At 37.3% G+C, this 129,036-nt stretch overlaps 2 protein-coding genes and 1 long non-coding RNA gene across 4 annotated transcripts; 1 reads left to right on the plus strand and 2 right to left on the minus strand.

Annotated features, from left to right (window-relative positions):
* Window positions 1–1,400: 1,400 nt before the first annotated feature.
* Window positions 1,401–70,859, minus strand: LOC118235289. 2 transcript variants are annotated; one of them, XR_004766826.1, is made up of 3 exons: window positions 70,623–70,859; window positions 58,590–58,699; window positions 1,401–1,960 (listed from the first exon to the last, which is right to left on the minus strand). It is a non-coding gene; the product is annotated as an uncharacterized LOC118235289 (long non-coding RNA). The 2 variants fall into 2 exon arrangements; XR_004766825.1 differs by lacking the exon at window positions 1,401–1,960 and adding an exon at window positions 45,842–46,457.
* A 4,041-nt stretch (window positions 70,860–74,900) lies between these two features.
* c9hxorf56 (chromosome 9 CXorf56 homolog) lies at window positions 74,901–83,511 on the minus strand. The gene is made up of 7 exons (XM_035431739.1): window positions 83,249–83,511; window positions 81,331–81,448; window positions 80,274–80,315; window positions 78,555–78,699; window positions 76,763–76,852; window positions 76,434–76,526; window positions 74,901–75,247 (listed from the first exon to the last, which is right to left on the minus strand). Exons 1-7 carry the CDS (start codon window positions 83,370–83,372, stop codon window positions 75,185–75,187), a joined length of 675 nt encoding a protein of 224 aa, XP_035287630.1. The 5' UTR covers window positions 83,373–83,511; the 3' UTR covers window positions 74,901–75,184.
* A 4,834-nt stretch (window positions 83,512–88,345) lies between these two features.
* Window positions 88,346–121,335, plus strand: rxfp2l (relaxin family peptide receptor 2, like). The gene is made up of 18 exons (XM_035432651.1): window positions 88,346–88,481; window positions 97,747–97,887; window positions 100,273–100,344; window positions 101,230–101,335; window positions 104,552–104,623; window positions 106,817–106,888; window positions 107,016–107,087; window positions 107,681–107,752; window positions 107,925–107,999; window positions 108,353–108,424; window positions 109,333–109,404; window positions 110,731–110,802; window positions 114,779–114,850; window positions 116,499–116,570; window positions 117,303–117,532; window positions 118,515–118,925; window positions 119,277–119,489; window positions 120,247–121,335. The coding sequence occupies exons 1-18, from the start codon at window positions 88,427–88,429 to the stop codon at window positions 120,438–120,440; spliced, it is 2,145 nt and encodes a 714-aa protein (XP_035288542.1). The 5' UTR covers window positions 88,346–88,426; the 3' UTR covers window positions 120,441–121,335.
* Window positions 121,336–129,036: the final 7,701 nt, after the last annotated feature.

Below are 129,036 nucleotides of genomic sequence, written 5' to 3' on the forward strand. Positions count from 1 at the left end.
ATGGATGGATGGTGGATGGATCTTCTACACCCTCCAAAATGGGGACACTGCAACAAGGATGTTAATTGGATACATTTTTATAAACCTCATCAGTTACCCAAGTTCACTTCCTTGTACCCCCCCCCCCCCCCCCCCCCCCCCGGAGGATTGTCAACAAATGAGGGCATGCATTCATGGATTGCAATTGTGATTTCTATGTGAAACGCTCCAAAAAGAGCGAAATAATCATATTGCATCTCACAGGTTTCAAAATACTTATAACTTTGAGATGTGGCTTATTTGGCAATGTAACTAGTAATGTCACTACCTTTTAATCTGACGGCCCTTTTCCTGAATATTTTGTTTCTGTCTCTGTGCAGAGCATTGTATTATTGTGTGCTGTACTGGAAATCAATTCTGGGACTGAGGAGAGCGATTTTTTTTTCTTTGTACTTCTGACAAATTTTGAAATTATTACTTGATTTATATGCAGTTGTTTCTCATTATACACGCATTCGGTGAAAAAATATTTGAAGAATAAAACTTTTGGCTCATTGTGCATGTGGTAAAACCTGAGGTGGAAAAATACAATGTTTTTGCAATAGTCCCCTAGGCAACCCGCTCTATTGTTCAAGTGCCTATGAGCAATATATGAATTATTTAAGTGTTTTAAAATGTAAAAAACTCGTGGGATAATACCTCAGTAAAAAAAGTGTGATGTTAGTGGTATCGTAGTGACACTACAAAAGTAGGTCCTATCCAGACAGGCTTAACCTAGTGAGCTGCTGGCCTATTTTAGTAAGGGCCCATGCAGGTTTGTTTTCAGACAGTCAGCTATGGCTGTAAAATCTCTGCTGCAGCAGAATGGTGAATGAATGCGGCAGACAGGAATTTGGTTCATTGTCGTGTCCCAGCGCATGTTGTAGACAACATTAGCTTCAGTACAAGTTTCAGTCTGTTTCCCTCTTTTTGATCTCCATCTTGTCCAGTTATTCCAGTGCAGTATAATAACCCACATATATATATATTTTAATTATATGGAACCCACAGCACAGGAGATCTACAGAGTTATGTGCATGTGTGGTGCAGATACCAAAATTTGGGGGACAAGGGGTACAAATAGATTGCTTGGCCAGAAATGTTTTTTGCGGTTTGAACTATTAAGATTGATTAATCAAAAATCTCAAATAGTCAAGGTTTCAGGTGCAAAAAACAATGAATACAATTTGAAAAATGCTTTGTTTAGTGACATCAGCCTGTTGTTTTCTAATTTTATAATAGCACAGTAAATATTCACAAGAGTGCTCTCACACATAATGAATACATCATTTTATTAAAAATGACATTCATGAGGTAGATTCAATAAAAATTAAAATGGTGTGTTATGACATTAAGTGCCAAATTCCTGACTAAATGGGGGGCAGGGGAGGGGAGGGGGGGTATTCTTAAACGTTGCTCATGAAAATTGTCATTTGGTAGGGTGTCGTAAGATTACATCACAAAAAATGATTATTTCCCCACATCACCATTAAAGTTATGATAATGTTACCTAGCCAAGGCAGCGCTGTAAAACTTGCGCTAGCCTCTTTAGACATTAACAGAGGTATTACATTTGAGAATTTCACTCAATCATAATCAACCACTTCTGACAAACTGTGGTAGACTACATCTAAATGTGGAATAGAAACTGCTTGCCAAAACATTCAATAATCATTTTGAAGAGATGCATTTTACAAGAAATAAATTATAGAGGGAAAAGAGAGGGACATTTTAACACTATACTATAAATATGAAATGCATTCCTGAAAGCTTAACCTATTCCGTAGTGTATACTGGAGTACTAAGTCTAGCAATGTTTATTATAAATCAACATTAAATAAGCCTGAATACTTACCAGAACCAGTAACCAGAGGAAAAGTAGTGCTGGAAGTAGAAGAGCCAACATTTGCGACACTCCTGAGGGGACAGGCCATTGCTCACCCTGCTGGCAAGATGAGTGAATTTATTTGTATTTCATGGAGCTTATTTTCTCTTTCTGTAGATGACATACAGCACAATTCTCCTGACTTGGTCATTTTTAGAAAGCTCTCTGGTGTAGTCTCATGACATTCTGAAAGTGGAATTTTTACTTTTCATAATGACAACAAACTTGTGGCTCCCAAGAGGCTCAGTCAGTAAAAGCACTTTGCAGAAGACTGAGCCTTACAGTCACAGATTCAAACCTACACAAGGTTCAAAGTTCTTAGCTGACCAAATAGTAGTAGTAATAATAATAATAATAATAATAATAATAATAATAGCTGCAAGCAGAAATACACAGGGTCCAAGCACACACAGCCAATATTATGCCACTTAGAGGAAAATGGCTAATACCATTACCAAAATGGCGGGAATCCAAGATGGTGGTGACAAGTAAGGTACAGGTATTTGTTCCAGATGAGGAAATACATCACTCCAGCAAGTTTTAAATGTCAGTGTTTTAAATAACAGTGATTTATTTTTCATGAATTTATGAATTTAAAAAATATATATTTAGCTCTATAATGCCACCATGTCATTTAATTGGGTCAATACTTTACGGTTGGGCAGGGGGCAGTTAGTGCTAATATAGCTACCCAATTTCATCAATTTATGCCAAAACATTTGTGAGTTATTATCATTTTTGTGATAAGCCATGCCAACATCAATTTTTATTGACTTATTGCTGCCAAGTTTTTTGGAGCATCAGCTTTCTTTATAGAACTTTATTGGAGGATCATGTCCTCAACAAACTGGTGTTTGTTGTTCCAAGTGCCATGTTGATAAGTCACACGGTCTAGGAGAAGACGTTTTTAAAGGTTCTTAAGAAAATCCCTGGAAAGAAGAAAGTTCAAGAATTATAGACCAAAACATAAAAGTGGTTGCAACAACACCACCTATGGGCCAATTCAATGACATGAGTTCAATAACATGAGTAGCAGATGACAAAGGTATTCATGGTTCCACGTTTGGTAGCTCTAGGTCTCACGGTTTAGGAGCAACAAGCCTTGAGAAGAAGAAATAATAAATCTTTAAAATAATTTCCTCTCCTCAATGTTTCAGAATTTCTTTTAAAAGGATGTATTTATATGTAATGTTTGGGACAAAGACTTTTTTTTTCTAGATTTGACATGAAACAATTCACATGTGGTTTTAATGCAGATTGGTATTTTTATACATTTTGGTTTCATCATGCAGACATTACAGCACTTTTTATACATAGCCCCCCAATTTCAGGACACCATAATGTTTGGGACAAATGGCTTCACAGCTGTTTCTGATTAGTCAAGTGTGTTCAGTTGCTTCTTTACTGCAAGTATAAGAGAGCTTTATCTAGTTTTGATTCTAGGCTTTTGATTGACTTTGGAGTCTGTTATTAGCACTTGTCAGCGTAAGGACCAGAACTTTGCCATTGAAAGTAAAGAGGCTACTATGAGGCAGATAAATGAAAAATAAATAAATAAATACAAAAACAGTCAGAGACATACGCCTTAGGCTTACCAAAATCAACTGCTTGGAACAGCATTAAGAAGAAAGAGAGCACCGGTGAGCTCACAAATCACAAACGGCCAAGGAAGACCTCTCTACAGTTGATGACCAGAGAATTATCTCCATAATGAAAAAAGCCCTCAAACACCTGTCCTATTCATTCTTCTACTGTTATCAGCAGCTACATCATCAGGGAAGACAAGTGAGGAAGTACCTGTGGCAGCCATACATTCCCAAACCATAACAGCCCCACCACCATGTTTCACAGATAGAAAGTATAAAAAGCGCTGTTATTTTTATATGGTGAAACCAAAATGTATTAAAATACCTTTTAATCCTTTTAATAAAATGTGCACTTTTTTTTACAAATCTAAAATTATTCATTTCATAGTGTAACCATTGGTGTTCCATTGGCCTATTTATCTGGGCATATGTATGCTAATTTATAGAGAAAAAGAGAGACAGACAAAGAAAGTGTGTTCAGCAGTGGTGGGGTGGTGGTGCTGGGATTCAGCAGAATATAATGACTCCACAACCCAAAAGGTAATCTACCTCCCATTCAAATGTAAAAGCAGTGAGATGAAGCATCCAAAAACCACATTTTTCTGCCCTGCTTTTTTGACTTGAAAATAGAAAAGGTCATTTAGCACCCATATTTCCCACCAGTGGCACAAGGAAAATTGGATTTTGCATATATAAAATACAGCCATTTTCTTTTCTCACTTATGAATTTAAACAACACCAAAACATGCACCACTCTGTCAGTGTCGTTCCTGTCATCTGGTACATTATGCAAGAGATCATATCTGTTTTAAACTGCATGAGTATTAACCGAGGGGTTACACTATATGGACATCTTTAAGCCCATCAAAGAAGATTAGTCTTTACATGCAGGAGGTGGAACCATTTTTTCCCACAAATTCTAAAAAAAAAAAAAAAAAAATTTAAAATAAAATAAAATTTAAACAAAATAAAAATAAATAAATGCAACAAATATTCACTTCTGTGAATACCATTATTTTATATTTATTTATTTATTTATTTATTTATTTATTACAGTCCCTATATAGCAACATGAAAATAAGTTTGTACATTTGTATGTCATAAGTTATCTGATACAAGAACCCCTTATGGTATTGATAAGTAGTCCTGGCTGTAGTTATATTGTCGGTACAGTTGTGTTTTTGGTTTGTGTTTGGTGTGTGTGTGTTTGTGTGTATTTAAAAAAATCTACAAAAATCTTGATCACAAAAAATAACATTATTTTTAAAATCTAGATCACACATTTGTATGGCCATTGTGTGCCATTTACCAGTACTCATATCTAAGTATTAGCTTCAACAGTAAAATAAATAATGTATAGGTTGTCAATAATATCTAAATGACACGGGGTTTCATCATAACTTATTAAAATTCTGCTATAATACAGTATTGTCCATTTATTTATTATTTGTAGGCCTAAAGCTCTCCAGCGTACTTTATTAAAGTTCTCATGAAAGTCATGGGCTGTCTTTTTGCCATCAGAATAATTTTTATTATTATTGACAGAAGTTAAAAAAAAAACAATGACCCTTCCCCATTTGATGCCTGCTTACTGCATATATTTTAACAGGAAATGTGAGCCGATATTTTCCCTCCTGTCTGTAGATTTAAAGTATCACTAACTATGGGCATCAATAGAAATCAACAAATAATTGATGAAAGTAAAGATTTTCCACCTTATTGGAAGCAGGAATAGATTAGCATGGAGACCCTTGGAAGCACTGCGAGTCTCCCTGAACTGCAAGGGGTAGAGCGGAGCTGAAAGGAAGCCGTCCTCCACATGAGTAGGAGGCTATTAGGGGAATAGCTCATTTTAAGAGCCCTGCGTTCCCCTGTGTCAATGGCAGCGATCCCCTGATTCTTCTACTCCTCATTCTCTCTCTCTCTCTTTCTCCTTTAACTGTGTTTGGGACCTTTTTTCCGCACAGCCAAGAATCACGTGAGATTTTATTGAGTCCGACAAGATCGCAACATCATTCGAAGTACTGAGAAATGAGTGCTTTGACGGAAGTAACGGTCTGACTTGTTTTACGGCACACAGGGCAATTCTGGATTTCCATCTACTGAGGGCAGACTTTTAAGGCCTTCATTTTGTCACTGTCCAGTGAGTACTATACATGCAGAGGTGTTTATGAGGATTGATAAAACATTTTCTGATACAGTCAGCCTCCATTAAGTCTATTAGAAATTAAACGTACAATTAAAGTTATGTTTTTATTTATTTATTTTATTTTATTTTATTTTTTTAGTTTTACTTTGTCTAAATATTGTACATGATTATAATCATGATTACACAACCCTGCAGAATTCATATGAATAATAAAATAAATATTTATGCCAAACCGAACTAAAAATAGCAACGGGATGTATTTTGTATATTAGCCTATATGCAAAAATGACCAACACAGATTTGAAACAGCCTTTGTTTGCTTTCCAAATGTTGTACAGCTGTTTGCAATTTTAAAATATGGCACTTTTACTTACATTACTTTCTTGTCTGATTAAATGAACATTTCCCTACCTATATTTTTTGATTAATGTTCTATTACATTTTTACTCCCAGTATCCAGATGCATGCAAAATTATGTGTTCATTAATTAAACACTGTTGTGTATAGTGCATATCATTATACTGATACTGTTTCCAAGAAATAAAAAAAATGTTTTTTCAGAATTATAAATTACTTTAAGCTGTCTAGTTTGCTTTCTTCAAAATTATATATTTTGTTTCTTGTATTGTTTCATTTATTGCTAAATTAAAAATAGATAGACTCTAGCTTAAGCTTATGATTATGATTTATAATTATTCTACGTATTTATAAAGATGTGTAATTTAGTTGCAAGTATTTAAATATTTTGAATGCATATTTAATAATACAAAATATGAATGTATTTTCATAAAATCTATAAGTAATGAAAATAACCATTTAAAATTTACAAAATATACATTTTTTATTATTAATGCGCTGTTGCTAAATATGCCACACCTTGTTTACCATTCGCATTATTTTAAGAAACCATGTTAATGTTAGATTTTCAAAAGTAGAGTTAATGACATTACAGTATTAAAATCACTTGACCTATACTATGTATGTAAAAAATACTCTGTGAACCATGTACTAAACAAAAAAATGGCAAATTGTTAAAAAATAAATAATTATATGTATGGACATATACGTTAATAAAAACAAAATAATAAAAAATATATATATTTTTTAATATACAAAGAATATTTTATTACAAAACCTTAATGAGAATTAACATATGATAATGCATAGCTTAACTCTCCTATACCTTCTATAATCAATTCTCTTCAGGAACAGAAGAATTTGCTAATGATGTGTTGTGCCATAGCAAAGACATGCTTAATGGTTCACAGACATTTTATCCTAATGCCTATGCTGAATAAGGTATGTGTATACCTGCTTATTAGTTTAAGCATGGGGGGAAATGGGCTGTAATAGATCGACAGCTCAGTTTTGGGAAATGGAGATACAGCTGGGACCACATCTACCCCTAGTGGTGAAAGGTTAACATTACAACCTCAGTGTCATACAGCACATATTCACAAGGTTACCAAAAATGTGTAAATATAGTCATTACATGAACCGAACATTAGCCAAATTCCATCATATTATAAAACTATTGATTATAAAACACCATCAGCTGGCCACTTCCCAGCCTGGATAAACTTTAGTACTAAATGTGTTTATTAATAGAATGATTTGTCAATGCTAAGTGAGCTGTACTGATTTCTGTACATTTCTGTACTAATAAATATATACACTCAAGGACATGAAGAACAAAAAATAAATCAAACATATACACATTGATATAATATAGTATAACAAAATGTGCTGGCAGGGCAGTGCAGTCCAGTAAAGAAAAGAAAATGTCAAAAGCACTTTAGCAAATATATTATTGAAAATAGTGTTATTGGCTGTGAGTGAAAATGACTCACAATGTGCAATGAAGTATTAAAAATGTATTATTTATAACTGTTATTATTAGGCAGCCAGGTATCCCTATCAGTTAATTATCCAATGTAGCGGTAATTAAGTTAATTAATTAGCAACTTTGTATTATTCTTCTAGCAGTCACCTTGGAACAGTTCTGGCAAAGAGCCATGAAGGGGACTGAGTGAACTTATCTGTAAGCTTCATAAAATTTGATCTTTTTGGGGGGAAGCCACTCCAGACGTTCAAAATACCATCTAAATTGTTTACAGGCCATTCTGTTGGGAGAAACAAGACAATATCTAAATTCCTTGTCTTTCCACCTTCCTGGCTAGGGTAAAAAAAAAACACCATTCTATTTGGATGCCTTTTACCTTAATTTTTTTACTTTCATGGATATATGTGAGTATTTGCCATGTTTCATATCAAAATAAAGTTTTATATTGCTTTGTTCTGCCTTTTGTGCATTAGCATGTATACAATTACAATGTGTGCTTATTCATTCGTGGTTTTGTTTTAACTTGGTAATCTGCCATTGCAGATTTTATCTGTCTGGTGAGGAAACCATAGACAACCTCTGTGGGTACAACATTTATTAACAACATATTGTACATGAACATCCAAGGACAAGGGTGTTTGCTTTCAGAAAATTGGATTCATAACTCTGGTTTTATTTATCTGGATTAATCTACTTGCTGGGTGGTTTTAAGCCTACACTTGTGGGATAAATATTTATATGATATAAAAATGGTTTATTCTTGTTTCAAATCTTAGTCAACCATCTGTACATTGAAAACCTAAACTGTGGCCTTGCCATGCTAACCCTCTGCACATCTGAAGAATGTGTTCTATCTATACACATTAGGATCCTATGACAATTTTACTGTGCTATGTAGTATATGAATAAATAATTTAGGACCTCAAGGTTATAATTATATACTGTAGCAAACTGAATGAATCGAATGAATGAATCAATTGAAGTAAATGTTGATTGAATCCAGGCCCAAGCACCTTCCGTTAGAATGTTGTTGTGCTGTAGCACTCTCCATGTCATGTGAACACAGATCATACACAATAAACTATTTTAAACTATTTACTCTGTTGTTTATCCGACCTTGTTTGTCTGCTGTGTTTGTTGTTGCAACACTTTCTACTGCTGCCGTTTACCCTAATTTTTATCTTGATTTTAGTTTTGTCCTTAGGTCTTAAATGTTTTTGTTTTTTTTAAATATCCTTCAATCACCCTGTTTCTTTCTGTCTTTTTATGTACAGAACACTGAGTTGCACCCGCTGTCGGAAATGTGCTTTACAAATAAAGTTTGATTGATTGATAAATAAGGCATGGCTCTATCATTTTCAGAGGATCCATTTGTTATCCAGTGACAGAGTTTGACCAATACAGGCAGGATAAATCAGCGATCTCTTAAGTGTGCTGATGGACATCCTTTTCGACCAGTGAATGATCAGTGATAAACTTAATCCTTTCAGAAACAAGCCATTCATTGGACAAAACACACAATTTTTCTCTAATGTCTTGGGTCACGTCGCTGCTCCTGGGCCCGCAATTAAATAATAATTTATATGGTTCTCAGTGTGGGGTTACCAACTTATGGTAAAACCTCTTCTGTCCTGCTAAATTGCCATGCAACTTAACTGGCAACCTAAACAGAAATCAGTGACTACAGAGCAGATTCTTTCCAATGGAATAGTTTTAATTTAGTACTGCCATCAGAAACTATTACATATTTCATGATAAATGTAAGATTTAAATGGATGTTTTTTAATGTAAATCTCAGAAAGCTCTTTATCATCTGAAAATGGAAAACCTCTAGATAACATTTCAGTCTTCAATTAAACACAACTAATCTTAAGAAGTATGAATTTGAGGTCATGCATAATTATTTTACAGAAAGTCACTGGCATGAAATGGTGGCTAATAAATCCCTAGATTGTGAATTATGTGCCATTGTGTCTGATTATATATTACTAATCTCACTTTTTAGGTTTATAATATAATATAATATAATATAATATAATATAATATAATATAATATAATGTGCAATTTTTTTTTTAAAAAGCACCACCAGAAATCATCATCATCAGCATAAAATAAGAACATTGTGTGTTTTAGCTGAACCAGGGGGAAAGACTGAGTTATCATCTAAGTTAGTATGTCAGAGAGTTTGCTGTGTCCCTTAAAAAGGCATGACAAGTGTCATCCCATATGAAAATTACAAACAGACTTATTGGGATGCGCGTGCATTTGGAATGGACTAGGTTCAGCGACAGAAAAGAAACAGCTTCTCATAACAAAGACTGGTTTGGACTTTTTTAGTTTTGAATATTATAGAGGCTGACACTCCGAGATTCTTTGGGTCTGGAACATGAGCCACTTAAAATGTTAGAAAAGGCAAGTGCATACACAAAAAACACAAAGGCATGTGAAGCAGACTGTAAACTAAAGTTTGTTTGTGGATGAAACAGACACAGAGCCTAACTGTTTTCACAATGCGCTCTTATAAGAATCTCAGAGTGTCAGATGTGAAAAGGTACTCAAAATAAATTAATAAACGTGTGTGTGTGTGTGTGTGTGTGTGTGTGTGTGGTAGTCTTTGTGAGGTTGCTTGCACCACAATGAGAAGTAGGACATGGAGCGAATATTATGGAGAGTAGAGTTTCTAATGGTACATGAACCATCTGTTTTGCCATGTGCATTTCAATGACGATTTACTTGTTTCACAATTTTCCTCAGAGTAATTTCAAGTCATGTCCAAGTCAATCAGTTTTTGCAGATATCAGAAATGTATAGGCTTCTGTTTTAAACCAATAACCTTAAAGTTATTGGTAACAGGTCTGGATTGACAGATGACAAAACAGAACTTTTCTGGTAAAGAAAATAGAGCAATTTCTTATGTTGCTGGAGCAAAGCCAGCACATTAAGCTAAAGTCTCAATTTAAGAATTTATTCAAACAATCTCATTTTCCCTTATTTGCATAATGGTATTTTCTTACACAAGATTTTAGGAATGTTGTGGCTGAAAATTCAAATATGAAAAAGTCTCTTTTTTCACATCTAAACAGCAGTAAGTTCTTTGATGAACTGTTGGGACCTTATCTATTCATTGTTTCTAAATGTTTGTTTCCAAGAGAACTGAAATTTAGCTATTTTTCGCACACATATTCTGACGGTGTACAATTCTTGAGTTTTGAAGGGAGGAAAAAAGAGCTATGCTAACCACAAAAGATGTGTGCAACTGCAAAGCAAGGAAAACCCCATTTACTGTGGTTGTGTCATGGATGCCAAAACTAACAAAGCCACTTGCAACCCCTGAAGCGAGAATCTCACACTAAGACAATTCATAGGCTAATATGGTGAAACAGAATCATGAAGGTTGAAAAATCTTTCTTTAAACACTCAATAAAGTTTGAATTTTGTAGCATTATTACAGTTCTCTTTGTAGTCTTCCTTTGTTCACAATAGGTTAAAACAGGCAAACTCTCATGCATATCCTTTTTTAAAAATTGTTAATCTCGGAACTACAAACCCTGAGACACGGTGAAATCTGGAAGCCATTTACATTGCATTTTAGAGTTCAGAACGCCATGCCCACTTAATTTCCTTTGAGGAAACACAACCCCGGGGTATAATTAGACCTGCATTACATACACAATCCCATATTGTTTATTCAATACAAATTAAAACACAGCTCTCAAAAGTATATAGCCAAGAAGATAAAGGAAGTCTGACTGGATTCATTATGTTGCGGTATGTCTTCTCAAATCTGCTGTCCCTTAGCACAACATCACAGGGAACGTTTGATAGCAAATAGAGCAAAATGAGACTGGGAAAAAACATGTCAAGTTAAACACAAAAAAACTCAAAGCACAGCTTGCCTTGTGGAAATATTACCAGGGTAAATATTGACTTGAGGAGTGCATCTCTGGGCAAATTGAGCATATTAACAACTTCTGTGGCTCTTGGTACCAGGGGACACGGGTATTCCCATGAAGCTAAGCAGACTGGACAATGCTCACATACTGTATGTCACCCATCACTTCGGTTCGTTACGCGGATAAAGAAATAGCCTCATAGTTTAATTTTAAAATGGCTCCAATCATCCAAACCCAAGAATTGTGGTTTGTTATATATGGAATTTCAGAGTGTTTTTGAACACTGTAACTAAACAATCCCACTTATAGAACTCTGAACAAAAACTGAGTGATCTATTATTTTATTGTAGTAATACAGAATCTTTGCAGAATGATGCATTTAACCATTAATCATTGTATAACAAAGAACTCCAAAAATAAATATATGAATGCAGTGAAATAAGAACACTTTATTAAATAGTATTATTTGCATTTGCATTATTTTGTATTTAAATGAAGTCCTGAAAAATTAAATGCCAACTATTTGTAAGAAACATTATTTTCTTGTGAAGCCAGTAATTATTTCTATAGTTTACCTGTCATTAATAAATGTCATCCCACCTTTCTCTCTTTTTTTTTTTTGGTTCATTGTGATTTTGAGCTCTATTTTACAGCCGGCGCATGGGTTATTGTGAGTTGTTACGCTGGCAAAAAATTGTATTTTTGTCATGGACTTTGGCTCGCCTGAGCTGTTTGGTCATTCCCTGACTCGCTGTGTGCCAAAGTGGGGGTGTGTCAGTCAAGATCGAGAACCAGACTGCAATTTTGGTGCCGCTCATTGCAATATTCCAGTCCATCTGGTGTGTGATTTGTGCCCTCACCACCCACCTGCTCAGACCAGGTCTACGGAATAAATCATTTCCCAGCATAGGGTGGATAATTTTGGGGCTTCCCCATTCAAGGTGAGCATGAACACAGTCTATTCGAAAGACATCATTGGTTTTCGTGGATAATTTGACTTTCATATAAATCCCAGAAGCAGCAACAATGCACACTTTGCATTTATGGTAAATGGTAAATGGACTGCATTTATATAGTGCTTTTATTCAAAGCGCTTTACAATTGATGCCTCTCATTTGCCAGAGCAGTTAGGGGTTAGGGGTTAGGTGTCTTGCTCAAGGACACTTCGACACGCCCAGGGCGGGGTTTGAACCGGCAACCCTCCGACTGCCAGACAATCGGTCTTACCTCTTGAGCTATGTTGCCCCTTTATTGTTCATTTTCTTTTTTATATATTTTAATTCCATTCTTTATTCTTAGTTATATCAGTTCTTTTACTGCATTGTGGTCCACGGGTTACTGTATTTTGTTATTTTTCTTACACTCATTTTTAATTTGTAATGAGAATGACAATAAACACAACTTCAACAATCTCTTCATTTTAATTCACTCTACTTAAAATGATTAAAATGATAGCTACAATGCTTGCACAAATTATGTATAGACTGCATTCATAAACAGTTTGACGATTAATGGAATATTTTGCAACAATTTCCCTTTGTGGCTTAATAAATTTAATAAACATAATATCAACATAAAGCAACAATGTAGAAATAGCATTTGAGTCAAACAAGTAATAATCATTATACATTCCTTTATGTATTAGGTCATATCAACATAACTGAGCTGTATAACATATCTTACAGGTGGGAATTATATAATCAGCTGGAACATACATTGCTTTGTCTGGTATATTTATACAGTGCAAAGAACAAAAATATATATTTTTTGGATTGTATTCTTTATTTCAAATTACTGATGGTCACAGAATATCATTACAAATCAGTAGAATTGTGACAATTTTCAATTTTTACTGAATTACTCAGAAGTAGTGTGATCAAAAGCAATGGAATTTCACTACATAGAGTGTATTTGACTGTGACAATAAGTCACATTAAATGGGGATCATTGGCATTGTATGACCTTCCCTGGTTTTATTTTGTTGAATAAAACTTCAAGATACCGTTGTCATTATTTATTAGTTATAGCAAAGCACGTTTAAGCTATTTAGCTACCAGTTTAATAGTGCCTCCCACAAAATAACATCTTGTGAGAAAAATCTTATGTATATCCTTAACCTCATCTTCCATTATAGTTGTAGACTACAGAAATTGGCAGTATGCCCTGCAGAATATGCAGGCTCTTAAAGGTAATGAAAAGAGATTGGACTGGCAATTAATGAGTCCAGTTGCACCACACCCACAGATAATATATTCAGTATAATCCAGCCCATGTTCCAGGTGTGCCGTGCACTTTTAGCTGTACACTCTTTGCCTCTGGTCATGAAAATACAAACATACATTAGCCACGCCCAGGGCGCCCACACGCCGTGTCATTGACTGTGCCCATGCGCTTAGTTAATTTCACATGGGAAAACAACAGCGCGGTTCCGAGTACAATTCTTAAATGTCTTTAGAGGTTGAAAGTACAGTTGTGCTAACATATGATATGCAGGAAACAAACACAGTTTTAAGGCTGAACCAAATTTGCCATGTTCTTGCAGTAATCGTGCATGTGTTATTCTGGTGTAATTGAGTATTAATGGTGTCAATAAATGTGCAATGTCTTTTAATGAAGCCAAGCACTCCATTAGGCGCTAAACACATCGTAAACATAATAACAAAAAATACCAATTAATTGCTCCCTTTTTCAATGTTTTTTTTTTTTTACAAATGAGTCAAAAGGGTGACATGACGCCTTTTACCTTACATTTTAGCATGTATGTATAATAAATAGCACATGACTGAAACAGAGGTACTTTCCACATGAATGTTGTGCCCTGATGTCAGCAAAAGACAGCCTTCCTGTCTGCATGAGTGAAAAGTGAAAACTTGAACGCAAGAACTTGGACTTTCTGAAACAAGGCATAGAGAGAGTGACAAAGAGAGAGATAGAGAGAGAGAGAGCCTGGGGTTTTGTACTACAAAATTATTTTGCATTATCTTCCCACTTAAAAATGTGTATCAATTAACATAATATTTTAAAGATAAGGAACAACATGATAAAAATGTCAAGTTTGCTTTGATTTCTATTGCTTCATAAGCGACATACAGTAACAATTCATACACCTCTGTAAGTGCATTGCAATTTTCCTAAGTCAATTGTGATGGAGTGCATTTGGTCATTTGGCCTACCCCTGAGCTCCGCTTAGCAAAGGCACTATATAAGGTCCGCAGATGACAGGTGTCTCTAATTATTCCCAGTAGCCCTGCCTCTAGCGAGGGTTAGCCTGTACAGTTGCTACACTACTCCCTGTTTCGGCAAATGTTCATGCACAGTCTTCAAGGGAATACTTGAACTGATTAAGTTGCCATATGCTAATGGTTCAAAGCAATCAGATTCCTCAATCTATTTGAGTTAATCTATTTCCATGTTTTTACAGTGTGCTGGGATCTTTGAACTAGCAGGAGGGCCTGTTCTGCTGGTCGTTGGATACTAGGTCTGGGCAGCATGGGTTACTGCTTGGGATTTTAAGGTCGTCGTAGAAGTCGTTGCTGCTCGAGGTCATTGGATTGAGGCAAGGTGACCATTGTTGCAAGGTGAACTGTCAAGTGTACTTGACAAATTACAGGAGTAACAAAACTCCTGTAATTTGTCAAGTACTGTTGTCAACACATTCAGAAAGGTAGCAGAGTGATAGAAAAGGCTCCACTTATTCTCACTGTTTTATTTTTATTTTTATAGGACCTATAGGATGCGTGTCATCATTGTATATCATTGTATATCATGGTATATCATGGTTGCATTCATTGTTGAACATTTTTTTTTACACTTTTCCCTTCCAAAAAAAGGACAGTTTCTCCATTTTTGTTGATTTTTCTCCATTTTTGTTGATTTTAAGCATTTTTTGATAAGGAATATGAGCATGTCTGGGTGCTCTGGGATAATTCTGGTGTGCAGTCTGCTAAAGGTGAGCACAGACAGCACTGATTTTCCAGGAATGGACAACTAGCATTTCACAAAAGCTGCCCGTCGAGGGAACCGTGACTCATTTAACTTTCCACCAGTCAAGGGGATTGGTGTCTAATGATGGAGAAACGTCTTTCTAATCTGAAATCTAATCACCAGGGTATGTTGTTCATTGAAATGGTATATTGAATGGTATGTTGAAATGTAACTACTTAATCAATACCATTAATCGATCAACATTCTTAGTAGCGTTTAACAGTTAAGAAATTAAGTGTTAACATCCCTGTAAGGGACACTGTCCGATTGGCTGGGACTCACGGCTGCAAAACTCTGACCTGTGACAGAAGATTTTGAGTAAGCCTGAGGTCAAGATATTGGTTTTGGTGAGAAATCCCAATTTATTGGGATTTAAATTGGGAGTCCCAATAGATGGGACTCCCAATTTAGACATTTTAATGGAGAGTATTCCTGAAATAACGCATGTAAATTTACACTCCAAGAAAACAATACAGGATAAAAAAGTACTGGCAAACCCAAGTCAAATGTTGTATATTCGGGAAGTCACTAAAGCACAGTGAGCTTTCAAATATGTATATATGCCAAATGTATTTCTCACAGCAGAAAAATGTGTGATGTTTATTATACAGGCAAGCCTTTCATGTAAAAGCTGGATATGTGTGCAATAATCTTGACAGTACTTACTTCAGAAAGCCTGCATATCATTTAGGACTAGCTCATACCTTGCAATCTTGGTATAATTCATTTATAACAACTCTGAATGTCTACCTTACATGACTGTACTAGCCATCTCAGCTGGATTTGTATGTTTGGTCCTTCCTAACTGCATACTTATACAGATATTTATTTATTTAGTCTTTTTTTTTTATTTATTTGTGAAGCAAAATAAGAGTCAACAAAGGACAGAGGAGGTGGTTTCTCTTTATAGTGAAGTGCTTTCTTAGTAGAAAAAAAGGATTCTGGAATTTAAAACAAATGTTTATTTTTCAAGTTAAACTACCATTTTTTCACACCAGGTATTAGTTGTGTGATCTTAGCGCAGCACTTCATATATATGACCCGTCTGTGTTCGTAGGTGAAGAAAAAGGTTAATGTCAGTTTTCCCAGACACCAGTGTATTAAAAAAAGGCATCCGGAATGTTGGCCAAAGCTGACCCAAAACGTTTGAGGCTGATGGTAGTAATTACGATATCCGTGTCACGTGAGTCTCTTTCTCAGTGAAACCCGACAAAACCGTGAGCAAAATGTTAAAGAGAAAGAGTGAGGGGAGGACATATGGAGTCAGCCCTCCCAGAAGAAAGAGAGCGCAGAACAGATGTGACTCCCGAGTTGTAAGGGTCACTTAGGCACAAAGTCTGCGGGGAGAAAAAAATGCATTTGAACTCGGCCCAAGGAAAAATTATTGCACCCATTTATCACCAGATTCAATCTGGCCCTGAGGGGCAATACTGGAAATCGTTCCTGCATGAAGGTTGATAAAAGGTCAAGGAGGAAGAAAAAAAAAACATTTTTAAAGCACCATGACCTGGGAGTCACAATGAGTATAATGATAAACTTGGACAAATTATTATTATTAGTTTTTGTGTATTTTGTAGTTTATTAATTATTAATTTTTTGTTCATTCAACAGCTGATTTTTCATTGAATGTCCATTCAAACTACAATGGAATGGCCATGATTACTATTAATAATGTCTTCTTCAGAGGTCTGTCTGCTGCAAATGATATATTAACGAGATTATTTATATGAATATATATAAGCTGTTTTACAAATAAGGAGGAATGGTTTCATGCGGATAAGGTTTTTATAGCATGGCAAACATGTGGTAATACTGCAGTGCATTGTATTACTGACTGATTAATGAATATACCCTCAGTGCGTTGTTTTTTACACAGAAGAATGAACCGTCTTATGGTACACATAAAGTGGAGTTCAGTGTCAGAAATGTAAAGTGCTTATATTAAATGTTGGTTTTTCACTGGAGATTTAGTTGTAGGGAGGTGAGTTGTGAGGGGTGCAGGGTAGTCTTGCGGTCAGCTACAAGCCGAATGTGATGAGTCCCTGCTTCTCGCTGCAAGGAGCTTAGCACAGAGACACAGTGCTCTCATTTGGTTAAAGGTATACTATATAGGATTTGGTGGCCTTTCTAGACTATGTGTTTGTAATCAAATATGTCTCCTGAACCCCACCCACACTTCCGTTGAGGACACACCCACAGGCGCAACAAGAAAAAGTCAAGCGAAGAGGTGAGATGGTCAAAGATATTGAAAACAGCATTTTTACCAACATGAATGATTCCACATCGATGGTAACAGTAATTAGGCAGTGTTAGAATGACCTTTACACTGAATGCAGCGTGTAGGAACATTGTACGGTAGCTACTCCGTAGTGCAGCTATTTTGTGTTTTTCCTTGTTCGGTATTTAGCTATTCTGGACATTAAGGCTACCCTTACACCGCAGGTCTTGATGCCCAGTTCTGACTTTTTTAAACAGTTCCAACTTATAAGAACATTGCACAGGACACAAAATCAACTGATAGATGACATTTTTGGAATTTGAAGAATTAAGTATCATTAAGTAACAGTAATTAAGTAACATCAAAAATGGAAAAATTGTTTAAAGAAATGTGTGTGCTGCTCTTGCTAGAATTGCTATTGCTCTTATTTTTTTATCATTGTTTCCTTTAAAGTATTTACTTACAATTTATATAGCCCCCAATCAGCTCACATGTTTACTGTTAAACCCCTGGTATGTCCTAGAGAAGGATTCTGTAAACCAAGTCATATCAAATAAATCAGCCGAATGCCCTTCTTTGAGGGCATGTTCACAACCGTTTGATTAGGTTATTTTTGGCCTTTGTAACCAAGAAGGAATTCAAACCACTGAATCAAGGTGTTTCCAGGAATGCCTGAATTCCAACCGGACTTCCTAAATTAATAGAGGGGGTACCGTTTCCATTAAGGGGAATCATTGTCCAGTTTCGGAACAGACAGTGATATGATTCAGTCTGGATGATTATCCTGGCTACAGCCTGCCTGGAGGTTATTCATGTCCCAAATAGATATGTTCCTCTTCAAATAGAGCACAATGTTTTAATCAGAACCTTATGGTCTGGTAGTTATTGAGTGTCTCCATATCTTCTGATCAAGGAAGCTGTTTAAAAGGATTAGGATCATTACAAGATCTTTGAAAAACAGCCTAAAATTCAGTTAAACAACTAATATGGAGCATTTAAATAGATCCCTATTAATGTCTCAAAAAAAATTAACATTAAATAAAAGCCATCCCATAGATTCAGCAATTGTGAAGCTGAATCTATGACAGCTCAGTATATTATTGTGTTTAAACCTGGCATGTACTCCATCCATGCAACCATATATATACCCACTTATTCCTGCTCAGGGTCATGGGAGGTTCTGGAGCCTATCCCAGCATGCATTGTGCAAGAGGCAGGAATACACCCTGTACAGGGCACACACCATTCACTCACACGCTCATACCTAGGGGCAATTTAGACTCTCTAATTAATCTAAACTGCATGTCTTTGGACTGTGGCAGGAAATCAAAGTACCCAGAAGAAACCCACGTGGAAACAAGGTAACATTGCTACCCACTGCACCACCGTGCCACCCTCCACATGTATTGACTGCAGTATATGTAAAATACAAGTAATCAACATAATGTTAATCATATCTTCCTGTGTAAAATACCCTTAAATATAAGCTGAGAATGTGCACTTTAACCACAAGTGAATTTCTTGATTAATCAGGTTGTAAAAAAAATGTTACATTGTGGTTACAATGTTACATGTGAGCTAAGACATATTCCAAAGCAAACTTCTAGTCATGATTTCATTCATAGCATGTTGTGTATGCAGTGAGGAATTGACTGAATTGAAGCAAGGAATTTAATTAAATGAAATGATGCAATCAGGACTATGAACAATGTGTATGTGTTTGTCTGAGTATAGCTTTCAGACTAACAAAGAGAACACTGTGGCATGAGCTGACCTCCTCGACTTTCCCTGCTCGTAAAAAAAAAAAAAAAAAAAGAAAAAGATTTCCTGTTTTCATAACCTCCCCAGTTAGGAGGAAAATGACTGCAAAGCAGGTTCCGTTGCCCATGCAACAGTTGTAATGAAAATTGTTTCTGTGGTAACTTTTTCAAACATACATATCCATGGATGCAAATGCATTTCTCTGTCATTGATTCTTATGGCCTGCAGACCTCGACAAAGGGTTGAATGTGAAATGTATGGTTCTAAATTTAGTTCTATATGTTTCTTGTATAACCCTGTTTTTTCTATAGTACTCTACCATACATCTATGACATCATAGCCCACAGACCACAATGTTCTCCAAGTTTATTAAAGCCAGGGTTGTCTCTGTCGGCATCTGTAATCAAATTGCAAATGTCATCTACGTGGGATTTCTGTGTGTACACTAAATTTATGGGTAGACCTCGGAACATTGCTTAAGCAAAGCATATAATTATAACCTAAAGAACAAAGTACTGACTTCAATTGTCCAAAAGCATTGTACACTCACCCCCAGAGGCATAGTGTGTTGAAAAAGAGAACTGCACTACATGGAGACAGCTTAATTAGTTAAATCAAGAATCAAATAAACCTTTTTCTGTTTGCATTATTTCAGGCTCCAGTAGAAGTATAGTGGGTCCGTGTTCGACCTGTAGCGTTTATGGTAAATTGCTTGCATTCAGCAAAGTGGTCATCACCCTGATAAAGAGTTATTACAGGGCTTCCAAGAAAATAAAAATTTTAGCTGCACTTGTTTCTCCTGGGTACCTTCAAAGTACAATGCTGAATTAGTGCAGTGATGTGGATCTATTGGTCTGACATTTGTATTTTTTGATCATAATATTTACACAGCCGTTGTTCAGTAGGCCTATCAATGTTATTTTGGCTAACAAAGTTAATGGCAACCAGAGTGAGATGTTTGTACATGAGTTGGGAGAGCTTGAGCCCACCAATTTATTATATAATTTGTGGTGAGTAGCTCAGCGGACCTGGTTTTAAAACTAACCATTTAATTTGAACTAACCCTTTAAGAAATGCATGTGGATTATGGTTATTCTTATCTGAAATGTTACAGTATGATCAGTTTGAATTTCAAATAGTCAAAATAAAATAGACAAAATATTTCTTGCATCTGTGTTATGTGTTTATACAATCATATATGCGGTGCATTCGTCACCACATTAGCACAATGCCCTAGCGTTTCAGTTAAAACGTGGTCTGGGGTGGTGCAGACGCATTATTGAACACCAATCTTGCTGAGCGCCAGATATTTCTGTTGACACACCACCTATTGCGGCTCCCATCCCATGCTGACACAAATGGGTTTACTGGAGACCAGGAAATCATCAAACCTGTTGCAGGTGCAAAATACTCTGCGCAAGCTGAAACTAGCAATTCCACTACTGTCCATGTACGTTTGCACTTGCATTGTCACAAAAATAGAGCCCCCAGTGATCAATCATATTTTAGAAAGTATTCATGAGAAACGGATAATGACCATTTCTAGCTAATCCAGCATGGACCGTCCTTCTAGAATTTATGAACTGATAAACATGTTTAAGTGTTTCTTTGATCCTTAAAACAAAGAAAATGAGAGATATCCATAAAAGTAGCACTAAACTGAAAGGAGTTAGGAATTGTACACGGTGCCCAAGAGAAAGATAGCTTGTGTCCTCGTGTGTCCCTAGGAAGTGAAACGCTGATGGGGTCCTCACTGTGATATAATGGCCTTCCCTATGGGGGTGGTCCCAAGTGACAGATTTCTTTCACCTAAAGCCCACACATACTTCCTTTTCCTCATGTTCTTTCAACCCACTGGGACTGCAGTTCAAACCGACAGTTTTAAACAGGCATCCATCTGGACATCCGTGCATCTTGGCAAACACTGAGACCCACAGACATCTGGTTCAATCTATGTGGCTGCTTGGTCATTTTATCCCCTTCTACATCTTAAGTGCTGTTTATAAGGATGTTCAGTTTGAGACTCTTCTACAGCTGGGGGAGAATTGGCAGTGATGGTTAATTAAAAAGCCTGCTGATTTCAGCTTTTAACCACTACTCATGTTTTTTTTTATTTTATTTTTGTGGCATATGTCTTTTCAGCACATGTTGAACCTGCAAAGTGTCTGTGATTATACTCATTCTGCTGTTTGACTTTCTTACACTCTTTTTTTACATGACCCTGCAGAGAAATATTTCAGACAGCTGCCTGGATGCAACAGTGTCTTATTTTATTTAACTGGAAAACACACTGTGCTCTGTATGTCATATTGATGTTTGTATGTCACAAGATACTGTTTTACTATGCAACACATTGTGAAACCCTGTGTATATGTATGTATGTACGACATTGGTTTTGCAACTCTGAAAAGTTTGAATGTTATATCATAATACACTAAAATGACACCAAATGTAATCCTTTTAGAGTTACATTGTAATAGTCTTCCATGGCTACCTAACTGTGACTCTGATTGTGTCGACTAAGAACATTCATAACATGCCATGCATTTTACACAGGGAATTTAAAAGCCTGGAACGTGTATGTTTCGGTCCGGTACATGGAGATTCGGTCCAGTACGTACCAGTCACATGGGAACCAGTGCCATAGCGGTACCAGATTTCAGTACTCACACTTCTGCTAACATACCTAACGAACCTTATTGTATTTATGTTCTATGCTGAAATTTACATCAGTGAACTCACACACACACACAAAAAAAAGAAAATTGACTACATATTATAAAATTACCAGTATAGAACATATATACAGAGCCTTTTTTCTATTACTGTTAGAAACATCAAAACAAAATATGATTGTATTTCAAGAAGCTTCAGAGTCAGTGTTTTGCCAAGCAATGTAATGTGGGTATACTAACTACAAACAGAGGTGGAAGGCGTATGTAAGAAAGGAAGACGACATCCCCTGCTAAAATCCAGGGTTCTGACTGAGCTATGAGACACTTGCAACGCCAAGCTCCTTGGAAAAAACACTAGCCATGAGAATTTTTGCAGTATGCACCAGATTGAGGTAAAATCGCACCTTTCTCAAGCCACTGAATCTACAAGCATATACAGAAATGCGTATGCCAAATGTTCATTTTAAGGAGAAAAAATGACTAATTACTGTGTGGGGTCAAATGAAGACTGTTTTAATTACATACAACAAAGGACTAAGTAAACTTAATCAAAACGATTTTCTCACTGGGTTGAGAACATCAGCATTTTACCTGTGATTAAATTGAAATTCTGCAGAGCTCCAGGCCTAATGCATACATCGAGATGATTATACAATTTGGTTGGTATGTGGAACATTTGTCTTCAATTAGAGAAATTTAGGATGGGAGGGAAAGAATTCAGAACCATCAGAAGGTCTAGATGCAGGACCTGGAGAAGCATGAGGGACGAAAGTAGATGGCCAGCGGAATAGAATTATGAATGCTTCTCATGGGTATATTTGTGACAGAGATGCTCTCAAATAAGTCTTTCATTGGCAGGCATTACAACACAATCTTAACTCATGAAATGGTTTCCAAATTTTGTTGGCTTGGTGACAACCCCTCAAACACTCTAGCTTTCCACAGGCTTCCTCATGTGTACATGAACTGCACTATTCATAGGGCAGAGGGAGAAAGGGTACGGTTTTGAGAAAAACAGCATTAGGACCTGAAATACTTCTTTTGTAAAATGGAATCTGTTTTTACCAGATATTTTTCAATTAAATACATGTACAATGTTCAGTTTTTCAACCCAGTTTTCCTGTTTGGCTCTTTAAATTCTAACCTACAAATGGCAAAATGAAATTAATTAATGTTATGTCTGTTTGCCAATGCGGGCTCAGGACTGGCCTGCGAGCACTGGGAGTTCAGATGCTGCTGTGTGCAGATGTTCTGCATGGTTGCTCTTACTCACTGCTTATTCATTCTGCTTCTAAGGAGATCCAAGCCACTCAGGCGAGAGCTGGGACTCGATGTGACAGGCGTAAAAGAACCCAACCACTGAGATTAGCTATTCACTTATGGCTGTGTACCCTGTCAAACAGGCATTCAACATTTTGCATTTTGTTTTCAGGCCAAACCCCATAAACAGTCAGTTATTATTCTAACCGAAACAAAGGAAGTGGCAATATTAATCAACGGACGGTTGAAGAGATGGAAAAAAGGTCAGAGCTTGTTCTGCTGCAGTGGCTAAACGATGAGTTAAAAGGTCACTGAAAGTCCACACTTTTTCCCTTCATGCCCCCAGAAATGTAAGTCATGTGCGAAACAATCGGCGTTTTGATTTAAATAATGCTGAAAGTACAGCAGATTATCCTTCATATTGCATTTGAAGTTGGCCTGATCCAACCGCTTCATAGTCAGAGTTGGATCCGTATCCGGAAAATTGCACATGAACATTGTTTTAAAGAATGAAAAAGAAGAAACTATGATGAATTCACCATTCTGTAAGTGCTTAATTATCAGCGGGGGGAGAGAGTACCAGCAATAGTCCTATTAACATCCCTACATACATACATATACATAAGATATAAACCACAGCATGGTGTACTTATAGAAGAATATATAGCGCGACAAGATTGTGACTGTTAACCACCACAGAAGTGCCATGTATTCTTGTATATACTTACTTTTGCAGAGCTGAAAATGGGGGAACTCAACATAAAAACAGTTGTGTCTGTATAACGATAAAACATATACGTACTTCTGGCTCTTATTTATCTTTTGATCTCAAATCCAAAAGCTTTAACACTACAAAGGCTGCATATTTTTTACTACCTTAAACCACCAAATCTGACGCCCCGTGGCTTCAGACTCATCCAGCATTACAGAATTGATTTCAGCACCCACAGCGACCTCATTTCATAAAGATTATGATAGATTAAGATGCAAAACTATTTTCTTGAAATAAATGACATGACTGTATCAATTTGAACATTTGTATTTGTAATTTATATCGGTTTTGTTATATAGGTAAGTGAAAATGTGCCAAGGCATATTACAGGCACATTGTGGAAAGAGCTAAAATGTGCAAAACAAGCAAAAACACAAAATGAAGAAAGTAGTTTAAAAAGTAATTTCTTCAGTCATAACAAATTTTGCTCGCTTAGTCGTCCCAGTCCTTTCCCTAGCTCCCAGTATTTCGATTGAGCTTTTACATGTGCACTGCGTGTCTTCACTTACTGATCAGTTCCACAGGGAACGCACAGCTTTGGTTGTTCCTGTGAGCAGGGACCGCATGAAAATCGATTGCATTTCATGCAGTTGTTTTTAGCCTTATTCCGACTGCATTTAGGGGCGACATAGCTCAGGAGGTAAGAGCGGTTGTCTGGCAGTCAGAGGGTTGCTGGTTCGATCCCCCACCCTGGGCGTGTCAAAGTGTCCCGGAGCAAGACACCTAACCCCTAATTGCTCCCAATGAGTTGATTGGTACCTTGCATGGCAGCCTTTCACCATTGGCGTGTGAGTGTGTGTGTGAATGGGTGAATGAGAGGCATCAATTGTAAAGCGCTTTGGATAAAAGCGCTATATAAATGCCGTCCATTTACCATCCATTTACCATTTGCTGACCTGACACTGCATTTTCTTCCCAGGAGTGATGCGTATGCAAGGTGATGTTGTGACTATGGGTGCTTTGGTGGCAGCTGCTTCTGCCTTCAACTTAATGTAATTTTCATTAATGTAACTTAATGTAACATTCCAGGGCTTCTCTGGTCCCATTCACTTATGTGATATTGCCATCCTGTAGTCTATTCAGAGTTTATCTGAAGTTGCCATTTCAGTGAAAAACTGAATGACTACAATGCCCACTATTATTGATCCCCATGCTGAAGTCAATAAAGTAAATCATTTTCATCAGTCCTTACAATATGTAGAAAAACTACCAAATTTCACTCTACCATTCCCATACTTTTGGAGGGCACTGTAAATAAGTTTCTTTTCTGTGGTTACTGAATAAATCAAAATCCACAAACATTTTTGAAAAAAAGAGAAATCCCATCAAACCAATCATCTGACAGTTACGTTAACCTAGCTGCCTGAAAATGTTTGCTATTCTGGTTGACAAGCTTCATAGCTAACGTTGTCAACTATATCAGGGCACTAATTAGTTTATCATTAACATATCATTGATGATATCAATATATAATATTATTAATAACAAAACAAAACATATTTATCAGTTTTCATGATAATGTCAGAAGTCCACTATCTTACCATTAATAGATACAGTTACTGTGGTTCTAGAGGCTTAGGAAACCTTTCTTTGCATTGAAAATTTGAATTTCAGAGCCTCCTCTTGTTACTAGCATGCACATCAGTAGTGTATGTTAAGAAAATAATATTTGTCCATTTCTGGACATTACTTTTGGTTTTATTTTTAAATTATATCACTTCTCATACAATCTTTAATTTAATGAACTTTCCAATTAAAATATACACTATATGACCAAAAGTATCAGGACAACCCTAGTCTGGGGCTGTTTTTCATGGTTTGGGCTAGGCCCCTTATCTCCAGTGAAGGCAATTACTAAGGTTAAGGTTAATTACTTTAAAAGGGAACTATGCTCAAAAAACAAAAACACATCTGTTTGCATTATATTGTACCAGATTGTAGCATTATAAAATCCATAAATCCTATGAGCCATATCATAGCCAGTCAAAATTGCATTCTTTAGCAACACTTTGTGTTCTTTTAAGTTGACATTAAAAAAAGGTTAATAATTTCAGGAACTGCCTGTCCACTGCAAGTCAAAGGGACAGTCTGGGGGAAACTATCATTATTAATTTTGACTGCAAGAGAAAGCGGTATTGGGGGGCAGTGACGCCATATAATGGTAAAAGCAAGGAATTAGCTGCAGGTCAATAAAGCCTAATGTCATTCTCAATTTAAGACTTCAGCAACACATTGTCAGATACAATGAAATAATAGTAGCTTTCAGTTCTGCAGTTCAGTCTCTGGCAAAGATTTACATCAAGGTCAGATTCTAAAGGCCACCCAACACAGTTCCCCAGCAGGGAATTAGGACATGATTGTTCACTATTTCTTTGGGCTTGTAATGTCAAATAACTGACACATCAACACAATACATATGTTGATATTCTAGAATTTTTTTGCAAATAAATTCATTCCTAATTACAACTAAATTCAGTGCTGCATCACATTCTATCTGTTGATATTTTTTGCACAGAAATGTGCCTTTGTCTCTTTAAAAAACCGCTCGTTCCCACTGCCTTAGGATCTGATATGTTTGGTGCAGATGAGGTCAATTTCAATTAACTTAGTTCATCTGGGCCAAGTGTCAGAAAGTATTATTTCCACGTGAACACTCAACAATGGAGAACACAAGAAACACAACCTGGTCTGATGACCCATTCATGTTTACTCAACAAAGTTTCAGCACCCTAAAATGTGTGCTTAACTTATGAATAACGTATAAATATAATTTTTACTGCAATTTTTGGCATGTTGACCTGCATTATGGCATTACAGAATTTGACTATACCCAAAGAGGAATTCTGGAAATTATCCTTAGAGGTATTATGAGATAAAAATTCACATCAGTAGGATTAGGATTCTGCATACCTTAAAGCCAAAATTCTTGCAATTTTGAAGACAGATTGTGTCCATGGCCAACATTGCAAAAAGTCAGCACCTAAAACCCTAGCATCTACAGAAACTCTACAGCACGACCTACAATCTCAACTTTTTAAAAACTTTGACCTATTTTACCTAGATCGTAGAGACAGCCACGCCTACCAAATTTAGGTTACAAAGGCATCTCCCATGACATATAGTTTGCATGTAAGCATAATGCCAAAATTGGTCTTAATTAGTTTGACTGACAATGGAAATCAAATCTATGAAGGCTTTAACTATGTTCATAGAGTAAGCCATTTAGGATTACTACAGAAAACTGCACTCAACTTCCCAAAGTCATAGAAGCACGACAATCTCTTAATAGCCTTGATATTTCAAGAGCATGAAATGCGTATGAATGGGATAGTGTTATCGCATCAGTTTGGTTGTTTACTGGCAACAGAAATATGTGAAAAATATAGACAAAATTCCAACAAAATAATTCCGTTAATGCCTAGATATGCCATTAATATGGGTTGCATTAAATATCTATAAACAGAGTACAATAATAAAAATTGAGCCGAGACATTAAAATATTGCGTCAAACAGAAGAGAACTGTGAATAGCTACAGTGCACATAAAGCAGACCTAAGAAACATGTTTAAAATCAATGTCACATGATGACACTAGCAACTAGAGGAAAGAATGTGCAAATTTATTTACGGTTGTAAAATATTAACTCATTATAGACATGACTATAAAAACATATTTGTGAACTATTCAAAAGACCATGCTTCACTTGCTCTATTGGAAGACCTTGCGAACAGCACAATATATAATGCTTATTCATGAGTGCACACATTTAGGGATATATGTCATTTATAAATAAAGTGCTGGAAATTTGTTGAATTGATGCAAATGGGTCATGAGACCAGGTTGCAAAACATGCTGGTTTTTCAAATAGAAAACTTGCAAATCTGTTTACTGATTTATTTAAAATAAATGTGTTTTTTAAACCTTGTAGAAATGCTTTAAAATGGCTTACTTATCATATTCATTGATGACACATTATCATTCAGATAATGTTTTGCAAGTTTTCTTTTTTATTCATGTTCCAGGAAAATGAAAGTATGAAACTGAAATCAAATAGTATACCAAAAACAACTAATCAATAGAAACAACAATTCAAAATATGTTTATATTTTCTACATGTACTGAAGTATAACATTAGGAGAATTTGACAGACTGTTTATGTAGTTTTGAAAGAAAAAAAATGCACACGTTTTCAGTAATCTTGTTTTTTTTTGTTGTTATATATTTTTTTTTTTGGGGGGGGGGGGGGTGTCTTCATTGAAGAGGTAATGAATGACGCCCAGTAGAAATTCAGATGAGTAACTGCAGATCAATTCACAGGAGGATAAAGGACACAGGATTGCATTACTTGACATTGATACAAACACGATCAATCACAGCTCTGTGCATCCTGTTTCAGATTTCCCAGTGTGACTTAATGCTGAACTAGAAAAAAAAAAAGCAACAGCATACAATCTGCTAAAAATCATGGTGTGCTTATCAAGAAAATTTTCTCATTAAAATACAGTATAAACACACACTTCAATTCTGCTTATTCCGTTCCTCAGCACCCATGTAGAAAACAGATATATGTACAATATGCTCTAACTGCATGCATGGCTCACTGCATCAAGGTGCTGTAATTAAAGTCATTATTGTATGCTTAAATTTTGTGCTGCCCATGCCCAATTCAATATTCAGACTAAGAGGATTCACAATTCACCCTTCACATACACACACACGCACACACACACACACACTACATGTATTATTATTTTTATTGTTGGCACAATTCCATAACCTACAGCTTATATAATATATAATTTATATCATCATAGTTCAATCTGCTTGTTTGTGATGTCATCAAAAGCCTTGCATGTTAATGGCAAACCCTGTTATTGTTCAGGCACACATAAAAGAAGAAAGGACATTTCTTTGTTTTTCAGCATGGCAATGTGAATAGATTTTGTTTTTTTCAATGTTTTACACGGACGACTTATCGGTTCTGCCTCACAAGCTCATTTCCACAGTGTCGGCTCCAGAAGTGGGGTGGCAAAATTGATTTTTAATGGCTTTTATTTGCATTAAAACTTCAGTGCAGACTAATTAATCACAACAACTGCTAATGGTGGCTGCTGCTGGCTTCTGTGCAATATCCAGGCTACTAATCTCCTCTAAAAGATGGGTCTTCCTCGGAGGTTGAGCAGGTTTTTCAAATGACCTTCTGTGCACCTTACTAAATTGACTAATTGCTTAATAAGCTCATCTTGATGAAATGATTAGTTAATTTTATGGTTCTTTTGGGGTAAGCTCATTTGAAGAAAAAGATCTTCTTTCAATGGAATGTCCACACACTCTAATGTCCCTTAGGGGTTATTATCCATGATTATCTGCAGCTGAAGAGTAGCTTACCATCATGATTTGAAGTTGAAGGAAACCTGCTGTGATTAATTGTTTTGTGTATTTAGGGCAAGTATTCTGAGGGTGATTTGTGCACTAGAAGTATTCACATCAAAGGCATACCAAGCATAGAGCCATGGCATAGTAGTAATTTTGTCCAATAATCAGAATTTTGGTGGGCTATTTTTTAAGTAACTGTTTCTTGAAACTTATGTATAGAAAGGCAGTCACATTCTATATCCTTGTCCTTTCACAACTGTGGTTGAAGTAGTTTTCCTTTGTAGAGTATATGGTCACAAAGGCATGGATTCCTGAGGCAGGAACACCTACCTTTTTCAGCTTGTGAGTCAGGTTGAACTTTATCCTGTCTGTCAGTAATATAACCAGTTAAATGCCTACGAAGTAAAGCAAACTGACAAACCAACTTCACTACTATCCAGAGACTGGTTCAAATAGCACTCTTTATCACTATAGCACGAAGCATTTTGAATGGAAGCAGGAACATTTTTGGCCAGAGGTGTCTCTCTCAAGATAATGTTGCTCTGAGAAGACAGGGGAGGCTATACCCTCACTCGCAGAACAAAGGGTAAAAACATAGACACGCTTTGTTTTAGAAAATATTACTTGAAACAGATACATCATTTAAAAGGTATAAAAGACCCCACATGTTTAGCAAATATTAATAATCTCTCCTGAATAAAATCCATGAGGTAGCTAGCTGGAAATAGTCACATTAGCTTGCTAAACAAAATTAATTTGTGTGATCACAGTGTTGTCCAACTGGTAAAGTGTTTACTTTGCCAGTATTACAATCTGAACAGCACAGCATGTTTTATTTAGCTAAATCCCTCCCTCTTCCTATTGCTTTTTTAGGTAAGTTAGATTGCACGCTAGGATAGTTGAGACACAAATAAACTCAAAGCTGCCAACACAAAGGCAAACAACACTATAAAATAAATTGTATATCTGGAAAGTATATTTGTTATATTAGCCGTTTTTTATTCTCCGTTGCACCCTGGGCCTATAAGGTCGCATGCTGTGACTTTATCTGCATTGAAAGTGGTCATCTAGAAGTTTTTGACAATGCTGAAATGCAGTTATGTTGTGCCATCTTGTATTGTGCTTAATAAATGCAGAGCCATGGTAAATTATATCGCTGAGACAACGTGGTTTATTTTCTGTGTTCATCTGTTGAGGCTATTACTACTGTATAACTAAAAAAAAAAAAAAACATATTTTGAACAATATTTAAATTTCCTTTTGTGTTATACTACACCCTTGTGGATGATAACGCTTAGGCCTATAATTTGTTATAGGCCTAAGCATTATCGTATTATGCAACTGAATATTATGATAGCTATTGCATATTGAACCGGACAATATACATGAGCTAATATATTCAAATGCATAGCCTAATCCAGCTCATTTTCTAATTGCGCTGCATGCTTTGAGCTGTGCGCTGCTCGCCTCTGGAAATACTAGTGTTCAGTAGTGCCAATGCACCGTACAGCATTGATTCCAAAAACAGAGCCCATAGTCATTCGCTACCAAAAGATTAGAGAAGGTATGTTAAAATGCCAAATTAAATGGCCCATATTATTAAAACTAGGTCGTATCCAAAACTATGTACATTTCAGATTTCAATGGATTGATATTCAACCATGTTAAATATGAAACAATAAATTACATTATTTAATATTTATTATTTTGTAAACATTTTACATTCCATAAATTGATTAGGAAATTCCACAGTTTGTAGAAGAGATCATGTTAAATGGTAATTAGGAAGTGAACTGTTATGCTGTGAAATTCAGATATGGATTCTTCAAGTTGGATAGCTTAACAATACACCTATGTGTTGTAAAATGACTGCACGGCACTGCATGCAATTGGAATTGAAGAGGGGTGACCTTATTCAGCTGACATGTAAAATGCATTTACATTGTCACATCTGCCTGTTCTACATAAACCTGAGAGATGCTATGTAAAACCAGTTTGCCCTGTTTTAAAAAGGATATGTTAAGTCTTCTGTCATGTTGTCAGAATGTGCTTTCCCTTTTCATGTGCTACATCTGTAATGATGACAAAATCTAATGTAATATTTGTGTAATTTACAGTTCTAAATTTTACATCACTATCTTGCCATTCTATATTGATTATCTTCATAATAAAAGAAAAAAAGGACAAAAAATGTCAGCAAAACAATTTAATGTGATACATTCTCTAAAATATGAATATATTAATAGCTTAATATTACTATAATAGACCAAAATGTGCCATCTAACTGAAGCATTGTGGACATTTGGAGGCATATGAGCGGTTCACTACACAATCCTGGGGTGTACTCAATATCAGCAATTACATCAGATCCCTTCCCTTGTAATGGGCTGCCCTTTTGAACTGAAGGTGTTAGCCAATGATTTGTGAATGCTCTTAAGGGGCTCAAAGGGATGTATTCAAGCAGCAATATTTGGCAGGCTGCCAGTGTCTCCCTGGCGCTTCCTCATTTCGATAGCCAGCTTTGATTTTGCACACACTGCAGCACTGCACTAAACCAATGGTTTCAGGACAAATCGGAATCCTAAACAACTTTTAACCTTAATGCCCATAGTTTTTGTTGACTGAGTATATGCAACACATACTTTATGTAGTGTAGGAACTGAATTAGATGCTGTGTCATCTGGTGCACTATTTATCTCTAGCATCAAAATAATAAAATATTTCTCATTTATTTAACTCTAATAGAATTCATGAGTCCAGTAGATGTGAAATATACCTGCCTTTGACCTTTAAATAAAGAAAACATTTAATTGCAGTTACTTGGTTTAAAATGGGAACCATGCAATTTGTTCTTAGAGTATTTCTTTCATTGGGTTATTCCTGAACAGTCCTTGTTACAGTTCCTTGTAAAGTATTTATTGAACATTTTGAAATAGAAACAAAGAACAAATAAAAAGAATAGAAATGGCTTATAGAAATACATGGAGACAATGTCATTGTCATTAATATTCCTATTAATGTAATACATTTGTACTAATACATACTTGGACTTAGAAACTGGTATTACACGGATTCATGAATGACCACACCTCTCCATGTAATTAATGAAGTCCACAGCATGCTAAATTCCCTATAGCATCTTCTAAAGTGGCACTGCTTTTTGCACTGATCCACGTCAATTAGATCAGCATTCTGTCAAGTTGTTTTGGCTTAAATATGGCTTAGCAGGAAAACCAACTTGACAGGGTGCTTCAGGTCTAGCTGATCATGAGGGAATGGCTTCTCATTTGTTGTTTGGACAGGACACATGACTAAGGCTTCTCTCGGTGACAGATTTGGGTTACCATCTGCAATGTCTGAACACAGAGCCTTTATTGAACGCATTGTCATATTTCAGATGTAATGCAAGCCATTAACTTAAGAGACGGTCCTTTATATCAAAACTATGTATTTCCCCCCCACACAATAGCTTCTTCTTTTTTGTGACGTGCATCTCACCCAAAAATAATGGTGGAATTATGTTAACGTGGTATCCTGGAGGGGGAAATTTGATTTAATCCTTTTTTATGGTTCTATAACCCTGACAACAGGGTTCTCATGTACATTTTCAATATATATTTATTTATTTTTACAAACTGAGCATCGTGACAGTCATTACTCTGTGATGTCACAAGTTTTTTTGTTTTTTTTATGTTTAGTGATAGAAAAAAATATGAAATTCGCTGAAGCAGGACAGCTTCCTACATCACCTTACTGGCACAATATCCCATGTACTGTTCTTCCAGTTCTGACCCAATTACAATTGCTTAATCAGATCACTGCGAGCACTGGGCTTTAGGACTCATGGGAAACTGAGGGGATTAATCATGGGTCACAGCAAGGTGCCCTTGTTTGCTTGATTGAGACCAGGGAAATTGCACTAGAATGGAGCTGTATAGCTTCACTGAACTCCGACAGCTCTGCCCATTCGTTACTAGACAAACTAACCCTGCATCTCCATTAACTACGGCAGCACACCACCGCAATCTCAAACGGGCAACAAAAAACCGTGGATCCCTGCAATTGCTACTCTTTTAACCCTAGCCAACAGAATGAAAAAAGTACGAAGGAGACTTTTAACATTTAAGAGAACTGGTGGCTTAATTCTTTGATAAATGCAGGCATAGTTATCTGGCCTCATTGTGCTGAAGGAGGCCAACTACAAACATTAATTAGGAGTTGCAAGAGTATTGTTTAGAGATGTGATTACTTGCGTTTCCCATGCAGCTGCCACATTTGTTCCAGTCACATCGGTTCCGTATTCTTCTGTATACCAAACCAAACACATCCCTCAAAACAAATTACAGCATCAGGCTCAGTGTATGTGTGGCTCCGGCCAGTCTGACTAAAACTGAGTGAATCCACATGGAAAGGAATGAAATGAGGCTGCATTTTGAAATTGTGCATATGGATAAACAAATCAACACATACTGTGTACTTTGAAAATAAATATGCCATATGTATGTCGGATACCTAGATCATCCAGTCAAAGGCATGACCAAATGTTCATAAAATAATGCATGTATTTCAAATTATCCCTTGCACTCAATAGTCCCTTATAATAGTACACTGCATTTTCAGTCTTCAGAATTTTCCCAGGGACCTCCTCCTTTGTGCCGACGCTGTTTGCCCCTTTCCGATTTGGTTTTTATGCTGTTCCACTAACCGAGCCATTATGTCCTTGACCCCTGTCATGGATGAGACATGAAGACAAATGTGGCTCTCATGCAGCACTGCCTCCTCCTACACAGTATAATAGTCCCTGCATACAAGTTTGAAAGTTTCTATAAAAATTGAACTAACTACCTTCGCCCAACCATGTTAAACTGTAGCATTAATGCTCTTGAGCTCTGGCTGGCACACTGCTACTGCTGCTGTTGTTACTACTATTTGTGATTTGTACATGTTAGCACCAAAAGGGAGATTTGAAATCCCTGATGGCTGACACTTGCAAAAGTGCATAACAGAGGCTCAGTCTGATGGGACAGGGAGCAGTTTGGGACTGCCTTGCAGTGTGTTCCTCAGCTTGCACGAATCCTCAGGGAATTTTTTTGTCGGTGGAATTCCTTTTTATGCAGACATGACCAAAACCAACTTTCGCCATCTCCTCAGTTGGAGTTGCCTGATATGATCACTCAGTGGCGTCTGCTGCACCGCAGTTCTTCTGTTCCATAAGGATTCATTTCACCCTTGTGGAATACTTTCTGTTCCTGCCGTACTGCTGATCATTAGATCACATAAGAGTGGACAGATGCTGCCATTCAGGGGTCCTCGGAATAGCTTAGTTTTCTCCTGGATAGTGGTTTTCCATGAGAGCAGAGATCATATTTTCATATTGGAAATACTGTCTTATGGTCCCCCACGAGATATAATGATTTGGGTTTATGGGTTTATCTGCCAGGAAGTTGCAAAGGTTGTTATTTATTTATTTATTTATTTATTTATTTATTTATTATTATTTTTTATTTATTTATTTATTTATTATTTATTTATTTATTTATTTATTTATTTATTTATTTATTTATTTATTTATTTATTTTACTTACTTAGTTAGGCAAGTAGTCTGTACACCAGAGAACCATGCATTTTACTTTGTTTAGTACTTTGGAAATATTAGGAGTCTCCAAAACATAATTTCATATACTTTTGGCATTTACTGTAAAAAAAAATAAATAAATAATGAAAAAATTAAATATTTCTGTACTAATGTGTTATAAATTGGGCCATGGTCAAATAAATATTAAATATCTTTATAAATATAAAATTACATTTAAAGCTTAATGATTAAAGTTATGGTTTACTAGTTTAGTATTAAAATATTACTCCTAATGGCCCACCTAACCTAAAGTAGGGTAACATTTAATTCAGTTTATTAAGTATCATTTTAAATTCCTGTTCTTTTGCCTACATAGAGTGTCATTTAAAACAGTAAATCTGTGTTTTGACATATAATCCAGGTCAATGTTCGCAAGATTGCATGAGACATCCAGTGAACTCCCACATATTTCCCACCTCATTCATATATGTAGGCTGTCTAAGAATACTGAATAAAGTAAGAGGATGGATGTTGAGTATTGGTCCCCGAGGGAAAAGTGAAATAATTGAATTTGAAACTGTCAATGTCACAAAATTGAGAATGTCACAAGTTTTTTCTCCATTTCCTCCATTTCATTCCAGACAGATGTCCGCATTCAAGTGAACTATTTTCCTTCTGCTTTCTGTCAACATCCAGAAGTTCATCCTGTTGCTACTGATACTGATATATTATTATTATTACTGTTACTATTACTATCATTATTATTATTATTATTATTATTAGTTGTAGTAGTAATAGTCCTATTAGTAGTTGTTGTTTTTTTATTAATTATTCTTAATAATTATTCCTAATAATTTTAGTGTAAGCATTGTGATTTTTTGAGAACTCCTACTCCTGCATACATGATATGATAACACTATGAAATGTAAAGATTTAAAAACGCATAACCACTACCCAAAAATATGTATTTGTTTGTAACTACGGTATTTCTCCCTACAGTTAAAAAATGGTCTGTACAACGCTCTATTCCATATGTTAATTAACAGTAACTGTTTTAGTCAACTATTTCCAACGTAATTCAGATATTTTACTGAATAATTTCTCTTTTTAAACAATTAATATGTGATATGAAACAGGAGTGAATATAAAATTGAATTGGTCACACAGTTTCCTGGATGTATGCATCTCTATTGCAGGGATAAATTTCATATCACAATCTTAATGATGATCCCAAATGTCCCATTGCTTCATTGTGGGGACAGAAATGAACTATTTATTTACAAAACAAAACTTGAGAAATTTCTGCGGGAAGCTCCATCGAAACTCCATCCATTGTGTTTTGTGGTGACTTATGCAATCAGGCTGAATTTGAGAATGATTTGACGGATGCTGCTTATGCTGCAAAAACCAAGATTGGACATGGTCGTGCCACATAGGACTGAAGTCACTGTTTGTTTTGCTTGATTTCCTTCATATTTATGAAGTTACATTTAATTTACTATCCTTGGTCTATTTAGAGAGGATAGGAAAACACATTTTGTAAATATGTTATAAACAAATTCCTTTCTAAAAACTAGTCTCTAAATTTTGTAGACCAGTAAACTCTTGAAGGTATCTGACATAGAAACCCATTCTAAAGCTTGTTGGATTTATTAACTGACCTGTATCTATTTTGATGAATTCCTGGTTTATAATTTATAATCCATTATTATGTGCGGGATCTGATTTTAAGCTGTTCTAGATCTCTCTTTTTTTATTCAAGGTTACATTGTAGATTCAAACCTTTATGTGTTGCTGCCACCAAGTGGCATGTCCTTCAGCTTAACGTAAAGATGACACATTGCTTTCAGATATTTCTTCATACAATTTGGTGTTGTACTGTACAATTACATCGCTGATCTGCAGCACGGCAATGTAAATGTGAAACACTTAAACCTCCAGGCATATTTAGTGCCTCTGACAGTGTAGCAGCTGGTAACTTCAGCCTCTATGGACCCAATCAAATTGGTGAGGTGCTTAGTGACATTTGACAGTGCAGCACTTGTGTTTGATTTCTGCAAATTCACACCTGAGACCCATGACTGCAGTTTTCAAGTGTGCGCATAGAATTTAGGTCATCCTACGCATTGAGACTTACAATGAATATGGCCTTGTTCAAGCTTGGTACTTAATCTAATTAAAATATGACTTGCAAATCATTTTATAGCTCTAGCCAGTGAGTTCCAACAAACCTCAAATTGAACCTGACATGGTGGAAGCTTTTAAACTCACTTGAAGATATTAGTCTCATGTGTGTATCATACACAAAAACTTGACAAGCATATTTATTCATATTATAGAATATAGTGAAAACAAACAAAAAATAAGAATGCAAAAAAAAAACATTTATGCTATTTTGGTCCGAATACTTTTTCTGGAGGATAGATTTAACTGCTTGCTTAAACACGCATACTTGGCCATATAGACACATACAGTGCATGCTTGTATATATGATCTAAATTTGCTATTTCATTTAGCTTCTTTTCACATTTCCATTGATGTGCATGGTTCATGTTCCCCTTAATATGAGTTATGGGTATTTTTTATTTTTTTTATATATACACTGTATTTTTCCAAACATTTCTGTGGTACTCAGGCCATGAATGCAGAGTCTTGTGGATGGGAGAGAAGGCTATTTTGCAAACATAAGCCCATTAACAAGCAAGCAAAATGTATTAATATTTAATTCTGACAAGCCCTCATTTCTCTCTGTTTAATGGGAGTTTTCCCTAATGTATTTTAACATGATCTGCTTTTACTAGAACATAAAGAGGCTTTCTGTAATGGGCAGGAAAGTGCTAATGCAACCTGATCGCTATCTCAACTGCTCTGACCCGAGCTGGAAGGCTGTAAAAGAACCACAAAGATTGAGTTACACCAAAGGAGCTTGCCAAGCTAAGAGGGTGCCGTTATCTACAGTGGTTTTAGTGTCCTGTTTGTGTATGTGAATCGAATACATCCTTGCCTCTGTAGTATTTTGCCTCAAAGAATCTGTAGTCTCTGGTCATATATTGCACACAGTGATTTATTACAGGTATCATCAAAGCAGACATCAGAATGTGATAAGGCTAGCGCTTTTGAGTTGCGGCGCTCATTTCTGAGTTCCAATACACAGGCAGAGTGATGGTTTTGATAACAAAGCCTTTTTTACCCTTGTGTCTCTATGCAATACAATGACCATTGGTCATGGACACTGCTGCAAGACCATGTGGCAACAGGACGCATGGTATGTTGTCATATTCTAATGCAAGGATGCCACACTCATTTCAGTGCTTCTATTACATGACTACACTAAATATTCTACATGCTTTGTAAGATAAATTGGCTGCTGGTTGAAAGGAGAACACACAAACAAATCTTCAGACAGTGTAGCCCTCCAGGACTTCAGATTGACACCACTGCTCTAATGCAACACATCACACACCTGTCCTTCTGATGAACAATTACTTAAGTACTACTGGCTCACATCCCTGGTCCACAGAACCTACTGTTTATGCACGTTTTCATTTCAACCAAACTTGAACTTCAGCTTTAATCAAACTGTTCATGGATTGGTAATGGTCATATCTGAAATCCTGGTTGTATAAGAAGCAGTCTAGAAAGGTAGCAGTAAACCCGAAAGATTCTATGTAATGTAAAAAATGCATAAACATTTCCATTTTTATGACTTATTACATGCACGGTGGTACCCCAAGTCTAGAACTCGGAAACAGTGATTATGGGACCTTGTAAGCTTAGACCATAAGCATGGCATAATTTTGAAGAGATACAAGGTTGTTATTTTATGGACAGATGTGTTGAACAGATGCTTTATCGACTCTCACTTTCACTGCTGAACAGTGCAACTATTTTGAAAATGAACAATTAAACAGCTGCAGTCTCACAGTTGAGAGAGGTTGCAGCTGCTTTACACAGTAGTGTGTATCACTTCTAATTCCCAGAACTGTTATTCAACACGCACGATGAAATGGAAGCATTCGATTAGACTTATAGAAGTAGAGAAAGGGTATTCATTAAATATATTTATCTGAGAGTCATTATAGTTAATTCGAGCGTTACTATTAATTTATTTAATAGTGTTCGTGATTTATTAATCCCCCTCTGAGAATATTGAGGTGTACATTTTGTTTTATGACAGTTTCTTTGTCACTTCATTCATTTAAACCTAGCACAATCACAATAAGATACCAGTCAGAGACCAGTAGGCAGCCTTGAATATCAGGGGACAAATCCAGGTAGTGTGAGAAAAAGGGAGGCATTCAACCTAACTCACACACATGACACACACCTTTAGATAGTCTGAGACTTTCTAGTAAATCTTTACATAAATTTCCATTTAATAACATGAACAAATGTGCTATGAGCTCATTTACTGGCAACCACTTAAATGTGTTTCCTCCCCATTTAAAGGTGTTTCAAAAATATTTTATGAGACCATGGCATCATCTTTAACTGCGAAAGACAGCAAGCTAGTTCTGTAGATATTCCATAATTGGCATATGGCAAAGCTATTGAAAACTAATCACAGCCTAAATAGTTATACGTTAGTTAGTCCTCCTCCCATTACGACCCATAAACTTGTGAAAAAGGTTTTTATTGTTCTTAACTGTTAGCTAGGTTTGCTGTATGCTGTGTTTGCATGTTTCATGGCCTTTAAAGCATGAAACTAGGGGAGACAATATGAGGAAATGCATAATGACTGTCCACTCACATTTGTAAAAATAAAGAAAAAGAAAAAAACAGTGTGACATGTCAGTCACTTGTGCAGTGACAACTCCTAAATGGATAGAGGATGTTTTACTGATGGAACAAGTTTACAAACACAGCCTGGCCATTCCAAAGGGGAAAGAAATAAGAGGGATCATTTTTAAAAGCACTATGGTCAAAAAAGTCAAATTCCACATTGGAAATATACCCATAGAGACCTTTGCTATCCGAAACATACCGATCAAGAAAATTATCAGAAGCTGAAAGAGATACCACAGGAATCTGGACTCCGAAACCTTCTTTGAAGACAAGACTGTGGTTGAAGTGAAGAGGCTCTTAACCCTTGTATTTCTTAAGGAAATGCTTGAAGGATCTATTTTCAAGAGACAGCCTCCACCCAAAATTCACTCAAATGGCCTTATAAAGGACAAATTGCTTAGCCTCAATGGGGCTGGCACGTAGTACAAAGACCAATTTCTCAGAAAAACAAAACCCCTTGCTTCTAAATGGGAAAAGGACAGTAAAAAAAACAATCAACAAATCCTGTTAATTGCATAAAGAAAAGAAAAAAACTCCACAGACATACCAAAGTGGATGGGGCTCCATGGAGATTACAAGGTAATTGTAGTTTAGAGGAGAATGGAAGACTTCTTGTGGTAGTCTTGGAAGACTACCTTTTAAATAGTGAACTATAAAGATTTGATGAGTACCCTACTTGCGACCATAGTACATCCATAAAACATTTGCTTTAAAGAGAAGAGGAGAAACATCAAAGATTAGCACAAGACACAGCTAACAGCATCAAAGCAATGAACTTCATAAACAGGAGAACCAAGCAAGACAAAGAAGACTACATCAACTCAATATATTCGTAATGTTAAGATCCTTACAAGAAAACAAGCCTACATAGTAACCCATCACATAGTAACCCGTCTCTTACAACATGGAACTGTTTGTCTTCATATCAGAAACAAACCACTGATGGAAGAGAGGTGGAAAGAAAATAGATCATCTGGTTAAGGAACTGGCCTTGCAGCCTAAAGGTTGCAGGTCCACTTCGCAGGTAGGACACTGCTGTTGTGCCCTTGGGCAAGGTACTTAACCTGCATTGCTTCAGTATATATACAGCTGTATAAATGGATCCTATGTACTATATACAACAAACAAAAAAAATGCTAAAAGTTTTGTCCAGTCAGTCGCTCTGGATAGAGGCATCTGGTAAATGCTTGTGGTCTAATGCAAGTTCCTGAGGGCCAAGTCATATAAAAAATGGAAAATGGAACATAACGAGCACACATTGTGAATTTCAAGCCAATCAAAATGTAGAACCACCTGGTGAAACTTCAAGTTTATTTTTATTCACCCTGCAAATGGCAAGCCAAAATTATTGCTCAAATGCATTGATTGCATAAATACTAACAGAACCAATTTGGGCTGTTCTGTTTTCTGCCCTCATTATAACAATATAGCTTAATTTTATATAGAATGAATGTACAGCTCCATTAGTGTTATAACTAGCAAGATAGCTAATGATGTTGACAAAATATTGAGCAATCTGCCAGGTTAACAAGAGTGTTAAGGTAGAAAATGTGCAATAGTGTGATAGATTCACCTGTCTAGCGAGAGTATGAAATACATTTTATTTTCCACCTTGCTGGCTAACAGGGATGAAAAGAAAAAAAAAGCTGGTTTGCTGTTATTTATTTATTTATCTATTTATTTTTACAGTTGGCTAAAAAAACATTGAAAAGTAGAAAACTTTTCATTCTGTTGCATTATAATAATTTTGATCCTATCCAGAGTTACAATATAGGAGTACATCAGAGCATTCACTTGATTTAAATGCATAATAACACCAGGCCAGGCTTACCACATATTAGACCAGCAAGTATGCACCTAATGCTATGTTAACTATGCTATGTAAGTACCAAAATACAAATCCTGAAGACATACACATTACATCCCACTAATGTACTATGCATGTAAATTAAGAAGCGGCAAGTCTCAACATGTACTGTATGTTCTCACAGAGAAATAACACAGCCAAACTGAGCAGAGTGTAAGTGTCCCAAAGCAGGTTTGTGAATCTCTCGCCCTCTCCCCTCCCCTCACTGTTTGCATGCCCAGCTGGCCTAATGAGTGATGTCAGAAAAAAAAAGACAGCTTGATGAGGGTGCCTCATATGAAGGAGAGAGGGGCAAGGGAGCAGCCAGGGACACATTGTAACCAATGTGTCATTATAGGCCACACTGACCCGTGTTTGAAATTAAATAAGCAGTAGATTTATTCTTTACAACTTTAAAAAAGTGTCTGCTGCTGGTATTTATTTATGTATTTATGTATTTATTTATTTATTTGTTTGTTGTTTATTTAGTGCAAAAAAGGTAAAATAATTGCAGTTCTGTATATATCGCTTGCATTATGTTCAACTAAAATAAAAGTAACTGGCTACAGAAGAGAACCTTCAGTCATTTAGTGCGGATGTAGAGGCTTCAGTTCAAATTCTCTGGTATTCATAAAAAATCCCTGGGTGTGACTCCACATAGAACAGCTGTTTTTTGTTCTTATCTGTTCTGAACGTCCATGGAAGTATCAGTAGTTTTTCCAGCTTTTTCTCAAGGTCTTTCCCAGGGTTATGGTTTTCTGGATATTGAAGTGTAAAAATCTGCCTTTTAAGTGTTTATTAAGGTGTATGACTTATGTAATCATTCACACATATGTGTCTCATTTAACATAGTCCAGCCAAGAGCAGATGGTTGATATCCTGAAAATCAATCTGAAACAGCACATCTACTTCAGTGTGGATTACGCCCGCTCTGAATAGGAGGGTTAGCGTGGCAGAACTAATTGAAAACAGTGCTCAGATAGCCTCTGCCAGGAGGGCTCAGATTGCAGGCACAGGGTCTGACAGTTGTTCTCACCTTAAAAATCCACTTGTGATTCCATAATGCTGTGGAAATAATATTTTGAACAATGCAAGATGCTTGTTAAGATAGTGCATTGTGTCCCACAGGAAATAAAACTGAGATTACCGAACCTGGGTAGCATTAACCCTGAGATCGCCAATGTGAAGAAACGCATGCTTTTGACACTAAGGCCAGGACTCACATAACATTTGGTGCTAACCTTTGGCTCTGACTTTGACTATGAATGCAAATGTTTATGCTTTGCTATGCTATCCTTTCTTTCTGAAAGCAGTTTGTAAAGAAAATAAATAAGCAAGATTAAATTATTTGTATAGAGAAAAGTAACTTATAAATTAATTTTAAAGCCACTGTCAGGATACGTTGATTTAATACAGCTGTTTGCATATGATTTGTTATCATGTAAAGCTATTGCAAACAAAGTAATACTACAGCGTTGAGTGTTTTGCTAGGTAGCTAACTAGACAAGTTTGCCAACTAGGCAACTAGGGTGTCCAATCACAAAAACAGTTATTGACAACTAGGCTAGGCATTAAAAAATGTTACAGAAAATTCAACAGTCCAAACACCATGTGTATATCATCACCTATTCAGACATTAAAAGTCTACTTTTATTTGTCTTCTTCAATTTATTTGAACAGTTTAAAGTTGTCAGTCACACTCTTCTTCCCTAATTTGGATTTTCCCAAGGCTCAGGTGAACTGGATTGTGAAATACCAAAAGAAAGAAGCTTCTGAAATGTTCTGCTAGAATTAGATCATTTAATTGGTAGATGTCCAAAAGATAATTAGGCCAATTATAGTAAATCAGTAATATTTTTGTAGCCTTTTATATGTCTCAATCAGATGTACGGACACAGTGGATGTTTTAAAAAAATAAAAAGATGAATCCAGAAAGAACCTGTGTTTACTCTCTCCCCTCAACAATTGTGTGTTTATGGATGGATTATTACTTAATTGTAGAAACCAATATTTAATCAACATTGTCCAATATTAAACAATTATTACAGCATATGAATCCAGATTGATCCTTCACTCTCATCTAATCCTAAAAGTCAGCATAAAGTACACAGTTGAGTTCAATGTTGACTTGAGTCCTTGTTTTATTTTCCACAGAAGTAGGGTAAACGCACACACACACACACGGACACACACACACACACACGCACAAGCACGCACGCACGCACGCACGCACACACAGAATTCAAATTTTCAGCCAGTAGGAAGTGTAGTTCTCCCCAGGAAAGGCAAGAAGGTTATTTCTTATATTTACAGCAATTGTCTCATATTAGTGTTATTTTGAGCATCATTTCCAATGGAACTTTTATTTCTTTGTCATGAGCTCTTTGAACAATGCAACAGAAAACTTTATATTGCAAATGTGCACCATACATTTTAATGACCAAAGGTCTTTTTGAAAGAAAAACCTTGAAAACTGGACTTTTGTGTTCCAAGTCCCAACCTGAATTTCATTAAGATAGATGCATGTCCAAATATGTTTTGAATCATATCTAGCTTTTTAAACCCTGTGGCCAAGCATTTTTACCTTAATTGTATATGGTTTACAATTACACGTGAAAAGGAAGACTGGAAAAGACAGGGAGAATTAAACTGGACCCACTTCACTTTAGAAGTTTTTAAAGACTATTGAAGTTTGTGAAATGAAGTAAACATTACAGATGAGGGACTTATTAAGATACCCTTGGTTTGCTTGTGGTTTGAAGGCAACATTCCAGTGAAAATTACATTTGGACTGTTGACCTTCACTGAGTAATCAATCAGTAAGAATCAGTGAAAGGTAACTGCATTTTGTGCTGTGTAGTTCTGTGGATTTGCCTGGACAGTTTGTGTGTGCAATGAAGAATATTTCAGCAATTTATAGATTTTTGACAACCTGCCAAATTTACAGTGAATGGTATGGTCATTCTGTGTTTGTGGTCTGAAGCAAGAAAATCCAAAGCAGCTAATACAGAAATGCTATTTCTACAGATAATATACATGTATAAATTACAGTTATTCTTTTAATAATTACATTTCATCTAATTGTCAGTTGGAAATTGGAATTCCAATGGTGCATGAAACCTTAAGCAACAAGCACAATATAAAAACTGACATGTATGCATATAATCATGAATAAATTACATAAAATGAATTTGTTTATATATGTCTTTGAAAACTTCAACTTCTTTTCTTAACCCAAATCCGACCAGAATCCTAGGAAAATTCGATTTTATTCTGTAATACCAGTAAAACCATGTTTTCTCACAAAATCAATGCTAAACAATCTATTGACTCTATAAAATTGAACCTGTCTTCCTAGGCATATATATCCTTCACAAACATAGTGCTTGAGATTCTGACCAAGGTGACTGAGAAGAGACGTCTGAGACTTTAACCGTTTGCGATAGTCTGTGTTTCATTACTACATGATCATATCTGCTGTTTGCTAGGAAAATTATAAGACATATGAAACATAAATCCTAAAGCTGAAAATCGTGTAGCAAATCTCTTATTTCTCCTCCACACAAGGTGTTCTGTTTCTTCCTCTCTTACTCCCCTTTGATCTCTCTCCCCAAACTATACCTATCCCATCTCAATAATTTAATGAAATCATCATCAAAGCTTTGCCGTAATTCAATTTTACAGGGTGCTGGAATATTGCCATGAAGCGAAATAATGAAAACTGTCATCTTTTCAGCAATAAGAGATGATAAACACATTATTGAATACCTGGAGCTCAGTGAGATGACTGCAAATACATTCTGGGAAGCAAATGATCGTCTCTAGGGTTGCTTTATGATAGATCAGCTTTCTATTCCATTAATAATGCTATAAAATATCACAACTTTTTAAATTGTATCACTAAATCCAGCAGCTTTTGCAGCTCCCAGTTCGCAGCTCTGTCCCAGCTAGTAGATCCCAGCTCTCAGCTGAAACCAAGCTAGCCACATGGAGCTCGCAGCTCACAGTTCCTTGTCGTTACCAAAAGTCCTCTTATGTTGCTGCACGTTATTTTAATACAATGACAATGTGCATCATTGGAAGACGCAAGGAGAAGGATAAAGTTTGAGTAGGCTATTTTTATGTTAGAATATATTTATTTTTATCATAAAGAAATGTCAAGAGACATATTAGAATATGTAAGTGGCCCAACAGTAGCCTTTTTTTATGTGAGGGCAAGCTCGGAGCTCCAAGTTCGAGCTGCTGGGAGCTAGGAGCTGGGGACTGTAAGCCAGGCTTGAGCTGGGGCCGTGCACTGGGTTCCATGGCAAAGGAGTTAGGCATAATGGGGCCAAGTTAACGTATTGTGGCAAGAAGGTTATTCCCAGCCAGAAATTGCAAAGAAGCTTAATATTTTAAGGTGTAGTCTTTAGTACACACTCTGATGGGTCCAGCTGATGAGCAGTAATGTCAACAGGAGAAGACAAGGAAGATCTTATATCATCTAGCAAAACAATCCATCATAAAATAGCACAACTACAGGAAGAACTCAATGCAACCAGAGAGAAACCAGATTCCTAGCCTACTGTGTGTTTACATGGGTTCAGATGGTACAGAAGTTAAAGTTCTTCTGTGTGCTTCTGTGCTTCTTTGTATTTTAGTTCCTTGTGCTTGTTAGTTCTTTGCTTGGTTCTAGTGTTTGCTTTGCTTGCCTGTCACTTGTCTTTTGCTCCCTAGTCTTTGTTAGCTTCTCACATTCTGAAGTTCGTTGTTAGTTCTCGTGTTTGTTCCTGTTGTTTTGCTTCTTCTTTATTAAAATCCTTGTTATTTGCCCTTTGAAGATGATGATGACTGGAAAAGTAGGCATAGAGAATTAGGTTTAAACCACCTTATTTATTTTTAACCACTACATGACTGATTGACATGAAAACATCTCAGCTGGTAGCCATGTTGGTAGTGTCCAACAGTCTGCCCAGTATTACACACTCTTATGTTGCTCACTTGTTCACCTTTGGAGTACACAACACATCTCTAAGAGTCATATGTATGGAAATAAAAGCCACAGGATATTCAATAAGCCACATTTCATCTCATGGGTTTTATTACAACTTAGATTCCAAATGCATTACATGGTGGATAACGTGTGACTGAAATTGGCATTCAAACATAGGATAAGAAAATGATCGTTTTTTTGCAGGCAAGATGTATATGGCACATAAGCAGGATGTCACATTTGCTTCAGTCATGTTTGTTTAAAATTTTTATTTTCTTGACTCTTGACTTTTTCTCCAGCTGTAACCTTCATATTATCTTGTAAAGAGCAGTGCGTCATTGGTGTACTATAAGACGTACAGTCCTCTTTTCTTGTCAAGCATAGATATACGCGAGCACCTTTAGTATGGGGCATGTAATGCTGAGAAATGCCTGAATTGTCTCCTTCAATTATCTACGAATCCCAGAGTCAAATTTAAAATGTCTCTTATTGTGGCTATGGCAGGTTTGGTGTTGAGGTCTCTGTGCACACTTCAGATTTGCGTTTTCAAAACCTCAGACCATAAGCAAGTAGTTGAGGTGGACCTATTATTTAATAAGTAAAATAGCAATCATTTATTGGTCAGTTGCATGTCTTCTACAATAGCTTTCCTGCCTCTGTTCAGTGGAATTTTATTTTATTTTATTTTATTTTTCTGGTAGCATTGCAACATCTAGGTTTTGTGAGTGAATCATTTTAAAGCATCAGAGGTAAGTTGGAAAGCCAATAGCCCACCAGTTGGTACTTTATTTCATCAAAATAAAAAATATATATATTTGCTAATATGTCTTCATGCCATAGTTTATTTATAAAGAGCCATATTACATCAAAACATATGGCACAATAGCAGTTGGTTTATTCTTCACAGGCACAATTGTGCACATATACCTTCATCCATATCCCAATGCACAACGGCCTCCAAAATACTTGAGTCGTTATTAAGTAAACCTTTTTCCTTTATTAAAAAAAAAAAAAATTCATAAATGCAAGACTTTCTTCACAGCATGGACATTTTTTTATGTTGACCTCAGCCAATTGTGTTGATGACTTGCATGCAATTTGCAGTTATTTATTTCAAATTCTGACAGAATCCAGGCCTTGAGAAAAATGTTAATTGTTTGGAACTGGTTAATATCAGTCTGTTACAGTTGATAAAGGGGAAACTGATAAGAAAAAATACATAAATATTCACATAACTGAGGAAACCCTTTATTCATTATCCAATAAAGAAAATGTAAATCAAATGCATATTTCATAGAACTGTGTACTTGCCTAGATGTTCTTGAATATGCTGTTTCACTTCACTATCCAACTTCTACTTTCAGAGTGCCATCTGAGATCCAAACCTGAGAATTTCCTCACTGCAATCAGCAGGTTTTACACACAAAATCTTCATCTCTCTCATACATTGCTCTCTCATATGATCCTTCTTGGTGTCTTGGCTGCATTTGACATGGTCAATCTTTATGACCCCCTGTCAATCTTAGCTGTTCTAGGCCTGTAACTAGAACACTGCTCAGTGCTGGACATCATCAAACCTCTCTGACCTCATGCAAGAGACATGGAGATGTTGCATCTCACACACATGCTGTCTATAGGAGTTTCCAAGGGCTTAGTTCTGGGTCCCTTCTCGTTCTCAATCTAGAGCTATCTCTTTGTTTGGTCATCTCTACCCACTGTTCTCAGTCCTTTCTTTTATTTCACCTCATAACAGTTTATCTGCTTGTTGGCCAATGCATCATCTTGCCAGGACCTCCCCATTTTCTTGGATGTCCTCAGCCAATTATGGATGGTAAACCTTCTCAAAGTACACTGCATGTCACGACAACACCAGACATAAACCCACTCCTGTTTCAATATCCCCAGATATGCATGACTCACCTCTTCTAATATCTATACACTGGCAGCCCACATCCGGTTTTAAATGGAATGTTGGCTTATCGGGGAATTAAAAATAAAGCCTTCCCTTCACCTGCAAGCCTCTGTCAGACCCCACAACTTGGCAAGGCCACTTACAATCTTACCTCTGGTTGCTACTGTAAAGCTCTAAAACATACATGACCATGGAAATGCCATCTCTTTTTATGATACAGTTAATAATGAAACACAAAAAGGCCAAAGATTGCCACCTGGTGTAGACAGATGTATTCAATAAAACTGGACATATGTATGTACATGATGAGTTTGTACTCCTATTCTCAAATGCACAAAAAAGTGAGTGAGTTAGTAAAATACAAGATAAAATCATTAAAGACCATCTGAAAGTGGTTATGTCTGCCGGCCAGGAACATCTGTCTCTGTGATGACACCCGATACTATGGAAATCCACACGTGTCTCCTTTCATGACGTGCCTGCCAATACGATGGGACCGGTGCTGTCTGTCTCTTACAGTAGCCCCGTCTTGCTCAGCTTCCTGTACGGTGAATTCAACCTTTCCCACGAGAGCCTCCCCCGAGGTCTGGTTTCATTTTTATGGTGAATTATTAAACATAAGGAGAGCAAATGGACTGAAGTAAGCATTTGCGCTGACCATGCATGTGCTTAATGTGACACAGTGATGTCCAACACCCGGGGAATAATCATGGATCTAACCTAGTTTTTGAAGCTGAATTTAGTCCTGCCTTTATTTGTCCATGGATACATAATTATTAATTATTGAAACAATTATATTAGAACAATTATACGATAGATACTGTATGTTGCAGCCAAAGAGAAGGACATCTTATAAGGCATAGCTGATTCAAAGAAGTCAAGCGACACACCCAGTTATGTCATCATTCACTGTACTACACACATCGATGTTGTCCTTCCAGAGGCATGTGCACTGAAGCTGTTGCATGTTTTCTCAGATGGCTTTGCATTGATGGCTATGTGGGTATAAATATAATCACTTCTGTATGCACGCCCTAAATGGACAGAAAACAGACCATAGGTATCCTGAAGATTCAACAGTACCAGAGGGGTCCAGACTCTTTGATGTGCACCACATGACTTTTGCATGCCTACACATGCATGCATGACAACAGCAAGCAGGTTGAAATTGGGACCTTCTGAATCGGCATGTACTGTATGTCAGAGATTACTGTGCGTGCAAAGCATGCTCAACATCCCACAGAGTTTTACGTGACTGGAACACGACTCCAAAGAGAAAATATCCATCACTGTGACATGCCCAGTTGTGATGCTATCTGTGACATACTGGATTGAACCAATAGGTGCTTTCTACAGAGCATATTTATATTGTTTAAAAAAGTCAGACACTGTAGTTCCATGTATTATGGGGTTTGTGAAATCTCATTCTGACATTAGTAATGTTGATCCAATATGAAAACCATTGGACACTAAGGAAGGACACATATGATTGAAAACGGCCTGTAAAATGTATACATACCTCATAGTTCTTGTGGCATTTTGTTTATGTATATGTAAAATAAGTGTCTGTCTTGACCATTCGAGGCCAAGTCAGCAGTGCTGCCATCATATCTAACAAGAGTTTTTGTAGTGGGTGAACAATTATTGTTAAAGGAGAGTCTGAGAGTACTTTGATGTGCCTGTGAAATGCTACTATACCTAATGAGCCGTTTGTGACTAGTTTCAGATGCAGATAAGATGCATTCTGCCTCAGAAACATGCGTGTTATGTATCAAACGGGCGCACAGGGCTGGAAGCACAGGTTGTGTGTCATCTACATGAGTTATTGCAAGGCGGACTTCTCTTTAATGCATTTGCACAAATAAAGATAATGTCATGTGTGGCTGATTTTGTATACTATTGAATTTACTAAAGTTCACGCAATTAAGAAGGGTTGATTTTTGTGTGAAATTTCTCCAGCTCTGAAGGGAAGGCTCGTAAATCAAGATGCAAGCAAAATGGAGACACAGGTATAGGCCTTAAAGACACACTGAGAGAATATTTCCAACAAGAATCACTATTTCAACTCCCCAAGCAAGAAGTCAATCATCAGATTAAGCACCCAATATTTTTTTGTCACAGAAAATATTAGCTAAAGTCAGGGGAACGCAGGGGACATCAAAGAGCTGATTGCAACAACTGACTGTAGGCTGCGTTATAGTTACCATCCGAAAATGATGTAAAGACAGGGAAAGTCAGAGAACTGGCAAAAAAATTAAAATCAGGGATTCCATGAAACCTGCAACTTCTGTGACAAACACCCAGCCACAGAAATAATGAACTCATCTGGGAGAAATTAAATATAACCTAGAACCTCCCACACAATCTTCCCATTCCATCCTGGAAATAGTCAAGCTCTTTGCAACATTACAGTATCTCGCATCTGAATCCGCATTTTGTCCTGCATTGTCCGTAATGCTGGATACGCTCTTACACTACACAAAATGCTGCATCAATTTCCCTACATCCAGTGAAGACATTTAAGGGACTGAACAGGGATTTTTCAATTGTTCTTTTAAGCTCCATTTCACATGCAAAATGTTATTTAGTAGGCAGTCCCATTCGCTGGATGCCTAATTAGCTGTAGCCTTTGATTTCACACTGGCTGCATATGCACCAACATAACCCTCGTCAGGCTGCAATTTGTCCTGCGAGTTTTACTCATGTACACCCGGCCCTAAGAGTTTTATGGCATGTGTGGGGACAAAATCAGGGGAAATTCAAGATCTTTGATGTTAACTTGTTTGTCCTCCTTTTTTGTTTGTATGTGTCAACTGCCACCTTTAAAGTATCGGTATGATTGGCAGACAAATCATTAAGTGTGTGGCGCAGTCAAGATCACTGCATAAGTGTATCATTTTGAATGTAGGCAAAAAATGTTTTATCAAATCTAAGGACAAATGTGTGGTTAAGCCAGTATTTTAGGTTGGATCATAGACCATCCTGATGAATTTGTTTTTCTTTTACAAGTTTAGTGTATGTTTTTGATTGGTCCAGATGGTGGGAATTATTGTGTGCAGTGAAGAATATTTTAGATATGTTTAGATATTTAGAAACGTTTCTGATGACCTGCCAGTATTACTTTGGTGAGCATTTGTGGTCTTAATCTTAAATTAATTTTCTATGGTCCTGAGGCTGATGTGCCAAGGACATTGTGGTGTGGATTCCTATATCAGCACACACATGAGTCCTTGGGGGTGAACAGCCTGTGCCACTTGAACTGCGAAAGAAATATATACCAGCGCAATAAAAATTGTATATTTATGTTTGCATTTGTGAATGAATGCCATGAAATTAACCTGTTCATATGTACATCTTTGGAGTTACTCAAAATGTTACTGTTAATGTTAATATCAAAAAAACCCCGGAAGGTGAACCTGCTCAAGGCTGAAACTGACAGTGTCTCTCAGTGGGCCAGATCTTAAGACTCATACGCTTTTAATGCATGCAGCTAACATTCACTGATCTTTCAATCATCTTGCTGGCTCAGCTCCCATGTACAGCCTTGTGCCCAAAGGATCCAAACACCATGCAAATCTGTGAGTCAGCATAGCACTGGCACAGTGATGCACATGATCTTAAGAAGCTTGGTTCCTTTTGTCCTGTGGGTCCTTCTGGGGTCACTTCACAGCATTTTCGTTTAATTCAATTCAACCTGAATTCTAGTGATAATTTTAGAAAATATAATAGCTCATTCTATTTTCAGGTGATGTTTGTCCTTATATTTTGTAGAACTTGAGAATATCATGCATCAGTAATCAAATGGAGGTGGTCCATAATAGAATATATACCCTGATCTTGAGAGCAAATAGTTTGAAGACACTTTCATTTTAAAACTGAATGTAACAGATTCTTTATCTTTGTATTTTGCTCATTTGGAAAGATTACTATTTCTTAAGACATTCTCATGCTGCACAAGTAAGAGTTTAGGTTGAGCAATTAGTTTACATGGACACAATTCCCAATTACAACATATTTATAGTGTTATTGATTTTCATGTGCAGTTTAGACATCAGGGTGTATCAAAAAAAAATCACAATGGGAAACCCATGCAAGTATCTGAGACATATGGAAGTGATTGTGCGGAACAGAATATAATAATTCAGCTTTTAGCCAGTGTGTGACCTGATGACGTCCACTATGGAATTTTAGCTATGACAGGAGCAGCTTGTCTCCAGAACTGTTGTATATTAAAGAGGTTGATCTTACAAGTTAGAAATTCTTTGTTGGAATTATCTTGTAATGTTTATGTTATTCTAATGTGCAATAAATCATTTTCACATCTTGTGGAAAGAGGGGTAAAGGGTTAGGCAGCGGTTAGCAGACAGTGAAATATTGTGCCTGGACTCTTTCATATTAAGGGCCTGGGACATAAACACTGTCCTCTGGGTGTCCATTTCCAGAAATTTGATTACGATATCAATTTTTTTTTTAAATGTTGTTTGATTTTTAATAGGATTTTAGTTCCTTGCATACCAAGATAGGGAAGATATAGTACAGAAGATATTAAACATACCATACTGGTACAGTGATGATGGCAAAAGACTGCAGTGTTCAAACAAACCAAATAAAACAGGAAATTCTACAGTAATAAATTCTACAGTGATAAACTGTAGAGTTCATCCTTAGCCTACTAGATCCTTTGCAATTGCTCACCAATGCTTGCTTTCTTCTTAACCATGTACCAAACAGTTAATTTCAGTAAGCCTATGGTTTGGCCTATGTCTCTGACTATTTTATTTATTTATTTATTTTAATAATTCTATGGCGCTTAGCAGCTTCCTTGACTTTCATTAGACAACACTGGTCCTTATACTGAAGAGGGAAAAAAAATAAAATAAAATAAAACACCAATAACAGACTCCAAAGGCAATAAAGCCTACAATCAAGAGTACGTAGATACTGGTTTTGGAATAGATTATTTTTCTTATACCGCAGCTACTTGTCATAAATAAGTATTACCAAGTTAAACATGTACAAAAGCTCTAATAAAATTAATGTTTTGTATATGCTTAGTAACAGTTACTGGGCTCACATTTAAAATACAGGCCTGGAATCAATCCAAATCAGTTGAATCATTTTACATTTACTAAATGTTTACGAGTGCACATCTGTTGTCATGTGTATGCGTGTGTATGCATGCCTGCATGCCCATACTGCATGATTAAAAATTTAATCCACCCCAGTTTAAACCAATTCCAGACAAGTAACACATAATGTACTCACCACAATAACAAAGTAATCATAAATTAGTAGTTACTGTATTCAACAACCATAGTGCTTAAAGGAATAGTCCAGCTTTTTGGGAAATTTCAGGTACCTTACCCATTGTTACACAATAAGATACCAATTTCACCCTTGTGCATCCAGTACAAAATTATTAGACAGTATTTACAGATTGCAGTGCTAGCTATGAATGGCTGCAGATGGTGGCAACATTACCTCAGCTAAGTGAGGTGATGGAAATACAAGCGTGAATTAAGGGTTGGCAGGTATGCATGTCATTTGACTGTGACTTGTGCTCCCACTGTCACAGCGACTACAGCGTATAATACTGTATACTGTACCAGGGGCTCATTCCAATCACTTATTTTATCAGTCCTTGCTTCCTTTCCTAGTATGGAAGGCCAAACAGGTCAAAAATACGTGAAATTGGCATCTGGAATCATATGTTGTCATTCTGATCACTTATTTTTTTACCTCCAACAGCGAATTACAGTTTATGGATAATAATTGGATTATATTGCCAAAATATTTAATCCAAAAATGTAGACTCCTCAAAACATACCTGTTGTTTTGGTTTTTGAGAAAGAAATGTCACTGTACTTTTCATCATTCATTTTTATGAAAAATAAGAAATCATAAAGATTAAAATGCATATTAGTCCTCTATAATATATTGCTTGCATAGTGAATATTGTTGGTACACTTCTAAGACGCATGATGTTTGTTTACTTATTTTTTCATTTTGTTTTGGTTGGTTTCTAATTCTATGTACATTTAGTTGGATTGCTTGCTATGTATGTACATTTCTTAGCAGAATATGCTAAATTAAACATTTAGTACGTATGTATTGCCATTCAAAATGCATCTCCTTGTATCCTTTCTTAACTCTTGCACAGTTAGCATCCAGCCTATAGATATTGTCTAATATTTTTTGTAATTTTGCTACATTTTTATACTGGACAAATAGGACTGAAATTGGTATAAATCTCATCATCTGACTATAAGACAGCCAAAAAACAATTTCCCCAAAAAGTAAAGGACTATTCCTTTAAGACTTAGTTTTTAATCATGCAATTATATCTGTTATCATCTGGAACCAACAAAAGCTCAGTGGTACAAATGAAAGATCTCAAATGAAAATGCAACATTAAAACTGACAAGAGTATGCCTTGGGAAATGTGACAACTCATCCAAAGCCATCCACATTTGTTTTTTGACCAGATCAGCCACACCTTTTCAGCAATGCTCTGCAATTCCAGGGCATGTTGGAGGATTAGATTCTGTTCATGATGTGACTGCTCACTTTGATCACGACTGGAATTATGCTGAATTGTGCAATAAGAAGCAGGGCGAGAGTATCTTCTGCACGTGGCAACTGTTGATTTGTGAGCAGAAGACAGCTCCGCCTGTTTCTTTATCTAAAGACATGATCTTAGATTTGGCAACCACACTCCATTGATATCAGATGTCATACCTCCGGCAGAAATCATTACTTGATCCAATCTATTTTTGGATGCAAGTCAACTCCCCTCCCCTCACCACAACCAAAAAATAAAAAATAAAAAATGTTATATCAAGAAAAAACAATAATGGGAAGGCCGTTATGTTTCCATTCACTAGCTTTCTACAGCACCTGAAATGGATATTTCAGAAATGCCTATCACTGTTTCAGAGCAATGAGCCTATGGTGGTGTGTTACACCAATTTCTAAACTACAACAATGCTGTAGAATTCTTCTGTGGAATGCTGTAGGAAAACTGGTAAGCACCCTATTGTAATGCAGTATTCAGCCTCAGACTGTGGGATTTGTGACTACACAACTGAATTTAGCATGTGGCACACATATCATTCAGACAGACAGTCTTTTGTGGTGGGGAGTCCAGCAATGAGTAACAAAGTGCGAAGTGCTGAAAAGCACGAAACTGTGACCCATGCTAATACAGAGAAGCCAAAGACGTGATCTTTCTCTGACCTTATTTTGAATGTTAATGCAAACCAAAAGCCAGATTCATACAGGCAGGCTCCAGTCCACATAATAATAAAAAAAGATTCTCTAGTTTCTCTCATCTCACCCTCAGGCAACTTAGGACATCTCAATAGGCACACACAGTGTTTTGTGTGTAACAACACTGTGGCTTTGTAAGTTCATTCAAGTTGTCTCAATGCAATTACATATTGAGAATACTTCAGCTAAATTGTCATGGCATTCCGTATAGCACACTGCATCATTGTAAAATTATGTTTTTCAGTTGCTTGTTATGCAGGGTATTAAAAAAAAACATTTCATGCATTGCACACAAATTATTGTTAATTTAATAATCATAAATATGTCCCTACACCTGAATGATACTTTATTATACTTTAACATGATATTTGAAAACCTGACCAATGTCTCCCCCTAGTGGGGAAATTTCCTCTTTGGTTTAGCCTTCATTCAATAAAACTAAATACACACTCAAAATTAAAAATACGGAATACCAAGAAACAATTAAATAAGAAATAAATAATTATTGATAAATAATGGAATTAATTATATTTAAAAAATGATGAGGTCTCTCTACACCTCTGAACATTGATCTATACTGTTATGTTAAATGTTAAAGAAAAAAGGAATGTACTTTAAAAAATGTTTATTAAAAATGTATTGCACAAGTCCTTAGTTGTTGATATGATTTATTTTCTACAGTGAATGGAACTGATATTTAACCTTTTAAGATTATATCTTCATAAGTGAGGAAACATTGCTGTCGTATGTTATGAATGTAATTCCTGTGGTCTTGTATTTCCATGCTAATAATATCCCAGAATAAAAATCAACAAACACCAATGTAAATCACAGATGGCACAAACATTTTGCCTCCTCCTTGTAGTATTCTCTGGTGACAGAAAGAATTAGGCTACTTGCTCGATACTTATTATCAGAATTTTGGAAAGTCCGCATTCTTCATGTGAAATATATAATACTTTTTTTTTTTTTTTTACTTGGCAATAAAACAATGGCAGTTCTTCTTATGTTGTTCACATTCATAAGGCCGTTGCCCTTCTCTTCTCCAGTCTTCCATTTCCCGAGGTCCTGGCCCCTCTTTACGGGAATTTGACCGAGTCAACAGAGCATGACTCTGTGCCCATTACTGTCAATCGGTGGCTCTTATCCAACCTTTTTTAAGTCCTAAGGTCCTCTGGAGAGCATAAGCAGCACACTTTGTAAGTGTGATATCACAACCTTTCCAGGTCGCTCAAACTAATAGGTCAGTATTGGCCTGTATATTGAAGTGTCAGACAAATATCTAACCCTGTCTGGCTGTTTTTCACCCCAAAGACCGGTGTCCAAAGACCTTTTTCGCGTATGTACTTACTTTATTAGAATCAAACGCAAACCACAATAGGCAGCACAACACCAAATGGCGCCTGGTCCCTAGCCTCATATAAGCAAATGATCATGACTTATGATGAATTTTACATGAATTCACAGTGCCTCTGAAAGTCAGCAAATTGAATAATTCTTTCTAGTGCACACCCACCTCCCACTCCCCCCCCCCCCCCCCCCCCCACTTTGGAGTCACTTTCCCCGTTGTCATTCATCATGATCTGTCCTGATTTTGCACAGTATATATCCATTTTCTAAACAAATAAATCTGAAGCATACATAAATGCAGACCAGACATGCATACATAAATATATCCACTAATTCTGTTCTTGAAACACTGATAAGATCACATTGCAAACAAGGCCCTCTAGTATCTCTGGAAAATGTATTCAACATATGAGAGCTGTTCTACAGGCTGACCCATTAAAATGGTTTTCCTGAAGACCGGGATGAGTTTGGTTTGATGTCTGAGCTTGATTGATACATGATGAGGAAAATGGGCATGCCCATGTGTTCATCTTATAAAACTCTATTCTTAAATCAAAAGCAAATTGGCATGTTCAAAACAGGACCGTACATAATATGAATTGAGGCTAATTGAATACCCACAATGCCATTGTTTTCCTACTGTATATAAACATCATTGTTCTGGTGCTCTGGACCACTCCCTGATGAAGGCCTTGTAGTTGTAACACATTGGAATATTTTACTGTTCCTGTGTTGAACATGCCCATGTAATAAAAAAAAGGAATTTGAACTTGATATTGGTAGAGTACCTTGGTTTCTGCTTTGTTTTTGATTTAGGTTTTTTCCCCACCAAAGAGCACCTCCCTGCCATGTGCGAGGATCCAAGCTGCACCCCCTCCTACTGGTCACCAGAGGGCAACATAGTCACCATGAATGCTGATTATGTGATTACGAGTTCACCTGTTTGTAATTTGAGAGCTAATTATTTGCACCATTTATTCTGCCTAGTTTCTTTTCTCCTCACTGAGTCTTGAGCCTTCATGCCTGCTGCTTCGTGCTGGTCTCCGAGTAGGTGCTCTCTGTGCATTGAACAAAGCCTTGAGTGCTTGGTTTTTGTTATCAGCTCTCTTAGTTTTTTTGTATGCTCATATCCCGATTTGACTCATTAAAGTCTTCGTCATTTTTTGCAACTCAATCCAATGCTCCTGCTGGCTTTCTCTGCTATTGGGTTCACCACCACCACCATTACAGAGTGTAATATGCACCAATAGTGCATCCATACAGTGCTCTTCTCCCCACTTTATATTTGTAAGTTTTAAGCACAGAGATAATGAATTTCTGCATTTCTGGAACTCTTGAACTCTCATATGCCATGGAGAAGAATATTTTTTTCTACTTCCATGAAGAAGGCCAACAGATCACCTAGCAATGAAATGGCTGTTGCAGACACTCACAAGACAGATCAGAAAAAAGCACATACCTTTGAGACACCTGATGGAGAAGGATCATGAACTTGAATTATGTTGCTCTATCAGACTACTGGAGGAAACGCTTAATTCCCAGGGGCCTATGAATTAAGAAGCTCCCAGCCTATAGAGGAAAAGATAAAAAGGAATTTAGACACAAATGGGAAGCCATTCTCAATAAATGCTCCTCTGACTTAATGCTACTGTACTTTTGATGCAAGAAAGACAGGATTGTCATCCAAAGACATGCAGGCTAGGCTCCTTGAGGGGGGGGGGGGCATTCACAGGGCGTTGCTGCAAAAGAGCATGCATGCTCAGTCAAACTTTCCTGTTTAAATAAAGTTTCATAATAATTCTAAATTATATAAATGAGGTCAGTAAGAAAACAGAAAAACAGTGATGGCATCAATTAAGAGCAACTGGATGAAAATCTAAAAGCAGACATGGAAAAATTCACATTCGCTCTAGTCAAGACAAGTTACAAAGGTTAAAAGGGATAAGCTGGACTACAAAGGAGGGCAAAGTCGATCACTGGAGAAAACCAACCCCTAGAAATGCAGATCCACAGACCTTGGCAAGAAGACCCAGGACGTTGTCTTTCAACCTAACAAGCACTGACAGTGAGGAGCACACACAATACATTGAAGCCCAATTCTCCCATGTTTTTGTAGACTTCCAAGAAGAACCATGACATTTCCCCAACAGGGGAACATGTGGGAGAGGTTGAGGAAGAGGCCAGCATGAAGGGGAAGAAAGAAATCAAGAAAGGCCATTCACACAGAGTAGAACCAAAACCATACAGCAATCAACACCTCTGGAACAACTCCCTTCGATGGCTGCATTAGTCTTAGCTGCATAAAATGACTGTCCATTGCCCCCATATATTCATTCAAAAAAATTCACACAAAGATTGATTTGTTTCATGTCTATAGGACCATGTACCTCAAGGTTTAGTATAAGTAAAAGCGTATGTTGCCCACAAGCCCCACTGACTCAGAACAGACCACCTCACTTGTTTCAAGAACCAAGTCTTTAAAGCCCAAATCCACATTGTGCCCCATTGTTCAAAATGCAACATTTACATTCACTAAAAAGGTACATTTTGATGTTGAAAGCTTGTTTAAGAGCAAAAGTTTCTGTAGACCAGCACAACATAACTTCTCTCGAAGGAGATGGCTGCCCTTGAATCTTTCTCAAAAAATAATGAAATTGTAGTTTAAAAAGTTGACACCACTATGATTTTGCATAGGGGTATGTGTATTAACTAAGCCAATTGTTAGCTGGAAGAATTTTACCAATCTTTGTATGAACCGTTCACTCCATAAACTGTATATAGCACTAATCTGCCATATTAATTCCCTGATTACAGTAGTCCTTAGTTCTGGCTGAGTGTTTGTCTCAGAAGCCAGAGGTGTTACAGATTCCATGATTTTTGCCATTTTTGGCAGTTCATGACTTCCAGATTTTTAGAGCGTTCTGTGATTTTCCGGCAGTTCTGGGTGGTAACTGTCAACCATCAACCAACTGTCAACCCAATCTGCAGCGTGATGTGTAGCCTATATGCCTAAGTATTTTAACCACATTGTCAAATGCTGGGAAGAACAAACATACATGTGACATGTATACAGTGTCAACAGTGCAAATGGGTGGTTCTTCCTAAAATTTTGGTTCCTGAGGTTTTGAAGTCTGAAACAGGGGGACATCTAGGGGTGGCAAAAATGAAATACAAGGTCAGAACTAGGTTTTTTGGCCAGGTTGGAGTAATGACAGAAAATTGGGTGTAGAAAATGTGCCATGTTTAAACATACAGATCCAGAACCCTGTGAGCTGATATATCCCATTAAGGCAACATACCTTTTGTGAAGCTGGGAATTGATATTGGCGGCCCTCTCCCATTGACCCCCAGGGGGAATACGTATATTCTGGTTATAGCATTTTAGTAAATGGTGTGAGGCATTCCCTATCATAAATCAAGAAGCAGATACAGTTGCTTGGGTCATAGTACAACATTTTTTTTCGGAGGTATGGTGCAACACATTGCATTCATACTGACCAGGAACAGAACTTTGGTTCCACATTGTTTAAAAAGGTTTGCCAGTTGCCTGAGATCCAAGCTAGGGGGGCTATGCCCTCTCATCCTCAGTCAGATGGATTAGTGGAATGCCTGAACCATACACTCACTAATAATATTACAATAATATTAATATTAATATTACTAATAATTATGCTCTCCATGATTGTGAAAGCAAACCAAGGAAACTGGAACAAGCTTTTACCCTATGTACTCATGGTATACAGTAGTAGTACATAAGCAAGTATGAAATTCTCCCTTTATTGTGCACTTTTTGGTAAGCAGATAGTCATGCCCATATGAACACGCACTCTACTCTACTGTTGTCCCTTAGTGGAGTTACCAACACAGGGTGATTGCCGTGAGTGTACTTGGAGTGTATCCCAAACTAAAGACACTTCTAATCAGGTCAGTCTGTGCTGATTTTGGGTGGGAGTCAACTCAGACATTGGTTAGGGACATGCTTACCCCCCCTTTATGGAATGGAATTATGGAATTAATTCTGGCTAACAGACTTCTAGTCCTAGGCTGCATCTCAGTCAAATTATGAACACTTAAGCAATTTGAAATTTTGAGTTACAGTATCAGTATCAATACAGTTTGATATTTAATATTTGCAGTTTTCTGGTTTTGTCAATGACCTGGCCATATAGTCACGAGGCAGGGTATAATCTGAGGACTGTAATAATGTTTAATTACATATTCAGTCACTGGATTACAGCTATGTTGAAACAGAACATGTTATGTCCAACCAAGTTTGATATTTGAGGAAATATATTAAAGCAAAGATGGACCGGAGTATCTCTCCTTTTTCTATTCAGTTTTATTGAGACAGAACTTTCAGCAAAGGCCTCAATGACTATCCGAATGCACTTTAAGGAGATTACAAGTCGAGGCAGAATCTAAAAGCAAAGCAAGAGTGACAGGGGCAAGAAAAACAGAAAATAATGGATCTCAGCACGGGGTTGGAGTCAGTACTCAAAGTAAAGCAATGAAAGCAAAGACATATTCCCTTCTTACTGAAAGCTCTTTATCATGGCATGAAAACAGCTTTGGTTGGCTAACACATGCAATCACAAATTTCTCTAACTACACTATTGTAATTATGTGGTCAGTGCTGTTACCCCTGGAGTCAATTAAAATCATCACTAGTGTTATTAAGTCATTAACTTTATTGTGTTATACATTTTTTGTTATTTTTCATCATGGAGTAAAATTTTTAAGTTCACTGATTGCCAAATTAATGAAAGACTTACATTTATTTGTAAGTAAATGTTATAGAATCTAGTACTAAGAGACGGAGTCAAGTTTTCAAGCCTTTAACCCCTTAAGAGTGGGTTTATGTGTATTCACCTTCTGTGTGATTTGGAAATCCACAGTCGACACAACTCACAGAAAACTCAGTATCAGGACCTCCTTATCAGGGCAAGGGTCCAGCAAACAAAATCCATAGTTGTTTTCAGTCCCAAAAATGTGCTAACTCAGAGAAACATCGATAGAATGGTCATTGTTTTCTTGGAAATTCTAGAGAGGAATTACAGGAACTGCAGAAGGAGTTAATGCAATCTAATGAGTGAAAATTATCTTTACAGCCTTTCTTCATTCAATCACTGAATTACGTGACAAGGCTTCCAAGTACAGAATCATTGTACTTGTTAGTTTTAAATTATTATCTACAAAAATAAAAAATTTTAAAAATTAATTAATTAATTAATTAATTAATTTTAAAAAAACAATGTGGTACATTCAGTTAATTTAGCATGTCAGTCTGTTTATGTAAATTACTTTTTTATGTTTTACCATTTATTAATTTTCGTTGTGTAGCACTTTATGGGTCCTATCAAATAAATGTTGTTGTTGTTGTAGCAGCAGCAGCAGCAGCAGCCATTTGACATGTGATGGTTTTAAATTGCAGGTTGCTGCTGAACTTGTAATACCTCTCATTACCACAGAGTGGAGATAAGACTGCAGTGCACCAGATTTTGGATGCACAGGACATGATCTAAAAAGATAGCACCAAGCAGCAATTGCAAAGGTCCATGCACCTGTCCTAATTTATTTAAATATAATTTATTTATTTTGACGTCACTTTTGGGACCTAAATGGTGGAGCAGGGAATGCTAGTGTATTTTAAATGAAATTATGGATACATATACTTTGGATACAACTATTTTATTTTCCAATTTTAGATGAGAGACTATATAGTCATTGGTATTTCACAGTTTTCTAGTGAAATAGATTGCTCTCATCATAAATATGCAACATATTTTCTTTGATTTATTTCATCATATACTACCCAAACCCTGAACAGTAAAGACACTTTGCACATAAGACTTATCATATATATTCTACTTGCTATTAAGATGGATGAAAAACAATAGAAATATATTCACGTTTATTTCTTTAAAATGCAAGGAAATGTGCAAATAGGACCCAGTTGTGAAAAAAGTATTGACCTCAAAATAAAGAAATAACATTGCACTGACCCTTTCTATATCATTTCTTTCCAATAAAATGCATAACCATCTGAAATATGTGAATTTTCTAGAACTAAAATAATCAAAGTATCATGAATTCAACCAAATAATTCAAGGAAATGTGTTTGAAGTCACTGAATATTAAAAAATGTAATTAACTGAAAAAATACAGAAGGCTATATTACTACATTATTATATGCCACAATAGTGAAAAGGACTAACCCTTATGTTATGTGTGAATGCACCGTCAGGATTGCTACTTATTTTTGTTGACAATAAAGGAATCTATCAATCTATCTATCTATCTAGCTATCTATCTATGAAGTTGCAGTGCTAAAGTTGAAGTGCTAATCATTAAAAATATGATAATTAGACAATCAGCATCAATTTACTCTAGAGGTACAACAGGTTATCTAAATGACAGACTGATTGACAGATTAAACAAAGTTATGGCTAACTACTGTGCATACACAGTCACTCAATGATTAATTGAGTAATTTGTTTCTCATTGTGGGGAATGCTTGGCATAATGTAAGGCATATATGTAACATATTGCACTGGTATGCAATATATTACTTGTATATGCTGCCATTGTATTGCCCTGCAAATAATTCGGTATAATTACAATCACTCTATCATGATAATCAATCAGAAATCCCTTCTCTACATGGTCTGCTACATTGTGGAATTCAAGGTAGTCATCTTGATTAAGTTCCCCTTTCTTACGGCTGCCCCCCTCCTCACACATAAGAGTATTTTGCACCCATATTGGATTGAACAAATCTTCAAAGACTGCAATGCATTTAGAAGAGGCACACACTAGTGTTTTCTTGGCATACAGAAGCAGAGCCTTTTGTAACTGAAAAGCTAATGCTATTTGCAAAGGGACTCTTTGTGCGCTCTTGATCATTTTGAGAACACTCCGATTGTACGATTCCAATGTGAAGGCTGAGTGAGCCCATAATGGACTCCGGTCTCTTACACTTTGCACTAAATGAAGGCAGAGGTGGACGTTGTAAGACCTGTTCTGTATGCCAGAGATCCTCCATTTCAGTCACAAACATACCGAGTACATTTTCTGCTTCAGATATCTGCTATGAGGTGACACTTTCAGACAAGAGCAATGATAAGCCTTTCACAAATTGTGCCCAGTGTAATAGATAGAGGTCTGGAAAAATCCTTTTAAGTGTAGGTAGGCTGTAATGAAGATGCCAAACTGGCATAACAGCTAAAAGTTATTAGAAGTCAAAGTTGAGGGGGGAAAAAATCTTAACAAAAACAATCAGTTTCTAATCCCATGCAGTATTTAAATCCAAATAAGCAAGTATGTTTTACTTTATCTAAACCAATGTTGGCTTGTAATCAAAACATCTTCCCACAGTATTGCTCATAAGACATTTGAACAATTCAAGTACAGCAACAGAATATTGTAATTATTTTAAAACCTGTATTGCTGCTTAGAAGAATTCTCTCTCTCTACCACTCTTACTTTTTCTTTCTTGCTTTCTTTCTTTGTGGGGTTTACAGGGTGGAAGGAATGAGCTTGATTTATAGCCCATTTTGACCATGGTACTTTAACGGTGTAACCCCTAGTAACCTATCACTCAAGCTTTAATAAACAGCACTCTTTCCTGTTATCTTGTCCCAGGGTGGGAAGTGCAGGGTTCACATCAAGTGTATTTTGTCATTTATTACTTGGTTCTGTGTATTTTCAGAAAATCCCTATAAATAGATGCATTTTATTGACCATGTCACAGGCAAAGAATTAATCCATTTCAAGTGATAAGGCCACCAGTTCCATATCTATTCAGCATTCAGATTCCCATTGTGTACAATTCTTTTTCCACAAAGGCACAAAAGAATAAATGATAAGCCATTTCTTCTCACCGCATATGGGAGCCTGAAACTGATGAATATATTGTATGTTGCTCAAAGGGAAAATTAAAATTGTAATAAACATTTGGTAGGCACTTCAGTTCTGACACATGCAAAATTGCATTAGGTTTACTGAATACCATTTCTTATTTGTATATACAGTATGATTAATTGCTCTCTTGATAGATTTACAGTTGTCCTTACCTATGCAAATATAAAAATTTAATTTAAATGAAATACCTAAGAGCTACTGTATAAGTCATATAAGCATCATCATTATTATCTTTATCTTTCTTTCTTTCCATTTTATTACAGTTTAACTTGTTTGATGAGGCATAAAATGCAGAGGCAAAAAACTATTGCCAATCATTGCATTACATAATTTTTGTATTCATGTTTTACTGTTTGTTTCCATTATTGCATGCAGTTACTGAGTTGTATTTATACTTTAATTCTATGTACAATATGGTTTGGCTTGTCAGCTTGCCAACAATTTAATTTGGTAGACACCTGTACTATTCATGTTATTTTACTATACGTTTGTGCTTGCATGAATATGAAAGCAGTGATTAGTTTTACCATGCGTGTTTGCTGCTGCTATTAGTGTAGCATGCATAGTAGATTTAGCAGATTATGTAAATGTCAATGCAGAGGGATAAGTCAAGATGATACCCCTCACTCAGCCCCATGCGTATCCTTTCCATTTTCCATTTCCATAGGGAACCTGCTCTTAGTGAGATGACCCAGCGAGCCCAGTACCTGTCCAGTGAGAGAGTGCATGTGGAAAGACAGCGAGAAAAAGGCGTCCTCGGTCCCCTTCTCTTCTCCTTATACACCAGATCCCTTGGCCCTGTAATCTTTGCCCATGGCTTATCCTATCACTGTTATGCCGACGACACACAACTCTTTCTCTCCTTCTCCCCATCGGACACACAGGTCCCTGCCTGCATCTCCGCTTGCCTGAGGGACATCCAGAGCTGAAGCTCAACCCGGGAAAGACGGTGCTAATCTTTATTCCTGCTCTAACCTCTCCCCTCCTCGATTTTTCCATTTCCCTAGGGGACACCTTAGTGACATCATCACTCTGTGCCAAGAATCTCGGAGTGGTGATGGACAACAGGTTGTCCCTCTCAAAGAACATTGCAGCAGTGAGCCGGGCATGTAGATTTTTCCTGTATAACATCCGGAGAATCCGCCCCTTTCTCACCACCTACTCAACCCATCCCCTGGTCCAAGCAATGGTACTATCCTGCCTGGACTACTGCAACTCTCTTCTGGCTGGACTACCGGCATCTGCCATCAGACCCCTGCAACTCATTCAGAATGCTGCAGCTCATCTGGTCTTCAACCTCCCCAGACACTCCCACGTCACTCCCCTGCTCACTACCCTCCACTGGCTACCTGTTATAGCTCGCATCAAATTTAAAACATTGGTCCTAGAATACCAGGCAGTCAAGGGATCAGCCCCAGCATACCTCCACAAGATATTCAAACCCTACATGCCAGCCAGACCCCTCCGTTCTGCTACCTCAGGACGCCTGGTACCTCCCCCTCTTCGCACCTGCGCTTCCCGAACACGTCTCCTGTCTGTTCTGGCCCCACGGTGGTGGAATGACCTCCCCGTCGAGGTCAGAACAGCTGAGACACTGACCCACTTCAAGCGACGACTGAAGACTCACCTCTTCAGGCTGCACCTCTCCCCATCCCTCCCTACCTCCCTGTAATCTCTTAAATGATTGTAAGCTTAGGGTTGTAACTCAGTAGCTGTTTCGTAGGTGACTTAGTTAATGCACCTGTCTTAACTACTGCTTCTATTTTTGCATAGACTGCGTTGTTGCTGTTCTCGTTTGTGTTAGTGTTAATCAGTTTAACCTTCAGGGTCCAAGTTGAGCTATGCAGTTGTTCCCTGCACTTGGACCGGTACTTCTCTCTAGGGTTTTCGACATACTTGTTCCTGGTTATGGTTATACACTTTGCTGTACGTTGCTCTCGATAAGAGCGTCTGCCAAATGCATGTAATGTAATGTAATGAGAACTCTTCCCCTCTTACCCCATATGCAATAGGCAGTCAACGTCTATCAAGAAGGAGATTGAAGCAGTCCATGGCAAGCTGAGGGACCTAGTTAAGGCTAGATAGTCTCTGTTCTCTGTTCTTCACGTTATTGTTCCTTGGACTCACTGCTGTTCACCATACAGCTTCTATGCTTTTGAAAAAATGTTCTGTCATATGCAGGTAACAAAGACATTGGGATCAATCAATGCTACAAGTCCATTAGGCCAGGAATTATGAGCAACAAAGCTTTTTTCTTTTTTTTAACGAATGGCCAATTGGACAAATTGAGATAATGAATAAATTAAATTGGAAATGGGATAGATGTATTCACAATAATATGCCAACTTTCCATTTCCACAACTGAAAAGAACAATATCCCTCATGCAATTGAAGGGTTTCAAGTTACAGAGCATCAAACATATCTTGATTAAAATGTCTTCATTTGACAAAATAGCCACATGTGACAACACACATTGTTTACATTAGAATTAAAGGTACGTTCTGTTAAATGTCAGGTATGTCAGGTCTGCAGAAGTTAAAAATAAATCTTCTAATGTCAGTTAATGTCAGTTCAATTTGATTTCAGTTAAATTCAGTTTTATTTGCATAGCGCTTTTTACAGAGGACTGTCACAAAGATGCTTTACAAAGTAGTAAGGCAAGAAACAGAGAAAAAAGAGCAAACACCAGACCGGAGCCTCCAAATAGCAAGTACACCAGGTAAAAACTCCTAGTGGGGAGAAAACCCTCAAACAGAGCCGAGAAAAAACTCCCCAATCGAAAGAAAGCCCGACTATAGAGGGGAAGCCAACCTAGTGTAAAATAGCAGTAGAACTGCATACCATGGTCAGCTTGGTAAAAGAACACGACAAGGGGAGTCCAGAGTCTGTATACCTTATAGTCCACTTTCCTTGCCCCAAACTCCTGTTACGCAAACCACCGTACTCAAGGGCCACGAACTGCTGGTTTCACACCCTCCCATTTACCCACAAGTCAGGTGCGAGGACAGTCTGGCCAATCAGTAGCACTAATTATTCAGTTAATTAATTGGGAGAAAATAAAACCAGGGCCAGATTTGGATTTGAGGGTCAGATTTAAGTATCCATGCCCTAAACCATGGCTGCCAACCCTGTTCTTAGAGATCTACCATCCAGTAGATGTTTATTCAACCCTAATTTGGCACAGCTGACACTGCTAATTAGCATCAGAATGAGATTGGGTTAAAGTAAAAACTCACAGGCCAGTACATCTCCAGGAACAGGGTTGGGCAAAATCCCCTAGAGTAATGCTTTTAGGTTAACTGATTGTTAATGATTAGGATTTCTGGGAACTGTCTGCTTTTATGTGCTGTAGGAATAGAGTGGTAGCTCCTGGTACAATACACCCCCAATCATTATGCTACTCATGGATTAGGATCCTAATGTTCTGATGCTTAGTTTATGCCTTCAGGTTTGTCAGCATAGTGAATATATTTGAGCAGAATTCACTGCTGTAAAATATACATTAGTTTCATCCTACTATCTTTTTTAATGACCATCAATCAAGTAAACATTTGGAAGCTACTGTGTTTACACATGCATAAATAAGCTTTCAAATATTCATATGGGCCATGTTAAAACACTTTTAAATTCCCCAGAATTCCCTATATGCTGCATTTTAACATATTTAACAAATTGAAATGATTAGAGGGAACTGGATCAATCAATACTGTTATCAGTCATGGCTTCCTGCTATGGTGGTCTGGAACAAATCCAAAATTACATTACAGGACTGTGAAGAATCAGCTCATGATGACAGGATAATAAATTAATTCAGATTAATTCAGGGACAGGCCATCAACATGACCGAACAAAAATGTACAATTATTATTTCTACATTAATGCCTTTAATTATGTATTTAAAAATAACAATTGTGACAAAATACTTCCACTTTCTACATTAATTATTTTAAGCAGTTTTCATTTGCCTGTGCTTGACTGCAAGCTTGATTGATTGCTTGTGCTTGATCTTCCGGTTTGGTGGTAGAGTTGGTGAAAGAGTTTCTTGGAGGTATGGGAAATTTGTAGGACTGTATTGTGCTTACAGGTGTGTAACTGATATTAGTTTCAGTTTATAAAATCTATATTATAAGCAAGGTAAGATGGATTTGCTCCTGAGATTAAAATCTTTGGTGTCATTAGGAGGCGCAGAGAGAATTTTCCTATTTTTCCTCAGTTAGCTGGTTAGCTATTTTGGCCACTTTCTTGTTGACAGATTTTTTATTTTGCATACTTTATCTTGAAGCATTGAGGGAGAGCCCGTCATTTACAATACTGTGGTTTTTCGCCTTCTCAGGAGCAAAAATAACTGTCAAAGTTCATAGAGAACCAAGTGCTATCAAATAAAGTTATCTTTTCAAGAGAGGTGGTTTAAGGACTTTTGCTGGCTACATTATGATTCATTGCAAAAAGGGCTTTTGTGTTTCTATTCCATGAAGCAGAGAAAACTTTTTGCTGTAAAGGCAGACCTTGACTTCATCAGAACTGGATTCGAAAATTGGAAGAAAGCTCTTGAAAAGTTTGCATCACAAGCAAAAAGTCGTGCCCACTGCATCACAGTCTCTGTGAGTGAGCATGAATCTAGAGTTAGGCTAAAACAAGGAGAGACTAGGAGAGCACTGTCAAGGCAAAACAGTTAGTTCAGTTAAATAATTATCAGAGCAGGGGCAAGCCCTGTGAGGTCATGAAAATGGAAACTTTTATCAGCATTAAAAGCATTTAAGACACAGCAGATGACCCTTCATTTGAAAAATGGTTGCAAAAGCCCAAAAAAGATTACTTGAGCCCTCAAATACAGAATGAGGTCATTTCTTTAATGAGCAACACAATAGTTTGTGAAATAGCAAATACCATTAGGTCTCTACCAGTTCTTTAGTGTTCTTCAGTCACGGATGCAACACGGGATATTTCAGCAAAAGAACAGGACTCCATATGCCTATGTTTTGTGGAATATGGCCTGATACCACATGAAGAACTCACTGGGTTGTACAGTATTTCAGAAGCAACAGGAAAAGGCCCCGCTGGAGTTGCCAAAGATGTGCTCTTAAGACATTTAAATTTACAAATCCCTGGTTTACTAGGCCTATGATGGGGTAGCAAATATGTCTGGGAAGCATTCTGGTTCACAGACTCTAAGAAAGGAAGAGCAGCCACAAGCCCACTATGTACACTGTGGAGCCCACTGTACAAACTTACTCACACAGAAAGCTTGCTTAACCTCTCTTTCGATCCAAGACACTATGCATATACATTGGGGTAAGCTCCATAATATTACTTGTGTTATACCAAAGTGAAATATCCCTTTAAATGCCTGAACTCATCTTCACAGAAGAGAACAGAAACAGGCACTGGCATGATGGGTGCTGTTGATGCTGTCAGGCCCTCATTCAAAGTCATGAGAAATAATGGCAGTTTTTAAATACTGTTTGAAAAAGCAAAAACAATGACCCACTGCCCTTAGACAGTGACCCAATTTAAGTACCACAGAGCAGACCACCGCCAAAATGCTTCACTGGAGGAGCATAAACATATCACCTGAAGTTTGCTGAGGGCACTGTTGGTATCCAGTTTTTGGAGCGGTTTGATCAGGATGGACTGCTGACCCTACAAAAATGAGAAAACACACTTCTTAGTGAAGAGATTGATGCCACAGTCAGAAAAATACCTAGAGCTTCTTTCCAATTGAACTACTCATTTAGTAACGGTTCAGAAACTGCAGAGATCATTCAAAGATTGTCAGAAGAGGTTAGTGGATTATTTGAGCAGCTGCAAACCCTGGTCAGATTGCTTATGGTAGTACTCCATTTCCTCCTGTGAGGGCAAGAGGACTTTTAGTTCCCTCAAGACTCCACACTACGACTCAAAACAGACTTAATCATATCACTGTCTGTCATATTCACCAGGATAAACTGGGTTTTTAGACAGGAAATTTGTTAACTATTTGTGGCTGTGCAAGAGAAAAAAAATATTTATGTGAAGGGCAAGAGAAGTAGAGGAGTAGGCAGGTGAAATTTAAGTAGTTTGTGTAGTGTAATAGTTATTTGTGACCAAATATTTTTCCTTATTATATAGGTAAAGACTAAAAGCAATAAAAAATACAATTGTGCAGTGTACTGAAACTTAAAAATTCAAATTGAGAGGCTCATATTTATTTTAAAATGTGATCAGACAAGTCTGTCAACAACAAAGCTAAAATTTGCCAGCAGTACATATTGCATTTACCCTTCCATGAAGGATCAGTTAAGGGGCCGTTCAGGCAGCCGCCAGAGCTATATTTAGACAACCAAATCAAAACGATTCTACAGACCACCAAATCAGAATAATACGATTCTACAGACCACAGAGCTGACGGCAAGCTCTACAGGCCACTGAGCTAACGCCAAGTAGAAAGGTTTTTAGACCTGATTTAAAAGAGCAGACCTCAAGTCTTCTGGACGTTTGTTCCAGATATATGGCACATAGAAACTAAAAGCACCCTAGGAACAGTAAGCACACCACTCCCTGAATATCTAAGAGGTCTAGAGGGTTCGTAACATAGAAGAAGATCAGAGATATACAGTAGTTTGGACCCAGAACCATTAGTGCTTTACAATTCTTTGTCACACAGGGAGCCAGTGCAGAGATATAAGCAGAACAGCAGTATTCTGGATGAGCTGTTGCTGCCTGATAGCATTTCTAGATAGACCATTAAAGACACCATTGCAGTCGTCGAGCCTACTAAAAATAAATACATTGATTCGTTTTTCTTAGTCTTGTTTTAACATGAAGTCTTTAATTCTTGCTATGTTTTAAAGGTGATAGTAAGCTGATTGAGTAATTGCCTTTATGTGGCTATTAAAATGTAGGTCCATAACTAAACCAAAATTTCTGACTTGATTCGTATTCTACAGTGAAAGGGATCTGAGTTGCGGACTGACTTTTAGTCTTTCCTGTTTAGCACCATAAACAATAAATTCAGTTTTGTCTTTATTTAACTGGACGAAATTCTGGTGCATCCAAATGTTGATTTGCTCAGTGCAGTTGTTCAGAGAATCTATGGGACTATAGTCACTTGTTGACACAGCTATGTAGATCTGCGTGTTGTCTGCATAAGCATGCTAGGCGATTCTGTTGTTTTGCACAATTTGTGCTAGAGGTAGCATGCTAAGGTTAAACAGGGGCTGCCCAAAAATTGACCTTTGAGGGACCCCGCGTCATCATTGTTTGTTCTGATGTGTAGTAAGCAATAAACACAAAGTAGTTTCTATCTTTCAAGTACGATTTAAACCAATTTAGGACTGTGCCAGAAAGCCCAACCCATTTTTTCAGTCTGTCTAGCAATATGCTATGGGTGACTGTATCAAACGTGGCACTAAGATCCAATAAAACTAGAACTGAGATTTTTCCATGGTCAGTATTTAGACTAATGTCATTTAAAACCTTAACGAAAGCAGTCCCAGTGTTGTGGTGGACTTGAAATCAATACAGGAAAACATCAAAAGTATAACTTGAGGTCAAGAAAGTATTGAGTTACTTAAATATACTCAGGTCACCTTCAGTAAGCCACATTATAGCTAAATCAGTTATTGCAAACCTTTCTACAGAAGATGTAGTGTGTGCATGAGTGATACTCGGCCACATGAAAACTGATATGATGGGTTGCAACTTGCGAAGACTCCAGAGCAGTTAACAGAAGCATCTCCTCTTCTGCTGCATTTATGCACACACACAAACACTTGATAATCAGTGCTGTAATCTAACATTAGTTAGGCATCATGAAAGCCATAGATTCACACCATATGGTCAGACCGATACCCAGCAGTGGGGTTGCTCCATGAATGTGGTAGGGAGATAATTGGGCATTGCAAGTTCAGGGAGGGAATTAGACATACGCAGCCCCGTGTTGGGCACCAAATTATTACTACCTTATTTAAAGAAACTAGCAAGCTCACAGTAAAAATTCTTGTTAAGTAAGCTATTGGAATTGTTGTCTCATTTAAGCCAATCAGCATCTGGAGACTGAAGTACAGGGTGTGTCAAAAGCAGTTTCTATTGGTCAATAATTCGGTGTTACACACATGCTATCCAATCCAAAGCACCCTCCAGAAAAGTAGGCGTATCAAAAAAAAAATTTTGTACATATAAATCTCAGAACCTGTGCACTCATGTTTTAACTAGGCTAATAATGGAAACAGGTCCATGGCGCAGTTAAGTAACCAAAACATGTGCATACTGTTATACTAACTGCCTTAATTACACACAGTAAACACAGTACTAATATAGGATGTAGTAAGTCAGTCTCTGTCTCATTTCATTTCCAGCTGTCACTTGTATCATTTCCTCATACCTTACAATATTGTCAGGGGTCACTTGATTTGTTTTCATGTTTTGAATTCACAACACAAAATGTATGTCTCCTACATGCCACTAGTTTTTATTTTTCAGATAAAACATAAGTTCTCTAAAATATTAGGTTTTAAAAATATTCATCTCAGTACAGTGCACTTATACACGTATATATGTATATGGTTTATATATATATGGCCTTGTGCTGGTTGAGGGGAGTTCCCCCACTTATCACTGTGAAGCACTGCGAGCGTTAGAAAAGCACTAAATTAATGCAAGGAATTAAACATTCAAAATCATAAAAAGTTTGGTGAGTTTAGGAACCACACAAATGGACTCACCAAACTGCGTTAGGGCAGAAATTAAAGTTAAAAGTTTTGGACACAAGTTCATTGAATCCATTTCTTCTTTGAATCCGGCAGCTCAGATTTCTGTGATTTATTTCTCTTGCAATGTAAACGTATTCTCTTTCCAGTTGCCTATCCGACATAGAACTTATTTTTGCCTGAGAAACCAATTGAGCAAATATTATAGTTCACTTGTTTATGTTTGCTAAATTTTGGCAGTGTTCCAAATGAAGCAAGTTCCCAGTGTAGGGTTAGGGTGTTTAAGATTTCTGCATTCATTGCATTCTCACTGAAGCCCGTTCAAAGGCCTATCTAACAGTAAAATCCTTCATATTTTCCCACGCTGTAAAACATTGTAAAACTAAACAACCTTTCCACTGTTAATGCAACACATAAAAGGGAGATATTGTCAAGACATTTTCCCATTGACACACAGAAATGTACATGTTACTCGTGTTTTTGCTTATTTTCAATTTAAGTAGAACAAAATGCATTTGAGACTAAATTTGTGGTTACTTTGGACAGGTCCCATGTGCTATTGCCCATGTTTCTAAGCCATGACTCTTAAGAATTAAATCAAATAAATGGGATTGGCTGAGAGATTGATACAATATCTATGTTTTGTTACAGTTCCAACAGAATATTTTAACATGGAATATTTCTCCATACTAGACAATATATTCCAACAATCAGTTGATAAATCACATTGTTTGAATTTGCTCTCTCACACTAGTAATATAAATTTCTAAAATTGTACTTATTTTATAGCTTTACCCAGTGAGATACATATTGAGTCCCCCCCCCCCCCCCCCCCTTTTTACTCTTTGCATACTGTTTATCTTTTGATTTGATGTTTATTGCATTTATTGCTTATTGTCTCACCCTAACAGTAATTTTAAACTACTGCATATTTAATGTAAGAGTTAACATAAGTGTGGTACTGCAAGCCTGTGTTAATAAGTCAAAATGTTCAAGCTAACATCCCAGTTCCTTGTTTTCCATTTCAATCATTACCAATTACCTTTCTCTATAATAATAAAGTACATGTAGTGCCATGTACCAATTCTGAGTAGCTTTTATGCATGCACTGAATGTTAGTACACAGTATCCTTGTGTATGTTCAAAATACATTATCACATGAGACTTTGTCACAACGTATTTATTAGTTCAATCTGAAATAAAATTAAGTAATACAAAAAACAAAGATAGAGAGTGGATCTAAATCTGTCATTAAATTCTACACAGTTCTGTACAAGTCCTTTGTTCTGGGAGCACTACTTGGGAGTGTGTGCACAAATCAACAGTAGCTGTGAAGCTGTAGTCCCTCAAATGTTTGCACAGAAAGCCATTCAATTCAATTCAAGGGAAATTTTCTCGGAATGATGTTTTCTCTTTAAAGCTCCTGCACCAGGCCTCCATGGCCGTTTATTTAAACTGATTGTCGATTAGTGTTCCTTTCATTTTTGCCTTCTTTGCCTCCAGTTCGGCCTGTTGACAAGGATAAAAATAAAAACAACGATCAGAATTGCTTTCCTCTGCTTAGTAAATTGTATATATACTTGAAACTACGGCAAGTATGTATTCAAAAAAATAAAAAAAGGAACAACAACTGAGAAACAAAATTCAGAGGTTGTTTTTACTTTTCATGAAGGATTTTCCATTAAGCAAACCAAAGCAACAGTATATGCAATGAAAAGTCAGATGAAAAGATGAAGTCTTAAGACGTTTTTTGTTTGTGGGCTATTTAGCCTGAGAAAAGTAAAGTGAATAAAGTTAAAACTAAAAAAAAAAAATTAATTAAAAAAAAAAAAAAAAAAAAAAGTATTTACATGCACTCATCCAGCTCTTCCTGAAGCAGAGCGAGATAAACTGTATGATGCAAGAGAAGGGTGTATAGATGGCCTTGCTATCTTGATTACTGCAAAGAGCTTTGTGTAGAAACTCAAAACGTTCTATGGTTTTGAAAGACTCATGGGATCGGCAAAGCAGTGTAATGCTAGCGGCACGCTTATCTAAAGTAGGCTGACACATTCAAAAGCCCCCTGCATTCTGGAAGAGTGTGCTTCCTCCAGTGAGTGGAAAATGTAATGCAAAAATAAGGAATGAGTGCCACGCCACCCAAATGAAGTGAACGTGGCCATCAGGGCAAAACCCACGTGTTAATGAAAAGCAAGTTCTCAAACCCACCATTGCCAAACACCTTACATGAATATGGAGATATTTAATTTTCTCTAATCACAAAGTACAACTATTTATAATGCTGTTGTCTGACATTTTCAACTAGGCAAAGAGGTAAAGACTGCCAGCGAATTAAGATTATGATTATGATGAATGCGATCATTCGGAATGGGAAAGATCACACTGTCAATTCAAAGGATGATGTGAATTTGAAAAACCACACTGTAACTGAGAAATCACATTATGATTGTGGGACATCGTGCAGTGAGTGTGTGAACATGGAGATCATCTGTGATTGTGTACACATGGAGATCATGTTGTGAATGTTAGCACATAAGAGATCATATCACGAATGTATTTACGTGCAGACCAGGTTGTGAATGTGTGCACGCGAAGACCATGTTGTGAATGTGTGCACGTGGAGATCATTTTGTAACTGCGTGCATGTGGACAGCATGGCGACCATGTTATGAACGTGTTCACATGGAAACCTCACCAGCTCTTGCAGTCTTTTCTTGCTCATCCCCTTCCTTTCAAGCTGCTTCTCAATGACTTTCGCATTCTGGGCATATGAGTCAGCAACCTCTCTCTGTGGGAATAACAACACAGACTCAATTTATAAACTATTTCACTAACGTGGGGTTTTACACCCAACCTTTCTGTGTATACCATCAATTTCATAACAACAGATCCCATAATGTAAAACATTTTTACACCTTTTTCTACAAAACAAGCCATTTGTAGCAACAGCTATTTACCAGAAAATTTAAAAAAGCAAAACAAAATGGACGGTAAGAGAAGTGAATCATGGTAGTAATAACATACCGCCTCAATCTCCTCTTCTTCCTCGTCGATGGTGGAGACGGTGACAGAACTGAATTTCCCCATGTCTTTGGTTCTCTTTGTCATCATCACCTAGAGGGGATTAAATCAGTTTGCAGTTAGAATAGGCAAGTTGTTCCATAAATATGTAACATCATGCACTTTGAAGCCAGAAAAAGAACAACATTCAAATAAGGGAAAGCAGTCATATATCAGTTTTTTTTTAATCAAGCTCATTCCTTTTGTAACTCAGCTTCACTTTTGTTTTTTTTTTATCACTGCATTTTGCCTTTATAGTCCTTCCCTACTGATATCTGATGCATAGAACACCTTTACGCCCTGACCGTGCATTCAATACAAGAACTTGAACTTCAGAAATGTCCAGGCTTGATGCTTCCACAAGTCACCATTTCTATGACTTAAATGCCCAGGGTAGCATCACTCCATCAGGGTCAAGTATTCATGACTGTTGAGGGGAAGGTTAACTTTAGCTAGTGTTTTTTTTTTTTTTTTTTTTAAAAGATGGAGATACAAGAGTTTTCTTCTTTGTTTTGTGGTGGTTCCGTGGTTGTGCTGTTCTGTCTTAGTTTACCTCCTTTTTTGGTCCTTTTCATTTGTTCTCAAGTAAGGTCAAGTTGACTGGTTTCTCCGTCAATGTTCAATTAATTCACTGTAAGTAGTGAGCCTACATTACTTTATTCTCCTAGTTGGCATATCTTGTTCTTCGCTATAAGCAATAAACATATTCAATCCTGAATCTGAATCAGGATTTCAGTTTTGACTTTACTTATACATACTGATTCAACCAATTTAGAGTTCAATTAAACCATAAAAAATTTGGATTATTATTTTTATAATAATTAATAAATGTGTGTAACAGAATGTATGCATTCAGGAGTCTTCTTGTGCTTTCTCCATTGGGTAAACTTTCAGGAGTGATTTATCAAAAGGGGCAATTAACAGCTGCCAAACCCTAAGCTAAATCCTACTTGCCACACAGATCATTCGGATTAGAAAGTTTTCAGGCTACTTGTATGAAAACCTGTAGCAGGTGCGGCCATGTGGCAAAAGTGTGAGGTCGCCATATCCTCCACCAGACCACGAAACGTCATGCCTTCATGGGCCACCTAGCTGTCTGTAGACCGCTCCCGAATGACGCATCGCCTGAGTCATATAAAACATTTGCACAGAAACCCTGTAGAATAAACATTTAGCCGACGGTATGACACCCCGTTATCAGAAGGGCAGTCAATTTCCAGCCTTGTGTAAATGTTAGCAGAGCCGCTTTTTTTCATTCAAAAAGGCAATCTTATGGTCCGTTGATGAGCGCGCATTTTGACGTGACGGAAATATATTTAATGCACCGCCGCTTTATTGCACCTGAAAAATAAACCGCACACATCCGCTCAAATGAATGAATGCGACCAAGGGCCAAGGGCCGCATCCACCTGCGAGAGGCACAACATTCCACCTCAATAGTTTGTGACTGTACCACCTGGGTTTCCCATCTCTGCATGCAGTCCATCATATTTCCAACTACGCGGTGGCTGACCTATCGCTTCAACAATTTTTTTTGTTTTTGGATTAAAGACGGTGTGTGTGTTTCTCTTGTCTTTGTTCTACTTTTATTTAACCAAGACAGGCGCATAGGGTAGAGGGTGTTAGAAGACAAACATAGATTTGCAAATGGATTTATTACAAAAAAAGTGAAGTATCAGTAAAATATATAGAAAATTTTGACATCCTTGCTAGAGCAACGCACATAAAACTCCAAGGAAAAGGGAGAGGGACGTACCCTGACTTTTTTGGGAGCCTCTTGCTTTTGGCTGTACACACTGGTGTTCCCAAATCCCTGGCCAAACTTCACCACTGCACCGTCCACAATGAACGTAACTGGGGTGTTTTTCAGCTGGTGCTGGTAGAAGAGAAGTAGGCCACACCTGCAGGTACAAACATGAAAATGCCATTATCAATATGTTTCCTGGAAGGTACTGTAGGGCATGCATCTACTTGAATGTCAGCATGAAAGAAAGAGATTATGAAGATGTCTGTCAAAAAAAAAAAAAGCCCAACAATGCCAGTATTCCAACTAAAATGTCAAATTCAAAAGAGACGCATTGCGTTAAGTAGCCAAATTACTCTTGTTGCAATTTGAAGCATGAGTAACTGGACTACTTTAAGTATTTCTTACCTATACCAATATACCGTATGACAGGATCAGCCAGATGTATATTAGGTTATAATAGTCTTTTTTCCCCAAGTATGTTTGCCACTTAAAGCACGTCACATTCGGACGGCAGCTCAACAAGCACCAAGATTTAATTTTAGATGGCTGCACATGCATTCATCCTCTGATGGTGCATAGAGATAATGTGAAATATAGGCTAGTTGAAATAGTTTGTTTTCTCATGTGTTGCCTGTCGTAATAATAATAAAAATAAAAATCAATACACTCAATCAATGGTGCTCACTTAAAAAATAAACTATAGCCAACATTTTTCAAAGGGACATACAAAGACAATAATAGCATAATATGAAGTGAGCTCCATGATGTTCGTGACAAAGACATTTTTTCACTTGATTTGGGTCTGTACACCAATATTTTAGATTTGTAATCAAAAACAATTCACATGTGGTTGAAGTGCACATTCTTAGTTTTCAGGTATTTTTATACACTTTGGCTTCACCATGTAGAAATTACAGAGCTTTGTATAGCGATAGATCTGGAATAGATCCACCCACTAGGTAGCTAGACTAGACTAGCTGGATGATTATGACTCGCTAGCTTGATGAATATGGAAGCCTACAGTAGATGTTTTTCTCAGCTACTCCTCTCTGTTAAATGGACATTTCCAAAATTACCTCTGCTTTTTGCCATCAGTCACACAGATTATTTCTTTGACAGTTGAAAGAAATCAAAAATTGTATGCCTCTTCTTGCTCATACTTAGTCTATATACATTGGCGTGCTTCAGCCGCCAGACATCTGCCACAACAAAATTGTAAAAGCTGCAAAACAGTTGTCCAGTCACCTAAAGCATCTGTCCATCACACTAAACCACTGGTTTGGCAAGTTTGACATCCATTGCCAAGCTGACTCTGCTTCACACCACAATGCACTCTTCTGCATATCTAAAATGGGCATTTATTTAAATGAAATTTTCACACCGATTTAAATTCCATCTTCAAACTTTTCCTAAGGCGACTCGAAGTTGCATTTAGGTGGCCCTCCCAAGATTTTACAGTGCAGGGAAAACCCTGCCACAAGGAAAAGCAGAGAGGGCCACGAACCAAGATGGGGTCACAGCCACACGGGGGCTGAGTACACAGGTTGACAGTTGGACACCCTATGGACAATGCCAAGAGGCCAACTAAGATATTTTCAGAACCGTCAGGATGAATTACCATGATAGACATGCAAGGTCATGGGAACAAATAAATTTATATCTATTAAATAGGCTAGGCCTACATAGACATATGCATAAAAATTGAAAGGAAGACAAAACGTTACTTACTTTCCACATTTCTTTCGAAACTGCCTCTCAATTCCTTCTGGTCTGCATGTAGAAAAAGAAAAACTCTCAAAAATCTATACATAAACATAAAATTGTATACAGTATATAGTAGTGATGGGTACAAGTAATGGATTGATCGATTACTCACAGGATGTGTGCCCAAGTGATCGTATTCATTTTCTCATAAAAGCAACGCATGTACAACTATGTGTTGGAACTTGGCTCCATTTATTAATTTATCCTGCAGTAGTCTTTGTTTTAAAAAAAGCATTAAATAGAGAATATTTAATCAAATAAGAACAGATTAAAGAAAATATATTGTTGCAGATCTACCAAACAACTTTTTTGTTGGTGAGCCGTTGTATAAGCACAATAATGTCTGAATAACGTTGAATGCCCTGCATTGAGGGAATGCACTGACCATTTCTGTCCATTTTTATGAAAATATGCTATTCCATTGCAAAGCAAACATTACTTAAGCATCCCAGCAAATACCCCATACTCAATAGGCTACCACTTAGCAAGAAATTCCGCTTTATAGTACCTCAACCAGATTGCCAAATATAAAAAACTTAGTTTGGTTTTGAGTTAAAATGGATTCACAGCATGTTTTTTTTTTATCACGAATAGCTAGCTGGCCAACCACTGAATTATATTCAAAATAGAGGGTAAACTATAAATGTAGCCAAGCTATAACTAGACTAGCTGCTCTCTATACAGTCATTCATGGACATGAAGCTGACACTGGCGACAGTGTAGCACAGTGGGTAAGGAACTGGGTTCCTGGGTAGGACATTGCAGTTGTACACTTCAGCAATGTCCTTAACCTGCATTGCTTCATTATATACAGTATATAGTATACGGAGAAATAATACACACACACACCCAAGCCAACTGAGTATTCAGCTCACACTGTATAGGATTTGTGGGCCCGCAACATTTGTGAGTAAAAAATAAAATTATATCAATGACTGTGTTTACTGGCACAACACACTAACCATTGAGAATAGATTATTCCCGATACAACTGACTGAGTGCTGATTTAAATGGCATCTACCTTTTGAGATAAACGTTTTCATCCTCTTCCACATTACAGAATTTGTGAGCATGCTTGGCTGCATCAATTACTCTTGATCTGTCTCGTGGTCTCATGGGAAGTTTTTCCAGTTGGCAGTCTGGAATACAAGGAAATTTCAGTTGTAACAGGAAAAAAGACATTTAGATAACTGTGTGAACAGCTGTCAATCAAGAACTAGCCTACTTTATCAAAATTTCCAAGAAGAGGTAGTAACTGATCACACATCCATTTTCACCTTGTCTTTTTATGACCGATTCATTCTCGCAAATCTACATTGTATTCTATGTCGGTTTAAGAGCATTTACAAATATTTACAGGCTTATTTCAAGCTCAAATCAGAGATGATGCAAAAATACAACAACTTATTTTGAAGGCCAATAATAAGCTTTAGAATTTTAGAAATAAGCTTTAGAAACTTATCAAATAAGCAAATAAGCACGTTTTGAGATGACCGATCACTGACTTAGACGCTATTTAAAAGTGCATCACCCCAGCGCAACTCTAATACACTTTAACTGAATACGTTATTATTTTAACGTGATTTCTTCTAGTTACACATGTTTACTAGTGGCTTAAATTTTATCTGAAACTTGAATGAAAAGCCATGAAACATCTCCAGCAAAAATGAAGTCGTTTGGTTTCTCCTAGAGTCTGTGACTAGTTACATCTTTGTTTGTTGAAATAACAGTTTACCTGCCAGTAGTTTTCGCTGCATTTAATAATTCTTGAAACTGAACAGAATATTTCTGGCGATTTCTTCTAGTTCCATGTGCTTATTTGTGGTTACCAATGGCTCTGGCATAAACTAAAACTACAGGATGTGAATATATATCTATTTATATATTTTTTTCCAGATTCATTAATTCCTCGATAAGGAAGTCCCAGCCCAGCTCAGAATCACACTACATTAATCGCCATCACAACTGAGCATCTAGTGATTATTGTGAGGTAGCCTAAGTGATTCTTGAATCAAGCTCCTTACAGACCACAATGAACAAGAAAGTTGATCCCAAAATCAGCGGTCGCATTAATGTTGTTTTTTTTTACACTGCCAAAACATTATTTGTCTTATTTCATTATGTGTCTTTTACAAATGTCACAATACAATTATGAACAACATACATTTATATTATTATTGTGAGATGGTATAGTATTACAACAACAAAAAATGATTTTGAAATGTCCTGTTTCCTAAAGACTCAGTAGGCTCGCTCGACCACTGAAATTAGTTTATATTTGCTCTCTCCCATGCATGTAGCAGTAGTAGCCTATGTGCAGTACACGAAGAATTTTAACCCCTTCGTTATAAAATAAACAAATAATAGGCATGAAGTATGCCTGATATATGGTCATTCAAAACATAATGACAGCAAAAGTTATACTTTTAAACATATCAACTCTTAATGTGTACTCACGGCAAGAGTCATTCCACAGTAACATTGTGGTGTAATTCTGTAATACTTAAAAAACAAGTTTATCAAATAGGCCTAAACTTCGAACCCGCATAAGATAAGCTTTGAGACAAGACATATGCGGCCAGCAAACGCTAACTAAATAACACGCTAGCTAATTATACTGAATATAGATCATTAGTGATACATCATAAATTTAGTCGGAAGACGGAATCATATTTTGTGGGCTTCAACTGGATAACTTTGTAAACCAGAGTTCTGGAAACAGTAGCTCGCATTAGCATTTTTAGCTAACGCTAAGACTAGTCCTGTGCAAAGACAAATATTAAAACGTCAGCGAGAAACATTTCACGATTAATGTACCATATCAGTCGAGCAAATTATGTGGAAAACAACAACTACCGTGCTAGCTACTAATGGCATTTAGCTAGCGTGTAAATGAAAGATAATAGTTATCGATATCGATAGCTCGTTGCCAAACTCACCTAACACGAGCACCATTTGGCCACAAAGACAGTAATATACATGAAGGGGCTTCTCTCCGTCATCGTATTCCTCCCGATCTCGAGTGTCCGAGCAAACAACACTTCGTGACACTACCTTCGGCATTTTCTCTCAAAAAATGAAATAAACGAAAGCAGTATTTTAAAAACCCGTCTACGTTTAGCTAACTGCTCTAGCCTGAGCCAAACATTCCCCTTTGTCGAGGTATGATGACGCCACATGTATTCTCAGTCCGATAGAAATAACGTCATAAGCAATGACAGAGGCCCCGGTCAACGCAACGGGAAGGTTGTTTTCTACAGTACAAACCTCGATAGTACCCTGGAAAAATGCAATGCTATCAAAAGAAAATCTGTTGAAATCTTTTGCCCCTAAGCATTCAATTTCAATTTTTCAATGTATGGAAAATGTGACAAAGTCTGTTTTTTTTGTTTGTTTTTTTTTTCAACTTTAATTTTTTTTTTTTTTTGATGACGCTTTTGTTCCCTATTTGAAGATGCTATTCAATACTGTTGAAATATATGCTATACTTATTGAAAATGTCATTCATGAAGTTTAAATAAAGTTGATGCTACAAACAGGCAGCCTAGTTGTTTACCAAGGGGGCTGTAGTAGTCTGCACAAACCATATACACATTTTAAAATTTGAATAAAATATGTGTATGAAAGTAATACAGAACACTTGTCTTTTTGGGTAATATTCTGAAATGTCCACACAAATGCAGCTATTGTGCTGTTGATAACGCTTTAGACATACACAATGCTGCTTTAAAACGTAAGCATGAAGCAGAGAGGTCACATGGTTTATGCTTTCATTTTAAAGAAGCATTGTGTATGTCAAAAGCGTTATCAACAGCACAATCCTATGACAGAGAGCAGTTGATAGGTCTCCTGAAAACAACATAGTTTGTTGCAAAGAACGAGTTGGAAAATGAAAATTTTATGGAGACTGTTAAGTTTTTGAAGATAATGCAATGCCCCTCAGTTCAAAATCTATAGTGTTCACCCTTAAGGCACTATAACGCAGGGGTAGTTGAGATGCAGGTGGCCATCACGAGTACATTAATGGAAGACATGCAAAAGTTAAAGACAGAAAGTCCTGAGAGAGGGTTAATTCTGGATGAGTCAACAAATATCGCTAATAGCAAACGTCTCATCATGTATTTGAGGTACATAGAAAATAACACTGCAAAGACAGTTCTACAGAAACTCTGAGGTAGTGGATGGCGAGACAGCAACAATTTTTCAAGATGTCAACGAGCCCTTTTTGATCTAGGCAGAAGCGAGAAAGCTCGTTGCCTTATGCACCGATATAGTTTCAATGATTACTGGGTGTCAGCAGGGGGTTGTACAAAAGCAGAGATAAAAGCACAATCCCAGCTTATAAGAGTGTACTGTACAGCACACAGGCTTGCACTCTGCCACTGATGCAATCAAGTCTGCAGAGCAAGTGAATAAATTTAAACAAGAACTGAAGTCCATTTTCTTTTTTTACAGAAGCTGTGTTAACATAAGCAATAAGTTGCATGAGCTACAGAATAAACCCCAGGAGCCTGTGCTGAACCTCACCCTGCCACATATGGTGAGATGGCTGTCTGTTCACAGCACAGCAACAGTCATAACACTGAAATCTTTGTACTGGAGCACATGACTGCCTCCATTGTGCTGGATAAAGACAAAGCAAAATATATATTTTAATGGCAGTGAGACAATTTAACTTTATGGCAATTTGTCCTTTTATGAGGGATATACTTTCACAGCTCCTCTCAAAGCATTTTTTTAAAGAGAGTACTTGGACTTTTCCACTGTCCAGCCAATGGTGGTTGGAACAAAAGCAGCACTGAAACATTCCCCAGTGCATCCTCAAGTCCCAAAGCATGCATTTTTCTTCAAGGCGTTAAATATAAGGGAGACAAGCTCTATGATTGCCACCTGCAAAAGCCAGCCTTTGAGAATCTGAAGAGCAAGTTTGTCAACAGCTTGATTGTTGAAATTGATGACCGATTCCCGGCAGACACAATGACGGTCTTTTCATGCCCCCAGGAGCCAAGGAGAGGCCAATACTGCAAAATAAGACAGTAATGAAGACGTGATGAGTATGACCATGACAAGCTTGAGAGGCTTCTCCATCACTTCCCCACCACCATTAGAGGCTAATCAGAGGCCAATGGTCCCTCATCAGACATACTCCTAGACATCTTTTAAGTGTTTTTCACAAGCACTTTTCAGTGAACATAAAGGGGACTTTCCAGAGACAGAGAAGCCTTTTCACATGGCAATGGTGATCCTTGTAGAAAGTGTCAGCTGTGAGCAAGGATTTAGCACCAAAAACCAAATTAAATCCAAGTTCAGGAATTCACTGAACAACAAGAGACTAACCAACCTGATGATAATATCAGAACTGTGTACTGAAATGGAGAAGTATGACTTTGCAGCGACAAAGTGGAGGCAGATGAAAAATAGGAGGGAGAGAAGTGGAAAATGAAATATAAGTGGAGACGTGGAGCAGTGGCAAATGAAAAATAATAGCAAATTATTTTTATTAGGCTAAACCTGTAGGGGTTTTCCCATTAAAGGGGATAAAAACAATCATTCCAATATTTTTTTTATTTTCAATCTAATTAAGGTTTTAATTAGATTATTAGAATCATAGAATTTGTGTAGTATTGATGTATTTGTTGTGTTATGTTGCACGACTTGTCATAGTCTGTCTTTTGTCTTTGTCTTTTTATTTGTTTATGCTTTAGGGTGGGGTAATGTAGCTTGGTCTATGTGTGGAATATGGGAGAGGAGGGAGCCCACAGAAAGGGGATTGTTTACAACTAATAAAAGGGATGGTGTATTACTTTTTTCTCTTTTTACATTTTATCAAATTTACTTTTAATTTGTTGCAGTGGCCTCATTGATAAATCTTTATTGTATGGTGTATTGATGTGTTCAATGTAAACATTGCAATAAAAATGAATAATATAAATATAAGACATACATAATCCACAGAGAAAATTGCCTGAACAAGGGTTCAATTTGCTGAAACATTATTCTCCTTTGTTCTCAGACTAAACAACTCACCACATGGGGCAAAGTGAAACACCACTCTGTAGCATGTGCAAATTTCTAGTTAGAATAATGTCCTTACCTGCTTGATAGTGTTTGCTTGCTTCTCCAGTAATACGTGTTTGTGGGCAACGATCTAGTTTTCTGAAATGTGTGATATTCTCACATAGGCTACATCTATGATTATGTCGTTTGCCTTGGGTCATACATCCATTCACCTGTTGCTTGGTTTCGATAATGAGATGCAGTTGTGTGCAATAATCTTCACTTCACATGAACGACTTTAATGACAGGAACAGAGCAGCTATGACAAAACGAATGGACAATGGTACATTTTGTACAAATTTTTTTTTAAATGTAATCTCATAGGACACACTGAGTTATGCAGCTCATCTGATCAAACATGTGGACTTCATGAATTGGTTGAATTTAATTCGCTCTGCTCAAGAAACGGAATCGGACTGTAATTATTCTGCAAAATGATAGCCTTTAAACAAAGGATTCAAAGGTCTATTCCAGTAACTATGGAAATTAAATACTTATGGAATTTTCACAATGTATTCTAATTAAGAAGAGAGGTAATCTAAAATCCCAAAAATGAACCTGCATGCTTAATATTCAGAATTGCAAAACAGCTTATATTATATGACCAAAAGTATGTGGACACCTCTTGGTCTGGGGCTGTTTTTCATAGTTTGGGCTCTGCCCCTTAGTTCCAGTGATGACAAATCTTAATCCAAGGACATACGAGACAATTCTATGCTTCCAACTTTGTGGCAACAGTTTGGAGAAGGCCTTTTCCTGTTTCAGCATGGCATTGCCCAGGCACAGAGAGGTCCATGTAGAAATGGTTTTGACTAGATCGGCGTGAAAGAACTTGACTGGCCTGCACAGAGCCCTGATCTCAACCCCCATCCAAAATCTTTGGGATCAGTTGGAAAGCCAGCTGCAAGCAAGGCTAATTGCCCAATCAGTATCTAACTTCACTAATGCACTTCTGAATGAATGGAAGTAAATCCCTGCAGCTGCGTTCCAAAATCTAGTATCAAGCCTTCCCAAAAGAGTGGAGGTTGTTATAGCAGCACAGGGTGGACCAACTCCATATTAATGCCCATGATTTTGGATGAGATGTTGGATGTCAAGTGTCCACATACTTTTGACCATACTTTTGAGGTGGGGGTAATCTGTGAAATCCAATGGTCACATTCACATCACTGCTAATCTCATCATATTGTGATTAATTGTTATTATTCAGATCATATTGTTGCAAATGAAGAGAAATCGTGACATTGTATTGTTGTTTGGAGTTGTTCGAAGTGTCAAGCTTTGGAGTTGCAAGCTTCCCAACTGACCACTCATCGACTCACTTTAACTGCCTATCTGTGTGTGTGTGTGTGTGTGTGTGTGCATCTATTCAAGCTGCTGGATGCCACAAAATGATTTACATAAGTGCAGAGCATGAATGAAATGACAAATGAAATAGTTTATTGAAGTAAGGGAAATGATGGATGGCTATACACTATTTCTCTTCCACTTGGGGATTCATATGCTTACTTTTATTTTATTACATGGCTCATTTGGATCAAGATGAGATTCATTATTACAAATGAAATTTGACATTGTATTCCTTCATTCCATGCAGAACTGAAGATTTATGTTGCCTGAAAAACTATAAACGATTACAATATATCTGAGGATTTACTGAGCTTTCCTCTATTGCATTTTGATAATGCCATGCAAAGCCAGTGCTGTTCTGCAGGTCATAGGCTGCAACAAATGCGTCACTGCTAAAATACAAATAATGACTTACATAGCACATGCTATTGAAAGTGGTTACTCCTGCAATTATGGTGAGGATTTAATTCATTCTACGTGTGTGTACTTCTTCAGTAGACAAGGCATAATGTGCTTCCACATGAGAGTCCACACTGTTCTGAGTGTGGTGCGTATGCAGCCGTGTGTGTGTGTGTGTGCTTGCGTAAGTGCAAGTAACTGTTTGCCTGTGTGCTCAAGAGCTCTGAAAGGCAGAGGCTTGTGGAATCAGTGAGAGCAGTACCTCTCCCTACTCAGCAATCACTTGGATCTGGAATTAACAGAAGGCTACAATGATGGCTCATCTCCTTGTCTTCACATACATAACAGCTAAGATTACTGTCATAGGTAAGCAATTTCCTTTAATCTTTTCATTCAGCTATTTCAGTTATTCTATTTCTATTTCTCTTTCTTGAACTACAGGCAACCCGGTAATTGCAGTTGTTTCAAACTGCAGTTACACGGATGGAGGTGGTTCAAGAAGAGAAAGCAGAATAATTTAAATGATTCATTCCTTAAGTGGTGTGCTGTCATTTTTCTATTCATGAAAACTGAGTAAGTTTTTTTTTTTAAAGAACAAAATGATTAATATGCAATTATTCAGAGCATATTTCTTATCCTGTTTTTAGATAATGGTATAAAAAGTATATCCACCGAAGAATTTAGTAATTGCTAAGATTTAGTAATTGAGTTAAATTGGAAATGTACACAGCTGTGTGTTATTTAAATACCATAAAGCACTGGTGCACAGTGTTTTCCCATCGATTCATAACCTTTTAATGGATTCTAAACTTGCATATAGTGTAACAGATTTTTTTTTTCACTTTCTCTATATGGCCAGATAAAAAGTAGAAAAGGCTTAACAGTGTCATAATGAATTTCTGATGTTCAGAACCGGGTCTAGGATATTGACAATTACATACTGAAAGGGGGTGGGGGGGGGGGGGGGGGGTGATGGTGGTTGTGAGTAATCACGGATTGGGGAAACGGCAAGAGCAATAGCATTGGAAAAGCTATTAGTAGCACGTAATTAATTAAAAACAACTAAAAGTCTTTAAATAAACAATAAAACTTTTAAAACCTAAATTGTGTGGCCCACAGTGATAATGCCAGCTGCCATTTCATTTTATTACAAATGTGCCATTTCCAAAGGATAAAAGCATTTAATTCTAATTAGTTAATTAGGGGTAATTTGGGGAATGCAAAATAGCAAAAATTTGTATTATGTGGTGTTGTGTAAAATGGTGTTGTGTTCTCTTTTGTTATATTCAAAAATAATACTGACAGACTTTAAACATTTCTGTGGTTGTTTTGTCATTTTTTTTAATATAGTGTCTAAATAATTAGACAAGGCTTGTACAATGTAAGTCTCATACCATTTTCTAAAGAAACTGATGGATGAGTGAAATGTTATATTAAGAAATGCATCTAAAAGATCTGTCGCTTGTTGAGAGATGGTCTGTGCAATATTTCCCTCGTAAGTTTCATGGTTTTAAAATTACATTGGAATCATGCCTGTGAAGTCCAGGAAAGAGAATAAAACATAAAGTGCCTTTCAGTTCACCTCCAGAAGAAGCAAGAAATTGACAGTGCTTGTCATGCCATCATAAGCATAAACATAAGTATAAAGATTCTCTGAATATGGATGACATCATTTTACTAATCAGGTATATAAAATACAGAAAAAACATTATTTATTCCTGATAGCAGAGTTTCTATTGCAGACAGCCCTTACAAGAACAGATAAAAGCATTATTGTCCTTCCACAGATAATGTACTTAAAATATTATTTTGAAATGGGTATTTGACACTCGTGCTGTCAATAGTAGCAATGAATGTACAATGAAAGTCATAAAAAGTGATCACATACATCATCACAATCAGATGAAATAAGGATGCTCTAGATATGTTTAAAAAAAACAAAAAGAAAACAGACCACTTAATACGAAAGTTGCTGTCGGGCACAGATGAGGGATGGATTATAAATCATAGATCTAGTGGAAATTTCAGGAGCTCGTTTTCACCATGGTAATCGGTTCATCACACCGTAGCTCCTGCAGACCACTTTAAATCTCAGCCTCAGCATGAGTCTTCTGATTCCCATACTCCGGTAAAGCGGTGTAAGATACAGTGCATATTTTCACCTCTAATTCACCATTTGGCCTGTTCTGGGCCCTAGGGAAACTTTAAATGGCTAGGCCAGTGTGGCCTACAGATAAGACACAGAGAGCAGGATTTGGGGGGGGGGGGGGGTGGAGTGTAGCCATTTGAGGTGTAAATCTCTGTATGCGTAGATGTGGGTGTGTGTGTCTCAAAAGGGTTCACCAGGGAAACCTCACACTGGCATACCTCATAGTATTAGGATTCCATTCCTTAAGATTGGTTAATACGCCCATGGGCACTATGTTGGATATTCTTGGTTGAGCCATACCAGAATAAAGTGGAAGCCAGAGTGTCACTGCTGGCTTTATAACTTTGTTTAATTATTGCCTGATCTAGTCTCTCCACATTGTAGCTCACAAACATTTTTCATAATAGCCAAAGCTGTCCCTCCAAAAAAATCTCAAAATCTTTAATATTTAATGTCACCACAATGCTTACCAGGAAGGGTTAATTTCCTTACCACCTTAAGCAGATTCTTTGTGTAGTAAGAGATACCTGAGTCAATTGGAATATATAAAAATGGAAAAGGCCAGTATTCCTTGGATCCTCTCCTGATCATTCATTAGTTATGCCTAGGCCAGGTGAAGAGGGGGTTTCCCTCACCCTATTTCAACTACATAAAATGTGATCGTGATTTTACTTTGGAGTTTTAATGTTGGCATCCGGGAGATTCAACTGTATTTCCCTGAGAAATGTGGCAATGTATAATGTTGGAGGACTGTTGGCAATGTTGAATGAATAATAATAATTGTAATATACATAATGGAAACTTTACACACATTGTTACACATGATGGAGAGGGACGGAAAGAGAAAGAGGAAATACTTTATATGCTTCTCCAACAATGTGGTGCTGGTTGTGATAAGATAAAGCAACAATTTTGACTTATACTGATGAGTATAAGCCTAATTTACTGAATGTGATAAGATTAATTAATTAATTCATTCATTCATAATAATAATGTCTTTGTTGTTGTTGTTGTTGTTGTTGTTGTGTCAATGCATGAGTATCTCCTTTAGAGGGCACTGTATAATCAGAATCTTGTATAGCAACTGTACAAGATGGAAGGCAAGGAAGGAACTACATGAATGTACCTCTTTTGAGTTTGTTATTTTTCAAATTACATGAGTGCATTTATAAATATTAAAAATATAAGCTAAAATAAGCTTGTTCCTGTTTTTCTTCAATTTGAGTTTTCTATGAGCCTGCACACTTCAAATCGTATCATTCAAACGTATTATTCAAAGAGATATTGTTGTGCACTCTAAGGTATTCTGTAGCTATGCACTGTGCTACTGCTATGCTGTAACTATGCACTCAAATGCTCAAACTCCATACAGTAAGCACTGTGCAGTTTTGAGGTTGTGTCATTATGCTATGAACCAATTTATGCATATGACAGGTGTAATAAAAGATAGGACTGAAATATAGTAAGTGGATGCTGATAAATATTTTTAAATATTTGCACCTTTTGCACCATCAGCACATGTCTAGGGTACATGCATTTATACATATACATTACAAGGTAAAACAAAATACAATCAATTTTTTTTTTCTTGGCACAACTTTCTGTTGCCTAAAAAAATTGTTCTGCATGTGGGTGTATGAAAAAGGTACAGTAAATAACTCACACAAACCATTACTAGGAAATTAAATGTTTACCACTTAGATCATATTTGCACATATTTGGTGTTCATGTCCTTCACATGCAATAATGGTCCCTATCTGTGGCTGATTGTACATGGATATCCCTACTGCATGGTGCATAAGGACAGCAGTGTAGTGTAATGTTTAGAGAACAGGCTTGCGACGCAAAGATTTCAGGCTCAGTTTCCAGATAAGTTAGGTTGTCTCTATGGACAGGAGTGTATGCCAAATGGCAGTAGTGTAATGACACTCAAGCATATAACTCTTCACCACTGTCTCTTGGCTGTGATTATTAAAACTGTTTTGGCAGTGGTTTCTATATTGAAAATGAAGTTAAATTTGTTTTTGTTTTTTTTTATCTTATAAGCTGACCAAAGCTGGCAATAACAGCACATCATTTTATTAAAGATGAAGTTGGTTTTATGAGCTGCAATGCAATCACTGTATGTTCAAATGCATTCACTTGCAGTCATTTGATAGGACAGATGCATGTCTTAGTGTCATAGCGAAGGGCGTGAAATGAAAACAAGCTCTTTATAAAAATGTTTGATTATTATCAACCACCAAGTTCAACAGAGGAGAGGAGAAACTGTGTTCAGTGAGCAAAAAGGAAATTTGAAGGGACTGGTTGGAAGTGTGTGCTGATTGGCGGCAAGTGACCATGCTTTTCTAAAAGTTGTAGCTACTTAGCTCCTGGGGATGGTATGAGGTGTGAGTCTGAGATGCAATATATTTTATGTTACCAAAGAAAAAAATATAACATGACATGATTGACACGTCAGCAACCCATGCTGTGAAGCTAAAGTGTAATATACATACTGAATATGAATATATTGTTGTAATTATGCTGAATGTAAAATATATGCAAAAAAGCTATTGTTTAATTATCAAGCTTTACATTTGTGAAAAATACTGCTAAACTGTTGTGAGCTCCATAATGTTTGGGACAAAGACTTGATTAGATTTTTCTTCATTTGGCTCTGTACTCCACAATTTTAGATTTTTAATCAAACAATTCACTTGTGCACATTTTGTTTTTCTTTAAGCACAAACTACTTTGGTTTCACTATGTAAAAACTCACCATGTACTATTTATGCATAGACCCCCTCCCTCCCCTGCATTTCAGGGCACCATAATCTTTGGGACTTATTGATGTTATGTCGTTTAGTACTTTGACGCATATTTTTTGCATGCAATGATTGCTTGAAGTCTGTGACCCATAGACATCACCAGGTGTTGTGTATCATCTTCGGTGATGCTCTGCCAGGACTGTACAACAGTCATCTTCAGGTCCTGCATGGGGACTAGTTCCCTTATGTTTTATCTTCAGCATTTGAAATATTTGTTCAGTTGGATCCAGATCGGGTGAATGACTTGCCCAGTCAAGAATTTTCCCGTTTTTGGCTGTGAAAAACTCCTTTGCTGCTTTAAGGGTATATTTGGGATCACTGTCTTGCAGTAGGATGAAGTGCTGCCCAATGATTTTTGATGCATTTGCTTGAACTTCAGCAGATAAGATGTTTCTGTATACCTTGCTCTTGCCATCACTCTGATACAAATTAATTTTGGTCTCTTCTGTCCACAAGACTTTTTTCCAGAACTCTGCAGAACTCTCCTTTTAGGTAATTTTTCTTGTTTTTGAGGCCAATTAGTGGTTTGCATCTTGCAGTGTATCCTCTGTACTTCATGTTTGTGAAGTCTTCTGCAGATCGTAGTCACTGACGACAAGAATGTTTTTTTCTTATTTCAGCACATAATGGCTTTCTTGACTTTCATTGACATAACTCTGGTCCTCATGTTGACAAATACTAATAACAGACTTCAAAGGCAATCAAAAGCCTAGAATCAAAACTAGATACCGAAAGCTCTCTTATTAGGCAGATCAAACCTGTTTTGGGTCTTTTTATGAAAACAGACTAAATTTTTATGATGGTAAGAATTAGCCTCTGGCACTTCCCTCAGCATGTAATCACTATCGTTGGAGGGAAACATATTATCATCTGTGCAACTTCTAAGGTGAGGTTATTATTATTATGTTTTTTTTTTTTTTCTTCAACAGCATGAACCAATATTTAGTGGTATTTGTACAGATAATCTAATATACTGCACGCATTAACTTATATTAATTGTTATGGGACTACATATTTGATGAAATATATACTCTTAGGAGTTGGGGACCCTTTTCACTGTAATTAAAAAACACCCATTCATAAAACCAAAATGCTCTATACCACACTGTAGACAATATCTTGGCAAAGATATACATGTAGAAATCTCATTGTTCAAACTAGGTTTCTCAGTGACCTAGCCACCAGAAGACATGTACACTGGCAGCAGGTTAGCTGGCTGTGGCATATTATTCTAGCAGCTGGGGATTCGGGATCCACAAGGCGCCGCGTGTCTGCTTTTCACCGTAATTGAAAAACACCCAGTTGCAAAACTAAAATGCTTTATACCACACTGTAGACGAGATCTTGGCGAAGAATCTTGTTGTTCAAACTAGGTTTAGCTGTCTAGCCATGTCAGAAAATATTTTATGGGGCCTTTTTCCTGGCATAAGTTGGACAAATCAAGATGATGTTAAGACAGGGGTTGGCCACGGTTTGAATTAAATTGCTTTTCACCTATACAAAGTCCCTTCTGGGCTTATTTTGAATAAGATAGCGAGAGCTCATTTTTTTTAGCTTCTGAAATGGTCCCTCAGGACTGGCCGCTGTAACGTTTTTAGGACACCTAAATATATGTGTATTAATAATAACCAATTAACATCTAAATCATTTCTCAGAGAGTTTTATTTGTAATAATATGTGTAATGCACAATAATGTGCAGGCACAAATGCTCATAAACAGTTAAATTAGCATAATAATGTCTGACTTCTAAAGTAAAAAAGTAATATCACTGAATTGCCCGTGCACTTTTGAATTTAATAGCTTTATCTACTCTAATTTAGTATATATCCTTGTTAAATTACCTGTTAAAGTGAGCCCCGGTGCCAATTTTGTTTATGTTTGTGTGCCAATTGTGAAGCAACTGAAAAAACCCAATCAGAATGCTAATCAGAAACACCTGTAAAGCCATTTATCCCAAACATTATGGTGCCCTGAAATGGGATACTGTATAAAAATGTTATTTCTACATGGTTTCATCAAAATGTATTTAAAAAATACCCTTAAATAAAAGCTGAAAATATGCACTTTAACCACATATGAATTGATTGATTATGAATTTAAAATTGTGGTGTCAGCTCCAGAAAAAAATGCCTTTATTCCAAACAGTATGGAGCTCACTATATAAACCTGTTATTTAACATTATTCATTTGCAGAAATGTCTGTGAGGGGGCTGCTGGTTGGCTGATCATTTTAAAGCACTGTTCTAGTGCATAGATGTGCCCTATGGCCTGGCACTGTATCCAGACAATTCCCATGCCGACTAGCAATCCCCAGGACTAGGAGGGTTTTGGTTGGCTGAGATGCTTGGTGCACAAGCGACCCATGCCGAGAAGCTAAAGTGTAAAATACATGTTAACATGATATCATTGTTTTGTAATTTATGTAAGATGTATAGATTGGTGCAAAATATATGCATAAAAAAGCTTTTTTATTATTTTTATACTTTACATCTGTGAACAACTCTTCTTTGGCTGTTAAACAATGTAAGTAATATTGAGTAGTATGGCATACTGTTAATGTAATGAAATTGAAACCTCTGATAGCTGACATAAAGAAAGTGCATGATTATTGATTTAAATTTTGGATTTATAATGATGTTGCCCAAATGGGAACAACAGCATAAATACTGTCAATTTTCCCATTAAGGCAATTATACCCCGTATAATATTACTGAAGGAAGCAATGATGTCATCGAAATGTGATGTGACAGGGTATGCTGCCTTTAATATCTCCACCCTCTTGCTGCAACCCAAGTCGTACCACCCCGTGTGACTGCAGAGAGAGGTCTTGAGGCTGTGAGGTCACGCGAGTGGTGGCAGAAATGGCAAATTTATTGAGGATTACTTCCATCAGTCATGTGACCTGACAGCATCATGACCTGTGACATCCTGGAGGAAAGCCGGTGACATCACCAGTGAGAAGCCAGTTCACTTTGGATCTTCATCAGGATGCAAGAGTGGTCCTTCTCTGGAAAACAAAGTGGTTATGTAAATTAAATAATGGCTTCACATATCTTAAACAGAACACCCCCAACACCCCCCACCTCATTTGTCTTCCAGTTTTGTGGTACAATATTTGGAGAGACAATTGCTTTGTTGTTAAGAGTTCTTTGTTTCAACACATCAACGACCGCAGTGAGGGATTTGTTTGCTCGTGTCAGTCATGGTTTTTTATGATACAGAACTGTGGAAATAAAGCAAATATTGTGTCCTCGCCAAATATTTACAGGAGGGATGCGTGTGTGTTCAGTCTGATCTGACTTTAACCTGTACATCCGGAGCACAGGGAACAGCCATTATGAGAAGACTGAATGCTTAGAATAGCACAGTGATGTACTCATGCACTGTATGCAAACCTTTTAAATGCTTCTCTGAAGTTAGGTAATACCACTATATTGTTTAAATAAGAAATTATTTAACTGTAAGATGCCCTGGTGGATGTATCACAGATGTGGGGCAATGGGAAAGAAACAAACTGTACAAAAAATGGATTGGAGTGGATTTTCCATTGAAAATAGTCAGAATGTGTGGTCGCAGCTCTGAAGCAATTTTAAAAGCAAAATCCTGTCATGTTATGATCTTGCTTTGGAGTTGACATATTTCATATTTAAGATGAGATTGTACTGTGCATGATATCTTGGATATGGACACAAATATCTTAAAATCTGTCCATTACACACTGTGGCTTTGAGTATAATTGTTAATCCAGCAAATCCACGCCTGAGGGGTTATAATGTTGCACATCTGTTGTGCCTGTATCTGGTTGCGTTCTTGCCAATAACAAAATTCAAACAATTGCAAAGACCTTTACATATGGGGATTAACAATAGGTAGTTATTTTGCGGGAATAGATCAATTGTGAAATTAATTTATTGCATGAATTCTAGTTTAATAAATCTTTGTCTTTTCAATATGACCGATAAATGCATCCTATTCTCTAGCGTCTGCCTGAAGCTATTTGTGGATGCACACATTCATTTTTATTTTAGTTTAAATTTGATTGCAGTTGAAAGAACTGAGTGGAGGCACTTGATTTGTGACTATTACCTTTCCGTTTATCATGTTATTTCAATCTCCTGAAGATGAACCAATGCCTGCACTGTTAAGAAGGGATCACACGGATGCTCCCATGGTCCTGTGCAGATAAACTGAACATCTTTGTGACCGTGGATTACGTTACCATGTGGCCCAATGGATTGGCCATTAGGTAGCAAAGGTTTCCAGCTGGGGCCATACATAAGCTATACAGCAAGGTGACTTGCTTCAAGTTACCACAGAGCGCATAATTCTGACCAGTATTTTTTTTTTTCACCAAATATTGCTTGGTATTCATTTACCCTGTAGGTCAATGCAAGGAGAGCATGCTTTCACACTGTGTTAATTTCCCATTTGTCATCTCAATGTAGTAGAAATGTGATTTTAAAATGTTAAAACAGATAATCAGTTTGTGAGTGTGAATGAACACGTGGACGTCCTACATGCTTTCCAGAAGCATGTGGTTCCATTGTACCTGGCCATGCTAAAGGCAGCAATAAAGTTAGTAGTGGGTTTTAAATTGAAGTTTCTTCACAAATGATATACTTGTTTGTATGATGGAGATCCTAAATATGCTTAGACAACATCTCTTTACAGAGTCATCCACTGAAAGGCTGTACCCAGACATTTGTCCGCTGGGTCAGTTTCCCTGTGGAAACCTGTCGGTGTGTTTGCCCCAGCCACGCCACTGCAATGGCATACAGGACTGTGCCAATGGAGCAGATGAGGAGAACTGTGGTGAGTGCAAACCTTGGAAAACTCATGACCTTAATCTCTACAAAAGGGTTGAAATGACTGATTTAATTAATTGGTTAGTACATTGGTCAAATTTGAAATTTTTGAAACAAGTTATGAGGGTAAATTTTAATGCAATTCTCAACTGAGCTTCATAAAAGTTCAACATTGAGCAATACAAGTGACACATTTTCCAAAAATGCTATTTAAAATAATCACATTTTTTTACTGTATATTTTCCATGATATATGAGATGATACATTTTAAGTGAGCCAAGGAAGTGTGTACTGCACAGTATATAAACCAGGAAAACTGTACAGATTTTTTTGAGGATGCTTTGTCAAACAGATTCAAGTGGCTGTAAAGGGTGTTGGTGCATGAATGATTTCTGTGCATTAGCTCAAACAGACAGAGTTACAAGACAACTACCACTGTCAGGGTGAGTTGTTGTAAGAAGAAAGAGCTCAAATAATTATGTTTGGCCACTGCCAATAACCTGTGAGTGCCATTATCCAACTTAAATGGAACAGGGCCTTAGAGCCCACAAAAGCATTACAGTGCAGTTGTCACCGACAATGCATTACTTTTTTCAACAATGATCACCAAAGAAAAACTGCATACAAGGGATTGTGGCTAAACAATATACATTAAAAAGAAGGTGACTTGCTTTTGTCTGGATTCAATCAACACTTCACCAGAAAAAAAGTATTTCTGATGGAAATGTTTGTCGAAATCATTGGTGCACCTTTTTAGTGGGCTGCCAATTGGAATTTAACTTCAAGTGAACATCCATGCAGAACAGACCTGATGTGTCAGGCCTCCACCTTTCATGTTCATGATTTTAATCAAAAGAAAATGTAATCATTTTTCTGTTGGAAAAGGAAAGTATAAATATATTATCTGTGTAGCGTACACAAATGTCAGGAAGAACGCATTTTTATTTTGTGACATGATGAACACTTTAAATGCAGGGAAAAGTGACTACATGAGGTCTTCAAGGGAAAATGTTCAATAAATACAGGATCAAAAATCTTTCTAAAATCTTTTTATTTAACCTTTATTTACCCATGGTAGGTTCACTGAGCACGGATGCTCTTTTGCAGGAACGCCCTGCTTCACTCTTACATTCACACCTGGGAGCTGCCCAGTGCAACCACAATCCTCTATTTTTGGCCACTGAGCACCTCCACTGGAGGGAGAGAACGTTTTCTTTTTAGTTCTTTTGCGAGAACCAGATCTGGGATTTTAGCCAGGACACCGGGGAACCCCCTACTCTTTGCAAATAGTGTCATGGGATATTTAATGACCACAGTGAGTCAGGACCTTGGTTTAATGTCTCATCCGAAAGACAGCATCTCCTACAGCACAGTGTCCCTGTCACTGCACTGGGGCATTGGGGCATTGGGGTTTTTATTTGACCAGAGGGAAGGTTGTCCCCTGCTGGCCCACCATCACCACTTCCAGCAGCAACTCAATATTCCCTGGTGGTCTCCCATCCAAGTACTAACCAAGCCCACACTTGCTTAGCTTCAGCCAGTCGGCAGGAGCAGAGTGCGTGGTGGTACAGTATGGCTGCTGGCAAAAAAATGGCATACTCTACAGGATTTCTGAGCCTGTGTTTACAATCAAGTGTCCGTATTCAACTCCACCCACACCGATTCAGTTACCCTACCTAATGTAGCTATCTGGATAGCTAGAGGTAAAATTAGTACAGTGAAACAAGTGACCGTGGGTGACAGTAAGAAGTTAGATTTGATTTTAGCTTAGTCTAATTAATTCCATTATGTTGAACATAATAGTGGTTTTATCGTTGGAACTTTAAATGAGGAAATTTCAGACCCTGGAGTAAGTCCTTATTGTCACCAGCTTCACACTTCCAGTAATGTTACTTACAGGTCCAACAGAAAACAAGCTAACTCCACATTGTTTTCAATCCCCTTGGCTAACTTCAGCTGACGCCACAGAGGAAAAGCAATTCCAAGGTTAACTCTAGTTCTCGAACCAGCTCTGTTAGCTTGTCTTTTTGCTTCTCTATATCTGGACTTCTTTGCTAACAGCCACAAATAAAGGTAAAGGTACATGAATTTGGTATCAAAAAGTGTGCAAAGATAGAGATTGCTTGTGTATCATAGAAATGCCTTAGTATGATTATTTCATAATATTTTCCTGGTAAAAATTCTGCATAGTGTGCATTCATCCATTGATGCCTTTCAAGGTATTCACATTTACACATGCAAGTGCCCACACACACAAACACACACACACACACACATACACACACACACACACACACACACAAATACACAAGCTCAAAAACAACCACATACATTTTCAAGTCATACGCTTAAATCATCAATCATCTTTCTTCTATTTTCCACCAACTGACAGTTGATAACAGTGGATGGCCTCACCTATTTGATGCTTTTCTGAAGACAAACATTCAGGAGTCAAAGGAATGCTGTGAGTACAACAATTATCTGGAACAGACATTTATCTTTTGCAAAGATCTGTTTAAAAACACCTGTAGTCAGTTCAATGGAGTTTATTTTTTATTTATGCTGCTTATAATTTGTTTTTTTAATGGTGCCAATTAATAATAGATTTTACCCAATCTTCCTAAGTCCTAAATTGAATTGATTTGTCTTGATGTGATAATTATTATTATTATTATTATTATTATTATTATTATTATTATTATTATTATTATTCTAAAAATCTAAAACATGAGGCTGCATGCATAATATTTTTTGTCTGTGTGAATTCTGAGGTTGCATGCATCCTAGGAAGTAGTTGCAACCAAAAATCATGCAATATACATTCAATTTCTGGAGGCATAATTTCACTGCACAAGCTGCTTTGAAGTTGCAAAGTGTGTTTTTTGCTTTAGGCCACAACCTCTCAAATGCCCCTATACCAGTCAATGTACAACTGACAGGTCATTTAAAAAAATCTAATAATAATAAAATAATGTCTAAAGAATAAATAAATAAATAAATAAATAATATCTAGATGTGAAAAAAATTGACTTTATGTCACACAAAAACTGTGTGATACTAAAGGAAAACTGAAATATCACGAAACCCCCGTAAGTGAACTGTCCCTTTAAATGCTACTCCATACTCAGTTCACTATCAATGGGCCATTGCTACTGCAGGGTCTTGACATTAGGTTTTGCAATTGATGCCATGATTATCACAGAAAACTTTTTGATAATGTTTTATACTAGTAGTCAGGAATTTAAGCTAGGCTAAGGTTACAGTGTACAGTTTAGCATTCCTTGTGTTGATTCTGTTGACTGTTGGACATGCCTATTGACTGCTTCAAGTGTCTACCACTCTATTGCAGTGTTGGATGTATTTCCAGTAACGTGCCACTGCAAGGGCAGGAGAGTGAACTGTAACAACAAAGACCTCTTGAATGTGCCTGCTGTGTCTTATAATGTCACCGCTCTGTAAGTATCATATGCCCCCCTCCTTAGTTATGATAACTTACTGTGAACAACTTATGAATAATAAAGCAATATAAATAAAGCAATATCAGTGTATGGGATGCAGAATCAGAACATTGTGTAACTACATGGACAGCTCATATAATATCATGGCCAATGTAAATGGTCACTAGCTTGATAACTATCTACAGTGCATAGCACAATGCTCTGTTTATTATGTGGACAATTCCAGATATATTACGTGATTACACTGACACATCTGCTGGTGAATAATGGCTGGCCAACTGCACTGTAGGGCTGTGCTGATGATTGGACGTAGCCACACCAGCCAGTTGGTTTGTGCAAATGTGTTTAGCGTTTTAATTAAAAGGCTCATCATAGAGATTCAAACAAATTTGATGACTGAACAAAAATGTGAAAGCCCTGTTGCACCGACAACTGTAGCTAACATTATCTAGCTTATCAACTCAGAAAAAATGTATTTTTAGTTTTTGTTTTCGTTTGCCTTCTTTGCTATGCAAGGTGGTTTTACTGCTCACTAGCACCGTTCACATGTGAAAAATGTCATCAGTGGAACTGAAACATTTAGTTGAATATGGCCAAGGTGGAGGTGCTGATCATGGGTGGCTCATTCTGTTTGTGGCTGGCAGCCCTGTGGGATAACATGCAATTGGCCCTAGCATCAACCAGGGAAGGGAGGGTTTCAGTCTCATTGCACACCAGCAATTTAATAGTAGGCTCCATCAAAACCATGTTTTTTTTTAGCTGCAATCATCTTTGGTAAAATATTTTCTAGAAGTGGAACTCAAAGAGAATCACAACACCTCTGCTCGGAGAGGAAAATTAGGCAAAAAAAGTTACCAAAATGTGACAACCTGTTGACATTTCCATTTGTATGTAAATGCATTATCATATCTTCTTTCTTCTGCAAGCTATATGACTACAGCAGCTCTCATTTTCATTGCCTGTAGGGTGCGACATAACATTTATGAGTTAATTAAAATTAATGATATGGTGTGCCATTTTTTCAGGAGAAGGTGTTTACCCAGATAACGACAAAATTAGTGGAGCAAGTAATTTGTGTAATTAATCCCACAACCCATTTGGATGAAGAATTTTGATTTTCTTTATTTCAAGAAATAAAGATTATGTTATGTTTGTGAAACAAAGCCAATACTGAAGGGCAGAAAGAGATTTCAACTGATCCTATAGTTTTGTCCTGAAACTCGTGTTTGCCAACCAAGATCAGTGTTGATCTGTACACTAAACCATTTTGATGATTTTCTATCATTAAAAGTTGCAGTAGGCAACTTTCTCGACTGTCGCAATGTCATGAAATCATTTTGAAAATCGCAACACGTATTGGCCCTGACCACAGACACACCGCCACTGATAGCCCCTGCGTATTAACGATTTATGCAGTTATTTTTAGTTGTTACAACTGTACCTCACCTCTGTTACAACTATCCTGCACATACTGTACTTCATACTTCTAACATTGTTACAGTTGTAACAGACTACATGAACGTTTGTTTAAATTGAACAAGAACTGTTTATGATCACCTCAAACTTAATGTGACTTATTGTAGCAGACACGTGTATGCTCTTTGTGGTGAAATTTTACAGCTTTCGTTTGCAGTACTTGTAAAAGTAGAAAATTCTTACAATTCTGCTGGTTCTCCCCTATTAAAATAACTTTTAAACCACATGGGGTAATGACATTGTGACCATCAGTAATTTCAGATTTCAAAGTATTCAAGCCAAAAAAAGCAATGAATAATGAATGCAAAGTATGCATTTTTCCTGCTTGTGGGATTTATATCAAAGTCAAATTGGGCCTCATATGATCTACGAAAACCGTTAAATGGCTTTTGAATAGTCTGTAATCATGTGAAAATTGCATGGAAAAGCCCCAAAATTAGCTGCCCTACAACTGGGCTGTGATCTCTGCCGTAGACCTGGTCTGAGCAGGCAGGTGGCGAGAGCATGAATCACCAAACAGACCAGAAAATAGCAACGAGCTGCTGTCTTACAGTTATCATCCAAAATTACTGAAAAATCATGGTAAGCACTAAAAATGGATGAAATTGCAGGAATAGCAAAAAATATGGAAAGTCACAAAACTGCCAAAATCTGGCAAAAATCACATAATCCGTGACACCCTCAACTTCTGTGATGAAAATACAGCCTTAAATGTGTATGACCTGAATTGCTGATATCTGTAGAAAAGTGCATAGCAACCCAAGGACTAACAGGATGAACTGGACATGCTTGTGGCAGTTTTATAGCACAAAAAAACAGTTATATTTCTACAACAGAATATTTTCATGAAGATACAAAATGTACACATTGAAGGAAATGGGTGAACATGATGTCTACAATTCTGCAGAGAAAGAAAGGGGTGTTGTCCTATAGGCAGTCATTAAAAATTATTTACCAATGATTGCATAAGGTGTGTGCTATTTGTGTAAATGACTCAGCATACAATTTGTACCTACATTTTACTATATATTAGGCTTGATGGAATGCATTTTTCCATCAGTCAGTTTTTACTCATATCTTTCAGATTTCACACATAATTGTAGAGGGTTACATACATAATTAATTGGCCATTCCGATCATGACATATAAGTTTTAGACCACACAGTAGGTGCAGTGCTTTTTGCTGACATGCAGTGTTCATCGTCGAATGAAACCCTCCAATCCCTGGGCAACACTAGAGTCAATTGTGCATCACCTGTGGGGCTGTCAGCCACAGTTGGCACTGGCACAGTCCAAATTTGATGCCAGACTGAGGGGCTCATCCATCTACTGGAGCAGTGGTCTCAAACGCATTGCCACAGAGGGCCTTGTGTATGCGGGTTTTAATTCCAACCGATTAATGCTGCCTTAATTGATTCCAATTACTCATGCAGCCATATGCATTTAACTGCATTAAAGCACATAATATAAGCAATAGTTGTTATTTAGACAACACAAATAACACATTTCACTTTATAATGCATTATGTGCAGACCTACAGCCCTAATTCAGCAAATTATTGAGCTAATTATATAATCAAGGTCTGAGGCTGGAATAAAAATCAGCATGCACACAGCCCTCCATGGCACTGAGTTTGAGACCACTGTACTAGAGCATTTCTTTAATAGGATAAGCCAACTAGAAAATCCTTGTGTCTATTTGTCTGATGAATGAATCTGTCATTGTTTCTCTCTTCAGTGAGCTGAACAGTAATCGGATAACTTCTCTTCCTTCTGACCTGTTCATCAGATACAAACATCTGGAACGACTGTGAGTATGCCTCTGCATGCAATAGTGCTTGTGTGTGTGTGTGGGTGTGTGTGTGTGTGGGCGTGCGTGTGCGTGTGTGTGTGTGTGTATGTGTCATTTGCAACTTTTTCAAAAATAATCACGACACAATAGATTATCATTCAAACAAAATAAGATGTGGCTGCATTGCATTAATTGGAATAAGCACTTTTAAAGAACTTCTGTATGCAACAGGGTAAAACTGCAGTAATTCAAAAGAACACCATACAATTGCAGTAAGAAATATTTGTATTAAATCCCTTTGATTGTTCATAAATTACAAGCACGTACTATAAAAGGAGATGTGCTTCCGAACATATAGATTCTATTGTGCTTCTTCATGAATTTAATCTTAGGTTATAAAAATCTGACTGGCACATATTCAGTTGTAATGATTTAATTGAAAAAAGAAACACTCAACCACCTGATACTAGCCTTGCGAAAGCAGTAAGCTCACTCTGGGCCTCCTTTGAATTTAAAAGTGCACTCATACAGTGTCAAGGCCTGTGTGCGCACCAGGCTGGATTCTGGCTTGCAGAAGGCATTTGTTCCCCAGCTAGTCTTGAATGGCATATCGACAACAGCTGTCAGGGATACTGATTATAAGTATTCTCAATGATGTTGGTACCTCTTAAAGATAGCTGGAGTCTTATTGTCCATAAACAGTTAGTTTAAGTGACACATCTAAAAATATGAGAAAATAAAACTACTCATATCATAGCCAGGCTCACTGAACATTTTGTCCATTACCTGCACTGATAACATGCATTTTTTGTGGTAGACGGTACCGTTGGTGAGCAGGACAAGCAGCCACTATTTCATTTGATGAGCCATCTCATTGCTCTTAAATGCCCTGTCTGGGAAATGGGTCCAGCCATTTAAATCCATTGTTTACAGGCAGATGTTAAAAACTCAATTTAAAAGGGATGCCAGTTTGGAACATGCAGATGACCTCTGGAATAGCCTAATTTCAGGGAAGCCTCAGAGAAAATGTAATTAAAACAGGAAGCTTTAATCTGCTCCTGAGATATTTTCCAGAAAAGACCAGTACATGAAAATAGACACTCCACAATGTAATGATATGCAAGTAAATTGTGAGACCCATTTCTTAATGATGTGCTGAACGCAGGGATGATTTTTTTTTAATTCTCTGAACTTCCAGTATAGAATATGAATATATATTTTATGTATTGTACTTCGTTCCTGACAACTTGAATCTTTGCTAAATGGATTTTTTTTAATGCAATGTTCAAGTCATGTTTAATTCTAGCACTTGAAATTAATTATCTTGTAACATTCCAAGATTAATGCTCATTGTCTTGAGTTAATTTACATGATGCACTCTCAGAATGAGTATGAGGGATAAGTGGGTTTAAAATGTGTGCCGTTGAGCGTAAACAGACCTTTTCATCCTTGTCACATACACTACATGGCCAAAAGTATGTGGACACCTGGCATCCAACCTCTCATCCAAAATTATTGCCATTAATATGGAGTTGGTCCTTTTTGCTGCTATAACAACTTACACTCTTCTGCGAAGGCTTTATCCTAGATGTTGGAGCATTGCTGCAGGGATTTGCTTCCATTCAGCCAGAAAAGTATTAGTGAGGTTGAGCACTGATTGGGTGATTAGGCTCACAGTTGGCTTTTCAATTCATCCCAAAAGTGTTGGATGGGGTTGAGGTCAAGGCTCTGTGCAGGCCATTGAAGTTCTTCCACACTGTTCTCAACAAAACCATTTCTATATGTCCCTCAATGTGTGCTCGGAACAGTGTCATGCTGAAATTTAGGGCCTTCCCTAAATGATTGGGGAAGCACATAATTGTCTAGAGTATGATTGTGTGCTATAGCACTAAGATTTGCCTTCACTGGAACTAAGGGGACTAGCCCAAACCATGAAAACAGCCTCAGACCAAGGGGTGTCCAGACACCTTTGGTCATATAGTGTATATGTGGCATGCGAACTGTGGCCCAATATAATATTAAATACAGGGGTATTTCTTTGACTGAATGTCTTGTTTTTTTACCATTTGTATGTATAGAGAACTTTGTAGGTGTTGCTGTAAAAGAACATGCATACTCAGTCAACCTGCCCTGAGATTTATCTCACCTTGCATGGGTTGTGTGCCTCCTGATAAATGATTCCTAATCTTTTGTATGTCATTATCTTTTCAGTCACTTGCAAAACAACAGCATCAGAACCATATCTATCCGAGCATTTTCAGGGCTTTACAAACTAAGAAAACTGTAAGTATACAACTTGTGTTTCCTGTGAAAAGTTGTTCTGTTTCCTTTCTAAAAGTGTCGATGTCTTAACCTATACCTCATGTTTCCCTTTGATGTGTGACTCCCTCTTAAAATGTACTGTGATTAGATTTCTCAGTCAGAACCGGATTACCAAACTGAAGGCTGGTATTTTCAAGGACCTTCGGAACCTAGAATGGCTGTGAGTCAATTTATCAAATACTCTCATTTGCTTTCACCAGCGCATTCAAACCAACACAAGTGGCATTCTCAAAATGTAATCAAGTGACTCATGTCTTGCAACGAGAAGTCAAACATGATGAGGTCATTAACAAAGAATATGTGATGAAATTTACAAGATGCAAACACAAAATTACTGAAGGGAAAAATTGAGACCCCAGCACAAATCCCTGACTTACCATGATCCAGAGCTGAATCATAATCACTGTGGCTGAGACACAGTCGGAAAAGTGAACGGTTTTAAAATAAAAAGAAACACTTTTTTTTTGTATCCCACATTTAATAAGAATTAATTACTCCCAGGATTCAAAGTGTAATTTTATTTGGCAGAAACCTGATTGAGTACCTGTTACTTACACTGACTTGGGGTTTTATATGAAATGTGACTGACCTTTTATACAATGGCAGATAATATATCATTATTCATATGCTCTCTCTCACATACACTCACACATACACACGCATGCACACACGCACCCACACACGTACAAAGTTGCCATGCTTATCCCTCTCTTGGTTTTAAGGAAATTTTCTATTTTATCTGTTACATTGTAGAATTCTGGATGAAAACAGGATCACATCAATAAGACAGAAGTCATTTGAAGGACTAAAATCATTATTTTTTTTGTAAGTATGCCACCACTGCGAAATTAGCTGCAAAATGACGGGTGTGTGACAACTGCATTAATCTGTGTGTGTGTGTGTGTGTGTGTGTGTGTGTGTGTGTGTGAAATTATTAATTATAACAGATTTACAATAACATTCTTTGATATGCAAATGTTATTTTATTTGGCTGTAGGTCCCTGCTGAATAATTCACTCAGGCACATCCCTAGGAAATCCTTCTGCTTGGAAATGCCACGGTTAAACTGGCTGTGAGTGAAAAACAAAATGCATCTCTGGAAAATAGTCTTCATTGTAGGGACATTAAACTGGGACAAATGAAATTAAACATTGATATACGATGCAGAGCAATTACCAGGAGCATTCTAGTAAAGTCTTTTTGGCACAAGCTAGTTTTAAGCATCAATCCCAGGATGTATAATTTAAGATAAAAAGGAAGATAAGATAAAGTTGAAAAATAATGATAATTAAATCCACCTGTTTTTATTTTATTTTTTGTTCGTTTGAAAACGGATTACTCCTCATAACACTTGTGATTGCAAATGAAAGTAAGAGGGTGATTGCTTAAATGTTTTACTTTCAAAAAGTGACAATATGTTAACAGGGAAATGGAAGGCAACAGGATCTCATCTTTACAAGGCTCCAGCTTTCAAGAATGTTCTACTCTGACTGTCCTGTAAGTTTTTAATATTTTGGTAATTCAATGTGTTTTTATGTATAGCAGTTTACCAAGTATAGCTGAAACTACTAAGGTTAATTAGTACTGCTTACATCAACATTTCATACTAATTTAATCAGCAACCAGCTTATATAATTAAAAAATAACAATAGATAAGTACAATAATATTTCATAGTTTCTTAGGACAATGCATCTTAGCTTTGTTTAAAGAAAGGTGCTTCCGTTTCAGTGAAATTTGGCGGCTTATTTCCAATTTTATTGTGTTGCAGCTAAAAAGCCTATTGTGGGTGGATTACATGAGGCAAAATAAACGTCCAAGGATGTCACTGCTTCAATCACAAATGATTACTTTTAGGACATTGTCTGCTGGTGACCACAATGACAAAAGTCAAGAACGAGAAATTCCAATTTCATGGTTGCTGTTAAGGTCTTAGGAAATTATGACCTTTTCGATGGAGAAAAATGGGCGGGTCAAATGGAGTCAACTGCCGCCAAGTTCTTGACAAAATGTATTTTAAGCGCTATTTTACATGCTGACGTAATGAAGTACTGATGGATAGAAATGTCCGTTTGAGATTAATCGTGTTGTCATGAGAGCTGTTAGTATTTTGCCATCCTTCCTTCCCTTCCACTGATCCCAGATTTTAGCCAGTGTCTCACGCAAAACTGTAAAAGTGCGGGAGTGTAGGGAGATTAAATTTGTGGATGGTGTTGGATTGACAGCACTGTGAAGAGACAGACTTTTTTATTTGGTGAGTTCTGTATCCCCCTTCATGCACGTTAGTCTTTGCTCTCTGCAGCCCATCCTTTTACTCTCGATGGACATCGGAAGCACTCAGATGTGAGACATTTTTCTCTCATTGGAGAAAAATGGAAATGGTAGATATATTTTCTCTCTATTTCAGAGCACTTCGAAGGAATGAAATACAATCAATTGAGGTGGGGACATTTTCTGCAATGCAAAGACTGATAGACTTGTAAGTATAGTCTTACTTTACCAGTTTATTACATTCTGTGGTCCCTCATTTTGAATATGACGGCGCAGCTTTCATGGTTTGGCTTTCGTTTTTCGTGTTCAGATTGACAGACCTTCTGCACAGAGCTTTCATGCTGGATTAATTAGCAGAATTATGTTAGCAGAACTTCAGTATGTTGTTTTGAAACTAAACCCAAATTGGATCTTTGCACCGAAAGGTTTGTCATATGGTATACTTTATAGAAAGGGTATAGAACTCATATAATTTGGAAACAAACAAGCTAGAGATGCAGGAATTTAAATTTTATATTTTATAAATTTTATATTTATAAATTTTATATTTTATATTAAATTTTAACATTGCTTGAGTCATTTAGGGAAAGTGCAGATAAAGCTTCACAATACTACCTACTAGCTGCAGAAAGATTACACTATTTGTCAGAAAAGGCAGCCCACAGTTGGCCTCTCCTGGAAACATTGAATAAAGCAATGAGTTGCCTGCAAGACATACCATGCACACTAAGCAAATTAAATTGGTGAATAAAGCTATTATGCAGAGGTTTTATAAAATAAATGAAAATATCCAATGAAGGCAACCCCTTGTCCTTTACACAAAATTTCCATTTGTTCTCCAAATAGTTTTTCAAATACAGTTTCTATTGTTTTCACATATTATATTTCACATATTTATACATATTTGTATTTTAAAACACAACACTGATAAATTCACTGATGATTTTACATGGGAGTGCATTTTGTGATGTTGTATGGGATTATGCAATATGTGATTATTTAAAAATATAGAAATAAAAAATTGGGGTTACTGGGTTGCACATTCAGTCAAGGCACCTGGCTGTAGTGCATGGATGAGCCCCATGGTCTCTGATCGAATCCAGATCATGTCAGTGCCAGCTGTACCATAGGGTGATGCACAACTGACATTTGCATCACCCAGGGTATGGGATGGTTCAGTTGGAGGGGTCGATTAAGCACCATTGCTGCATATGAAAGCTCTTTCCCTCCGATTCCACTCTTTGTGAGGTTGGCTATAATCTGCAATGTGAAAAGAAGCAGCTGGTCACACCATGTGTTAAGGAGGTGAACAGTGTGTGTCTACATTCAACCGAATCTGCAGTGGGGCTTGCACATGAATGGACAGTTAATGGCATATAATTGGACATTCCATGTTTAGTGCCACTTCAAAATAAAAAACATGAATAAAAATAAATAAAAAGTTTAGGAGTGCACAGTACATTATGGACTGTTGTATTCTCATTTGCATTGTAAATACAACTGAAATTCATTTAAAAATATTTGTTTTTTTCAGGGACTTGTCTCTGAACCGAATTCAGGAGCTATCCCCATCCTTATTCAGAAACCTACAAAATCTCAAGCAGTTGTAAGTATGATCTGTTCAAATTTTCCAATGAATTATACCCAATGACATGTAAAATCAAACAAAGTACCGGGGAACATGATTTTGACAGGCAAGTGCCAATTACCCATAAAAGTATGCATTTGTACATGCATAAAAAACATTGTGTCATATTTATGAAGTTGAATTCTCAGTGGGAGTTACTGGCTTCTAATTGGTTTTCATATCAGCCTCAATGGCAGATGATACAGTTAAACCCTTACCTTTAAACTGATAATTACTGACATCCTATTTCCAATTACTTTCCTGATGAAAAATGATAAAGTACTTATTTTCAAATATATTTATTTTTGAATTGTCAATACCAGTAGGCATAGACAATTATTCTCAATATTTAATTATTCTCAGTTATTCTCAATTCTCAGTGATTCTCAATGTTATTATGATGGAATTGTATATCCATCAAAACTGTACATCTATAGATTATAACTTGCTGAATCCTCCTCATTATATGGGCCAGAATTCATAGAGCACTAATGAAAAAAAAAACACAGTAATCTGATCTATATAGATTCTGCAGTTCAAATTATTTTAGTAAAACACAGATTTTGTTTGTCAGGCTTCGATGCACATTGCATATTCTTTACTTTTTTAACAGACTGAACTGTACAATGAAGGGAATACAGTGACACAACAGGCAATGAAAGCTTTGTGATGACATCTTGATGGGTTCTTCACATTTTTCATGCACTTGTTAATCACTCTCGGTTAAAAGACAAGATGTACTGTTTCCAGCTTATTAGTACAGATCAGCTTAAATAAAAGATGATTCACAGAAAATGTAGTTCAGCTCTATAGCAATTAGCTTAATTTCTGTTTTTCTTCTTGCAGAGGCAGGATTTCACCAGTAATGTTGTTCATCATAAAAATATGTTGCATGAACTGACATTTTTTAAATTTTTATTAATGTATCTTTATGGAACACTTGTTCTGAGTTTCTCATGATGCAGTATCCTATTACTAAAGCAAAGTAATTGTATTAAATATATTTATTGGTTTTGACATCCTCTTGAGCAATGCCCCTTTTCTCAGAGTCTTGCTGTCTAATGAACCATTTCCTTTAGATATGTATTGCTTTGTGTTCCTCCTGTTCCATATTTAAAAATTGAAATTACAGCTGGGTTCATTGAGTAATTCTACATGTCTTTGGAATGATGTAAAAAAAAAAAGTGATCAGTTGTGATTTGGTTGGCAGTATTCCTTATTAGGAACCCCAATGGCGACTCAAGAGAGGAACATATTTACATTGTAAGCCAGAGACAGCACTTCTGATTTAGAATGCATTCATTTTCAATAAAACTGTTTGTCCTTTTGATTGGCTTGAATGACTACCAAAGAATTTAAGGGCTCACTCTATGGCTAAAGGTATTATTTTGTCACAGATGTGAATTTCTGGTGCAGTTAAGATGTACATGAAATATTAAAAAATATGCACATAAATGGAAAATGTTGGTGTAGAAATGAAAATGGCTTCTAACTGGGCTGAGATTATGGTGGGACACTAAGCAAAAACAGCTGCAAATTTTGGACTGCAGCTAGAAGCCATTACTGGGTATCTCACTCAATCACTGACTAGGTCCATCAACGATGAGAGACATAAAAAAGTGATTGAAAATGAATTCATTACTTAGTATTGAAAAGTGCCTGCATGGTTTCTGTGTAGTGCAATGCATTGGCATGTATTTATTTATATAACTATACCTAGTCAGTTCAAACAAAAAAAAAGTATTACTCTTGGTACAGATGACAGGGAGCGCAGTGTGCGGTATTATGACCTAAAGAATAGCTGGCTAGTTTTCTCTCAAGCTGCCAAACCACTGTTCTTGTGAATCACAACCCAAATAAATTACTTTAAGCTTGGTTAAAAGCATGTGGTTTGAGAGAAAATCGAGACCACTGTGTTACAGAATGGCAAGCAGAAACGGGGCAACAACAACAATAAACAAATAAAAAACTATATCCAATATGGAAAAAATAGGGTGACCATCCCCCAAATGTTCTAGAATGCGGGTAACTTAGACCCTTAAATAGTGTTAGCCCTAGTTACAATCTCTAATTACAACAAAAAAGTTAAATAAACTGGCCATTCTCCCAATTTGCATATAGCGTGCTGTGAAAAAGTACTTGCCCCACTAGGCCACTCCAATTTTGTTTCTTTTCATCCATTCAAGATGTGCACTTGCTTTTGTGTTTTGGATCATTGTCTTGCTGCATGGTCCAATTACGCCTCAACTTCAGCTCACAGACAGACGACCAGAAATTCTCCTTAAGAAGTTTCTGGGACTGATCAGAATTCATGGTTCTTTCAATAATGGCCAATCGTCCTGGTCCTAAGGCAGCAAAGCATCACACCATCACATTACAACCACCATGTTTGACACTGACAGTTGGCATGGTGTTTTTGCTGTGAAATGCTGTATTTTCTTTTACGCTAGACATTATTTCGTGTCATCCAAAAGGTTCATCTGTCCATAGAACATTGTCCCAAAAGCTCTTGTGGATCATCCAGGTGCTTTTTTGAAAATTTGGGATAAGCATTGATGTTTCTCTTGGTTAGCATTGGTTTCCGCCTTGCTGCTGTCCCATGATTCCCATTTTTGCCCATTCTCTTTTTTATTCTGAAGTCATGAACACTGACCTTAGCTGAGCCTAGAAAAGCCTGCAGTTCTTTGGGTATTCTTCTGCAGCAGGCCAACCATACCTGGGAAGATTCCTCACTGTTCCAAGTGTTCTCCATTTGGAGATAATAGCTCTCACTGTGGTTCGGTTGAGTCCTTGAGCTTTAGAAATGACCTGAGTGATAAATTTCAACAACTTGTTTCTCATCCCTACTGGAATTTACTTTTATCGTGACATAGTATGGTTTAAGAAACTCTGTGGTGACTACTTCAGTCTGATGGTAAGGTTCAATATGAGTGAAGTTTAGATTCAACAGGGTTGGCTGCAATCAAGCCTGGCTGTGTTCAATCAGCTGAATCTAATTATCAGTTATATTTGGTTAATTGGTTGATTGATTAATCTTTTGAAGCCAAGAGATGCAAATTGTATCAGAAAGCACTCCCTTTAATATTTCTGAATGTAGGATAATTATAATTATTTATTTTTTGTTATGCAGGGAAGACTTGTGATTGTCAAATATGTTAAATCTACTGACATTAAAGCCAGGGCTGTGCTTGAAAACCACACCTACCTTTTGCTATGTTTATAGTTTTATCACCATGAGTAGTAGCTGCTGAAAACACACGTAGGCCACAGAGAATTCACTTCCTTGTAGTTTTAATGCTTCGGAAACGTCTTTTCAAAAAAACGTTATCATCAGCAAAGGCTGGTGATAGCCTTATTTCATTCTATTGAGAAAGATGATGGCAAAAATGAAAGTGCACTTTCTGGAGATTAGTATTTTTATGTCCATGCAAAGTTCCCGTGCAATGGACTCAATTGAGGATGATGTGAATTTGACATACCCCTAATCTAATAGGTTACATGTCTTTACTCCTTGTGTAATAAAATATGAATGTTACTAGCTACTTATATATTCTACTGCCATTTACTATTACAGCAATGCAAAACCTGCAGTTATTTTCAAACTGTGTTTGAAACATTGAAATGTCATGTCACTTTCACCTTTGAAGCAAACTGCCAGCTGCTTCAATAGCTTGTAAAATTGTTCAGTTTATGATAAAAATAGTTGTTCATAAAGTTATAATTTTATTTTTTTTAATCATACAGTTATATATCATGCTAATGTCTTATTTTGTCATTTATTAATGTTAAACATAAGTATTGTTTGAATTGGTTGCAGTTTCATCAAAATAAAATAAAATGGTTTTATTTTACCATGTCAGTTCTCTGATCATTCCTGAACCCCAGTGTATGATTGAGAGTGATGTTGCACACCTCATGTTTGGTATTGATTTCATGTGAGTTAATCTTTTTTTAGGAACATCTCAAACAACCCGATCGCTCACATCTATGATGACCAGTTTGACAACTTTGTCAATTTGCAGTCACTGTAAGTAATCTGAGATTTTTTAATGATTGCCGGTTAGCATGAGCTATGGTAGTGGGAAGGTTAAATAGACTGCGCAACAGACATTTCTTTCCATTACATTTTATATTTTAGGGTAATATTAATACTATGAGATGGTATTACTCCAAAACAATTACATTCAGGGCTGACACTTATGGTAGCATCGTCCTTAGGGTTTAATACAGCAACTGAATGGATTATTGAAGGGAGGAATGTGTTCACTCAATTACTTTCAAAATTAATTTTAAATTAAAGTCGTTAATACAGATTATAATGATGACATTTTTATTTTAATTATAGTCTAACCCTAATAAAACAATATAGTTTACACTATCAGGCTCAAAACAAGTTTTCCATAAAAAAACATTCTTGTCTCCTGTGATTGTTCATGTGTCATGGTTCTGTGTTTTCCTGTCTGTGTTTCCTTTGTTGGGCCGCCAGATGGCGGCACTTCTGTTTTGTGTCCTGCTCCTCCCTGTTAATTGTATTATTGTTGTCTCGTTATTCTATCATTGTTCCCACCTGTGTCTTGTTATCCCCTCCTTTTCTGGTTTGATTGTTTTTTGAGTTCACCTGTGTCTTGTTACCCCCTGTCTATTTAAGTTCTTTGTCCCCTTGACTCGGGTGTTGGTTCCTTGTGTTTGTTTCCTACCTGTGTTTGTTTCCTACGTATGTTTGCTCTGACCATTTGTACCTGCCCTTGTACTCTGCCTGCCTGTGTTCTGCCCTGCCTGTGTTTTTGAGTTCCTCTTGTTTTCTGTTTTATTAGATATTTTTTGAGTTTGTGTTTTTGCCCATCGTGGCCTTTTCTGTTCCCTGCTTGTTTGCCTTTTTTGTTAGTAAAGTCTTTTGTTCCCCTCCCATTTTGGAGTTGTGAGTTTTGTCCCTCTGCTTTTGGGTCCGTACCCCCCACGAGTCCTGACATCATGGCTCAATGAGATGAGGTGCACACAATCCTTTTTAACCTTTTTTTGCCCACCGGAACTTATTCACACTGATTATCAGTACTGAAATGATAACAAGGCACCAGCAGCACTCAACAAAGATGAGTTTACCAAAAGAAATAAATGAGCAAGATTTCAAATCATGCTGTAACAAACCTGTACTTGAAATTTAAAATAAAAATTTAATTTAAATTTACATTTTAAATCAATTTAAATTGAAAGCTCATTTAAAAGACCCTTTTTATGCTGTTTTGCGCAACCTTCTCTGTGCCAAGTTAAGGAGACCACAGGAAGCACTTGTGCAGACTGATGTTTCAGTGGAAAGTTCATACCTTTTAAACAAATAAAAACACTATCTTTCTCTTGGTCAATTGATGTGGAAGTCTAGAAGTGTGGGATATAGGGACACTTCAATGGATACTCTTTATTAATAAAGTATGCTGATAACATTCTTTATTAATATAATCATCATGTACTGATGATAGCTTTATTAGTGTCAATATTTTTATTGTGGCCATGCCATTTATTCAAAAATTTACATAATGGAAATTATGTTGTACAGCATAACTGAGTTTTGTTAGAGCCATGCATCACCTCAGTCTACATGAGTTAATCTTGAGAATGTGGTTTATACAAGGCATTTACGCATCGTTCATATTTAAATTAATTTATTTGTTTCCTCTCAGGGGAATGGAGGACATTGAGATCCCAAATATCAGCATCCGGATGTTTCGTTCACTCCACAATCTCTCCCATATGTGAGTCAGACTATGCACTTACTGGGGCAACAGCACAGTACAGTGGGGATTGCACTTGTAAGTCAGAGTTTGCTGGTATAAGTCTCAGTTAGAGCTCTCACTTTGTGCCCTTGAGGAAGGTACTTAACCTAAATTGCTTCAGTAGACATTCAGCTGTACAAATGGATTTCATGTAAAGAATGAAAGTCGCTCAGGATAAGAGTGTCTGTGATTCCTAAATGTACACGCACAGCAGATTCTCTCTGTCCATATTTAGAGACCCTCAGCCTCTGAAATGTTCAAGTAACTGACATTTTCAGAAGTTATGAAGTGGTTAGCAGTCTGGAAGGTTACCGTTTGGAGAAACTTTTGAAATATCAAACTTTATACATCACATACCATGGTATTATTTTATAATACTTGTATGCCAAATTTAACATGTTTTTTAAAAAGTTGTTTCAAGTTATCAGTGTTTTATACCCCTTTTCTATTGTGTTATCTTTGTAGCATGTAATGAATTTTCCTGACGGTTAACTAGAGGAAATGCATGCCATGTCCAATCTGTACAGCTATGTAATTTACACCAAGCACAAGTAGATCCTCTAGTTTCATTGATTACCTATCATGAGATATTCTGTCTGTAGTTGTTTAAGTCCAGCTTTGACTGTTGAGTGAAGAGAATGTTAACAGTGCATGAGGTGCAAAGCAGATCAGCTGGCTTTGAAACATAGCTTTCCTCTGTTCCCCATTCAGATATTTTAAAAAGTTTGAATACTGCGGATATTCTCCCAATGTGCGGAGTTGCAAGCCTAACACAGACGGGATCTCCTCTTTTGAGAACCTCCTGGCCAACATAATCCTTCGCGTCTTTGTGTGGGTGGTGGCCTTCATCATCTGCTTCGGCAACGTCTTTGTCATCTGCCTCCGCTCCTGCATCGTGTCTGAGAACCGACACCACACCATGGCCATCAAATCACTGTGTTGTGCGTGAACCCTAACTTCTTCTGAGACATTTAAAATCAATAACTTGTAGACACATTGCCCTTGTGAAACTGACCCTTGGTAATTACAATATTGCCAAGGGAGACTGAGTAACACTATTTTTAATGAGACTAAATATTGGCTTTTAAATGAATGTGTCACTGGCTATGAACTTAGATTGATGGAGGAGAGTCAGATTTAAAGGGGTTTTTTTTAACCAAAGAATGATGAAATATGTTTCTGACTGAACCCACACATGCCTTGTTTCTCATAAGAGCATAAAAATGTTTGACAAGGGAACAAGCCGATCTAGGATTTCACTTTGCCTGCTGCCTAGGGGCTATCAAGCAATGTGGATTAGACTATCAAGCTTAGAATGGAACCTCCTGAGAGTCTGTAGTTCTTCTGTTTCACTTGGCATGTTCTATGGATTGACAACATTGTGTAATTTTTATAAAATCCTGGTATCTGTGTAGAATTTATGGAAAGCATTGAAACAGGGCTCTTTTTTGTGATCCGTTTAGTTAACCATTTTACATTTTAAAACTTTAATCAAATACCCTATTCGTCTTTTCTTGATATTTTTGTGTCCGAAAGCTTTTCTAGTAACTTGTTAAAATTGCATACTATTGATTAACGCTTGCCAATGCTCAGTGTAGTGTACAGATTAAAATACATAATTCAATAATTAGTCAATACACACGTGAATATTGTGTGACAGGGTAGTACATTTCTTTCAGTCATAATGAACATTTTGAAAGGTCAATAGACTACAATGGCATAGATAACAATATACCATGTGAGTATGCCACTATTTGTACTTTCTCAAGAGCTTATAACATGTATCTTTTTTTCTAATGTAGGGTCTAAACTGGCATTGTGTAACATTGTGTAACATTCAAATTGAGCATATTTATTTTGTCCTTTCAAGTAATAATGTCTTAAAATGCAATTTGCCACATCCTCAACTGAATCCATCATCAGGTGCTGACTGCTTGATGGGAGTCTATCTGTTCTTCATTGGCGCCTTTGACATCAAGTACTGCGGAGAGTACAACAGGCACGCCCAGATGTGGATGGAAAGCCTTCAGTGTCAGCTGATCGGCTGCCTAGCCATGCTGTCCACGGAGGTGTCTGTCATGCTGCTGACGTACATGACGCTGGAGAAGTACCTGTGCATCGTGTTTCCCTTCCAAAACTACCGGCCCGGGAGGAAACAGACCCTTTTCTTCCTCATCTTTATTTGGATCTTGGGCTTCATGATTGCCATCATACCCTTCTGGGACAAGCAAACATTTGGAAACTACTACGGAAGGAACGGTGTCTGTTTCCCACTCCACTCAGACTTGATGGAGAAGCCGGGTGCCAGAAGATACTCAACGGGAATATTTCTTGGTAAGAGTTCTATTGGCCCCGGGGAAGGATAAAGCCCAGATAGGTGTTGTTATATCAGTACATATAATAAACCATTTTACAATATTCCCCTTGGAGGCATGTGTTGGCTGTTAAATAGCTGTTGTATCAGCAGTGTGAAATTGCTCTTTTATCACAATTTATCACATATTTAAAGGTTGAGCATTTTAACATTAATATTTTAGTGGGAAAAGGTCTTGCTTACGTAGGTTCTGGAATACTAATGACACATTTAGAGGATGAAGTGTAGCTCGCTGTCTGTGTTTGTGCTCTGAAGTGTAACTTTGCGCATGCTTATGGTAGACACACTGATGAGTTTATTCTGTCTTTTAGGTCTGAATCTTTTTGCTTTCGTCATAATTGTCTTCTCCTACACCAGCATGTTTTACTCAGTTAGGAAAACTTCCAAAACAGCAAGGCAAAGCATTTTTGATCGAGAGGTGACCATAGCCAAGAGGTTTTTCTTCATTGTCTTTACTGATGCCATGTGCTGGATACCAATATTCCTGTTTAAGATTCTGTCCCTGCTACAAGTGGAAATAACAGGTAAGTAATAATTACAGGTTTCTCAGTCAAAGTAGCACACTTTTTGACTCTGCAAGGATATACACATTATGTAAGCATATGAGAAAAGGCCTTTGAGATATTTACTGTAATGAGAAGATGATTCAGTCTCTGTATTTCTGACATACGGCAATTTACACAATATTATTTGTTCTGTAACTATTTATATGGTATTTAGAGAATACAAATATACAGTGCTATGATGGTGTGCAGAGGTGAAACTAAGAATAACATAGTCAGCAACCATAACACCTGTACCCTCCTCCTCTTAATCTGCTGAAAGTAAGCTGGAATCAGCTTTGTTACTACTTGTAAAACAAAGCTGAAGAAGTGTTGGTGGGCCTGTAGGGGGCACTCATTGTTCCATTCAAAACAGAAAAGTGTCCATGACACTTCTTGAAAGAGTACAGATGTTAACCCTGGTGTCCTTGCCCACAAAATCTGGCCTTCTACATCTGGTCATATATCTGACTGGCTAAACCAACCTTTTGCATTCCCTACCCACATTCCCTGGGTCATTATTGCAAAAGAGATTTGAGTCATCAGTTGAACAATCTTGTAAAAAAAGAATTAACAAAATAGTAAATATTTTGTTATCCAACATGTTCAGTGTTCAGACATACAGTAGAAACTTAAATTAAAGAACGAAACAACAAAAACACATTTGTATAAATAAATAGTTTTGGATACATTTTCTTCTCCTAACTGGCCTGCTGTTCTTTCCCCCCACACCCACCAGGCACAATTATTTTGTGGGTTGTGATCTTCATCCTGCCTATCAACAGTGCCCTGAACCCAATCCTCTACACCATCACCACCAGCTCCTTCCAGGAACGCATCAAACTCTGCCTGCAAATGAAATGGCAGAAAGTTGGGCTTAAAGAGACCCCACAGAGCATCTCCACCATCTACACACAGGCCAGCAGTCTCTAGTAATGAGCCTCGTGGTCTGGCAGGGGCCACTAGTTGTCAGGTGGAAAAGAAGAAATCAACGCCTTGCCTGAGGAATCAGCTGGAGGGGACTCTTACACACAAACACTCTGTCCCTTCACCCCGAGCTCCCAATGGGCGGTATAGCCTTTACAAGACCGAGCCATGCAGCCACAGTGCTGAAAGAAATCCCTGCTGTCTGGTGAACATTGGTGGCCACTTGGCGGGGAAAGGAGGACAAACAACCTGCTGTTTGCACAGGCCTTTGTCACGGACTTCCTCTCGTAGCAGATTGATCAAATTTAGTGGTTTGGAATAGCCTCTGCACCAATAGCCGTGCAGTGCCGATGTCCGCGCAACTGGTAACGCCCCCCCCCAAATGTCACAGATAAACAGGTGGATCCCATGAAGAGCACACCAGCACTGGCAGTCATTTTGAGGATAGGAATGCATTCCTGACAGAGTAATTGGAATCTTCATCCATCCTGGACTAGACTAGTGCCAGAATACTTATTGTACATAGCTGTGCTTCTGGCCTGTATGGTGAGTCAAAGGGAGCCATTCAGAAGGGTCCGTGCCACTTCCCTTAAAGGTCCAGGAAACTGAATTCAAATTGTGGTTATATTCTCCAGAAGTGACAATTGATTGTCTTTTCACCTGAATGCCTAGATTTTCACTGACTTGCCATGTGCTGGATCTAAATTAATCACTTAGCAGCCTTGGGTTCATTTTCAAATTGTAGGCTTATATTAAAATCACAATGCACTTTGTCCTTAAGTCCTAAGACAGTTTTCAAACCAGGATATCTCACATTCACTACAAGCTTAAAACATGTCAAGATAAACTACAGAGAGAAGGTGCCCTTTAGATACCTACAGGCTTGCATGATGTAATTACATTTTATTAGGGGTCCAAGCAGCGAAGCTGGTGGAACCCTATTGTATCTGTTAGGATTATTAGGGGTCCAAGCAGCGAAGCTGGTGGAACCCTATTGTATCTGTTAGGATTATTCTTATTATTATTATTATTATTATTATTATTATTATTATTTTTCTCCGCTAAAAGTGTCTGAGGCTCAGCAACCATAAGTCCTGGAGCAACCAAATTTGGCAGGTGGGTTCCTATGGGCCCCCACTACTCAGGCACTAAAAACCACGTACGTCGGCCAGATGGTGGCGCTATAACAAAGGGTTTTGTGTAAAAGGCCATAACTCCCACACCATAAGTCAGATCAACACAAAACTTCATCGACCTATGCATCTGAACGTGCTCTACAACTTTGCCATTGGCCCCACCTATGTCCACCATATTGTTTGCCCGCCATTTAGATTTTTAGTTGGGGCGTGGCAGTTTTCTCAGCTAAAATGTCTGAGGCTCAGCAGCCATAAGTTGTAGACCAACCAAATTTGGTAGGTGGATTCCTATGGCCCCCTACTACTCAGGCACTAAAAATCACCCATGTCGACCAGATGGTGGCGCTATAACAAAGGATCACACTTTAAAAGGCCATAACTCCCACACCGTAAGTCAGATCAACACAAAACTTCATCGACTGATGCATCTGAATGTGCTCTACAACTTTCCTATTGGGAGCACCTGTGTCCGCCGTATGGTTTGCACACCATTTGGACTTTTTCATTAGGTGGGGTGCGGAAAAGCTAGAGCTCCAAATCCAAACGATTACGACATCGAGTTAACTTCTTTACGGCAAGGGACAACCATGGCGACGCAAGTAATCCGACAGCGTAGGGTCTAGTTTTTAGCAGTGAAAGCACGGTCTGACAGTGCCACCTAGCGTGCATGCTAGGATAGGCTACCAAAAGTTTTTCAGTAAAACCTTTCTGAGAGGACGAATAATTACTTTTCTTTGGCATGGATCCATTTGAAGACAGTATCGGGTGAGTTCGTTAAGTCTTTAAATCTGTCATTTTGGTGAGAAAAAGCTAAACCATTTTATTGGTAGTTTTAGAGTTTCTGTGCAAACGCGCGAAAACACGCTGGTATAATAAAACAATGGCGGTAATACATACATAGTCCATTTCGTTCCGTTGCTACCATAACATAACAGACTATATTGGGTCTACAGCTGCAGTTTCTCGCTGCAATTTCTAACATTGAATATTCACAAAAGACGCAATTTATACTGTACTCTGCCAATGCCTGCATAAATAATACGCTACGGTAAAGCTTTGAGAGGATGAATCATTACTTTTCTTTGACATGGATCCATTTGAAGACAATAACAGGTGAGTTCGTTTACTCTTTAAATCCGTCATTATGCTGAGAAACAGCTAAACCATTTTATTTATGGGTTCTGAGTTTCTGTGCAAACGCGCGAAAACACGCTGGTATAATGAAATAATAACGGTAGCCTAATACATATATAGTCCGCTTCGTTCCGTTGCTACCATCACATAACGACCAAGAGCTGCAGTTTCTCGCTGCAATTACTAATATTGAATATAAACAAAAGACGCAATGTATGCTGTAGTCTGCCAATGTCTAGATAAATAATACGGTCCGTTTGAAGACAATATCGGGTGAGTTCGTTTAGTCTTTAAATCCGTCATTATGCTGAGAGAAATCGTATTCTCAATTTAATCTCTAAATTGACAGTAAGCTTAGGGTTGTAACTATGTAGTTGTTTCGTAGGTGACTTAACTCGTCTTAACTATTGCTTGTATTTGTGCATGGACTGCGTTGTTGCTGTTCTTGTCTGTGTTAGTGTTAATCAGTGTAACCTACAGGGTTTAAATTGAACAATGCGGTTGTTCCCTGCACTTAGAACGGTAGGCTACTGCCCTCTAGGGTTTTCGACACACTTGTTCCTGGTTATGGTTATACATTTTGTAGTACATCGCTCTGGATAAGAGCGTCTGCCAAATGCCTGTAATGTAATGCAATATTCCGTAGCAACAAGATGAACCCGACATTAGCCCTAAAATATGCCAATACAGCAGTGAAAACGCTGCTAACTGAATGACGCAATAAGCGAGACTAACTTATTTTTTAAAATTACCACGTCATTATACAGTCAATATCTGGGACTACACATTGAATATATATACAATCTTACCATTTGTTTTACGCGTAGAGATGTCCCTTTTGCGAATGAGTGGCCATATATTGTCTTGGATAATCCGTTTGTGAAATGTCGGATTTTTTCAAAAATAGCTGTGCGTAATACCACACCTGTTGCGTACGGCGTTGTCGTTCTTCTTAGTCCAATTTGGCTTGATTGACAGTTCATTTATTCAGTAGGTGAGATTATACGCTTTCTAACGATGTATAACATGTCTGATTTTGCTTTTGGAATAGCGTTTTATAGGTCAGCGTTACTAAAACTCTTCTCATCTGCCAATGTCTAAATAAATAAATTAAACGGTAGGCTTATTTGTGAGCAGCACGCAATTCGCGAGTTGATATTCAGTCTTTCTTCCGTTTTTTCTCAATGTCGTATTTATTATTTGAAATGTGCATTCATGTGTTATTATTCTATCTGTCTCTGTGGCGCTCTGAAATGTGCATTCTCTGCTAAGCTGAGCAATGGATTGGAATATGTGTCTGAGGTAGTGTTGCACGGTATACCAAAACTTCAGCACTTTCTCGGTACTTAAAAAAAAAAAAAAAAAACGGTTTCGTATTTGAATTTTCCGACGTTCGGTAGTTCTGCGTCAAATGGAAAAGCCAGGGAAATGTGTTTCCCGCATTACTGATTTAGAGGATGAAAAGCGTATTTTGTCAGAATCTTCGCTAGATGGCAGTAGCAACTAAGGTTGCCAAGTGAGGTGACCTGCGCTTGTGCATTCTCTTCCCTGATACAGCGCAAGCTTTGACTCAGTTCACTTCAGTAGCAATGGGTGTTCCAATTTGGAAATATTTTATTATAGATAGATGCTGTATTGTTATTACAATATGCTGTTTTTAAATCTATTTAAAGGTGAAAGACCTGTTTTAAAGATTATTTAGTTTACAACTGTTCAATTTCAGAAATATATTTAACATATTTCTCCATTGTTCAGTGTTGTAACACTATAGGCCTATGCATATTCATATGTTGCAGAGGCTTCAACTTAAAGGTTGTTAATGAACCAGGTTGTTCATAAACCATGAATTTGAAAATGAGGTCAGCCCTTGTGGACATTATGTTCCTGACCTATTAAGGTAATTTCAGTATCGTTAGGTACCGAGTACTTTATCAGTATCGAGTATCGTGATACTAAACCTGGTATCGGTATCAAAGTCAAATTTTTGGTATCGTGACAACACTAGTGTGGCGCTTTTTTTAGTTGCGGCAGGGAAGCGCTGCAGCTGTACATACACGCTCGGCCATCTAAGTGTTACGACATGCCATCTAAATGTTACAACATAGTCAAGGCCTTGACGGGAAGCTGTCAGGACACATCCATGGCGACGCAACTAAGTCATCAGCCAGCGTCTCTTAGCACAAAATTGGCCATAAGTCATCTATTATTTATACGATCATCACAATATTCAGTACATATGTTGGGTGAAGGCGTATGACCATGAGGACACAGCCATTTTAAAATCGCTCCATAGGGGGCGCGATGCTGCCAATGCTTGGACCCCTTCCAATGCCGCTTGCGGCTTTAATTATTCTTATTTTTCTCCGCTAAAAGTGTCTGAGGCTCAGCAACCATAAGTCCTGGAGCAACCAAATTTGGCAGGTGGGTTCCTATGGCCCCCCACTACTCAGGCACTAAAAACCACGTACGTCGGCCAGATGGTGGCGCTATAACAAAGGGTTTTGCGTAAAAGGCCATAACTCCCACACCATAAGTCAGATCAACACAAAACTTCATCGACCTATGCATCTGAACGTGCTCTACAACTTTGCCATTGGCCCCACCTATGTCCGCCATATTGTTTGCCCGCCATTTAGACTTTTTAGTTGGGGCGTGGCAGTTTTCTCAGCTAAAATGTCTGAGGCTCAGCAGCCATAAGTTGTAGACCAACCAACTTTGGTAGGTGGGTTCCTATGGCCCCCCACTACTCAGGCACTAAAAATCACCTATGTCGGCCAGATGGTGGCGCTATGACAAAGGATCATAGTTTAAAAGGTCATAACTCCCACACCGTAAGTCAGATCAACACAAAACTTCATCGACTGATGCATCTGAATGTGCTCTACAACTTTCCTATTGGGAGCACCTATGTCCGCCATATGGTTTGCACACCATTTGGACTTTTTCAGTAGGTGGGGTGCGGAAAAGCTGGAGCTCCAAATCCAAACGATTACGACATCGAGTAAACTTCTTTACGGCAAGCGACAACCATGGCGACGCTAGTTTTTATCAGTGAAAGCACGGTCTGACACTGCCACCTAGCGTGCATGCTAGGATAGGCGACCAAAAGTTTTTCAGTAAAAGCTTTCTGAGAGGATGAATAATTACTTTTCTTTGGCATGGATCCATTTGAAGACAGTATCGGGTGAGTTCGTTTAGTCTTTGAATCTGTCATTATGCTGAGAAATAGTTAAACCATTTTATTGATAGGTTCTGAGTTTCTGTGCACACGCGCGAAAACACGCTGGTATAATAAAACAATGACGGTAATACATACATAGTCCGCTTCGTTCCGTTGCTACCATAACATAACAGACTATCTTGTGTCTACAGCTGCAGTTTCTCGCTGCAATTTCTAACATTGAATATTCACAACTGACGCAGTTTATACTGTACTCTGCCAATGTCTACATAAATAATACGCTACGGTAAAGCTTTGAGAGAATGAATCATTACTTTTCTTTGACATGGATCCATTTGAAGACAATAACAGGTGAGTTCGTTTACTCTTTAAATCCGTCATTATGCTGAGAAACAGCTAAACCATTTTATTTATGGGTTCTGAGTTTCTGTGCAAACGCGCGAAAACACGCTGGTATAATGAAATAATAACGGTAGCCTAATACATATATAGTCCGCTTCGTTCCGTTGCTACCATCACATAACGACCTAGAGTTGCAGTTTCTCGCTGCAATTACTAATATTGAATATAAACAAAAGACGCAATTTATGCTGTAGTCTGCCAATGTCAAAATAAATAATACGGTCAATTTGAAGACAATATCGAGTGAGTTCGTTTAGTCTTTAAATCCGTCATTATGCTGAGAGAAATCGTATTCTCAATTTAATCTCTAAATTGACTGTAAGCTTAGGGTTGTAACTAGGTAGTTGTTTCGTAGGTGACTTAGTTTTAACTCGTCTTAACTATTGCTTGAATTTTTTCATAGACTGCGTTGTTGCTGTTCTTGTCTGTGTTAGTGTTAATCAGTGTAACCTACAGGGTTTAAATTGAACAATGCGGTTGTTCCCTGCACTTAGAACGGTAGGCTACTGCCCTCTAGGGTTTTCGACACACTTGTTCCTGGTTATGGTTATACATTTTGTTGTACATCGCTCTGGATAAGAGCGTCTGCCAAATGCCTGTAATGTAATGCAATATTCCGTAGCAACAAGATGAACCCGACATTAGCCCTAAAATATGCCAATACAGCAGTGAAAACGCTGCTAACTGAATGACGAAATAAGCGAGACTAACTTTTTTTTAAAAAATTACCACGTCATTCTACAGTCAATATCTGGGACTACACATTGAATAAATATACAATCATACCATTGGTTTTACGCGTAGAGATGTCCCTTTTGCGAATGAGTGGCCATATATTGTCTTGGATAATCCGTTTGTGAAATGTCGGATTTTTTCAAAAATAGCTGTGCGTAATACCACACCTGTTGCGTACGGCGTTGTCGTTCTTCTTAGTCCAATTTGGCTTGATTGACAATTCATGTATTCAGTAGGTGAGATTATAAGCTTTCTAACGATGTATAACATGTCTGACTTTGCTTTTGGAATAGCGTTTTATAGGTCAACGCAACTAAAACGTTTCTTATTTGCCAATGTCTAAATAAATAAAACGGTAGTCTACTTCGCGCGGACCACGCAATTCGCGAGTTGATATAAGGTCTTTTTTCCGTTTTTTCTCAATGTCGTAGTTATTATTTGAAATGTGCATTCATGTGTTATTATTCTATCTGTCTCTGTGGCGCTCTGAAATGTGCATTCTCTGCTAAACTGAGCAATGGATTGGAATATGTGTCTGACGTAGTGTTGCACAGTATACCAAAACTTCAGCACTTTCTCGGCACTTAAAAAAAAAGAAAAGAAAAAAAATTAACGGTTCGGTATTAGAATATTCCGACGTTCGGTAGTTTTGAGTCAAATATAAAAGCCAGGGAAAATTGTCTCCCGCATTACTGATTTAGAGGATGAAAAGTGTAGTTTGTCAGAATCTTCGCTAGAAGGCAGTAGCAACTAAGGTTGGCAAGTGAGGTGACTTGTGCTTGTGCACTCAGCTCTTTGATTCAGCGCAAGCTTTGACTCAGTTCACTTCAGTAGCAATAGGTGTTCCAATTTGGAAATATTTTATTATAGATAGATGCTGTATTGTTATTACAATATGCTGTTTTTAAATCTATTTAAAGGTGAAAGACCTGTTTTAAAGATTATTTACTTTACAACTGTTCAATTTCAGAAATATATTTAACATATTTCTCCATTGTTCAGTGTTGTAACACTATAGGCCTCTGCATATTCATATGTTGCAGAGGCTTCAACTTAAAGGTTGTTCATGAACCAGGTTGTTCATAAACCATGAATTTGTTTTTCTAATTATTATTCTATTCTATCATGACAACACTAGTGTGGCGCTTTTTTTAGTTGCGGCAGGGAAGCGCTGCAGCTGTACATACACGCTCGGCCATCTAAGTGTTACGCCATGCCATCTAAATGTTACGACATAGTCAAGGCCTTGACGTGAAGCTGTCAGGACACATCCATGGCGACGCAACTAAGTCATCAGCCAGCGTCTCAGCACAAAATTGGCCACAAGTCATCAATTTTTTATACGATCATCACAATATTCAGTACATATGTTGGGTGAAGGCGTATGACCATGAGGACACAGCCATTTTAAAATCGCTCCATAGGGGGCGCGATGCTGCCAATGCTTGGACCCCTCCCAACGCCGCTTGCGGCTTTAATTATTATTGTCATTGTCATTGTGTTCCTAAGGACCCAAGCAATTTACTGTCTGCTTGAGATGGATAGCACTTCCTGGAGCCTCAACCATTAAAGGGAATCTATTCATTTCCAGTTAATTCCCAATGCAAGTAATTACAGGCAAATTAACATTTTAATCACTGCTCTCTAATATCAGTTCTCAATCCGTAGGAGGATGTCTCCCTGGTCTTTTCAGGTTCAGTAGTTGCTTGTTGGATCTTGCTGACCTGCTCATTTCTAAAGTGGAACCAAAGCCTTGTATTTGTCTGATATTCATCTGAAAATAAGCCTTCTCTCATTCATCTTGCATTCATCTGATTCAGAGCTGTTATTAAAGGGGTCATTACTCGCATTTATTATTGAATAACTAATTTACTACGCTGTTGTAAAAATCCTTGCACCATGCTGAAAAAAATGGCACCATGCTGAAGAGCCCAGTGCAGTAGTATCCTTTTAAAGTACTGTGAGACACACACGCATTCAAGCCTCATATATTGCATTGTGAGCTGATTATATT

Source organism: Anguilla anguilla, chromosome 9 (genome assembly GCF_013347855.1).
Source record: "Anguilla anguilla isolate fAngAng1 chromosome 9, fAngAng1.pri, whole genome shotgun sequence".
NCBI classification, from domain to species: domain Eukaryota; kingdom Metazoa; phylum Chordata; class Actinopteri; order Anguilliformes; family Anguillidae; genus Anguilla; species Anguilla anguilla.

What these genes read in the sequence shown, in the direction of transcription:
- c9hxorf56 (XM_035431739.1), bottom strand. Translation starts at nt 83,372, where the DNA reads ATGCCGAAGGTAGTGTCACGAAGTGTTGTTTGCTCGGACACTCGAGAT. An exon ending in CCAAATGGTGCTCGTGTTAG is followed by an intron (nt 81,449 to 83,248) that starts GTGAGTTTGGCA and finishes CTTGTATTCCAG; the next exon opens with ACTGCCAACTGGAAAAACTT. An exon ending in AGAAAAGACTGCAAGAGCTG is followed by an intron (nt 75,248 to 76,433) that starts GTGAGGTTTCCA and finishes CCTTGTCAACAG; the next exon opens with GCCGAACTGGAGGCAAAGAA.
- rxfp2l (XM_035432651.1), top strand. Translation starts at nt 88,427, where the DNA reads ATGATGGCTCATCTCCTTGTCTTCACATACATAACAGCTAAGATTACT. An exon ending in AGCTAAGATTACTGTCATAG is followed by an intron (nt 88,482 to 97,746) that starts GTAAGCAATTTC and finishes ATCTCTTTACAG; the next exon opens with AGTCATCCACTGAAAGGCTG. An exon ending in TTTGTCAATTTGCAGTCACT is followed by an intron (nt 114,851 to 116,498) that starts GTAAGTAATCTG and finishes GTTTCCTCTCAG; the next exon opens with GGGAATGGAGGACATTGAGA.